The 144,179-nt window shown below is 41.5% G+C and overlaps 4 protein-coding genes and 1 long non-coding RNA gene across 11 annotated transcripts; 2 read left to right on the top strand and 3 right to left on the bottom strand.

Moving 5' to 3' along the window:
- Positions 1–1,858: 1,858 nt before the first annotated feature.
- LOC140134565 (glyoxylate reductase/hydroxypyruvate reductase-like) lies at positions 1,859–34,560 on the bottom strand. Of its 2 annotated transcripts, none has more exons than XM_072154970.1 (9): positions 34,402–34,560; positions 18,324–18,454; positions 17,078–17,150; positions 16,435–16,551; positions 10,715–10,803; positions 6,609–6,713; positions 6,367–6,502; positions 3,766–3,896; positions 1,859–2,090 (listed from the first exon to the last, which is right to left on the bottom strand). In XM_072154970.1, the coding sequence occupies exons 1-9, from the start codon at positions 34,485–34,487 to the stop codon at positions 1,969–1,971; spliced, it is 990 nt and encodes a 329-aa protein (XP_072011071.1). In that variant the 5' UTR covers positions 34,488–34,560; the 3' UTR covers positions 1,859–1,968. The 2 variants fall into 2 exon arrangements, with proteins under 2 accessions (XP_072011071.1, XP_072011079.1); XM_072154978.1 differs by lacking the exon at positions 1,859–2,090 and adding an exon at positions 3,191–3,309.
- LOC140134601 (uncharacterized) lies at positions 34,561–87,726 on the top strand. The gene is made up of 4 exons (XR_011856362.1): positions 34,561–34,609; positions 46,493–46,550; positions 54,107–54,177; positions 87,498–87,726. It is a non-coding gene; the product is annotated as an uncharacterized lncRNA (long non-coding RNA).
- On the bottom strand, positions 34,953–67,403 carry LOC140134557 (glyoxylate reductase/hydroxypyruvate reductase-like). Its single transcript, XM_072154958.1, has 9 exons — positions 67,195–67,403; positions 58,447–58,577; positions 53,850–53,922; positions 52,372–52,488; positions 47,756–47,844; positions 44,758–44,862; positions 42,188–42,323; positions 40,142–40,272; positions 34,953–36,541 (listed from the first exon to the last, which is right to left on the bottom strand). Exons 1-9 carry the CDS (start codon positions 67,359–67,361, stop codon positions 36,417–36,419), a joined length of 1,074 nt encoding a protein of 357 aa, XP_072011059.1. The 5' UTR covers positions 67,362–67,403; the 3' UTR covers positions 34,953–36,416.
- A 237-nt stretch (positions 87,727–87,963) lies between the features above and the next one.
- On the bottom strand, positions 87,964–93,609 carry LOC140134578 (THAP domain-containing protein 1-like). Of its 5 annotated transcripts, none has more exons than XM_072155021.1 (5): positions 93,531–93,609; positions 92,039–92,191; positions 91,217–91,307; positions 90,718–90,913; positions 87,964–89,759 (listed from the first exon to the last, which is right to left on the bottom strand). In XM_072155021.1, exons 3-5 carry the CDS (start codon positions 91,282–91,284, stop codon positions 89,469–89,471), a joined length of 555 nt encoding a protein of 184 aa, XP_072011122.1. In that variant the 5' UTR covers positions 91,285–91,307; positions 92,039–92,191; positions 93,531–93,609; the 3' UTR covers positions 87,964–89,468. The 5 variants fall into 5 exon arrangements, with proteins under 5 accessions (XP_072011122.1, XP_072011129.1, XP_072011113.1 ...); XM_072155028.1 differs by having other exon boundaries at positions 92,039–92,188; positions 93,531–93,554; XM_072155012.1 differs by lacking the exon at positions 93,531–93,609 and adding an exon at positions 93,248–93,471 and having other exon boundaries at positions 92,039–92,188.
- On the top strand, positions 93,401–117,369 carry LOC140134542 (uncharacterized). Of its 2 annotated transcripts, none has more exons than XM_072154937.1 (6): positions 93,401–93,587; positions 95,137–96,227; positions 99,708–99,877; positions 111,514–111,640; positions 111,957–112,065; positions 115,496–117,369. In XM_072154937.1, exons 2-6 carry the CDS (start codon positions 95,200–95,202, stop codon positions 115,832–115,834), a joined length of 1,773 nt encoding a protein of 590 aa, XP_072011038.1. In that variant the 5' UTR covers positions 93,401–93,587; positions 95,137–95,199; the 3' UTR covers positions 115,835–117,369. The 2 variants fall into 2 exon arrangements, with proteins under 2 accessions (XP_072011038.1, XP_072011047.1); XM_072154946.1 differs by lacking the exon at positions 93,401–93,587 and adding an exon at positions 93,602–94,340.
- Positions 117,370–144,179: the final 26,810 nt, after the last annotated feature.

Consider the following 144,179-nt stretch of genomic DNA (forward strand, 5'->3'; position numbering starts at 1 on the left):
TGATGAATCCAGGTTTCATCAATGGTGACAACTCAACGCAAAAAACTCCTTCAGATCTCGCTTAAATTGTTTCAAACACTGCTTGAAGTTAACAGCCACATATGCTTGTCGTCCACCATGAGCAATCGCGGCACCCATCGGGCCGACAATTCTTTCATTGACAACTTATCATGTAAAATATTGATTGTCGGTCGACACACCTACGGCCTCTTCTACTTCGTGCACTTTCGTTCGTAGATGAAAAAATGCAGCATTTTTTCGTTCAATTTTTGCTTTTCACCTTCAGTGCACGCTAATAACTTTTTTAAACTTCAGTGTATGGAATTGTGTAAGGTGTGTTATTTTTTGCAATATAAGCTGATCTCTTCATTGCTACCCTTTTGAGGACTGTGAAACCTTTTGATCACTTTTTATAATTTTTTTGATGTGATATAAAAAAAGAGTCATGTTTTCGGTATTTGGGCGCTATTTTCCATATATTTAACCATTTTATATTTTGATAGAAGGGGCAGCTTGGGACAAGGCAATACCTTACATGTTTGTGATTTTGACTGTTTATTAAGTTTTTAAGTTTTATATCAGTTCTAGGGAAAGAAGACTGATTGGATTTTTTAGGGTTTTTCAATTTTTTTTACTTTTAGACCCTCAAGGGTACTTTAACCCTAGATGGGTCAATTGTTCCTACCATATACTTCAATATTACTGTATTGCAGTATATGGCATTTTGACATGGTATTCCTGCCAAACTGTAACAAATCTACAGATGCCAACCAATCGCCGCTCCCCGATGACGTCGCGGGGAGCAACAAGCAAAACAAATATGATGGCACCCACACGCTACCTTTTTGATGCCAGTAACGGCAAACGAAGGGTTAATACTCGCGATCTTCAAAACAAAAGCAGCACTTTTTTTCAGCAGAACAAACTAAGCCCAGTTGATTGGCACCAGTTTTGTTTGATTTGGGCAATGTGGGGTGGGGTGGGGGGCTGGTCGACTTTTATTAATATTTTAAAAACAATAGCGGCACAAACAAAAATTTCTGCTGCACAAACATAACAAAAATAATAAACATGTACTTACCTCCTCTGGCGCCGCCGATGTCCCACGCCGTGGTCCGTTTGATCCGTGCCCCTGTTTGTTTACAGGGGCACAGAAGCCGCGGACAGGGAACTTTCGGTCCGTGATGTGGCCAGCTCCTCCCATCCGTCCCTATCTCTCAGTGCTGTGAGCGCTGGGAGATGGTGTCAGATGGGAGCTTCTGGCCGGCTGGAAGCTCCCTGTGCGCCCTTGTAATCCAACCGGCACACAGAGGAGACGGACGGTGGCGCGGGACATCAGCAGCGCTGGACGAGGTAAGTAGATGTTTATTATTTTTAAATAGCCCACCCCAGCCCCAAGTAATTTTTAACACCCGGATAACCACTTTAACACCAATATTGTTATTGTTGAACAAGGTGTGTGCAGCCCGTGAGCCCTCTCCATGCACCCGGACCTGATGGTTGAGAACCAGTTAAACAATCCTTAGTCATTGACTATGATTAAGAGCAGTTAACTCGAAAACACGCCACTCTTTATTCTGTGACTTGCATATGGATTTTATAGCTGCAATAAAGGATTGAACTTCACAAGAAACTGAGTGCCGGAGGATTGTTTATACTTGTGATTATGTGAGCGCTACTCCAGTGAGCCTATCGTGCACACGTTTCCTGAGTAACAGCTGATCTTGAGCTGGCGTTGGAGACTTAACTCTATTTGTGTACAGCTTGTATACAGGTGTGACATTGTTTTCTGAAATACACAGCTATATTATCTTTCTTTATTAAGACAACTAGCCAGCCACAAAACCAGACTACCATCTTTGTTATTAAACAGGTTTAATAAAACTAGAGATGCAATAACTATAGTTATTCTATAAACATTCTGTATCCAGGTGGTTACGATCTCTTGTATGGTACTTGTCTGTACCCTCATATCTTAAGTTCACTTGGCATCTCCTCACCAGCCAGGCCTTTCAGTAGATTATTTACTGCAAGTATCGACATGGTGTTCCGGGTACTGTAGGTGGCACTTCCAATATGGGGTAAAATAACTGCAAATTAAAAAAAAAAACCAATATTACAACTCCACTGATGTTCTAAGATATGTGATTTTGTTTTTCAGCTGTATGAGGGCTTGTTTTTTTTTTGTGACACAATGGGGCACATTTACTTACCCGGCCCATTCGCGATCCAGCGGCGCGTTCTCTGCACAGGATTCGGGTCCGGCTGAGATTTAAGATGGTAGTTCCTCCGCCGTCCACCAGGTGGCGCTGCAGCGCCGAAAATAATCTTAACGCCCCGGAATGCACCATCCCATAGAAGGTGAAGGTGAGCGCTCCCCAAGCGACACATTTCCGGTTTTTAAATGCGGCGGTTTTTCCGAATACGTCGGGTTTTCTTTCGGCCACGCCCCCCCGATTTCTGTCGCGCGCATGCCGGCCCCGATGCGCCACAATCCAATCGCGTGCGCCAAAACCCCGGGGCAATTCATGTACAAGCGGCGCAAATCGGAAATATTCGGGTAACACGTCGGGAAAACGCGAATCGGGCCCTTAGTAAATGACCCCCATTGCAGCATTTAGGTTTCTCATTGATTAACTTTTACAAATTCTTCCTAGAAGAAAGAGAAAAATCTATTCTGTCCTTTTTTGCACCAAATTTTCAAATCATGGTATAGAGAACATGATGAATCTATTTTATCAGCTAATACAGTTACAAAAAAAACCTACTAAACATATATATTTTCTTTATAGTTTTCTAAGATTTTAGCACACTATAAATTCTCTGTATCATCATATTCACACACCCATGGAGCTGTATAGTCAGCCATTGTTTGATTGAAGTTTAAATTAATTTTGTTGAAAAGCTTGTACAGTCCAAAAATTGTATACATTTTTGGTGGTAAAAAGGCTATTCAGACATTTAGAGGTTATGGTGTTCATCATATGAGAAAATTATTTGGTATATATATTTTTTTTTAATAGATATAACATTTTGGGACACATGGATACCTAACATATTTATTCTTTTGTTTGTGGATACATGCTAGGGAAAGGGGGTTGATTTGAATGTTTTGGGGAAAAAAATGGTCAAAATATTACAAATTCATAAAAAAATCTAAAATTATAAGTATTAAATAAGAATGCAAACAAAAGGGTAAAAAGCATTAAAAGCTACATTTTGTACTCACAAGCAAATATAGTAGGACAGTCCCCAACCCCCAACCCCTTACAAAATCCCCAGGCAACAGTAATATAGACTTCTTGACTCCTAAATAATCAGAAATTAACAATCACAGCAATGCAGTAACCACATCTGCCCGATAAACAACGTTAACAACACTGTATAATAAATAATTAGAATCAAACAATTACAAATAACCCAATACCACATTGATCATAAGGATGCAGGAAGCAGTAACAAACGGTAGGGCAGGAAAATCACACCCACATTTCCCAGCAAATGGCTTTGCTCTCTTACAGGAGGATTGTACTATGTCAGGCCGGTGATGATGACCATGTTCAGCCAGAAAACAGGGAAACTTTGCATACCATTTCTGTATGATGCAAGGACTTTAGTCCACCAGTTCATGGATCTGTTACCACGGGCTGAACACATTTTATGTGCAACCGATTTCGCATAGTGAGATATATACCCAACTAGAAATTATACAGGATTTTTCTTATTTTAGGTTTTGCAGGTATTCCTAAAGCAGACAAACATTACCGCAGTTCTTTAGGTTTAGGAGTGGGTGATTTATTGGCAGTGGTTCAGGAGTCGTTACATCTAAACCAGCAGCTGCAATCTGTCCTGAGGTCAGAGCCTGGTACAAGTCTTCTTGGTTTACAGCTGAGCCTCTGAAAAGGTTATACACAAACTGTTAGCATATTCATTAAGTATGGCCAAAAACACTTGGTCACATTATAAAACAGAATAGTACAAGCATGATCCTTTTTTACTGGGCAACAGAGACTCCTTAAAAACTTCCTCAACAATTATTAACATCTTAGTTTAAAGGTATTATCTATAATATTGCTCATGTATGAAAACCAGAGCAGACAACATGTCACATCATTTTTATGTGTTTAATAACTCCTATTTTTCTCCTTCTCACAATTAGACTCTATATGTTAAAGGAAGTCTATAACCTCACAAATTACCCACAAGTAAAATAAGCTTTGTGAAGGACACTATAAGATTTTCAGATGTACCTTTCCGGTTTACCAGCAATTTATCATTTTACAGAAAATTCCACATTTATCTTTATGCAAACGACCTTGCACCAGGCTACGGCCATATCAAATTGTATGCAGGTTTTCTTCTCTCCAACTTCTTTCTGCAAAGGTTAGTCAAACATTGTGTAAGGGAATTGTGCTGGGAAGCATAAAAATAAAAAGGTGCCCCAGCAGACATGACCAAGACTCAAGAATTAAATTTTCATAAATATTCGAAATATTAACATTCATTTATTTTCTGTAAAATAATAGATCATTGAGAAACATAAAATGAATAGCATAGTGCATATGCCAGGTAATAAGATAAAATGTGATGTAAGCAAAACAATTTTTAGCTAAAAGAAGGGCGACAGTTAGTTGATAGGACTCTGTAGGAACCTGTCTCTGGCTGTACATGTGCAAATGTGGTGACAGGTTCCCTTTAAAATTAAAGGAAATCTACCATAAAAAGCAAGCATGAATAAGTAACTCATACATCCAGACACGGTCACTTTGGAAATCATCTTATATGTGTTATCCATGGCCTCCTCCCTGCTAAAAATCAACTTTTTAAATTATCGCTTTACTTGGATCATCTGACTTTACTTTCTTACCCTTCCTCCTGCTTACTTTTGCCGTACTTGTGCAGTGGGTAGCTCCACTGGCTCATTAAAAAAAATGTTAAAAGTTGATTTTAGAAGGAAGAAGGTCATGGATAACAAATATAAAGAAGATTAACAGAGTGTCTGGATCTATGAGTAAGCGTCACTGGTTTATCATGATGGATTTTGATGGTAGATTTCCTTAAGAGTAACTGTAAAGTTATAATTCTTTACAAAATTCTCATATATAATTCCCCTTTTAAAAACGAACAGAATGATGCCTATTTTGTGCTGATCACCCTTTTATTTCCAAGGCTATGGCATTTTCTGTTCTGAAAATGTGACAAAAATGTCTCACCAGAGGTGAAGTGGGCAGAGACTAACATCTTCCTGTACTTGCCCTGAAGTCAAGTTCAATTCAAATTGCCCACAGATCCCATGATTCCCTTGTGTTCTTTCTCAAATTAATTTATTATTAAATCCATTTATATTCCCACTAGTAAATCCACTGAACACTGCATAGGTGACTAGCCTGGTAGAATCCATTACATGGAGGAGCATGGAACATGTTATAAGTGTAAGAAATCATATGTAAAACAGTAACATTAAGTGTAGAGTCTGTTCTGTGTGAGCACTAAGGATTAATCAATTCTCTACACAGTGCACAAAGTGCTGAGTACAAGGTGGAGAAGGGCGCGCAGCATGAGGTGAGGGAGACAAAGAAAGCCCTGTAGAATCAGACTGGGATGGAGAGACTAATAGGGAACAGGGGAGATCTTGTACCTCACTATTCTGTGTAGGAGACATCTGTATACACAGCCCTGTACACACATACCTCTGCTACACACACAGAGCAAGGTCACATTACCTCCACCTCTGTTAGCAGGGAGCAGCAGTCCCTCCCCTCGTGTGAGACCGGAGATTTGTTTATCAGACGGATGTAACCAGGGACCTCATTTTCACGAAAGACAGGTTGCAGATATGCAAATCTGTCTTTCTGCCTTTTCTAAGCATTTGCATTACAATATAATTGTGTGTTATAACTTACTCTTGCACCCTGACAAAATCCTGGGGTAGTCCAAGGGGCTGGACTTTGGTTTGGATGCATTTCAAAAAACATGTGCCTTGTCTGTGTTACTCACTCCTCAGAGCTTGGCCCCCACCTTTGTGCTCCTGTACAGCTCCTCCTCCTTCTCAGAGGTCACAGCCTGGTCAGCCTGACATCAGTGGGAGAGGGACAGAGCTGTACAGGAGCACAAAGATGGAGACAGTCTGCAGCTCAGTCAAATCACATGTTTTTTTAAATGCATCAAAACCAAAGTCCAGCCCCTGTGACTACTCCAGGATTTTCTCATGGGCTTTTTCAATCTGTCTTTAGTGAAAATGAGGTCCCTGGTAACAGGTTCCCTATAAGAATATGTGTTATAGTTTGAAAAATATAATATATACCCCAAATCCTAAGAGCTTCACTGCTTTCAGTAACACAAAAGTTGTTAGCTATACTTACGCACCGACTTATGTTTATGAAGACAGATGTTTTCTTCATTCTGCCAAAGAAATCCTTGTTGCATAACCCCTCAGTCTCAGGGGTTAAAGAGCAAGACACAATGACAAAATCTGACTCCTGCGCAAGCTTATCACAAGAAACTAAAAATATAAAATACAATACAAGATTTTATATAGAATATTTGTAGCCAAAACTAAAGATAACAAATGCAACATGGAGAGGAGAAAGAGAAAATATCATAGTTACTGTATTCAGCATCAACCTCTGAAGCTCGCTCAGGTCTAGGTTTACGTCCAGTGTACAAGAACTTTTTCACTCCAAAAGGTCTGAGGCGTTGGGCAATAGCCAGTCCTGGGGAAGCGAAAAACAAGACTTAAACCATTAAAGCTAATGACCGTTTCCCACAGACGTTTTCTTATGGTTTTTCCATTGAGTTTTTATTATAACAATCCATAGCTCATAAATTTATGAAACCAATCGACTATCGCGATCCTGCCTGTTTAACCCTAAAGAGGCCACGGTAATTGTGACTGCAGCAGCTATAGTGCATTGCCCGAACGATTGACACCCTCCGTGCATGGCACGGTCCTCTGAAGTCCCATCCTATATAAAAATCAAATACAACATAAAAAAGTGAAAATCAACATAAAAAACACAACATATTGGGTATCACCACGTCCGTAACAACCCATACAATAAAATAGTCACTGAACCCGTATGGTGAACGCCGTAAAAAAAAACCCACAAAAATAAATAAATACATTTTCACATCTGACCTTGTGATCAAAAAGTAACATTTACCCCGACTTGATACCGGGAAAAAGTACAGCTTGACCCCCTAAAAATAAGCACTAAAACTGCTCTGTAAACATTAATACATGGTGATGCAAAAACAAGCAAATTTCTCACAAAATTAGTTTTATATTCTGCAAAACAAGTTAAAAATGTCTTATATTTATTCTATGGGACATTTTTATGGTACGGTGAACTTCCAGGGAAATTAAATGCTAAAAACCATAAACAAGAATTAAACAATTTTTTAACCATCACCAAGAAAGAGTTAATAAAATCTGATTATTAGCTATTGAACCCCCATAAATGATGTACCTGAAAAGTGGATCTCATCCATATGTCCAAATTACAAAAAAATAAACATTTTATAGTCTGTAAAATGTGACAATGCAGATATGCTCTGAATGGCGCTCCTTCCATTCTATGCCCGGCCGTGTGCCCATACACCAGTTTACCAACACATAAGGGACATCCTCATACTCAGGAGAAATTGGTTATCAAACTTTGTGGAGTTTTTATCATTCAATACTTTGTGACGGTTTAATTTTTGGCCAAAATTAATGTAGTGTCTAAAAAAAATTACAGTGTGTAAATTCCACCTCCATTTTGTTTTAAACCCTGTGAAACATCTAAAGGGTTAATACACTTCTTAGAGTAGATTTTTCACACATTAAGGGGTGTAGTTTCTAAAATGACAATTTACAGGGTTTTACTGCTAGTTAGGCCTCTCAAAGTCACTTAATTAAAAATTATGGAAATGAGCCTAAGGGGCTACAGGCTCCATTACCTCCCATGGAGCCTGGAGTCCCTCATGTGCATTTGCATAATTTTAAAAGCCTTAAAAAAAAAAACTAGGGCATAAGAAGCGCAGCATCTGCCAGAAGGGGCACACACCAGTATATCAGTGTGCTTGGTTTACAATCCTTGATCTGGTAATAGATGTCCTTTAGATTTAAAGGTCAAAACCTAATCAGTTGTCAAGGCCAATTTTTGCAAGCTTTTACATTCACTTTTTTCATGACATGAAAAAAAACCAAATAGACAAATAACTAAGGATGTGAAAAAATATATTTCCTCCCACCATTAGAGTTGTATTAAACCTCTAACAAAATATGTGATAAATATCTACAGCGTCAATCCATCATCATTTCTCAAGTTCAGAGGCAGTTGGGTGCCTCACTTCAAATGGTCCAATCTCCTGAACCCTGGCACCCAGAAAGACATTCTGGTGGCATATTAAAGAGGAGAATCTCACCTTTAATATCATATCAGGATTGTGTTTCTACCAGACACAGAACTGGAGATATCCACGGTTAAATTTACAGTTAGGAATTTGTACTCAAGTTGTGTATAAAAATTGTTGTTTTTACACAAAATTTAACAGTGGATATCTACTGATAAAATAATCTCCCCTTTAACCCTGTTAGCGCTCCGTGGCGGATATATCCGCCACGGAGCACAGTGAGTTAGCGCTCAGTGGCGGATGAGGCTGGATCTGAGCCGCACCGGCATCGGGAAATACGGGGTGCCGGCTGTAACTAATAGCCGGCACCCCAGTGTAACACCCGCGATCGGAGTGGGCTCTGATCGTGGGTGTGTAACCCGTTAAATGTCCGGTCAGTGCGACCGCAGCATCTAACATGCCTCTGGGGGGGATCTTTCCCCCAAGTTTTTGGGGGGCGCCGATCGCTGCTATGGAAGTTCTGGGGTCCGATCTGGTCCCCAGCACTGCCTGCAGGCATTGCCAGTAAGATGGTATCTGTGATGTCATCTTACTGGCACAGTGCCAGCCTACGCATGTGTATAGGCTGATACTGATAATAACTTGCAATACATGAGTATTGCAGAGTATTATCATGAACAAGCAATCAGATGATTGCTTTTTCATGTCCCATGGTGAAAAAGTAAAAAAAAATGTTATTCAATAAAAAAAGTAATAAATCAATAAAATGCCCATAAGCCCCATAGCATATAAAGAGACATATAACCCCCCAAAAATTCTAAATCATAACAAAAACCCCACATATATAGTATCACCGCATTCGTAACAATCCGTAGAATAAAAGTAAATCATTATTGAACCCGTACGATGAACACTTAAAAAAAACTGTTGAAAACCCATCAAAAATTATCATTTTTTCCTATTCAATCTTACAAAAAATGCAATAAAAAGTGATCAAAAAAACATATATACTCCAGTATGATACTGGTGCAAAGTACAACATGTCCCACAAAAAAACAAGCCATCAACCAGCTCCGTAGCCAAAAAAGTAAAAATGTTATGCCACTTGGAAGACGGCAATGCAAAAATTATTTTTCCCCACATTATGGTTTTATTTGACAAATTTAGTAAAATGTAAGAAAATATATTCATGTCTGGTATCCCCGTAATCGTATCGACCCATAGAATAAAGATAACATGATTGTTACGCTAAACAGTAAAAACTAAAAAAAAAATAAGTAAAAAATCCAGTACAGAATTGATGCTTTTCTACTCCTGCCCTCAAAAACGAGTTCTTAAATTTTCAACAATAGGTGATACCAACCCCAAAATCGCAACACTGGAAAAAGTATCTCATCCCGCAAAAAAAATGCTGTCACATGGCCCCAATAACGAAAAAGCGAAAATTTTATAGCAAAAATTTAACAAAAGGAGGCAAAGAGAAAACTAAAATCCTGGCAGATGCAGGGCGCTCCTTCCCTTCCCTCGCTGTGCACCCATAAAACAAGTAAACGGCCACATGTGGGGGGGGTCTCTGTACTTGGGAGAAATTGCAGAACAAATTGTATGGTGGGTTTTCTATTTGTACCTTTTGGAAATGTGTAAATTTTATGGCTAAATGAACGTACAACCGGCACAATTTGACATCAAAATATATTATCTAGACATTTCAAAAATTATGAAAATGTAAAGTAGACATATGGGAAATGTTATTCAGCAACTGATTTAGTTGGTAAATCTACCTGAAAATGTAATCATTTCGAATTTCAAAAAAGTGAAATTTTTCAAAAAATTCATAATTTTTTCTTTTTTTGGAAAATAAACGCAAAACTTATCAGCCAACATTTACCGCTAAAATGAAGTATAACATGTGAGGAAAAAAAAAAAACTATCTCAGAATTGCTTTGATAAGTAACAGTGTTCAAAAGTTATAACCATATAAAGCGACACAAGTCAGAATCCAAAAAATGGGGCTGAGGCTTAAGCTGTAAAATGGCTGCGTCCTTAAGGGGCTAATATCTTGTTAATAAGAAACCAGAAGTGTGTTTCTAGGTACCATGGTTCAGATATAAACGTTTGAAGTTGGCTACTGTATTGATATCTATAAACATGCTATCTGCATGGAATATGTGCATACAGAACATATATAATCATATATCATGAAAGGGGTAATCTATGCCTACCAAAGAAATTAGGGAGGCACTAGCTTTAACTATAAATTCCGTTTGGAATCCGTAATGCAGTAACTTATGATGAAGTCAAGATTAGAATTTAAAAATAAGTTCAACAACAGTATGAAAATTTTAACAGTGTTTATGGAGCACGTTATGGGGTTTACCTATTCGGCCTAAACCAATGATTCCCACTGTGCTGTTAGATAATCCGTAACCACACATCCACATTGGTGACCAGGATTTCCATCCACCACTTAAAAAAAAAAAAAGCAGAAACAGAATTAAAGGCATATTAGTTTTAGGAAATAAAGGTTATTCATGGTAAAAATAAACGGTTCTCAAAAATGCCTTATGTCTTGCCGCCTCCTGTTTCTGGATAATATCAATAGTCTTTATTTATTCATTGCTGACTATCACATGAAAGCAACATTCAATGTTTTGTCCTGGTCATACGATAATCACAGAGGCACAATGCTATATATACATTATCAAACTTTGCACGTGCAAACACACACACACACACACTGCAGCAAAATTTTATTCAATTAGGCGGTTTTATGATTATTGGCAACCTAATTAATTACAGACACACTTGAGGATGCATTTAAGGCACACCTGAAACACAATGCTTCTTTGTGTCACATCATGAGAAAGTAAAGAAATCCACCAAGATATCAGGAAGAGAATTGTGAACTTGTACAAGTCTGGTTTATTCTTGGGTGCAATTTCCAGAAACCTGAATGTGCCTTGCTCATCTGACACACAATTCTAGGCAAGTACAAATAAGATGGGAATTGTCCAGCCATCATACCACTCATGAAGGAGACGGGTTCTGTGTCCCAGAGATAATAATAATCTTTATTTATATAGTGCTATACATATTCTGGGGAACATATACAAATAAAGTAATACATTACAGAGTATTAACAGTCATATGAAACTATAGGAGTAAGGGCCCTGCTCACAGTCTATAAAGTATAATACTATGCATCATACTTTATTCCAGTACTAATAGTTTACTCATTAAAATATATACTTAAAAATTCTACAGTTCTCTATTATTGATGAAGGATATATTGTTGTTAGATGAGTTTATCTAAACATTATCAACAAAACGACTAAATACTAATTGTGTTTATTAAGGTGGAACGCTCTAAAAAAACATATGGAGGGACTCCGGCCTCTAAGTATATGTGGGTGCAGTCTCCTCCAAGTCAAACCTGTTTAGGCCAGGTATCACGTGGCAGAGTTTTTGCTGTAGTCTCCAAGGGTTTTCCAGCAGAGACATACAGTAAATGTGGCTGGCCAGACGTTCATGCCTCTGCCTGCCCAACATATTCACAGTGCGGGGTGGGGGAGAAAAAGCTGAAAGCAAAGATATGGGAGGATTTTCATGCCTTCTCTTCCAGAAGGCATATTACATAATAAGCCTTCACTACGTCTTCTATTTGTCACACTACGTCACACATTTGTCACACAAACATAATTTAAATGACAATTCACCTAAAGTTAAAGGTAATGACAATGTGTTCTCCAAGGACAGAGATAGAATTTAATCTAATGTGTTGCACACCGGCCAGCTGTGCTGAATTTCCATTGGCAAAATGAGCCCGACCCTTAAATTTTACCCAAAAATGAGAGTCATTGTCTATTCAAACAGTCAAACTACAAAAACAAAATGCAGAGATGAACATAAATGTGCAAATTAACCCCAAAACAAAACTCATTACCACCAAAGAAACAGTAAAAAAAAAAAAAGATTAATGTTTGCAAATGCACAGAGGAACACAATCTTAATTTTTGGAGACATGTCCTGTGATCTGATGAAACCAAGGACAATAGAATTGTTTAGGCATTATGACCATAGTTACAAAAGGATTCTCTTCAAACATTGTCGGTGTTAGCATTGATCGCAGTTGTTAACCGTTTACCTGCCGCAGCACACTGGATGGAATTTGTGGCTCCCTTTGACGTCATCGGAAAGTGATGATGCGTTACCTTGGCAGTCTGGAGTCTCTATGACATTCGGCAGGTTCTATAACAGTGGGCCAGAGGCACACTGTTAAAGATCCAAAGCAAATTTTCCATATACTGCAATATTGTAATATTGCAGTATATGGTAGGAGTGATCAGACCTCCTAGGGCTAACGTACCCTTGGGGGGTCTTAATAGTGGTAGTAAACAAATACAAAAAAGACAAAACATAAGTAAAACTTAAAAAAAAACTTAGACATTCAAATCACCCCACTTTCCTTAGAACTGATATAAACATGTTAGGTATCACCATGTCCCAAAAGTCCTGATCTATTAATATATAAAGTGGTTATTCCAGGAAGTGAACCCCATTAGTACACTGTAATTATTTTTATGTCATACTTCATAAAATTCATACATTTTTGAAAAATTATAGTGGGAAAATCTGCCTTTTCTGTATAGGGCAGTGGTGGCTAACTTATGGCACTGGTGCCAGAGGCGGCACTCGGAGGCCTCTCTGTGGGCACCCAGGCCATCACCCCAGCATGAAGTTCACCAGACAGACTCAAAGACTCTTCCTACAGAATCTTCCTACAATGATAGATGAATCTGCCCTCCTCCTTTCAACTACGTTGGTGTCTTTAGGTGGCTGAACGATTGAAAGTTGTCAAAGAACAAGGAGAAATAAATCACTGCTTAAATTGCTGTGCTGGCACTTTGCAATAAATAAGTGGCTTTTGGTTGAAGTTTGGGCACTTAGGCTCTAAAAGGTTCGCCATCACTGGTATAGGTTGTTGTGAACCCCGAAATGTAAAATAGCGACCAAATGTCCGAAACGCCACTTTCTCTGCATTTTGCAACACATAAAAATTATATAAAAGGTCATAGGTCCCCAAAGTAATAGCAATGAAAATGTCATCACGTCCCACAAAAAAAATTACATCTTACACCGCTCCGTATGCCAAAGTATGAAAAATGAATTGGTGTCAGAAACATTGTTTTTCAATGTTCTTTCGTGGTGCATGTAAGTGCGTGTGACACAATTTGAAAGTTAAATCCCGCGCTCAGTCCGAATAATTTGGATCGCCCGACGGCATGCCCCCCAATTTCTGTCGCATGAAAGCCAGCACAGCTGCACAGGGCACAATCTGTCAAAAGTGCGATCTGCAATCCTTGGTAAATAAACCCCATTGTGCTTCTGTTAGTTGAAAAATTGGCTGGTACATTTATTTATGAAACACAAAAATTCGGAAAAATTTGTGATTTTCGAAATTCAAACTTTTTCGACACACAGACATAACACCGAAATAAACTGATAGCTACTACTACATTTACTGAAAGTCTGCTTTATGTTGAGGTGGCTTTTTGTGCATACTCTCATTCTTGTATGAACGTTAGGTGTGATTTTTTTTACATTTTCCTAGAAAATGCTAAATCATTCTTTTGATGGACCTGCTCAGCTTTCAAGTCACTTTGAGAGGCCTAAAAAAAACAGTAAAACCCCATAAATGACATTACATGGAAACTACAACCCTCAATGTATGCAAAACAACTTTTATGAAGTTTGTTAACCCTTTAATTATTTTCCAGGGGATAAAACAAAATGTAATTTTGAAATTGAAATTTTTTCATCTAAATGAATGTATTTTTAAAAAAATTGACACAACCTCAGTGGGTAAAATTACAAAACGCTCCACAAAGTTTGTAACCCAATATTGTGTTGAGAAGCTGCTGTGGAGGGTGTGGAGCAGTCAGAAGGGTCGCTCTACCTGGAGACACAGAAGCTGGACTGTGTGAGAGCCACATGTGAGTGACACAGGATTGCTGAAAGTATTTTCCATGCTGGCAGGGAGAAGCCCTCCAGTGGCTAGTTAGGGCCGCCAAGTGTATAGAATCGGACAGGCAAGGATTTAGTTTGATGTTTTGTTTCATACTGGAGTTTTTACTGAAATAAATACACAGTTTCAACCTGAATCCTGAATCCTGAATGAGAGCTTTGTCATTGCCAACCCCACATTTGATCTGAGCCCCTACAGGGGATATGTATATATGTTTTTTAAATATATTTTTACAATTTTACTTAAGAGAAACTAATAGAGAAAATCTAATTTGTTTTACTATTGTCATGTTTTCATAGAAACAACTTTAGTATTTTTTGATTGACAGAGCTGGTTTAGGGCTTATTTTGTATGTGAAGAGTTGTTCTTTTCACTGGTACCGTTTTGGCACACACATCGAAAGGATTTTATGAAAAAATTAACCTTTTTGGCAAGTTTTTTTTGGTTATTTTTTTTATTCACTGAGTGGGTCCAAAAAAGGTTTCAAATTAATATACATATTGTTATGGATGTGGCGATACCAAATATGTCGTGGGTTTTTTGTGTTTTGTTTTTTTAATTAGTTTATTACATGTGTAAAGGGAATGTTGGTGCCTTGGGGACTTTTACTGTGTTCAGTTATTTTATATTAAAAAAACATAGTTCATTGTTTTAAACCTTTTTTTTTCTCCTTTGGTTGCCTTGAACAAGCGATCCTCAGTTATATAACACAGGGGTTGCACATGCTTAATCATCTTATCGGGCAGCCCCAGGGCACTCAACACTGGAGCACTTAACATGGCTGTAGTGTGTAAGGGGTTAACACCCAGGAGCCGATGCCAGAAGCTGGACGTAATGGTAAGTCACGGGTCGGCAAGTTACTGTCGCCTGTGCAGTATTATTACATCAAGTGTCTGGAAGGGGTTAAACCCCCAAAAGATCATGCTCTATGGATTTGGGTTCTACCACCCGCTCAATACTTAGTGTATCGCGGACTGCTATTAATAGATTTTGTAATTCCTTAGAAGAAAAGAGGTATATGGAACAAGAGCGGGAATATTTAAAGATAAATCTTTCTGCACAGACTCTTTAGGATTGTCATATCTAAAAATCGGATGAATTTTCTAAATCTGTGGAGTCTGTATACTTTCTAGCTCTTGTTTTTAGATGGTTCAGGACAAAGAGAGGTTTGTCCTGAACAGATTGATCAATTCCGCAGTACAACAATCAATTAGGGAATTGACCATTAGGGAAGATTTGTCTTAACGGATTACCTTGCCAGTACATGTTGGACAACTTCACATACTCATGAGGAAGCTTCATATTACATACAGAAAAACTATTTTTTTAACGCTTTAGAGGAGGAATTTCCTCTTTTTCCATTCCCTTTCTACTCAGGGATAAACAGTATATTCACTGTACTAACACCATTGTTACAGAATAATACATGTCACACAGAGCTAAGTACTCACTGACCAAGGCCTGTAATGTTACATCTGCAATCAGGAGCAGAAGAGTAGCAAGCTATTGAGGGATCTAAGAGACCTCGGATCATAAGGACCCCCCGCTTATATTGTCAATACACTTAAACTCACCATCTTCTAGCTCCTCCCTTGCATTCTAGTTTGAATTTAGCGCCCTCCCAGACCACTTCCGGTTCCGGTAAATACTTCTTCTGGCAGTGGCGCATGAAGACAGTCAGAATCTGTCCGGCTAAGAGGAATCTTCCGGCACTGATGTCCAAATTGCCACCCCTTTCAGTCAAGTGGGTACTACGGGAGCTTACAGGGGGCTGGAGCTGCAGAGTCATACCTGGTGGAGAGACTTCTCTTTCAACCTATGCCTTGAATGGACAGGAAGCACTAGTGACGAGTTGCTAGGGAGGGAAATTTTATCTCCCTCGGCTTCCTGTCCCTTCAGGGTATAAGAGAAACCTCCAGGAGGGGCTGTCATGGGGGGCATAATGTAAAGTGGCATTTCAGACATTTGGATGCTTTTTTCCGATGTGGGATTTAAGTCCTAAAATGATGGCTATCGTTATACACTCCGGACAAAACCATGCTGGGCAAGTTTCATACCATTTTAAATCTTACTTTTTAACTTCTTGCATAGCTTCTGGCAGGCGACGGCAGGTGGCTAGTAGTAATGCGACACTCAGTTCTGCAGTGGCCTCAGTCAGCACATCCGGAGTATAACCTACTTTGATTCCTCTGCAGTAGATAAAAATCCTATTTATCTCGGTGTTAAAATACACATAAGGTAAATACAATTACATATCTTAGCAGTACATGAAAAGGGTATTCCAGTTAAGTAATGTTTTTTCAAAACTCATTCCTAGGGTTTAATCTCCCTACCTGCTCTCACACCACCCCCTTTCTACTTCAGTTCCCCTTAAGCTGAGGGCTCTTCTTACTACATTTCCTGGGTTACCCTGCAGCCTAGAGCTGTGTGTGCACATTAACAAAACTACATACCTGCACTCTGATGTGCAGAGGAGAGTACTGAGCATGTACGACCAGGCCTATAAGAAGTTCGTAAGTAGGGGAAACAAAGGAAACATTGAGCTGGGTTGCCTACAAAAGTATCATTTTTGGAAGAGAACTGCTAGAAACTTGTGATAACATTGTATTAAGGACCAGCTTATATACATAAATTGTACATCATAGATTTCACAGCAAATAATTGGAATACCCCTGTGTAGAGATCTTCAAATTCCCTGTACATTAAGGGACATACCTCTTTTTTATTTCATCCATTTCTAGGTGGTCAAAACCAACAGACAATGTGCTGATAACCTTGAGGTTTGGTCCTATAAATAAAAATATAGTTAGGAAGTGAATTTATTAACAATATCTACCACATTTTTTTTAATAAAAAAATATATTTTATAGATTAGAAATAGTCAAGAAACACAAATTTAAAGTAAATAGATAAGAGATTAGCTACATAATTAAATTAGAGATTAGGGCTGTACCTGTACGCACTTAATGGCAGGTTTTCAGTTAAGCTGGAGCCATGTTTTAGCAGTAATGTATAGCCTAACATCAACTGCCGCACAGGTGTTTGCCCACTTGTTTGCAGTTTTGTTTCTCACTCACTTGGTCTCCCCCAGTGATAAAATTGAGAAAGCAAATGTATTGCTTTGGCAACCTGAGACATAATAAAGGCTCTCAGGTCCATCTGTTGCTAGCCAGAAACTACAGAGTATTCTATGAAATATCAGAACACCTCAAGGACTTGGGAGGGGCGTGTTCAGCTCGATCGAGTGTAGCAGCTCCTCCTACGTGCCTCCATCTTACCATTTAGCACTACCTTTGTCCTGTGACCAGGGTGATGTCATCTAATATCCTTTACCCATTAACATTTGCAATATCTATCCCATGTATGTATTTGATCACATGAAATCACAGCATCCCTCCACTGACTCCTCCCTAAGCCTCCATGGAGGTATTCTGTCATTACGGGCCATCCTGCTGTAGTGACAAACGTCTCAAAAGAAGAAAATCCAGCTTCAAAGAAGAGTGTGAATAAGACTTTATTTCAACTTTGTGAGACCATCCAAAATAGCAGACATGCTGGTCATTACGTTTTTGGCACAATGTGCCCTTACTTCTGACGGTGTTCCCCTACATAGTGGCAGAAACGCATTTACCAGCATGTCCATTTATGTGCAGTTTTGGATGTTATCACAAAGTTAAAATAAAGCCTTGCTCTTTGACTAGTGTACATGCGGCAGAGTAAGTACATGCTATTTATTATAAATAACATGGGTACTATATTCTTTCAGACATCCCATTTTTCTATCTCTATCTATCTACCTCTATCTTAGTCTCAGTAAATTTTCCTGTACCATAGGTCAAAGAAGCCAGAAGACAACCTGTGGTTTTGGTATATAGCTATGCTCTGGTGAAAATATTTAGTCAATTTTATTGTTAGCATTCTTACTAGAAATGAATATTTCAACAGGAAAAATAAGACTAACCTGCAGTTTCCAAGACCTCTTTATCGATCTTGTCCGATAACAGACAAAGCAATCCATGTGCACCTGCAACTCCCTTTAACAGTTCTGCCCTTGGCACAGGATCATCCGAATCCCATTGTTGGACATTGCAACTGGAGGAGAAATGTATTTCAAACGTTACACGTGCTAAGAAACAGAGCCACGTTCATAAAAATCTTCTTAAAGTTAGACAGTACAAATCTCTAGTCATGCACCTCCTGCTGACAGTTTTTTGGTCGGGAGAATGTATAATTGCATACTATCCAGCCAGGACAGTTTATAGGTAATTAGTTGTAATCAAAGCAAACAGTGGAAGAACAACTTTAAAGAACCTAGAATATAAGACATATTTACAGTTGTTTCACACTTTTGTGTTAAGTATATAATTCCACAGGTGTTAATTCATATTTTTGATCCTGTGAGTGTGAATCTACAATTTTTATAGTAATGAAAATACAGAAACCTCTTTGTATAAGAAGGGGTGTCCAAACTTTTGGTCTGTTCTGTCCATATACACAGTATCCCAAATGATTTTACATATGTGCAGAGCCCTCTAATTTACATTTATACAGTACCTTCATAATAAATGAATAGATGCAGCCCCCCCTTTTAATTCATACTGTGCACCATATAATAAATATAGAACAATACTGTACCCCCTCTATTAAATACCATCCTCCCTTTATTAGATATATATACTGTGCCCCTCTCTTAGATCCACCACAGTATATAGGGAGCTTGCATACTGCAGCCCCCCCCCCCAAGTATATAGGGTGCCAGCACACTCCAGCCCCCACTATATATAGGTAGCCAGCACGCTGCAGTGCCCCTACTGCATATAGGTAACCAGCGTGGGCGCCTCCATCTTGGATTCGATTGTCGCTTCCTATGATATCATCAAGGAGCAACGATCTGTTTGTTTGAGAGCCTTGGGTCTTTGCAAGACCGGAGGCTTTATAGCATCTTCTTATACATTACAATGTGCCAGCATATCAGTAAAATCTTCATATACTACCATATGGTAGTATGATAGAACCTTAGAAAAACATACGAGTGCTATATGGTTCATAAATTTCTCATTACGCCATTACGCTAAAATTAAAATTCTCTTTTATTTAAACATTAACATTTTAAAAACGACAGTATGACAATATAGCGTAGAAATACAATCAAGGGTATGTTGCCCTCGGGAGTTCCACAAAAGCGTCCACACTTCACAAAACAACAGGTATATGATGTATAATATCAATCAGGATGGATAACCACACATAAGTTATCAGGGAAGTACCGTAAAGTGCCAGTGCAACAATCAATGGTAATCCAACCCAGTATAAACATGTAATGTATAATTAAAGTGCCATGTGCCCTTCCTGCAGTGAGTAGAGATGACAAGGCAGCTTAACCGTGTTCTGTGTTGTGTGGATGCCGGTACCCCGACGCGCGTTTCGCGTTGCCGCTTCCTCAGGGGGCCTGTGTGTGGCCTTCTTGTATTTAAACCCACAAGCGTGTCACGTGAGTAGGAGAGAGTGACGCCCCTGCCTCGACCGATACCAGACAGGGCAACGAGGCCACGCCCACGACCGCGTCATCGTGGGAGCGCCAACCGTCGTGTCACATGGCGTCACCCCCATCTCTGCCGGTGTCCCCCTGTCCCCCGCCCCCAATGTCAGACGGAGAACGCACGCTGGATCTGAGAACATGTTACTCAGAAACCAAGGTACGTCTCCGCCGCACGGAAAAGCGGGTATGCAGGGAGCGCAGTTTTTCGACACGCAGTGTGAAGGAAAATGGCGGTGAGAAGATGTCAGATAAAGGAAAACACATGGATTATGCATAATCCGTATTTGTATAGAATTGTTCAAGATACTAATTAAATATAAGAATATCAGTGGACTAAGATCGAATTATAAATATGATAGTGATGTACTAAATAATATATGTGACCCATTTAATGTCTATGTATGAAGTGTGTACAATGTGAAACATTATGTTTCCTAGTGTCATATAATCAGATACGTGTTTTCAATCGACAATTGATTTCCATTCTAGACACAGCACTAGAAAATGGGGTCATCCCTAAGAAGGCATTTAATGGGTTGAAAGTTGATGAACCAAGAGTGCCCACCTTATATCTACTTCCCAAAATACATAAAGATCCCATCGACCCGCCCATCGTCTCCGGTCTTGGGGGCATTTGCGATCCTTGCTGTAAATTAATTGACTTCCACTTGAAACCTTTAGTGGAGTGCGTCCCTTCATATGTGCGAGACACGATGGACGTCCTTGGCAAGGATCAATGGGATCTCACTAGACCCAGATATGTGGCTGGTCACTGCAGTAGAATCTTTGTATACATGTATTGAACATCAAGATGGCCTGAATGCTGTGAAGTATTTTTTAGATTCTAGCTGCATGGACCGACCTCTTGCAAATCTGATCCTAGATTTATTGTCATTCGCCTTGACACATAATTTTTTCGTCTTCAAGGATGCGTTTTATTTGCAACAGCGCAGCACTGCCATGGGGGCGGCCTGCGCCCCGTCGTACGCCAATCTCTTCCTCGGATTGTGGGAAAGGGGCATTTTTGGTGACGACGGGGTGCAGCTCGCCCACCATGTGCAGTGCTGGTTACGCTATATTGACGACATTTCATTTATTTGGCAAGGAACAGAAGAAGAGTTAGTATGATTTATGCAACAACTGAATCGCAATAAATTCAATATAAAACTCACGTACAAATACAGCCAGAGCACGATTGACTTTCTGGATATACAGATTGAGGTGGGACCGCAGGGCCTACTACAAACTGATATGTATAGAAAATCCACCTCTGTAAATTCGTTACTACATGCTTCCTCAGCTAACCCCCCATCCACGATTAGGGCTATACCTATAGGTCAATTTTAACGTGCCCGCCGGTTATGCTCATCAGAAAAAGGCTTTAGACATCAAAGTGAAGATCTTAGACAGAGATTCCAAGACCGGGGGTACAGCAATAGAAGCATAAAAAGAGGCTTTGATAGGGCCAGGAAGCAATCAAGAAATGATTTGCTGATCACTGGCTCCACACATAAAAAGAGGACAGGGGAGGAGAATTGTGTCAGATTTATTGCGACGTACAATGATAATTGGTCGGAAATGAGTGCAATTTTAACTAAGTATTGGCCGATATTACAGACAGACACCGTATTGAAAGATGCTTTGCAAGATAGACAAGCACTAACCGCTAGACGGAGTAAGAATTTGAAGGACTTATTGGTCACCAGTCACTACATACCCAAAATTGAGAGACCATTCGGTATGGGAGAAAGGAAGCAGGGATGCTTCCCGTGCGGTGACTGTATAGCCTGTCAAAATATCTTGTGGTTTGTGTGGGATGGGGGGTGGGGGTGATGTGCAAGTGTTGGGATTTTGCATTTGTCTCTGCATTTGGGTTGGGGTGGGTGGCAATTTTGGTTTCATTTTGCTTTGTCACATGGTGGGGTGTGAATCACACACACAAATGTCCACACTGTTATAAATATATTGCTGTCACACAACATAACACATCATTGTGAATTATCAACATACTCACAGATTACTGCACATGCACATATCCCCTTTTTTATGTTTGCAACTTAAATGCGATTCAGATTGTATATTTACAAAATAATATTTCATATTTATACAACAAGGATGGTCACTTTATCCTTCCATTCTGGTATATTACCAGCACTCATTCACGCAACACCATCACACTAGGAAACATAATGTTTCACATTGTACACACTTCATACATAGACATTAAATGGGTCACATATATTATTTAGTACATCACTATCATATTTATAATTCGATCTTAGTCCACTGATATTCTTATATTTAATTAGTATCTAGAACAATTCTATACAAATACGGATTATGCATAATCCATGTGTTTTCCTTTATCTGACATCTTCTCACCGCCATTCTCCTTCACACTGCGTGTCGAAAAACTGCGCTCCCTGCATACCCGCTTTTCCGTGCGGCGGAGATGTACCTTGGTTTCTGAGTAACATGTTCTCAGATCCAGCGGTGCGCTCTCCGTCTGACATTGGGGGCGGGGATCAGGGGGACAGCGGCAGAGATGGGGGTGACGTCAGCGCTAAGACGGATCATGTGACACGGCGGTTGCCGCTCCCACGATGACGCGGTCGTGGCCTCGTTGCCCTGTCTGGTTCCGGTCGAGGCAGGGGCGTCACTCTCTCTTGCTCACGTGACACGCTTGTGGGTTTAAATACAAGAAGGCCACACACAGACACACACAGGCCCCCCGAGGAAGCGGCAACGCGAAACGCGCGTCGGGGTACCGGCATCCACACAACACAGAACACGGTTAAGCTGCCTTGTCATCTCTACTCACTGCAGGAAGGGCACATGGCACTTTAACCGGTTAAGGACCGGGCCCTTTCCTGTTTTTTCATGTCCATTTTTCACTCCCCACCTTCAAAAATCTATAACTTTTTTATTTTTACACGTAAAGAGCTGTGTGACGGCTTGTTTTCTGCGTAACAAATTGCACTTCATAATGATGGTATTAAATATTCCATGCCATGTACTCGGAAGCGGGAAAAAAATTCCAAATGCAATGAAAATGGTGAAAAAACGCATTTGCGCCATTTTCTTGTGGGCTTGGATTTTACGTCTTTCACTGAGCACCCCAAATGACATGTCTACTTTATTCTTTGGGTCGGTGCGATTAAGGGGATACCAAATTTGTATAGGTTTTATAATGTTTTCATACATTTACAAAAATTAAAACCTCCTGTACAAAAATAATTTTTTTGATTTTTCCAACTTCTGGGGCTAATAACTTTTTTATACTTTGGTGTACGGAGCTGTGGGTGGTGTCATTTTTTGCGAAATTTGATAATATTTTCAATGATATCATTTTTAGGACTGTACGACCTTTTGATAACTTTTTAGAGATTTTTTTAGATTTTTCAAAATGGCAAAAAAGGGCCATTTTCGACTTTGGGCGCTATTTTCCGTTACGGGGTTAAACGCATTGAAAAACCGTTATCATATTTTGATAGATCGGGCATTTTCGGACGCGTCGATACCTGATGTGTTTATGATTTTTACTGTTTATTTATATTTATGTCAGTTCTAGGGAAAGGGGGGTGATTTGAAATTTTAGGTTTTTTTATTATAATTTTTTTTTTAAAAACTTTTTTTTATTTTTCTTTTTACTATTTTTCAGACTCCCTAGGGTACTTTAACCCTAGGTTGTCTGATCGATCCTATCATATACTGCCATACTACAGTATGGCAGTATATGGGGATTTTCTTCCTCATTCATTACAATGTGCTATCAGACCCGAGGCTACCATGGAGACGGATCGCCGCCCCCCCGATGACGTCACGGGGAGCGGCGATCCCAGGTAAGATGGCGGCGCCCATGCGCCGCTATCTGATTGAGGCTGCCGGCAGCTTTGCCGGCAGCCCACGCTGTAAAAACACCCGCGATCGGTGCTACCGGCTATGGAGAGGGCTCAGCCCGTGAGCCCTCTCCAAGCAGCACGACGCGACCGCCGCCGTGAATACACGGCGGGCGGTCGCGAACCGGTTAATTATACATTACATGTTTATACTGGGTTGGATTACCATTGATTGTTGCACTGGCACTTTACGGTACTTCCCTGATAACTTATGTGTGGTTATCCATCCTGATTGATATTATACATCATATACCTGTTGTTTTGTGAAGTGTGGACGCTTTTGTGGAACTCCCGAGGGCAACATACCCTTGATTGTATTTCTACGCTATATTGTCATACTGTCGTTTTTAAAATGTTAATGTTTAAATAAAAGAGAATTTTAATTTTAGCGTAATGGCGTAATGAGAAATTTATGAACCATATAGCACTCATATGTTTTTCTAAGGTTCTATCAAGTTATAAATAGAGTGGGTTCGCATAAACTTATAGACAAATGTCGTGGTTTAACTCTGTGCTTATTTCTTGGTTTGGCATATGGTAGTATGGCAGTATGTGGTAGGATCAATCAGAAAACCTAAGGTTAATGTTCCCTTTTCCTAGAAGTTATATAAATATAAACAGTAAAAATCATAAACATGTCTCGTCCTAAAATGTCCGATCTATCAAAATATTATTAGGGTTGTTCCTGGTGTTTAACCCCCCCCCCCCCCCCCCACGGAAAATAGTGCCAAAAGTTAAAAAAAAAAAAGCCATTTTGCAACACATTTCTGTATGATGCCAACACACTGGGCCATGAAAGGAACACCGTTTGCAAGGCATTATTATGTTTGAATAGTGTTTTTTTAATGCAGCATGTGGATAAGATTTGAGTAAATCCACTCTGCTGCTGATGTAAATCACTGCTGTAGATGTAAATCTCTTCCTTTTATTATTTTGTCATGTGTCCCCCTGATGCATGTGGGATTGACGGATATACTAATGGGCTAAACTCACCGGTGCCTGGATGAATTGTAAGCGAGGTACTGCCTGGCATAGAATTGCACTTTAACCTGCAATAGGAACCTGACAAAGGCTATAGTCAACACATTTGCCCAGGGCATGACAGCCCACTTGGCATGAAGGTGGCGTAATGAAGGGGGGGGGGGGAGGAGGAGTTGCAATTTCTATTCTTATCCAAATGAGATCAGTGGCACCTGGCACTCCACACATTACCCGCATAGTGTATGAAGAAGGAACCAGGCAGCTTGGATGTATGCTAGACCTGAATGAGGAGGTGTCCACAAGTGGCATTTATGGCCTAGGTCCTTCCTGGCTAACCTACAAATCTGCAAGCTCTGCAGTAGCCATGTTGATCTGGCCAGGACGCTTGCTTGACTTTCGGGGCATCCAGTGACAAGTTTTCGGCATGGGCGGTATGTCACTGGAAAAAGTACCTTTTTTCTCATAAAGATCTAGATCTGCTGCTGAAAGCCATAAGATAAGATAATCCTTTGTTAGTCCCATAGTGTGGAAATTCCCAACATTACAGCAGCAGAGAGTGTGCAGTACAAACAACGACAAGACAAGAATATTACAGATAAATCAACAAAGAGAAAACAAAATGATAAAGAGAAGACAAAAAAAAGAAGACAAGGCAATGATCGGCAGTTTGGTATTCGGTCTGTGGACGGGACTTGGAGGGACAGCTTACTTCCGTTTGGCCCTTGTTGCTTGAACAGTCTGATGGCAGTAGGGAGGAATGACTTCCGTTCCCTTTCACACTCCAGTATAGATTTCAACTTACAGTATCGATTTCATTATCAGATTGTCCAGTTGCTGCTCCCCCAACAGACTATACCAAAGAAGATGGCTGATGCCACTACAGATTTGAAGAAGGCCTGAAGAAGTGCCCCCTGCACTCCAAATGCCCTTAGCTTCCTCAGCAGGTATTGCCTGCTCTGACCATTCCTGTAAAGTGCGTTTAAGTTATATATACTTATAGGACTTCACTGCCTTAATGTCTATTCCCTGGATGACCAGTGGTTGTGAAGGAGGACTGTGCTTAAGGAAGTCCACCACTATCTCTTCCCACCATTAATCCTAAGGTGGTTTTGCTGGCACCAATCCACAAATTCCCGGATCAATTCTCTGTACTCCCTGTCATTCTTGACGGTAATGAGGCCTACTATAGCAGAGTCGTCAGAGAACATATGAAGGTAGCAGCTAGTTGAAGTCTGTTGTGTACAGTGTGGAGAGGAAGGGAGCCAGAACTGTACCTTGAGGTGCACCTGTACTACTAATCACAGTCCCAGGCTCTCACATACTGAGGCCGGTTTTTGAGGTAGTCTAGGATCCAGCTAAAGAGGTGGTGGTCCACTCCAGCCAGCTCCAGTTTGTCTCTTAGTAGCCCTGGCTGTATAGTATTGAAAGCACTGGAGAAAGCAAAGAACATTATTCTCACAGTGTTTCCCCGTTTCTCCAGGTAAGAAAGACTTCGATGTAGAAGGTGGATGATCTCATAATCTACACCAATGCCTGGCCAATAAGCAAACTGTAGGATGCCCATAGATGAGCCCACTAGAGGGCGGAGATGTGAGAGAAGCTACCTCTCTAAGGCCTTCATCAAATAGGATGTTAATGACACCAGTTTGAAGCTGTTGAAGTCCGATGGGTGATGTGTTCATGGAACTGGTACCACACAAGATGTTTTCCTCAGTAGTGGTACCCTTCCCAACTTCAGGCTCATGTTGAACATATGTGCAATCATACCACAAAGCTGATCAACACAGGTCTTGAGTAGTCTTGCACTGATACCATCTGGATCTGCAGCCTTACCCACTTTGAGTCTTTTCAGCTCTCTTCTCACTTGTAATGATCGCATTGTAGCCTGATGACTGGTAGCTGGTTTGACTGATCTGGAGATGAGGTCAAACAGCAGGGGATCTAAGGAAGAGGTCAGATTGAGTGTGGAGGAGACAATAGAATGGTTTTCTGATGACATAGACCAGTGGTGGCGAACCTATGGCACGGGTGCCAGAGGTGGCACTCGGAGCCCTTTCTGTGGGCACCATTGATCGCAAGACAGAGCTCACTAAACAGGACCAAATTCACCAAATCTTCCTGTAGACCCAGGCAATTTAAGAGATGCTTAATCAGCGCTGTTTTAAAACACTTCATTGGCTGTTTGGAACTGCGGTAAAAGTGATAAAGTGTTCATAGAACTGCAGTATCTTTGTAGGTCATCCCACTGGACCCTACATTCCTACTGTAAAGAAAGACCCTGGTGAGAAGCTACAATGATAGTCTGAATGTGCCCTCCTTTCAACTGTATTGGTGGTCTCAAGGGGCCGATACGATTGATAGATGTTGAAAAGCAGGTAGCAATAAGTTACTGCTTAAGATGCTATGTTGGCACTTTGCTGTAAATAAGTGGATCTTGGTTATAGTTTGGGCACTCGGTCTCTTAAAGGTTCGCCATCACTGACATAGACTCATGTTGTCTCAGCGGGGATGACTGTAAGGCAAGAGGGGCAGGTGTGTGATTAAAACTATTGAAGAATAGATTAAGTTCATTAACCCACTCCTTATCTGCTGTAATCCGAGAGACAGGCTGTATGTGACCAGATATTGATTTGAGACTTTTCCAGACCCCACTGATGTTCTCCTGTGTCATCTGCTCCTCTATCTTCCTCTTGTATCTGGGTTGCCCCTCCCTTATTTGTTGCCTGAGCTCCTTTTGCTTAGCGTTATGCTAATTGACAAGTCTACATAAGATTTGAAAAGAGCCATGAACCCAGGACTTGGCCAGGACTTGCATGCAGGGAGCCAGGTAAGCTTTATCACAAAATATTACAGGAATGGAGAAGAGCAGACATCCGAAACCAAAAGTTATGTAATGCACTATGCAGTGCCTATTCGGACCCGTCACCAGCGAAATTGTGTCTTCTGGTGACAGGTTCCCTTTAATAATGACTTGTTGAACAATAGACTAACCACTCAAAATAATATTGGTGACATCTGGGTTCTGAATTCTGGTTGCCCAGCATCTGTGATGGTACTGTACCCCATAAGTGTTGTCGCATTGTGGAGTATAAAGAATGTCCTTGCCAGGTTTCGGCAATAATTTAATGTAAGCATTTTTGGATTCTGGCCTTATTATTCCTGTCTCCAACACTGGATTAAAATATTGCGTTAGTTTACATAGTCCTTTATAGAAATATAGGGAAGCCTTCAGGATACAGAGATTTAAGCCCTCCAGCCAGCATTTGAATGGCTTCTCACATATCAGGTTCCGAGATATCTGCGCTCAAACCGCCCCTGTGCATCTATGAGAGTGATGTTAACTTCACCTTGGAGAGAAACTCCCCCTTGCTCATGTCAGTAGGTTGAGCCTCATAGAGAGTACTATAATGCTGTCGAAACAAAGAATTGATTTTCTCTGGCTCAGAGTGAACCAGACCAGCAGGGTCACGCAGCGCCCCAATATGCAGAGGTATCTAACCTTTGCCACCTTGGCCATCACTACAGTAGCAATACAGGGTGATATACACTTTCTCTACGCTCTGTCCAATTGTCAAATGACTGCTTTGCTACCACCCACCCCTCCTTCTTCTCTGTTGTATCCTTCTGTTGAAAAGCTAAATAAATAAATAAATAAACTTGGTTGTATTTCTATCGCAGAACTGGAAACTGAAGTGTGCTTGTCCTCATTAATATCACGTACAACATTTAACCCCTTACCGACCCGCCCCGTAATAGTATGGTGCGCGTCGGTTGAGGGTACATGGAGAGGGCTCACGGGCTGAGCCCTCTCCATAGCCGGTAAATCTTTGCTGCATACTGTAGTATAGCAGTATATGGTAGAATCGATCAGACCACCTAGGGTTAAAGTACCCTAGGGAGTCCGAAAAAATAGTAAAAAAAAAAATTATAATAAACAAAAATTCAAACACCCCCCTTTCCTAGAACTGATATAAATATAAACAATAAAAATCAAACACATTAGGTATCGCCGAGTCCGATCAAAATACCACAACGGTTTTTCACTGCGTTTAACCCCGTCGTGGAAAATAGCGCCCAAAGTTGAAAATGCAACTTTTTTGCCATTTTGAAAAATATAAAAAAAATATTTATAAAAAGTGATCAAAAGTTTGCACAGTTTTAAAAATGGTAGCATTGAAAACGTCATAAAAGTCGCACAAAATGACACCGCCCACAGCTCTGTACATCAAAGTATGAAAAAAGTTATTAGTGTCAAGATGGCAAAATTAAAAAAAAAAAGTTTGTATAGGAGGTTTTAATTTTTGTAAATGTATGAAAACAAAAACCTACCTTATATACTCGAGTATAAGCCTAGTTTTTCAGCACAAAAAATGTGCTGAAAAACCCAAACTCGGCTTATACTCGAGTCAAAAAAATAAATATATCTAAACTCACCTTTCCAGTGACCCCTGTATATCTTCTGTGCGATCTGTCCGGCAGCGGCGGCAGGCTATATACACTGGGGCAGTGTCTGGCAGGCTATATACACTGGGGCAGGGTCTGGCAGGCTATATACACTAGGGCAGAGCCTGGCTGGCTATATACTGGGGAGGCTGTGACCAATGCATTTCCCACCCTCGGCTTATACTCGAGTCAATAGGTTTTCCCAGTATTTTGTGGTAAAATTAGGGGCCTCTGCTTATACTCGGGTTGGCTTATACTCGAGTATATACGGTATATAAATTTGGTATCACTGTGATCATACCGACCCAAAGAATAAAGTAGACATGTCATTTGGGGCGCACAGTGAAAGCTGTAAAATCAAAACCCACAAGAAATTGACCCAAATGCGGGTTTTCACCATTTCACTGCATTTTTTTTTCCACTTCCCAGTACAGGGCATGGAATATTCAATACCAACACTATGAAGTGCAATTAGTTACACAGAAAACAAGCAGTCACAGACCTCTTTACGTGTAAAAATACAAAAGTATTTGAATTGAAAAAAATAAAAAGGGCCAGGTCTTTTAAGTCCCCAACACCCCCCCCCCCCAGAAAAAAAAATCATCCTCTCAAAATCAGCGTTAATTGTTCAGTGTTAAGATGTATCTCCTGAAGCATTGCAATATCAAACCGCATATGCCTTAAAGAGGACCTGTCACCCCCCCCCCAAATATGTCCCCCATAATCCTCCCCCAAGCTCTATTCTAGCAATGACATTTTTAAAAAAAATTTAGGTTGGCAAGTTAGTTTTAATCGATCCAACCTCTTACCAAATAAGAGGTCGGACCCTCGTATCCTGTCCTCCGGCAGTTGGCCGTATTCTTGAGGGGTCCGGCCGACACACTCCCTCCACGCCCCTGTCAGCAGGGACCTGTAAGAATAGCCGGCAGCAGCGCATATATTGCACAACCGCTGCCAACTCTCTGCGATACGGCCGCAGAGGGGCTTATTCACATCGCCGGTTGAATATATATAACATTCGGCCGGCGCTGTGAAGAAGCACGGCGCGGCCACATTGCAGAGAGCTGGCAGCAATTCTGCAATATATGCGCTGCTGCCGGCTATCCTTACAGGTCCCCGCTGACAGGGACATGGAGGGGGTGTGTCGGCCGGCCCCCTCATGAATACGACTGACTGCCAGGGGACAGGATATGATTAAAACTAACTTGCCAATTTTTTTTTTTTTAAATGTCATTGCTAGAATAGGACTGGGGGAGGATTACGGGCGACATATTTGGTGGGGATCTTTTTTGGGGGGGGGGGGGCAGGTCCTTTTAAGTGCTGTAAAACTGCCATACTTTATTTGGGGAACGCAGTCCCCTTACATACCAGGTTACAACCCTAATGTCTGGTTTAAAATTCTTGAAACTGTGTCAAGTTCTGGCCTGATAGCTAGAGGTCTGATACTTCTGGTCTGATAGCTAGAGAGGCCCAGGCCTCCGGGCCACCAGCAGAAGACGACACGGAGGCAGATCCCACCCCCTCCAACCATGTTGAACAGGAGCAAGATAACAAAAAAATATTGGGCAAATTTATCAAGCTGGCTGAAAGTCAGAATTTTTCTAGTTGCCTATGGCAACCAATCACAGCTCAGCTTTCATTTTACCAGTGCTCATTAATATTTTAAAGGGGAGCTGTTATTGGTTGCCAAGGCAACAAGAAATATTCTGACTTTCAGACAGCTTGATAAATCTGCTCCACAGAGGCGTAACTAGAAGCGGATGGGCCCCAGACTATAATGTATGGTTTATAGTAATAGTCTTCTCATAAGGGAAATTGACACTATAAGGGCCCCCATAACCTCTTTGGCCCAGGTGCGATCGCAACCTCTGCACCCTCTATAGTTACGCCTCTGCTGCCCCATTATTCCTGCTTACCACTTGGTCATTTCGAGGATGGCAACAAGGAAAACATTTGACCGGTGTCTATGACTTGGCTTTTTTTTGCCATAATACCCACATTCCCTGCCAGAGCCCCTAATTTACCACCCCTGTTCGTATAAACATAATTAATATGTAACCCCCATATCGTATATGTAATAACCTGCCGGGTGAAGACAGTGGTAAGCGATGCGAAACGCTGCAAAAGGCTTGCTCTGCCTCTTCTGGGGATCGGTATGTCTTCGGAGAGGAATTATCAGAAAACACTTGTAGAACTGCTGGATATGTTACTTGAAATGTAATCTTGTACTTATACAAGGTGGAACAAAGTCTTCCAAAAGCTCTGCACTACTGTGCCACTGGTGCTGAGTAGTCCTCTAATATGAGCACCAGCTCTCCTTTGTATGTTAGTGGCCACCTCCATTCACGGTATGGTCGCAAGTTTTCCTTCTTATCATTGTAATCCAAAGATCTCATGATTACCTGGCTCGGTTTCCTCAGGCGGTGATTCACTCAGGCGGTTTCCTATACGGTGGATCCTTTCTATTCTGCACATGTGAAGTTCACGCTCACACAGTGGGGCACATTTACTAAGGGTCGCGCTAGGCACTTTTTTTGAACTGTGCACGCTCTTCATGGCTAAAACAGCTTGCAACGTATGAAAGAAGTGTCTGCACTGCGATTGTGTTGCAATCAACCCTTTTGTGGCGCAGCTGTGCTGGCTTCCATGTCCCAAATTAGGGGACGGATTCGGAACAAGCGCTACTTTTAACTTTCAAATTGTGTCGCACACCCCAAGGTTAAAGGTCCACCACAAAAAAGACTAGTTGGACCAGTGTGGGGAAGCGACATATTCATGATTCCGGCACTTGATCTTAGTGAGTCGCCACATGCAGCGTTATAGAGGGACAATGCACTTCTAGTGAACTCGAGTGACCTTGTAAGTAAATGTGTCCATTGCTTGACCTCTTCTGTAAGGCCCACCAGACACAGATTATTCTGCCTCCCGCGGTTTTCCTGATCTTCAACGCGAGCTAAAAACGTTTTATTCTACATAATCACAGAAGATAGAATCACTTCCATGCTCTCTTTCTCCCCCTCAAGTGCCACCAGCCTGGTCCCAAGCACAGGGATTCTAGTATCGTGTTGCTTGAGCTCCTGTGTTAATTTATTAAAAGTTGCTTGCAGAGTTGTGTTCTAATGTCCTCTGGATGTCAGGGACTAAGTGCCTTGCTACTTCCACTGCCAGTTGTCAAAAATCGATATTTAACAAGTCCAGTTTAGGTGTGGTTGAGATATCAGGATCACGCTCTAACATACCAGTGATATCCTGGTCAGCATCAGCACACTGCAAGGGTTTGTCCTGCGCCACCACCATCTTGCTTTCCACTGCCTCACTCAGCTCGGATGCTCCTTTGTCTTGCCCTGCTTCTGGGTACTTTGCAACAAGTACCGATCCATAGGCTGGGGGTTTATGATGTTCACCAGGTTTATATCCCACTATCGCCCCTGTGAATGCTACTTGTTGGGGTCTGAGGGCTTGTTCTAGTGGGAGCTTGCCGTCACCACACCTCACATGGCAGCGCCGAATCCTGAAGTTCTCTCACCAAATGTTTGACTGACATGAAATCTTTGTACATCTGTTCCTGTTCTCAATATACATGTACACAAGAGCAATCTCAGGACCTTAGAAGGTTTTACAAAGGTCTTGACAGCGCAGATTGAAAAGAGGTAGAAGGGACGCATCCTCCATTCCCCATTCTAGTACCAGTGTTCTGAGTCTATATATTGGTTTTAACAATTATTGTGCATCATTCTTATAAAATTTCACATTTACATTGTCTAATATTCCCTGTTTTTAGCCAAAACTTTTTTTACCATTTAAAAATAGTATATAAAATGGAAATGTGTCTTTCTCCCATAATTTTTACCTTTTTTTCCTTCAATATTAAAAAATTATATTAGGGTATGCATCATATATTTATATTATATTTAATATAACACTCTGGTAATGAAGTGGTTATGATTAAACACATTATGATTTCATAAAATTGCAACCAACAGGCTTAAAGGGAACCTGTCAGCAGAAATTGACCTAATAAATCACTACCAGTATGTTACCAAGCAACTGAACACCTTCCAGATCATGTTTCTTTCATGGTCCAATATGGTGGCATCGCTCAGAATATCAACTTTGAGATGTAAATTGGTTCTATAAAGTCAAGGAGGCAGAGATTTTAACAATCTTTCTCTTCCTCAAAAAGACCCTTCATTGTAATTGATGGTCCTGCATCCATTTCCTGCTCCTGAAGTCTGATGCATGATGTCCATCACAAAGGAGAAGGTGTTCTTAGGCAGGGAGAGTTTGACTTCCATGTTAAACTCTTCACCTGCTTGACTTTATACAACCAATTTACAACCCACTTCAAAATTGATTTTCTGGGTGATGTCCCCACAAAGGTGTTCAGCTGCTAAACAACATACTGGCAGTGGTTAATTAGACCAAATTCTGATGACAGTTTCTCTTTAAAGACTTATGTTTTTTTCAGAAGTCTGCCATCTATTCCTTGCAAGTGCAATAAAAATTGATCGCCCGCAGTATTGATTGCTGCTCAGGCAAAATGCATTTATTATGCCCTTTATGGAGTAAAATTTTATCCCTTTGGATAAATTTAGTGATAACACGATCCCAAAAAAAGCCACAACAACAAAGCCCACAAGAAAATGGCGCAACCACATTTTTTCTCAATTTCACCAAATAAGGGATTATTTCCACTGCATTCACGTGTCCTGAGGATACAGCAAGCAATAGTCCAGGTCCAGCACAAGCATCAGAAGAAGTGGTGGCAGCTTGAGAAGTATGGTGTCCAGACAGGAGAAGCGCAGACAGAAAAGTGGCACCCAAAATGCTACTAAATGATAACCACAATACCTATCAATGCATTTCAGACTGTACCAGATATGGGGGACTGGGGAAAGTTGCATTGATAAATATGTCCCATGAATGAAGTTGCACCAATTTCCTGTGTGTGTGACCAAAGTTGAAGCCCATGGCACCTACTGCCCAGGAGGATAAGGGATTATCAGTGCCAGGCAGGCATACTACAGGCTCTTCAGACATGTTGCAGTGCAGTGTATTAATATGGCATCATGCTGGCACTGCTCATGCCCAGATGACTCTGTGCCACTTCACACAACACAGACAACTACAGTAATACACAGAGGAGGGTGTTCGACAAGGACAACAGGGTGACTTACTTTCCAGCTTGGGCAAGGAGTTTGTGCCCTTCTGGGGGCAGCCTTCTACTCACGTACACCTTCATTAGCTGCTGCGCTGCTCTCATTGCCAGCTGTGACAAGGAAGAAGCGCGCCAGAAGGAGGAGCTCTGGTCACTACAAGGAGGGAGACCACTGCATGCATACAATGCGACCACAGCGCCACCTGGTGTATATTCGATTTACTGCGGTGAGTGACTAGAATGTCCTTTTTGTGTCTATCGACCGCATTGGATAAGTGGGTTTGTTTAGTGGAAATCGTCCAAGTTTAATCAGTTTTTGGTCAAAGTGTGTTCAGAGTTCAGTCCGAATGCATTTTTTTTTAGTAGTGTTTTAAATCTGGCGCCCGGTCCGACTGAGAACCGGTACGCCCCTTAATATGTGTTGCATGACGCCTAGTGCAGCCGTGCCACAAAAGGGTCACATGCAACACATTAAATAGCTTTGCAAGCGTTTTGCTTTTAAAAAAATGTAAAAAGTCCGCCAGAAAAGTGGATTTCTTTCAACACAAATAAATCATCCAATAACGCAAATTTTGTTATCTAATTTTATTGCACACACAATAATCAAAGACAAGATCAGAATTACAGATTAAACTTTCATCATTTTACACTATTCTTTGCTGCAGAGATGTTATCTTAAAGGGGTTGTCTGGAAGTTGAAAGACAAGACTGCTCCTTCCAAGAACAGCTCCTCTAGTGACCATCGGTAGTGTGTAGAATTGCAACTAAGCTCCATTCATTTATATACAGTTGAGCTTCTAAAACTATAATAAGGTGCTTTTTTTTGGAAGAAAGCAGCCATCTTTTACAACCTTTGAACAATCCCTTTAATAGTATCCCAGTGTTAATCCTATACAACATATACTACCACACTTCTATACACTATAGAGAAATAGCATGTACTTCACCTAATTATACTTTACGATAGCATGGGATTACTTAATTATTATCAGAATATTATGTCAGCTTTTAAATTACTGCACAATTGTATGTGCTGCACTGTGTTGGTGCCTTTACTCCCATGTTTGGACGTGGTTGTACTGACTAAAACTTGACCCCTGTAGCATCATTGGTTGTATGTATTATTTAATTATTCTTTTCAAGCTTTTCTTATCTATGGGGCATATTCCTTGCCATTTCTCAAAGCCTATAGTGACCTTTGGAAAAATAATTTTCTGTACACAGCCTAGTCAAATGCAGAAGTCAAAGTGGATGTTGCTGATATGTATCATTAACAATTATGGAACTAATTTTACAAAGCCATTTATCTTAAAGGGAACCTGCTAAAAACACACTAACTATACATATCTTTGAAAACAGCTATTATACAGCAATACAACTATCCCTATATTGTTCACCCCCATGCCTGTAAAGTTCCATAGTCCATTCATAAAGTTGACTATTAGTGCAAATGACCTCATGTCAAGAGTCCAATAATTTCCAATAGTACTTTTCTATATATAATGAGCGTTTTAAAGGCACTGGATGGCTAAGATGATGGTTCTAAGTCTAATTTATTGGTTAAAACTTATAATAGTATATAAAACATAAAATTAAAAAACGTATTCTAAGAACTACACGTTTTGCGCTCGAACCGAGCGATTCATCTGGTTCATCCACCAAAAGAATACATTTTTTATTTTATATTTTATGTACTATCAGAAAGCTGGAAGAACATTAATATGCATAGATGGTAAAATAAATTTAGGAATGGACTGTGGAAATTTACAGGCATGGAGAATAACAATTTAAGGATAGTTGTACTGATGAATAATATCAGCTTTCAAAGATATGTTTAGTTATTTAGGGTTTGTTTATCTGTTCCCTTTAACTGTCTACGTGTAGTATATGTAATGATTTTTCTTATTGTGCTTTAATAGTAAATGAGGCCTTTTTGTATCATATTTGACTGATGAGAACTTAGCATGTAACCTTATTACTGCAAATAGACCCACATGCATAGATATCCCTTGCTGGAGAGTCCAATGATTTCCATTAATTCAGTGGTACTTCTTTGGGCATTGATTCACCTCTCAGTCCTGTTAACAAGTTGTTTGCCGCAAGGGCCGACATGGCATTCCGTGTTTCCACAGTGGCACTGGCAATGTGAGGCAGAATTACTGGAAAAGAAAGAGAAAGTGCAAAAAACTGGTGGTGAACTTTTGGCATGGGTGCACTCAGAGCCCTCTTAGTGGGAACCAAGGCCATTGCCCTAGCACAGAATTTGCCAGACAGGCTTCAAGGCATCCTCCTGCAATCAGCACTATCTTAAACCAACACATCTTGGGCTGCTTAGGACTGCAGGAAGAATGAGAAGGTGCAGATAGAGCTCATAGCTTCCAACCATCTCAGATTCAGCGGGACAGTCATGGTTTGCAGGGTGTCCCGCCGTCCTTGGTGGTTCCCTCATTGTCCCTGCTACTCATGCTCCCATATATTACAGCTGCAGATCAGCCGAATCATCAGGGCCAGGAGGAGGCGGGATCAGCCCCTGCTACCTCTTCACATGTCTGAAGGAGTCATGTGAGGAGGTAACTCCGCCCCTCGGCTGGCCCTGGCCCCTTCCCGAATCAGTCAGAGCCCAGGAGAAGAAAAAGTTACTCCTGCATGGTAACAAGAAACAAAGGTTTTTTTTGTTTAATTACAGGGGACAGAGGGCTACAGGTAAAGCAGGCTGGAGGACAGGGAGGCACAGGAGGAGGCTGGAGGACAGGAGGCCACAGGAGAAGGCTGGAAGACAAGAGGCTACAGGAGGAGGTTGGAGAACAGGGGCTACAGGGGGATGCTGGAGGACAGGGGACCACAGGAGGAGGCTGGAAGACAGGAGGCCACAGGAGGAGGCTGGAGGACAGAAGGCCACAGGAGGAGGCTGGAGGACAGAAGGCCACAGGTGGAGGCTGGAGGACATGAGGCCACAGGAGGAGGCTGGAGGAGGAGGTTGAAATACAGAAGGAGGCTGCATGACAGGAGGAGGCTAGAGCACAGTGAATCACAGGAGGAGGCTGTAGGATAGTAGGCTAAAGGAGGAGGCAGGAGGACAGGAGGCACTGGAGGCCACAGGAGGATGCTACAGAAAGATAGTGGAGGAGAGAGGGTCACAGCAGGAGGCTGTAGGACAGTAGGCCACAAGAGGAAGCTGTAGAACAGTAGGCCACAAGAGGAGGCTGGAGCACAGGAGGCCACAAGAGGAGGCTGGAGCACAGGAGGAGGCTGGAGGATAGGAGGCCACGGGGGGAGGAGGCTGGAGCACAGGAGGCCACAAGAAGAGGCTGGAGCACAAGAAGCCGCAGGAGGATTGTACAGGAATAGACTGGAAGACAGAAGGAGGCTGGAGGATAGTAGGCAACATAAGGAGGCTGGATGACAGGAGACTACAGGAGGAGGCTGGAGGACAGGGGGTCACAGGAGGAGGCTGGAGGACAGGAGGCCACAGTAGGAGACTGGAGGACAGGCGGCCATAGGAGGAGGCTACAGTACGAGGATGGAGGACAGGAACTACAGGAGGAGGCTGAAGGACAAGAGGCTACAGGAGGAGGCTGGAGGACAGGAGGCCACAGGAGGAGGCTGGAGGACAGGAGGCCACATCAGGAGGCTGGAGGACAGGAGGCCATAAGAGGAGGCTGAATGACAGGAGGCTACAGAAGGAGGCTGGAGGACAGGGGGTCACTGAAAGAGGCTGGAGGACAGGAGGCTGCAGGATGAGGCTACATGACGAGGATGAAGGACAGGGGCTACAGGAGGATGCTGGAGGACAGGGGACCATAGGAGGAGGCTAAAGTACAAGAGGCCACAGGAGGAGGCTGGAGGACAAGAGGCCACAGGGGGAGGCTGGAGGACAGGAGACCACAGCAAGAAGCTGGAGGACAAGAGGCCATAGGAGGAGGCTGGATGACGGGAGGCTACAGGAGGAGGCTGGAGGACAGGGTCCAAAGGAGGAGGCTGGAGGACAGGAAGCCACAGGAGGAGGCTACTGGAAGAGGCTGGAGGACAGTAGGCAACAGGAGGAGACTGGAGGTCATAAGAGGAGGCTGGAGGACAGGGTCTACTGTAGGGGGCTGTGTTTTGTATTGTTTTTATTATTGTTATTATTATTTATTTATTTAATGTGTGCTAGGTGTGAATGGTGCTGGACCAGCAGGTGGGTTGTATATACTGTAAAATAGGGGAGGGAATAGTAATGTTCGGTTTTGTGTTTATGTTATGTTTTCTATTTTACATTTTAATAAAAAATGTACAGGAAGAGGTTGGAGGACAGGGGCTACAGGAGGAGGCTGGAGGACAAGATGCAACAGGAGGAGGATGGTGGACAGGAAGCCACAGGAGGAGGCTAGAGAAGAGGAGGTCAGGGGAGGAGGCTGGTGGACAGGAGGTCAAAGGAGGAGGCTGGAGGACAGGAGAAGGCTGCAGGAAGACATGAGGAAACAGGAGGAGGCTAGAGGACAGGAGAGTACAGGACGAGGCCAGATGACAGGAGGCCACAGGAGGAGGCTGGAGGACAGGTGACTACAGGAGAAGGCTACAGGAGAACATGAAGCTACAGGAGACCACAGGTAGAGGCTACCGAAGGCCACAGGAGGCGACTGAAGGACAGTAGGCTACAGGAGACTACAGGAGGAGGATAGGAGGCTACAAGAGGAGGCTGGAGGATAGGAGGCTCTAGGAGGAGCCTGGAGGACAGGAGACTACAGAAGCAGGCTGGAGGACGGGGAATACAGGAGGGGACTGGAGGACAGGCGACTACAGGAGGAGGCCAGAGGACAAGAGACTACAGAAGGAGGCTGGAGGATGGGAGAGTACAGGAGGAGGCTGGAGGACAGGAGGCAACAGGAGGAGGCTGGAGGTGATGAGGCTACAGGAGGAGGCTGGAGGACAGGAGGCTACAGGAGGATATGAGGCTACAGGAGACCATAGGTAGAGGCTACTGAAGGCCACAGGAGGAGGCTAGAGGTCAGGAGGCTGGAGGCCACAGGATGAGGCGGGAAGATGGGAGGCCACAGGTAGAGGAGGCTGGAGGACAGAAGGCCACAATATGAAGGTGGGTGGAGGACAGGGGGTCACAATATGAGGGAGGACGGAGGAAAGAGGCCACAATATGAGGGAGGATGGAGAACAGGAGGCCACATTATGAGGAGGGGTGGGGGTAGGAGTACAGATAGTTTTATGTATTAGTTTGGGAAGATAAACAAAAGTGGAAAAACAAATTTAAATGGAGGATACAATTAAAGAGGGGTTTTCTATGTTAACAAGTTCCATTAGAGGGAATTAGAGGGGTTGGCCACAGTAAGGGGACAATTAAGGTTGATGTTATACTAAGCTTGTGGGTTGGGAAAAGGGACGTGGTTTAGAAAAAGGAGGATGAACTTTTTGTTCCTCTTTCTCTCGCTCAAAAATTGGGAGGTATGACAGCTGGTTTATCATTGGTGATATTGGACCTCCTGCTCTATAATTCATTCTATTGGGAGGCCCTACGGGGCAGCTACAATGATGCATTTGTTGATACAATGTTGCAGTTTGAAAACTACTGTATACTGTGGAGAATTCTAGAAGCTCTGCTCAGTGTAAAACAATTATTCTGTACTCTCATCTGCACTGCTCCGATTTATTTGGTCAAATAATGATTACCAGTCCTGGGGACAGATCATCAGTATCAAAATTATCCCAGCAAACAGAATCTCCATAGTGAATATGGAAAAATTTAAATATTGTCAGAGAAAACATACCACAGTTTTTGAGTTTGAAGAGAGGGTGATCAGTAGGAAGTGGCTCAGGCACAGTTACATCAAGGCCAGCAGCTGCAATCTGCTTAGACACCAAGGCCTGGTAAAGATCCTCCTGGTTTACCACAGCTCCTCTGTGTGGTGGTGAAGAAAAAACAAATTTTTTTGGTTATTTTTTTAATTAGGTGTAGCCTTGGTTAAAGGACATCTACCATCAGATTTACTAATAGAAGATGACCCAAACTTGCTTGTCCCGTCTGTCAGGGGATGACCTTGCTTATATGAAGTCCTAGGACATCAGCATTGTTCTAAAAAAGACTTTATAGAGATTTTAAAATGAGTCGAAGGCGCTCAGAACTACGTTACCCAAGAGCCTCTTGGCTCTGCCCCCTGCTAATATATGCTAGCCCCTCTCCGTGTTCATGGCGACTGCCACTGCCCACCGTGATGTCAGTGGATGGGCAGGCGTGGCCAGGCACCATGAAACACGGTGGAGGCGTGCATATATTAGCAGGAGGCGGAGCCAAGAGGCACTTAGGGGATGTAGCCCTGAGCGGCTCCAGCCAATTTGAATATCTTTACAAAGTCTTTTTTAGAACAATGTCCTAGGACATCATAAAAGCGAGATCGTCCCTTGTAAGTTTGGGACATTTACCATCAGCAAACCTGATGGTAGATGTCCTTTACGCTGTTATGGTCAACTTAAAAGACAGGGGCTAGGTTATATTTGAAGTTACTGCCACAAGTAAAACTACATTCACACACATTTACATTATAATAACAATTTTGTATGTTTTATGTTTTTTTTGTGCAACTCTTTAAAGACTTTTTTTAATTAAAAATTTATTTTTTTCTTATTTACATTTTTATTATGTTACATTGTCCCACAAGGGGACACTAGCATGCAATTGATTGATGCATTACACTTGTATAATGCACTACACACTACATAGTGTAGTGCATTATTTCTTCACTTACAGGCATCTATTACATCAGGCATCCGACCTGGCCAAATACATGCTTATCCAAGGTAGCCCTAGGGTCCTTCACTTGACCTTGGATTGCTGCACAACACCATTGGCACACTGCGATTGAAGCTTGGACACCGTGGTCCATGTTTGGACCAAGAGGTCAAACACACTGGATCTGAGCTTTTCCGATCCCTGGTTTTAGTGCCAAGACTAGGCTGCAGTAACACAGCCTAGCCCTGGAACCAGCAGATACCATAAAGACTTTGGGGCAGATTTACTTACCCGGTCCGTTCGCGATCCAGCGGCGCGTTCCCTGCGGTGGATTCGGGTCCGGCCGGGATTCATCAAGGTAGTTCCTCCACTGTCCACCAGGTGGCGCTGCTGCGCTGAATAGCATCTGAACGCACTTGAATACACCGAGGCCGGCTGAGTGAAGGTAGGCGCGTCCCAAGCGACACTTTTATTGTTTTAAATGCGATGGTTTTTCCGAATACGTCGGGTTTTCGCTCAGCCACGCCCCCGATTTCCGTCGCGTGCATGCCAGCGCCGATGCGCCACAATCCGATCTCGTGCGCCAAAATCCCGGGGCAATACAGGGAAAATCGGCGCAAATCGGAAATATTCGGGTAACACGTTGGGAAAACGCGAATCGGGCCCTTAGTAAATGACCCCCTTTGTGTTAATGGGCACAGTAAAAAATTGATACAGCAGTCATTAAGGGGTTAATGCATGTGTTTACGTTGTGTTGACATTTATGTTTACAAAATGCAATGTTAACAGCAATGCAATTAGACAAATTTATTCTCATCAGGTATTGTCTTAGGTTTAAAAACAAAATGTAAATGCCTTGTGTGAACGCAGCCACAGGATAAAAACGCAATGCAAGAACCAGGGGCAGAGCTCAGGGTAATGAGCATTTATTGTTTTGCATTGTTTTAATGTGTCTAGTGGGATGAAAAATATAAAATAACTGACATTTTCATGTCATTTTCCCTCAAATTACAATTTATTCTCCATGCCTTGAATGCTTGTTGTGCAAGCATGATAATTTAACTCCTGGACCACTCTTTTCATTTACCTGCTTGTATTTATGAAGATAGCGTTGCTTTTCATGTTGGAGAAGAGCTGTTTATTGCAGATCCCTTGTGTTTCAGGTGTTAACGCACAGCACACAAGTAGGAAATCTGACTGTTTAGCCAGTTCAAGTAAGGAAACTGAAAAAGTAACAGCAGATACAATGGTTACTAACTTGTAGGATAGTATACTTTCTCTATTTCCTACTTTTGCATGTATGTAACACTGAGGGAATTCCTGAGGAAGGGATGAAGACGCGTTGTGGCGTTAAGACCTTTTCTAATAAAAGTTCAGAATTATTCCTATGTACATTTCCTGTACCTGATTGTTCCATTTGATTAGTTGAATACTGGCAGACAGTCTCTAACTACTTGTGCCATACCTGCAGCATGGTGGTAGCAGTGAGACCTGTCCGTCATGAACAGGGAGGCAGGACAGTGCAGGGGACAATGAATATGCAGGACTTATGTAATTGAACTCACCTCAGGCGAAATGTATATACATATTGGGGCACATTTACTTTATGACTTTGTATTTTGGGTTCTGTGGAAACTAACTTTGAAAATAGTTGTGCTCCCCAGGATATTTCACTGACAAAATCTAAATTTTGGTTTTAGATAAACAGTCTATTAAATTACTTTTAGGAAGACGGGACACAACCGCGCTCGGACTGTGAAAAGTGGACTGTGTGCTGGCCAGATTACACAAAATATATGATGCAAAGATGCATTAGAAATATGAAAATGCTATACACAATAGGGAAAATTTATTAAAGCTGGCAAGTCCAAGTCAGACATGAATATAACTTGCATCGGTATTCCAGGGCAGACTTTAATAAATTTGTCAGAGGCTACCTAGGGAGAAAAAAGTTTCCCCATGCATAAAAATGTGGAAGTTGTGATGAGGATGATGTTTAAAGGCCTTCAAGTGAAAATACCCCTTTGCTGAGGAAGACTCAACATCCTGTAATAGGGTTCCGAAGGTGGGTGCCCTATAGTGGATCTCGAAGAAGACATCTCTCCCTTTTGATGATATGAGTTTAATACGTGACCCAATGGACAAAAAAAGCTTAGGCTTGATCAAAAAGGCCTTGGAGAACACAAAAGCAATATTAATGGCCAGCATTGCAGTTACCTGAACCCCGGATATCTAGCTCGGTCAATTAGAGAGTCACATCGCTGGGGGTAACCCCAGAGAAGAAATTCTTGCCTACGTTACATTGCTCAGTCAAGCGTCTAGATTTATGTCAGTTGCTTTGGCAGAACTCATCAAGATGGCAGCCAGATCCGCGGCATTGGCAAATGAAGCAGGAAGAGAGATCTGGCTCAGACCGTATACGGGGGTTGCAGGATTCCAAAGTAAGCTTTGCGATCTTCCCTGTAAAGGTGATCGCCTGTTTAGTTCCAGATTGGATGACATCCTACAAAGCATTTACCAAAAAGAAGGGCTTCCCTTCAGAGCCAAGTATTTATCATCAGAGGATGTCCTTTCAAGGCCAAGGAAGAGGCTGTGCAGATTATAAGAGAAGAGGAGCCTCAGTGTCAGATCAAAGACAAATCTCAGTCTTCGAGAGGCAGAGGACAAGGTTTCCTGTTTAACTCAATCCTGGCTAGAAACAGGCGGGCCAATCAATGACGCTGGGATAGGTCGGGGGGGAAGATTGAGGTGGTTACCCCAGGCCTGGACCAACTGCATGGTTCAATGATCTAATATTGTCAGGCTACAGGCTGGAGTTCAAAAGTCTCCCCCCACTCAAGGTTCATGGTAAATGGTGATTAACGGAACCAGTCAGCCCTGGAAAACAAGATTCTACGGAAACATCTGCAATGTGTTCTTTACACACATATATATTGTTCTTCACATGCTATTTTGTACGCACTGTTCCGCACGTATCTCCCGACAAGTAAGCAGATGTCCCGAACATCTGTAATCTATTCTTCACTGTGTTCTTCACTGTGTTTTTCACTTAAATGATCCTGTGTTCACTGTGTTCACTGTTTTTATTCTATTCTTCACTGCTCTTCACTGTGTTTTTTTAATTAAATGCTCGATCTCGAGCAGGGGAATTATTCATGTCACCTAGCAACCCATCCATTTAAAACGCATTGCACTCGCATTGCACTTGCAATGCTTGCGAGTGCAATGCATTTTTGATGCGTCTCCATAGACTTGAATTGGGTGGGAAAAACGCGTGTGAAACGCAAAAGTAGAGCATGCTGCGATTTTGACGCGCGTCAAAAAAAAGGAAGCACGCGCGTGAAAAACAACGCAAATGAGGAAAGACCCATTGGAAACAATGGGACAGAGTGCAATGCAAGTTCTACGCGTCAAAAGCATGCGCAGAACTCGCGCGTGAAAAACGCCAGTGTGGAAGGGGCCTTAGTCCTTATCTCTGCTATCTGATTATCATTATAAAAATCATATTGAATAATTCAGGTTTCTTTAGTGAAATCACACATTTTAATTCTATAAGAGATGTCTAAATATGAATTAGTCTTGCAGAGCTACAAAGTCAAATTCCTGCAAAATTACCAAAGAGCATTATATATAAATCATACTAGAAGGCATTCTTACCATATTCAGCTGAGATCTTCCTTGCTAATTCGTGTCTGGGTGCAACATCATTGTATATGAACTTACTGACACCAAAAGGTCTCAAACGGTGCACAATAGCTTCACCTACAAGAAAATAGCAGTTAGGAAAAAAAATTCAGTTTCCCTTTTTTTTTTAAAAGAGCAATTAAAATATTGATGATCTATCCTTAGGATATCCAGAACTCCTCATTGATCAGTTTCTACTGTATATGTAGTGACTGGTATAGGGGAAGGAAACAAGGATCCTATGGACCTTTGTTTGGATTTTGTGTGTCATCTTCTGGTAAGGTCTGTTCAAGTGCCGATGACCATTGCAAGTGACTACCAGGGACGCAGAAATTAGCAGGATTAGGACCTGCTCTATCTTTTGCGTCTTGGGAACTCCGCTTATGCATGGGCCTGTAAAATTTACAGCAGTATACTTGAGCTTATAGTAGCAAATAAGGATGTGTGCTAGATGTACGACTATCACATGTCCTCATTTCCTCCTCCTGTCCACACAAACGTATTTGGTGGCAGTATGCTAGCCGTGCAAACGGCATCTTACATAGAAGTGCATTGTGCACAGCACAGTATGGTTAGCACACACATGCGTCACCTTACCCATGCATGATATAGGTTCATATGCATGAGGCCTTAGTATGAGAATTATTCATCCTAATGGCCTCTATTCTACTAACTTTTCCAGATACCTGACTACACACAGCTGTAAGCTGAAAAACTTTAGCAGAGAGGCAGCATTAATGGAATTTTATACACCCATCATATAAAGCCAATGTTTAAGCAGCACAATGCTGCGTTCTTCAAGCAAGGAACAGTGTATGTGACAACCATTTCATTAGGTCCACTAAAAGTATGACAAAATAAATCCAATAACTTCCAGGTATAAGCCTGTGGTATGCAGGATACATACTACTCTGTGAAACACAGTTTATCCTTTAACAACAGTTTAAAGGGGTTGGCCACTTTACCTAATGTTCTTTGTAATGTTAGTGTTTGCGACAGGATATTAGGTAGTTTACCAATATACATCTATTAAAAGTCTTGCACTGCTCTCCTGTCTTTTACCTAATCAGCTAGACATTCCTGTCCATAAAATGGCCCAGATGAAAGGTCATGTGATCTTATCTGTCCACGAACAATCGCCCTGGCAGGACCTTATGATTGTATTCATGCAAATAAGATCAAGTTCCTGACAGGGCAATTGTTGACCCTCTTCTTACTTAATTACTTATTTTATAAATGTTATCTTTTGATAAAAAGAAAAATGTATCAAAATGCAGCATATATCCAAAATGACACATGGCACCCCAGAAAATGTGCACATAAATAATAATAATAATAATAATAATAACAAAAAAAATCTAACCAATCAATGTGTACTGAACTGGAAGAAATGCTCTGCTCCCAGTGATGATACTTTGTTACCATAGTAATGATGTGTAACTGCATTCCCTGCACATGACCTGCTGAGGAAGTCCATCGAAGGAGAAGATTTATTAACATGATTACTGTGGTTGAAGTCCATCGAATGCCTTCTCTGCTTCTTACCCTGGACGCGGAGAAGGCATTTGGCCTGTTTTATTGGGGTTATCTTTGCTTAACATTGGAAGTTTTTTGTATAAATGGCCTTTTCCCAGTTGCAATAATTACTATTTACACCATTCCATCTGCTCGTGTTTACAATTTGGGCATTCTTTTTCTTATATTCCAGATAACCAATGTAAGAAGGGAATGATACCCCCTCTCCCCGATGACCCGAAGGTGAAAATGTAAGTTTGTTAAAGGGGGCTAGCTGGCTGTATACTTAAGGGGGCTGGCTGTATACTTAAGGGGACTGGCTGGTTGTATACTTAAAGGGGCGGGCAGGCTGTATACTACATGGGGCTGGCTGGCTATAAACTACTGGGGGTCAGCTGGCTATATACTACAGGGGGCTGGCTATGTTTTACTGGGGGATGGCTATATTCTACTGGGGGCTGGCTGGCTATATACTGGGAGGCTGTGACCACTGCATTTCCCACCCTCGGCTTGTACTCAAGTCAATAGGTTTTCCCAGTTTTTTGGTGGTAAATTTAGGGGTCTCGGCTTATGCTCGAGTCGGCTTATATTCAAGTATATAGGGTACATCACTCTTGAAGTCATGGCTAGGTAGAGGTGCTACGTTGAAGATGGTAATTTTACCAAAAACATTATATTATTTCCCCAACATACCTAGAATACTCCCTTGAGCTGTGTTTGCCAATGTGCAGTCCTATTTAACCTCATTTATGTGGAAGGGGCAGTAAGCAAGAGTCCTCACAGTTTCAGAAGCAACATCCTCTCCCTTATCACAAGAGTATTGAAATATCCTCTCCTATGAGGTCCACAAGTGGCCTTACTGACATTGGGGATAGAGAATTTGCCTAAAGCAGATCAGTCCACTATTTTCGATATCATCACCACTGCAAGAATCAATATAATAACACTATATAATAAATCAATATAAAATCCTATCAAATCCCGAAAATGAAAGCTATCATAAGTGAAGTTCAATATAATTGTACACTAGAGTGCTTCATTGCTAAAAGGACTGTCTCAGCTGAGACTTACAGGAGATGTTGGGAAAAGTGGTTAGACAACATGGATTTCTCTGTCCCCAGTTAAGCTACACAGTTTGCCCCATGAAAAAGCAGGGTACGGCAGATTATTGAATACTGGTGCACAGTCTTTAATTATCTGGTGCACCATGTTTTTTAAGGTGCACTTTTAACATACAACATGTAACACAATTCTGTTAGTGCAGACACTTCTTAAATACATATGCAAGCTCCAAAGACTTTCTTTCTAGTGCAAAGTCAGACAGAAAACTGTTGCATCCTGTTTAATAGATCTAGTAATTTCATTTGGTCAAAGTCTATTATAGAGTGAAAAAAGTTTGTTGGTATTGGTTACAAATTTGTCAATAAATGATTTTGTTCCCTACATATATACTCACCTATTCGTCCTAAGCCAAGGATCCCAACAGTACAGGCAGAAAGTCCACTCCCACACATCCATAGGGGTTTCCATGTGCCCCATCCTCCACTAGTTATAGGAAAATGTCAAAGGTTAATGATTTTCTTAGAATCGATGGCCCTGTATTTTGATTTCAAGGAAGGGCCAAGAGCAATAATTTAGGTACATATTCTTATCCCGCAAAGCTTATTTTTGTTTTTAGGAAACAAGGAAACAGAAGCTCATTCATTGATCTGAAAGGTGTTGAATCTTCAATTGAATATAAAATTGGCATTAAGGCAACACAAATAATGAAATATGTAAGATCATATCCCATAAATACAGTGTGTATGAAAAATATTCACACCCCTAAAAAATGTTTCACTCATTGTTTAATTGCAAACAATTGGTAAAATCAAAAAAGTTATTTTTTACTCATTAACTTACACTCTACACCTCATCTTGACAGAAACTGAAATGTAGATATTTTTGCTAATTTATTAAACAAAAAAACTGAAATATTATATGGTCCTAGGTTATTTAAGTTGCATGCAGTCCATTTCCTTCACATCTCAAAGTGCATGTCAAAGCACAGATCGGAATCATGCCCAAGGAGCTCAGAGAAATTTTGGAAAGGCACAGATCTAACCAAGGTTGCAAAATAATTTATGCATCACTCAAGATTCCTAAGAGCACAGTGACCTCCATAAACTTTAAATGGAAGGAGTTTGGGATGACCGCAACTCTTCCTTGACCTGGCCATCCAGCCAAACTAAGCACTAATAGGAGAATAGCCTTGGAGAGGTAAAGAAGAACCCCAAGATCACTGTGGCTGAGCCCCACAGATGCAATAGGGAGATGGGAGAAAGGTCCACAAAGTACACTATCACTGCAGCCCTCCATCACTTGGGGCTTTATGGCAAAATATGCTGAGGGAAGCCTTTCCTCAGTGCAAGGCATATGAAAGCCCATATACAGTTAAAAAACATGAAGGTATCCCAGTCTATGAGAAATAAAATTCTTTGGGCTGATAAGATGAAGATTGAACTTTTTGGTGTTAACTCTAAGCGGCAGGTGTGGAGAAAACCAGGGACTGCTGATCACCTGAAAAATATAATCCCAAAATTGAAACATGGTGGTGACAGCATCATGCTATGGGGGGTGTTTTTCAGCTGCAGGCACAGGATGACTGGTTACAATTAAAGGAAAGATAAATGCGGCCGAGTACAGAGATATCCTGGATGAAAACCTCTTCCAGAGTGCTCTGGATCTCAGACTGCCAACAAGACAATGACCCTAAGCACACAGCTAAAATAACAAAGCAGTAGCTTCAGAGCAATTCTGTGACCATTCTTGACTGGTCCAGTGCTTCTCCTCGATATGGAGCAAAGGGTCCGAATACTTATGACCATGTGATATTTTAGTTTTTCTTGTTTTATAAATAAGCCAAAATAGCGACATTTTTTTTTTCTGTCAAGATGCAGAGTGTACATTATTGAGCAAAACAGAATTAAAGAAAAAGCTAAAAATGTTAAAAGTGGCTGAATACTTTCCGTAGCCACTGTACATGTATATTACAGATGGTGAGATAAAGGGAGCCTGTTGGCAGTTTTGAAACTGAAAAAGTCAGTTGAAAAGCTTTGGTTAGGCTCTAGTAAAAGGTTAACTTACCATTTGTCAAGGTTTGACTAGTCTTGTAAAAAAGTACTTGAAGTAGATTTATCAAAAGTGTCTCATAGTGTCTGATGCTAAATGATAAATCTTTCTTAATTTAAAAATAATCGTCATTTGAGATGATTTTTGATATTGTGTGTGGGGGGATGTCAACATTTTTCTAATATACTTAATTAAGAAATTATGCTTACCGCATATACCCGGTTATAAGCCGGGTATGTGCTGAAAAACCCTAACTCGGCTTATACTGGAGTCAATGAAAAAACCCTCACCTTTCCGATGCCCCCACTGGTCCCCCTCTGTCTTTTGTATTCAACTTCAGGTCCATCCTCGGCTCCCTGTGTGGTCCCGTCACACAAACTATGACGTAGCCTGCTTGCCAATATCATAGTTTGCCATCATTGGTACACACTATGATGTCAGCAAGCGGTTCACATCATGGTGTGTGTGATGGGACCACGCATGGAGCCGAATACGGAGCGAGAGCTGAAGACGGAAGAGGACCTGCGGGGGAGTATAGAGGTTTTGCTATATACGGGGGGCAGGTACTGGCTATATACTGTGGGGCAGGCACCGGCTATTTACTGTGGGGCAGGCACCGGCTATTTACTGTGGGACAGGCATTAGCTATATACTGTGGGGCAGGCACTGGCTATATACTGTGGGGCAGGCACTGGTTATATACTGTGGGGCAGACACTGGCTATATACTGTGGGGCAGACACTGGCTATATACTGTGGGGCAGACACTGGCTATATACTGTGGGGCAGGCACTGGCTATATGCTGTGGGGCAGGCACTGGCTGGCTATATACTGGGGCGGCAGGCACTGGCTATATACTGGGGCAGGCACTGGTTATATAGTAGGTATACACTGGGTGGCTAAATACAAGGAGGCAGGGGGCTGCTGGCTATATACAAGAGGGCAGGCACTGGATATATACAAGGGGGCTACTGGCTTTATAATAGGGGGCAGGGGCTGGCTATATACTGGGCAGCTGTGACCAATGTATTTCCCACCTTCCGGTTTTTCCAGTTTTTATGTGTTAAAATTAGGGGCCTCAGCTTAAACTCTGGTATATACAGTAGTTTGTAAACAAACAGACTATAAAGTGCCCCTTAGTTCCAATGTTACTTCTACGTTGCTATGGCAAATCTATTTACCTTATTGAAGATGGGTCTCTCTCTTTCCTCTTCTGCTTGTTAGACTGGCTTCAGATGTTGTTTTTTGCTATAAAATATAAGGACACATTGCGCAGATTCCCAACGTGTCTTACAACATATGGCACAGACGTATCCTACTTTTTCACAGGATACATCATATACTGAGCAGATGGAAGAAACAACTATACCTCTGTCTGCCAGTATATGTCAATGGGTACACTCAGTGTGTGAACCCAGCCTAACACAGCTGTGAGTGTTAACCTTTTCTTCTCTATCCCTTGCTGTAGTATACTATGAGCAGTATTTTAAAAGATCAAGGGGAAAGTAAAGGGATTGCTCCTCCCTTTTTAGAGCTTCATAACAAACACCAAGAGATAAGATGCTAAGGTGGAGCTCATGCAGCCTCCACAGACACATAGGGGCACATTTACTTACCCGTTCCGTTGACGCCACAGATACGGGATGTCTAACGCGGATTCGGAGCTGCCGCGATTCACTAAGATCGTGCGTCCAATTTCCTGCATGTGTTGCTTCCCCCGCTGAGGTCCGCCGGAGTTCACCTTCTTCTTCCCGGTGCATGTAAGTGCTGATCTTGTGACACAATTTGGTTTTTAAATTCCGGGGTTTGTCCGAATAAATCGGGTTGTCCGGCGTCCACGTCCCCCGATTTGTGTTGCATGCAAGCCGTCGCCGATGCGCCGCAATCCAATAGCGTGCGCCAAAAACCTGGGGCAATTCAGGGCAAATCTGAAAAAAAACGTGAAACCTGACGGAAATGTGTTCGATGGACCCTCAGTAAATGTGCCCCACACTGTCCAGGCTGGAGTATAGGTTGCTATGGGAGGGAGTAGCCTGATTTTTTTTCTTACAAACTAAGCAGAAGTTGCTAATGAAGTATATATAAAAAAAAAATAATGACCACATCCGCCCACACAAAATATAAAAAATATCCCAAATAATGGTTACGCTTTAATATTGTCTATTGGTTGGTACGCAAAAGTCCAGTTTTTTTTAGGTCATGCCCTTTCAACATAGCCATGCCACTTTAGGCTTACCAGTCACTAAATTGTCTATAAACTTTCTGAAACCTTTTGAAAATGAGAGGCGACTCAATATGCTGTAAGTACCACTTGAAGAAGTGGTCAAAACTCTTTACAGACTCCTGTTACAAAACATAAATACTGAATGTAACTTGTTTATAGGAATCATAAGCCACTTTTTCTTTGCATAGTACCACATCCACTGCTTAATTTGGGTTTGTTTCCACTGCAGAAAGTACCAGGTTCATGTACAGGTTGTCAAAATGATACCACTTAGGACCAGCTATATGAACAAGAACCACCCAAGGTCATCTATTGCTACCCTATGCATATATTGGGGTTTATTTACTAAGGGTCGCACACGCACTTTTGTCAGACTGTGCACCTTTATCGGGGCTAAAACTACTTGCACAGGTATTTAATAAGTAAACTGGGATTGTGACACATGCGACCCTTTTTTGTGGCGCAGCTGCGCTGGCTTCCAAGTTAAAAAATTGGGGTGGGGGGGCGTCAGACTGTCCGAATGATTCGGATTGAGCGCGGTATTTAACTTTTAAATTATGTCGCAAGCCCTAGCTCTAAGATGCACCACTAAAAAGATGGGGAATTCTGCCAGACCTGAGCGGGGAAGCGACACGTTTATGATTTCGGCGCATGATCTTAGTAAATCGACGCATGGTGCATTATAGTTAGACAATGCACTTTCTGTGAACTGCAGTGACGTTAATGTGCCCCATTACCTTCTTGCTTCATCCACAGCCTCAATCAGTCGGCGAGACGTTGCTAGCAATAGTGCCACTGTAAGCTCGGCTACAGCTTCTGTTAAGACATCAGGGGTGAATCCAAGTCGGATACCTCTGGGAAGTAAGATTTTCAAAGTCTTTAAATAACAATTTCTTCTAAGTAATTATAACTGATTATCTCACTGCAAAAATATTCTCTGTACATGTTTGTTTCAGTAAGTTCAGCTTCAAAATGTGCAAATTTGTCAGGAATTCAAAACACACAAGTAATGAAGCTACCCTGACAGCTATACTGTATAATTGCAGGATCAGAAACATAGCCATGTATGAACATTGATAGGATATTGGCTTTGATATGTCTCTGACATTTTAATTTTATTAAATATCTTTTGCTTCCAGTTTCATTTTTTATAGTGACAATTATATTCTCTCTATGCCTGCTCTTAGCTAATCTTAGAAATAACAGTTAACCAAAATATTATATTCACACAAAATATATAGCTATGCCCTCATGTCTTGTCCTGGTTCATCTCTTTATTTATTGTACTAATTTGTGTTTCTTTATATTTGTTTGTTTATGCACCATTATCTTCTCTTTCAAAACCTACAAACCATAACAGACATTTAAAACATTTCAATTTAAAATTGAAAACATTTAAAACATTTTTCAAATAATTAAGATTTGTTTATGCAAAAAAAAGTAAAACATTGGTGCATTGTGTGCCAGTCTTAAATCTCCCCTAAAGACTGTAATGAGAGTATTTTGTCTAATAAAAACAGACAGGGGGGGCGGGTTGGATTTGCCTTTGGGTTTTTGTGCTCTTCATGTTGTACACAGACAGCACCAAAATCACTGATGTGGGAATAACTCCCTACTAGCTAACTTATGAGTGTTTTAAGACAAGATAAAGACGATATATTTTAGAGTGAAACTTCAGAATTCCCATTCAATATTCTATTCCAGCAAGTCAAGGTATTGATAAAAAAAAGTCAACTAAACCTTCAAATTCCAACTATGACTATGTGTAGCGTAAGAGTGTTTTTTATGTGTAAAATGTTTCAGAGTTTCTATCTTTAGCAGCACACGGGCGTTGTAGAAGAACAAACTGGGTTACTTTATTTAGGAACAAGCAGTAACCATTATATGTAACAACAACATCATCAACAAGATGGAGAACACCAGAGAATAACAAAACATCAATACCATAGTGTCAACTTGACACTTATAGATGAAATCTGGGGGGTGTGGGGGAGTATAAGACCTTTTTATGAGGAGAATTGGGGGGGGGGATTAGTTTTTGGTTAAAAGCCAAGTACCTTCTAGCCAATTAAATTGTACAGGTACCATAGCTATAAACATATTGGTCTTAAGATATCAAAAGTCTTTGTGCTGACGGATGCATCCAAATAGCACATGAGGTTTATAATTCTAAGACACAACCCAGTTGAAATATTTACAGATAATAAAATCTTACCGTTTTTTAATTTCTTCTAATGACACATGGTCATAACCAACGGACATGGTGCTGACCACTTTCAAGCTTGGTCCTGGAAAAGTAAATGATTGATTTGTCAGCTTTAAAGTATATACTGTATACAAGTAAGATACATACTGCACTTCCCATGTAAAGGGGCTTCCTAATTCTAAACTACTATGTATCTCTATCTCTATAGAGTGCCTTGCAAGAGTATTCTGCCCCCTTGACTTTTTCTACCTTTTGCCACATTTCAGGCTTCAAACATAAAGATACAAGAAAATTTTTGGTGAAGAATCAACAACAAGTGGGACACAAATGTGAAGCGGTACAGAATTTATTGGATATTTTAAACTGTTGTAAAAAATATTAAACTGAAAAATGGGCTGTGCAATGTTATTCGGCCCCTTTACTTTCATTGCAGTAAACTCACTCCTGAAGTTCAGTGAGGATCTCTGAATGATCCAATATTGTCCTAAATGACTGATGATGATAAATATAATCCACCCGTGTGTAATCAGGTCTCCGTATAAATACATCTGCTCTGTGATAGTCCCAGGGTTCTGCATCATGAAGACCAAGGAACACACCAGGCAGATCCATGATACTGTTGTGTAGAAGTTTAAAGCTGGAATTGGATACAAAAAGATTTCACAAATTGTAAAAATCCCAAGGAGCACTGTGCAAGTGATCATATTGAAATGAAAGGAGTATCAGACCACTAAAAATCTACCAAGATCCGGCCGTCCCTCTACACTTTCATCTTAACCCCTTCAGGTCTACGCCATTTTAGGGCTTTACGACCAAGCCTGATTTTTTAAATTTGCCCTGTGTCATTATAGTAGTTATAACTTTGTAATGCTTTAAGGTAGCATCCAGGGTATTTTGAGATCGTTTTCTCGTCACACATTGTGCTTCAAATTAATAGAAACATTTTGATGATATCTTTTGTGTTTAGTTATGAAAAAAACTGAAGTCTGGCAAAAATTTAAAGAATGTATACAATTTTGTAATTTGGACATATTCATTTTTGTGGATGAGATACACTTTTCAGGTACATCATTTACGGGGGGTTCCATAGCTAATAATCAGATTTTATTAACTCTTTCTTGGTGTTTTTTCCCGGATGTTCACCATACCTTAAAAATAATGTGTTATCCGTATTCTATGGGTCGTTTGATGCATCGCTTTTCTTCTTTCTAATTTGGTACGTATGCTATGGGTCATCACGATTAAAATGATACCCCAATTATATAGCTTTTTTATGGTTAACTTGTTTTGCAGAATATAGAACTAATTTTGTGAGAAATTCGCTTGCTTTTGCATCACCGTGTATTAATGGGCATAACATTTTTATTTTTTTGTTTATGAAGCTGTTTTAGAGCTTATTGTTTTTGGGACAAGCTGTACTTTTTCTTGGTATTATGTTATGGTATTATTTTTTTTAATTTTTTTTTTTTACGGTTTTATTGTGATCATTTTATCACTTTTCACCAAAAATTACAATTTTATTTCTTTATGTTTGGAGCCTGAAATGTGGCAAAAGGTTCAAGGAGGCCGAATAGTTTCGCAAGGCACTGTATATCATTTCTGTACTGTAACCATGGCAAGTCCATTGATTAATTCTGTTGATCCCTTAGGGCTCTTTAACATTGGCGTTGATGTTCAGCTTCAGTTGTGCATCTGTTGCGTTTTGTCTCCATTGTGTCTCTGTTTTGTCTCGTTATCCGCAAAAAAATCTAAATGGTTTAACATTGCTTTGAAAACATCACACCTGCTTTTTCAGGCTCATCGTTAAAAAAAATGGATGTTTCATCTGGTTTTTTTCCCAGACCCATAGACTTTTATTGCATTCCATGCTCCCCATCCGTGAAAAAAATAGGACACGTTTCATAATTTTTTTCACAGACAACGGATCAGTGAAAATATAAGCCAATGTAAAAACAGCCATAGAAATCAATGGCTTTGTGAGGCATTCGTGGAAATCACTGAACCACAGATGTTAAAGACTACACTATTTTGGACCTTATCCTTGGGCTAGCCAAAAGTGACACCTTTTTTTTTCCATCAATGCAGCCATATAAGTTTTTTTGGGGGCGGATAGCAATTTGTAGATCTTAATAGCACCATTTTGTAGTATATAAAACTTGATTAATTGATTACATTTGTTTAATGAGAAAAAACAGCTATGCTTTTATTGGCTTTTTACAAAATAAATGTTCACTGTGTAGAATAAACAATATCTTTATTTGATTCAAATATAGCTAAAACAAACAAAATGTATTTTCTGTTTTTCAAACTCTGCATAATGAAATAACTTTGCAGAAATTTGGTTCTGTGTTATCTCCTTCCAAAACCCATAAAATTTGTATTTTTCCATTGACTGAGCTGTGTGAGAGCTTGTTTTTTGCGTAACGAGTTGATATTTTTTTGGCTCCATGTTTTACTACATGTGACTTTTTAATTTCTTCTTATTTAGCTTTTCTGGAGATGGATGCACTAAAAAAGTGGAAAAGATTGGTTATTGTTCACTTTACAGGACAAATGATTCACTGGTTGATTTGGTTGGGTTATTGAGGTAGTGGTAGCTATTATGTGTAGTTTTCTATTATTACATTTTGTATATGGAAACTTTTAATTATTTTTATGCTTTATTGACTTTTTATAAAAAATTTTAGTTAATTTGATTGCTTTTATATTACACTGCAGTACTTCTATATTGGAATTTAACAGACAACCTATAAGTCTCATCTAAATGGGGTGCTTATTAGGCTTACCTACATGGCAGATCTGGTGGCCATAGCAAGGCCTCCAGTTTCCATACAAACTATTGGCATCCTATAATTACCCACTACTTTTAGAAAGTGTTTAGAATGTCATGGTCAGTATTGACCACAGGTTTCAATAGGTCTCAGAGTCTGGCCGGGAGAAAGATCCAATTCAGACTTTTAGAGCAGGTGTCCAGCACTTATAAGACTGAAGTACTGAAGTATCTGTTCTTCCCTGCATGAGCTCAAGCCACTCTTTACATTAGCTCTTTACCATGGTTAACAATTGGAATTTATTGCCTCTAAAGCATCCTTCTATCATAAATATATTTCCCACCTATGCAGGTATTCAGTTGTAACCATCAAAATTAAAAGGGTTTTCCTGGCAAAAACTATTAAAGGGATTCTGTTAAAGGTTTTCACACTTAAATCCAATGTTAGGTTCCTGTATAATTTTTTCTCACTGATCCCTGGTCTTCTTTTCTTATAAAATAATTTGTGCCTGGTACATTAAAAATGTACTTGGCTCGTAGCCAGCAAACACTACCGAGTCATGTGGGCGTTTTCCTTTATCTTGTCATTCAATGTGTCATGCAGCAGGGACTCTAACAGCTCCCTCCTCATCCCTTCCCTCCTGCCTATATCACTTTAAGGCTGTATTCAGACGACTGATGAGAGATGTATATATACGTCCCCCATAGCCCGGCAAAAGGCACACGGAGTGGTACGGTGCAGCACACATGCGGCACTGTATCGCTCCGTACAGGGGTAAAAGATAGGACATGACCCATCCTTCCCTGTGTTATGGCGCTGTGCGCTGTGTATCTCTATGGAGAGGGGAGAGGTCAACCTTCCTCCTCTCCATGGAGCCAGACTGATGTCCGCCCGGCTACGGCCACATTTGTGCAGTGCTCACCTATGCTCCCGGAAAAGAGGAGGGTGCCCCTCCTTCTAGACAGTAGAGTTTATGTACCTCACTCACTGTGTACCGACCAGCCGGCTCCTTGTTGGTGTAAGGGAGAGCACTGTGCAAGTGCAGGAGTCAAATGGAAAGAAGAGTTATTCCAGCAACCATGGAAAAATAAGTGTACCCCCAATATGTGCTTTGCAATTCTAGTTTTGAGGCTACTTTTGGTGCTTCCTACATACTGTTAAGAACAGGATGTGCAAACAATCGAGTATACAACATAAGTGGTGTTGCAATTTATGAAGGTGTGTATTGTAGTTTATATTGTTTTGTGTAGACACAAAATTGAACAAATTAGGGGAGAGAAAGTCCCTTAACGTAGCTGAGTTTCTGGCTGCAAAAAGGCAACCTGTTTTTAAGATGTCATATTAGAACATGTCGTTCTAGTTACACCCATCAAACGAGTACCTCGTCTGAAAAGAGATGAAATAGATTTAATTTTTACTACACTTCTTACTACACTTCCTGGTTGCTGGATTCACTCTTCTTTCCACTTATTGCACTGATTCGGCTTAGCTTCTCCGTGCACCAGCGTTCAACACATGGCTACTCAGGGCAGGTGAGCTGAAATCTTCCATTTTCCTTTTTTGCAGGTGCAGGAGTTGCTTGATGTTCCCTTTAATGCTCTATGGTCCTCAATTTATTTAACATGAATAGTATAATGGGACATATTTTCTTTAACCACAGTTCCATATGCCACTACAGGGCTTGGAACAAAGCACTGAAGTCATTGAACTAACACATTCTGCACTTGACGAAACACTTATTTCTTAACAAAATACATTTGAAATTAAAGATACTTTCAGGATTCAACCTGTTTGTCTACTAAGGAAACAAAAAAGTAAACAAGCAAAAATCCTACCTGCAGCATCTAGCAATTCCTTATCAATCTTCTCTGTCAATAGGCAGTACAACCCCTGAATTCCAACAACTTTTTTGAGAAGTTCAGAGCGTGGTATAGGGTCATCAGAGTCCCACTGTTCAATATCACAGCTTAAAAATAACACCACTTAAATTAATAATGCAAATAGTATGTAAACATGGAAAAGACAAGCAAACAAATAAAAGAAAAGAATCACCAGGCAGGTAATACAAATGCTCTAAAAATATAATGCAGACCCACTTTGGTTCTTGTACATGAACCAAATCACATTGTTGTATAGTAAAAGAAAATCTATCATCAAAATCCATCATGATAAACCATGGACACTTATTTAAAGATCCAGGCAACATGACTGTGGTAATTTTCTTATATTTTTTATCCATGGCCCCCTTCCTTCTAAAATGAACTTTTACAATTATGCTAATGATCCCCTGGTTTATCATGTTTGACTTTGATAGTAGATTTCCTTTAAATGGGAAAAGATTCAGAAAAACTTTAAAACTTATCATTTATAACCTTGCTTTTGTTACTCATTAAAGGAATGTAAACCTTAATTTAATCATGTGGTTTAACTATCTTTGATAATGCACTATTGATCAATGCAAGTTTGATGGAAGCTTAGTTCCATTTATTTCCGTTCAGAAGAACCATGGTAATTCTGAGTATTAAAGGTCGAATATAGATGGTAAAATGCAACCTTTAGGAAACATGTAAAGATGGTTTACATAGGTAGGGCAATCTAGCAAAGCAGTGTTTGGAGCAACACAATGAAAAAGCAGGGATCTTGTTCAAAAAAAGGGTAGAAATGTATTCACCCGTCGTACAAAGTAGCAACCTTTCAGCTATTCAAAAGAACCATTTTCAAGCTTGAAAATGGCTCTACTGAAGAGCTGAAACCTAGCTAATTTGTACCACCCAAATTAACACATGTGCAATTATATACTTAACAAAAAAGTGTTAAACAACTAAAAATATGTCTTATATTCTAGGTTCTTCAAAGTAGCCGACCTTTTGCTTCGATTACTGTTTTACACACTCTTGGCATTCTCTTCATGAGCTTCAAGAGATAGTCACCTCAAATGGTGTTCCAACAGTCTTGAAGGAGTTCCCAGAGATGCTTAGCACTTGTAGGTCCTTTTGTCTTCACTCTGTGGTCCTGCTCACTCCAAACCATCTTGATTGGGTTTGGGTCTGGTGATTCTGCTGTGACTTCTGCTTGTTGCCTGTCCTTAGCAATCGTTTCCTAGCAGCTATTTTACCATGAAGGCTGCTGCACACAGTCTCCTCTTGACAGTTGTTGTAGACATGTGTCTGCCGCTAGAACTCTGTGTGGCATTGACCTGGTCTCTAATCTGAGCTCCTGTCAACCTGCGATTTCTGAGACTGGTGACTCCGATGAACTTATCCTCCACAGCAGAGGTGACTCTTGGTCTTCCTTTCCTGAAGGAGGGGGGGAGTGGGGGTTCCTTATGTGAGCTAGTTTCTTTGTAGCGATTCTTGGTTTTTGCAACTGCACTTGGGGACACTTTCAAAGTTTTCCAAATTTTTGGGACTGATTGACGTTAATTTCTTAACGTTATGATGGCCACTAATTTTTCTTTATTTAGCTGATTTACAAATACTGATACTACAAATTCAAACAGTCTATTCAGTAGGACTATCAGCTGTGTATCCACCTGACTTCTGCACAACACAACTCATGGTCCCACCCCATTTATAAGGCAAGAAATCCCACTTATTAAACCTGACAGGACACACCTGTGATGTGAGAACCTTTTCAGGTGACTACCTCTTGAAGCTCATCAGGCGAATGCCAAGAGTGTGCAAAGCAGTAATCAAACCAAAAGGGGGCTAGTTTGAGGAACCTAGAATATAAGTCATATTTCATTTGTTTCACACTTCTTTGTGAAGTATATAATTACACATGTGTTAATTTATAGTTTTGATGCCTTCAGTGTGACTCTACAATTTGTATAGTCATGAAAATACAGAAAACTCTTTGAATGAAAAGGTCCAAACTTTTGGTTTGTACTGTACATTTATTAATTTAGTGGGTGTACTCCATTATAATATATTAAGGGGGAATATAGTATACATTATAATACATTAGGAGGGCCACATAGTGTATGTATGCACATACAAATAAAATAAGACATTACTGATTATTAACATAATCAGATGAATCAATTGCTCACAAGAGCTTACAGTCTATGTGGATGGTGGGGTGACCCAGGGGGCAATTTGTAAAATGGTCCAGCCATTCTGGACAAAATAATTAAATTGATAAATAATGCTGAATGAACCAGTCAGAGGCTGCTATCGATATGTACTGAATCCAGGGTGCATTGGTCTGCAGAAAAATCTGTTTAATGGTATCAAGTTATGAGGGTTTACAAAGGCAAGAGAATAAATCAGTGCAGGTTAAGAGAAAAGAAAGTGAAAGTTACATGCAATTAGGGAATGTGATAGGCCTGCCTGAAAACATGGGTTTTAAGGCATATTTAAAACTTAGGTATTAGATTGCTTTGGTAATTTTTTGAAATTTGATAAATTAAATACAGAAGGTAATGGACAGCCAGTGCAGTGACTGGCATAGAGTGTAAGCATCCGTGTAATGTCAGGATTGATTCCACTCTGGCTTCTGCATTAAGAATAGATTGTAAAGGAAAGAGTTTATTAAGTGGAAGACTGATTAGTAGAGAGTTACAGTATTCGAGAGAGAGAGAGAGTGAATCAGTGCAACAATTAGGGTTTTAGAAGTTACCATGGTCAAGAAAGGAATATTACACTTCTACTCACTATGGAAACTATTCTGCGATCATCCACTACTGTTGTTATCGTGGGTGTGTAGGTCTTTTTGCATTGAGTTCACTGGTGCTTTCTTTCTCAGAATGTACCAAACTGTAGATTTTTACATTCCTAATATTATAGAAATTCCTCAAATGGGGTTATTCTTTTTATTCTTTTTCACAACTTGAGAATAACTTGTTTTACTTTCATAGAGAGCTCCTATGACCACATGTTTTTTTCATAGCAAAATCTTCCAAATGTAAGCATCACACCTCAAATTAACCCTTGTTACATCAGATACACCCTGAAGTTCGCTGTTTTTTTTCAAAAGAACGCAGACACAGTGCAAGAACGCTCCATGCCTGCCCACTCCACCGGCCTCCGTGCCCCTCTACACTCCCTCCACGCCCACATTGTGTGGATGTGGCATAGTTGCTATTGTAATCGTAAAGTCTTGCACTGTGCAAGAATTTGTGATTATTTCACTGCTTGTACACAAAAAAACTAGAGTTGAAGCAGTGATTTACAAATGCAGCGCTAAAATACATGGGCAGCCCTCGGCCTGATCATTTCTGTGTTTCTATGGAGACACATACAATAGATAAGCAGAACTCGGTGTCTTTGGACCGCATCCTAAATCTGCCCCTAGGTCTTTTATCTTCTTAATTTAGAATGACATATTGAAGGAATTGCCCATAAAAACGGCATTTGAGTCAATTGCCCAATTATAAGGTGGCACATATTTGGAACTGAAACTCTGACCTCAAATGAAAGCTGAAAGTCTAAACTTAATGTCCATGTCTATTATATAACTATACCATGAATATGTTTCAGTAAACAGGTAAATAAAATATACTATATGTGTTAGTGTCCAAATGTTTATGTTACTAACTATAGTTGCATAGGGTTGTAGCATAACATTTAGTTTGTTGTGTGATTGTTACCTATAAACCATGTACACTTATTGTGAAAATTGCTTTGTACACGGATCCTGCATGATCCTTGACATGTATACCCTGAAACTGGTCTGTACATGATGTTGTATCTTGTTTGCACACTACCTTTCTTTTCAATAAACTACACTCACTGGCCACTTTATTAGGTACACCTGTCCAACTGCTCGTTAACACTTAATTTCTAATCAGCCAATCACATGACGGCAACTCAGTGCATTTAGGCATGTAGACATGGTCAAGACAATCTCCTGCAGTTCAAACCGAGCATCAGTATGGGGAAGAAAGGTGATTTGAGTGCCTTTGAACGTGGCATGGTTGTTGGTGCCAGAAGGGCTGGTCTGAGTATTTCAGAAACTGCTGATCTACTGGGATTTTCATGCACAACCATCCCTAGGGTTTACAGAGAATGGTCGGAAAAAGAAAAAACATCCAGTGAGCGGCAGTTCTGTGGGCGTAAATGCCTTGTTGATGCCAGAGGTCAGAGGAGAATGGGCAGACTGGTTCGAGCTGATAGAAAGGCAACAGTGACTCAAATCGCCACCCGTTACAACCAAGGTAGCCAGAAGAGCATCTCTGAACGCACAGTACGTCGAACTTTGAGGCAGATGGGCTACAGCAGCAGAAGACCACACCGGGTGCCACTCCTTTCAGCTAAGAACAGGAAACTGAGGCTACAATTTGCACAAGCTCATCGAAATTGGACAGTAGAAGATTGGAAAAACGTTGCCTGGTCTGATGAGTCTCGATTTATGCTGCGACATTCGGATGGTAGGGTCAGAATTTGGGGTCAACAACATGAAAGCATGGATCCATCCTGCCTTGTATCAACGGTTCAGGCTGGTGGTGGTGGTGTCATGGTGTGGGGAATATTTTCTTGCCACTCTTTGGGCCCCTTGGTACCAATTGAGCATCGTTGCAATGCCACAGCCTACCTGAGTATTGTTGCTGACCATGTCCATCCCTTTATGACCACAATGTACCCAACATCTGATGGCTACTTTCAGCAGGATAATGCACCATGTCATAAAGCTGGAATCATCTCAGACTGCTTTCTTGAACATGACAATGAGTTCACTGTACTCAAATGGCCTCCACAGTCACCAGATCTCAATCCAATAGAGCATCTTTGGGATTTGGTGGAACGGGAGATTCGCATCATGGATGTGCAGCCGACAAATCTGCGGCAACTGTGTGATGCCATCATGTCAATATGGACCAAAATCTCTGAGGAATGCTTCCAGCACCTTGTTGAATCTATGCCACGAAGAATTGAGGCAGTCCTGAAGGCAAAAGGGGGTCTAACCCATTACTAGCATGGTGTACCTAATAAAGTGGCCGGTGAGTGTATATTGAATATAACCATTTAGTTTGTGTACAGTGCAGAAGGCGCCAGATTCAGGATTTCTGGCACCTGTTCTTCATGAATCTGGTGCCCCCTGCACTGCCCTGACAGAGTGCACAACTTTTTTTTTGGTGCACCTTTAACATGGGGTGTGCGACACAATTCTGTCGGACTTTGCATGTTAAATGTGCACAATCTGACTGAGCACTGGAACACCCTCTTCAGTGCAGAAATTATGAAGAATAGTGCAGCTGCGCCACACAGTTGTGAGTGACACAAATGTGGTGCAGGACCTTAAATACCTGTGCAAGCAGTTGGCACCTAAATGAACGTGCAAAGTCTGCCAAAACACTGGTGCACGGTTCTTAGTAAATGTGCCCCAGTGTGTATATTCAGAAACAATAATTAACTCTGCTTTCACCTTTACAAACCTATGTCCTGTGTTCTCATTTCAGCAACATATTAACAACATTTTGCCTAACATTGGACTTTATACATTGCTACATCACATCCCAAAGTACAAGATAAATGTCAGCACGTAAAATTTTAATATTAACTTATGTCTTGGGTAACAAAAGAGGATAACATTGCTTAAGCTGTTTAGACATGGGTGATACAGAAAGCTTTCGATTCACTGACTGATAAAAGTTATCAGCTTTAGGCTGGTTGCCCACAAACCAATTGTCAAATCATATGTTTTTGGTCAGAAAAAAATCATCCAATTTTGATGAGATTTTGGTCCTCATGTCATCCTAGTGCTATTCAGCTATCCATGTTTGTACACTTGTCATCGTAGTTGTGTCATATTTTCACATCCGATATTTAAAACTCTCAGCTACCAGGCTTCTCCTTTCATCTCTATGGAGCTGACAGAGATTGCTGAGTATGGCAATGTGGATACAGCCTAACTTTTCTGGGGAAAACCCCTTATTATTTCTTAGCAACACATGGATGCCATCTGAGTTCTGTTGCAACATCCCCCCAGGGCCTAGCTTTTTATTCTGGCTTGGGCAGGGCAGCCATCAGGAAATTCGGGGCCCCATACAGCAAAAGTGTCTGGGCCCCAACACACCCCAAAACCGAACAAGCCTCCTGCCCCCCGCAGTGACCTTTCACAAACAGGGTTTGAGGCCTGTTGCTACGACAAGGCACACTCTTCTGGTAGATTGCCAATAGGAGTCATACTATTGAACGTCACGTGCAATTTTTCACATTTTCATAAAAAAAGCTAAATCCTGCTATTGAGGGACCTGCTCAGGTTTCAAGTCACTTTGAGAGGCCTAAATAAAGTAAAACCCCATAAATTACTCCATTATAGAAACTACACCCCTCAACGTACGTAAAACAACTTTTATGAAGTTTGTTAACCCTTTAATTGGTTTACAGGGGTTAAAACAAAATCGGATGCAATTTCGAAATTACATTTTATTTGGCTAAATTAATGTGTTTTTCATAAAATGTACAAATTCTCAGTGGATAAAATTCCAAAACGCTCCTCAAAATTTGATCCCCCATCTCTCCCGCGTATAACAATACCCCATATGTGGTGGTAACCTGCTGTATGGGCACACGCCAGGGCATTGAGGGGGAGCTGCGCCATTCAGAGCAGATTATGCATTGTCACTTTTTATTGGCTATACAATCTTTATTTTTTTGGCAATTTGGACATTTAAGGGCTTATTTTTTGCGACATGAGATGCACTTTACAAATACTTCATTTAAGTGGGTCTATAGCTTTTCGATGAGATTTTATTAACTCTTTAATGTATGGAGGAAAAGAAAATTGTCAATTTGGGGTTTCTTTTTTTTGTATATTTTGGGGGTCGTACACCATACACTAAAAATACTATAATATTTTCATTCTATAGATCACTACGATTACGGTGATACCTCATTTATATAGTTTTTCATTTATTTTTACAATTTTACTGGAGAAAAACTAATACAGAGGAAATCTTATTTGTTTCTGCATCGCCATCTTTTCGGGAACTTAACCTTAATATTTTTTGGTTGACAGAGCTAGTTTAGGGCTTATTTTTTACGTGTTGAGTTGTTCTTTCAATTGGTACCATTTTGGGGCACATAACTTTTTTTGATCACTTTTTAGAACATTTTTGTAAAGGGATTTTATGAAAATTTATATTTTTGGCGAGTTTTTCGGGTTTTGTTTTTACGGCGTTCACCGTACGGGTCCAATAATGTTTCTGACTTATTGTACAGATTGTTACGGACGCGGTGATACCAAATATGTGGGGGGTTTTGGTGATTTTCAGGTATTTTTACTTTATTAGATGTGTATAGGGAATGTTTGTGTTTAGGGGACTTTAACTCTATTTAATTAATTATTTTTATTAAAAATTGTGTTTATTCAGTGTTTTTAACTTTTTTTTCTTTACTTTTACAGGTTAGCTTGAACAAGTGATCCACTGATCACTTGTTCAAGCTATTCTTCACCTAATACAGTGTAATACAGATGTATTACACTGTATTATGTGAAACACTGAGCATGCTGCGCATGCTCAGTGTGTCACAGCCGGGTCCTGCCAGGAGGCACGGACCCGGCACCCGGAAGAAGATCGCGCAGCCCCGGGCACCGGCAGTCCCGGGGCTGCGATCAGAGCAGCGGGACCCCCCCGGTAAGCGCCGCGGGGGGGTCCGAATCCTGTTAAATGCCCCTAGCACGCCGCGGTCAGCGCGACCGCGGCGTGTTAGGGGTTAACACCCGCGATCGGAGAAATCTCCGATCGCGGGTGTTAGAGGAGGGTGTCGGCTATAATATATAGCCGACACCCGCAGCTTCTGGCCCCGGCTCCATTCAGGAGCCGGGGCCAGAAGTTTGACGTAATATTACCCCACCGGCCGGGCCCCATAGGGCCCCTTAGAGTCCGGGCCCCATAGGGCAGTACCAGTTGTACTGCCCTATCGGCGGCCCTGGGCTTGGGGGCAGTTGGATCCCTGAGGTACCAGAGTGGCTGGCGGAGCGAAACCTAGTGGTCACCAGGGAACATTCTTCCTGCCGTGCCATTCAATGCTATAGGAGTGTCCAAAATGGCAGAACTCACTCTGATCCACTGTCAATGAGAGTGGCGAAGATAGCTAAGCGCTCTGTTTGGTAATTTTCAATGTTACCATTATATTTAATGGGATGTCATACTATACTAAACCTGCAGCTTCATCAAAAAGTGATAACCGGACCCCTATTCTAGACAACGGTGGTTTTTGTCCTTGTAATCAGTGGGGATTCCACAATCAAACTGTTATTCTCTATCTTGTGGATAGCGGATAACAATTAATTGTGCTACATCCCCTTTAAGGTGTTACATATGCTGTACTAAGCTTTGTAACTGGTGATGCTTTACATATTCCTTTCTCTCCTGACTCTATGTAAGGAAAGATGTAAGGTAAGCAGAATATATGATAAAGATGGGATTAGAAAATTGATGACAAGATGATAAACTACGGCTGTTTTGTATGGTATTCACATAACATGAAAAATAAATATTATCAATATTAACATGGAGTCAAGTGATCAGTGTTAGCAAAGTGATAGGATCAAGGAGTACCAAAGAGTGTGAAGCATTATATTACACTCAATGTTACAATTAACAACTTATTAATACAAAGGATATTTTCGCTTACCATCCTGACTGATGTAATATCTTCAAACCATCTGGTGGGATCCTTCTGGTTACATAAACCTTGGGAAGGTGTCTTGCTGAAGCCTTCATTGCTTGTGACCTGCAGGTGGTGTGGAAATATGGAGCTAATGTCCTGAGCAGAACTTTCAAATGACTGGAAATCCACATAACAAGTACAATGATATTAACACAATTTCTCGAGGACTTTGGATTTCACTTGTGCCAGATGATTAGGTTTGGGGACTTGAGTAAACAGTGAAACTGGGAGTAAAGCAAAATTTGTAGCCAATGAATAGTGTCCATGTGCTATTTACAGTCTTGTCCTCTTCAGAACTAGTAGATTATTAACCTGGAATTGTACACAAATCTGTTACAGTCCCAGTTCCTTCCCATATAGTAAGTATATCATGTTTGATGTCCTAAATATTTTTTTAAAAAAAACTTACAGATCACATAAACTGAACTGAAAATAAAGCACCAAATAGATTCCCCACTGAGACCTTTGTGGAAATGGCTTTGGGTTTCTTGTACCTAGTTGCGGAGGGTCCTACAATCAGTATTATTTCACAATTCATCTTCGGCCATGCAAAATTATTTTTAAAGAAAATCTGCACTTAACCCCAAAGAAAATGGCCACCTTAAACAATTCCATGCATGGAAATATAAAAATGCTATTAATCAGAATTTTTTGCAATACAAAGAACCAAGTTTCTAGATGTTTTAAAGGTGTTTAACATCTTCAGCTATATCAGGCTGGAGACATTTTTCTTGCTTCAATTTTGTGAGCCAAAGTAATGAATGAGATTACAGGGAGTTACAAAGAAAGATGTTTACTTCTCTTTCCTGTTGCATTCAGGAAACAGTATGATACAAGTGTGTCTTTAGTCTAAATTACATATCTAATGTACATAATCGTATTGGTCTAAAAAATGAAAATTATAAATCATAACGTAAGACTGAAGGTATGTCTGATGCGAAGTGAAGCTCCAAGTCCTGGCTGCAGCCTTTGTAAGCGTACAAGGGTTGCGGCCAGGACCTGGAGCGAGTGCCTGCTGTGGTTCAGGTATCCCCACAGTGGCTATGTATACAGTATACAGAAGACACAACACTGGACTGGCAGGAGATGAGTATAGTTGTTTTTTTGTTTTTACAACCGCCGAAACCACTGGTAAATAAAAAATAGAAATCTGGTCAGCCCGTTTAATTTTACTATTTTAAAACATTAACATGGTTAACTTTTTTCGTGGTTTTCTAGATCTCTGTTTCTGTAATTTTTTCAAATCAGCATAATGGGGATATTGAGGAGTATTATCAATGCTAAAACATAGCTTTTATTACACAATTTGCATAAAATCACACTAAACCTATTAGTGCAGAAAAAGTTAGAACCACAGGTAAAAAACTCAATACGGATTACCTAACGGAAGTTAGGTAAAGTACAGTACAGGTTAGGTGAAGTACAGCAAACAGAGATCTAGAAAACCACGAAAAAAGTTAACCATGTTAATGTTTTAAAATAGTAAAATTAAACGGGCTGTCCAGATTTCTATTTTCTTTTTCAAGGAGCATATCCGTCTGATATAAATGTATACACCGCGGGGTAAATGATGTCTCCTACCATGGTTCAGACGAATTGAGCTCCCCGGCTGGGTAGAGGGGTTGTCTGGTACCTTACTTAACCCTTTGACATCCCCTTTAACTCTCGACCTTACAAGGGCAGTCCACAACTGTCCCTGTTATCAAGTGCATGCCCCCTGTAAACGCCACATTCCCTGGAGCATTTCGGGATCAGGAATAGCTGCTTTAACACATAATGGCATGCAAGTATTTGGGAGCTTGCTGTGAGCCAGGCTCCAATTTCATAAGCTGCTCCTCTCCTGTCCTGGTGGTGGACTCGGAGACATGATATGCAGGCTGGTAGTCCGTTTTCCGCATAATGGCCACCACTAATACCCGTGGTTGGTGCTAGTCATCAGGGAGGGGGGCAGAAATCAGTGGTCATGACAGCCTCCAATCTTCGTCAGACCCGAGGATGTCTAGTTTCTGCAGATTCGTTACAATAAGCCAGTGGTTCATTGTAATGAATACTGTGTAAAAGTGTAAAACGAACTACTGCCATGGCTGCTGTGGGGAAATGAGGGGGGGGGGGGTATAGGAGCAGTAGCAGCTCCCTCAGCAGCAGCTTAAGTCTGGAGTCCTTAATGAGCACCCGCCTAGTGAGGAGGGTAGCCGCCACCAGTAGCAGCAGCAGAACATGAAGCAGGTGGTGGTCTACTTGGACAGCACTCTACCACCCCAGGTAGAGGATCCCCTGGACTACTGGGCAGCCAAACTTGACTTGTGGCCATAACTTGCGGAGTTTGCAGTAGGAAAGCTGTCCTGCCCGGCCAGGAGTGTGGCATCAGAGCTGGTGTTCAGTGCCGCATAGGCCATCGTTACCCCAAAGAGAACTTGCTTGTCCACCCTTAATGTGGAGAACCTGACCTTTGTCAAGATGAATAAGGCGTGGATCAGCCAGGATTTAAACACACCAATGCCTTATGCATCAGATTAGATCAGCCATGACGCCTCCCCCAAACGTTGAGAAATGAGTCTGGATTCTAACTACCTGCCTCAGCAACTATTCTGATGCTGCCACCCACCTGATGCCACACATCTGCTGCCAGTTGCTCCATCTGCCTCTCACCATCTTTACCAGGGACTGGAATTGTCACCCACCTCCACACTCTGTCATTGTGCCACTTCCTGACCTCCTGCTGCTGCCAGCACCTCCACACTTTGTCATTGTGCCACACTGTGGCCTACCATGTTGCTGTCAGCTACAGAATTCTTCATTGTGCCACTTTCTGACCTCCTGCTGCTGCCGCCACCTCCACACTTTGTCATTATGCCACACTGTGGCCTACGATGTTGCTGCCACCCCGACACTTTGTTATTGTGCCACTCTACGGCCTACTCATGCTGCTGCCAACTGACCGCTGTCTCCCTGGAACAACTGGTGATTTCCATAATGCTGTTTTCACCTTCTACCACTCTATGACGTTGCCACTATGTTTGGTTTTTCCCTTCATTTCATCTATAAGACAGAGGACATGCAAATATCCCATTTACTCGTCATCTCCGTTTTTGATCCACTCCCCGGGTCGGACTGGGGTGCCTGGGGCCCACCAGAGAAATTGATTCTGGGGGCCCACCATACCGCTACCTAGAAATATTCCAGAGTTCACAGCGGCTGCATTGTGCTTAGCTCTAACTTAGCAATAAGAATAACTAACTATAACCCTTCACCTTCTCCGAATGTTCTCTGCAGCACATAAGAACTAGGCACTGACATTATAGGAATAGTCTATATCAGTGGTGGCGAACCTATGGCACTGGTGCCAGAGGTGGCACTCAGAGCCCTTTCTGTGGGCACCCGGGCCATCACCCTAGCACACCAGACAGGACTCAAAGAATCTTCCTGCAGTTCCAAGCAACTTAAAAGATGCTGCTTTCAGTCATATTTTGATACTTACTACTTGGGACTGTAGGAAGAGGGAGAATAAATAGACAGGGCCGAATTATCTTTGGCCCCTACAGGTCTATAGAGGGACACTGGAAAGAAGCTAAAATGATGCAAATTTTCCATCTTTCTACTGTGTTGCTGTCCTCAGGAGGCCAATATGATTGTTGAAAAACAGGGAGCAGTAAGTTAATTTTTGGCTGGCACATCGCAATAAATACAGGGGGTTTTGGGTGTCATTTTGGGCACTCGGCCGCTAAAAGGTTCACCATCACTGGTCTATATTGTTAGTCAGTAATTACAGTTATCAGACTCAGAAGTGGATTCAGTACCTCACATGTCACATGTCTTCTCCTATTGGTACTGAATTGCAGGACAACTTCTCCCTTTTTTTTCTTATCACTGGAGAATTTTCCACCAGATATCTTCATCTCTGCGTGGCACATCTCCACACTGTGCAACTAAAAATATCACCGTCACTACAGCATAATGTCACCTAGGTAACAATGTCCCACTCGCAACTGACCACACGGTGCCCACCACAAATATCAAATATACCCCCATAACAAAAACCATACTGTGCCCTCTCCATAAATCAAATATTACATTGTGCTCCTCAGTATATTTCATGCACACCCCTGAGTAAATCATATGATACACCTAATGAATTAAATTGGACTTCATTCATAATTACAATACTGTATATAATTTCTAATTAATCACTTCATCTATACAGTCTTACAGTGCTCCTACTTATTAGGTATGTTTTATATAATGCTCTACTTAAATATTCTTCTTGTATTTACTGCTCCTCTTATCAAATATTATATATAAAAGTCCTAATAAATACTATTCAGTATAAATGGGCACAGTACACTACTACTACTCCTATCCTGTATATATATGGGCACAGCACAGTACTACTACTCCTATCCTGTATATATATGGGCGCAGAACAGTACTACTTCTCCTATCCTGTATATATGGGCACAGCACAGTACTACTACCCCTATCCTGTATATATATGGGCACAGAACAGTACTACTACTCCTATCCTGTATATATATATATGGGCACAGCACAGTACTACTCCTATCCTGTATATATATGGGCACAGAACAGTACTACAACTCCTATCCTGTATATATATGGGCACAGCACAGTACTACTACTCCTATCCTGTATATATATGGGCACAGCACAGTACTACTACTCCTATCCTGTATATATATGGGCACAGAACAGTACTACTTCTCCTATCCTGTATATATATGGGCACAGCACAGTACTACTACTCCTATCCTGTATATATATGGGCGCAGAACAGTACTACTTCTCCTATCCTGTATATATGGGCACAGCACAGTACTACTACTCCTATCCTGTATATATATGGGCACAGCACAGTACTACTACTCCTATCCTATATATATATGGGCACAGCACAGTACTACTACTCCTATCCTGTATATATATGGGCACAGAACAGTACTACTTCTCCTATCCTGTATATATGGGCACAGCACAGTACTACTACTCCTATCCTGTATATATATGGGCACAGCACAGTACTACTACTCCTATCCTGTATATATATGGGCACAGAACAGTACTACTACTCCTATCCTGTATATATATATGGGCACAGCACAGTACTACTCCTATCCTGTATATCTATGGGCACAGAACAGTACTACAACTCCTATCCTGTATATATATGGGCACAGCACAGTACTACTACTCCTATCCTGTATATATGGGCGCAGCACAGTACTACTACTCCTATCCTGTATATATGGGCACAGCACAGTACTACTACTCCTATCCTGTATATATGGGCACAGCACAGTACTACAACTCCTATCCTGTATATATGAGCACAGTACTACTACTCCTATCCTGTATATATGAGCACAGCACAGTACTACTACTCCTATCCTGTATATATATGGGCACAGAACAGTACTACTACTCCTATCCTGTATATATGAGCACAGTACTACTACTCCTTTCCTGTATATATGAGCACAGTACTACTACTCCTTTCCTGTATATATGGGCAGAGTACTACTACTCCTATCATGTATATATGGACATAGCACTGTACTACTACTCCTATCCTTTATATATGGGCACAGCACAGTACTACTACTCCTATCCTGTATAAATAGGCAACCACAGTACTACTACTCCTATTCTGTATATATGGACACAGCACAGCAATACTACTCCTATCCTGTATATATGGGCAGAGTACTACTACTCCTTTTCTGTATATATATTGACACAGCACAGTACTACTACTCCTATCCTGTATATATATGGGCACAGCACAGTACTACTACTCCTATCCTGTATATATGGACACAGCACTGTACTACTACTCCTATCCTGTATATATGGACACAGCACAGTACTACTACACCTATCCTGTATATATGGACACAGCACAGTACTACTACTTCTATCCTGTATGTATGGGCACAGCACAATACTACTACACCTATCCTGTATATATGGGAACAGCACAATACTACTACACCTATCCTGTATATATGGGCACAGCACAGTACTAATACACCTATCCTGTATATATGGGTATATCACAGTACTACTACACCTATCCTGTATATATGGGCACAGCACAGTACTAATAAACCTATCCTGTATATATGGGCACAGCACAGTAGTTTCATAGTTTCTACGGTTGAAAAAAGACACTTGTCCATCAAGTTCAACCAAGGAAGGGAAGGGATTGGATGAGGAAGGGATTTAGGGGAAACAATTCTATATAACATAACCATCAATGTTATTTAGGTGTAAAAAGGCATCTAGACCCTTCTTGAAGCTCTCTGCTGTCCCTGCTGTGACCAGCGCCTGAGGCAGGCTATTCCACAGATTGACCGTTCTCATAGTAAAAAAGCCCTGCCGCCTCCGGTGATTAAACCTTGATTTCTCCAAACGGAGACAGTGCCCCCTCGTCTTTTGATTTGATCTAATCTGAAACAACTTACCACCATATTTTTTGTATGGACCATTCATATATTTAAATAAATTAATCATGTCCCCTCGTAGTCGTCTCTTTTCCAGACTAAATAAATCTAGTTGTTTTAATCTTTCCTCATAACTGAGACCCTCCATACCCCTTATCATTTTTGTGGCTCTACGTTGAACCCTCTCCAGCTCCAGGGCATCCTTTTTATGGACCGGTGCCCAGAACTGGACAGCATATTCCAGGTGTGGCCGAACCAGTGCCTTGTATAGTGGTAATATTACATCCCTATCACGAGAGTCCATACCACTTTTGATACATGACAAGATCCTACTGGCTTTAGAGGCAGCTGATTGACATTGCATGCTGTTATTCAATTTATGATCTACTAGTACCCCCAGGTCCTTCTCAACAAGGGACTCTCCCAGATTTACTCCCCCAAGGACATATTTTGCCTTTGGATTATTGGCCCCCAGGTGCATAACCTTACATTTATCCACATTAAACCTCATTTGCCAAGTGGATGACCAAACATTCAGTTTGTCCAAGTTTGCAGCCTATGAACATCCTCCATAGACTGTATTACACTACACAGTTTGGTGTCATCTGCAAAAATAGACACAGTGCTATTAATTCCTACCTCTATATCATTAATAAATATATTAAATAGTAGTGGGCCAAGCACAGAACCCTGGGGTACACCACTCATAACTGGTGACCATTCCGAGTAGGAATCATTGACCACAACTCTCTGGATACGATCCTTCAGCCAGTTTTCAATCCAATTGCAAATGATTTCTGCCAAACCAATAGCCCTAATTTTACCCATCAGGCGTCTATGAGGGACAGTGTCAAATGCCTTTGCAAAGTCCAAGAACACAATATCCACAGCTGCTCCTCCATCCAGGCATCTGCTCACCTCTTCATAAAAGCAGATAAGGTTAGTTTGACAACTTCTATTCTTAGTAAACCCATGCTGGCTGTCACTTATTATACTATTTGATGTCACATACTCCAGTATGTAGTCTTTTACTAACCCTTCCAATACTTTCCCCACAATGGAAGTTAAGCTTACAGGTCTGTAATTGCCAGCCGAAGTTCTAGAGCCCTTTTTATATATTGGCACCACATTTGCCTTGCGCCAGTCACTTGGCACCACACCAGACATTACAGAATCCCTGAAGATTTTAGCCAGCGGTACAGCAATAACAGAACTGAGTTCTTTAAGAACTCTGGGGTGTAACCCATCTGGTCCAGGAGCTTTGTACACATTGATTTTATTGAGCTTAGATTGGATAATGTCTACATTTAGCCAGCCTAGTATATCACAGGATCCATGACCCGCACTGGCACCACCCAAGTCAGAAGTTCTCTCTTCTATTGTATAAACGGAGCTAAAAAACCTATTAAGTATCTCCGCCTTCTCTTGGTCTCCAGTCACCGATGCCCCATTTTCAGAATAAAGGGGTCCAACCTGTTGTGACCCATTTTTTTTTGCATTGATATACCTAAAAAATTTCTTGGGATTTGTTTTGCTATCTTTAGCTACCTGTCTTTCATTTTGTATTTTGGCCGATTTGATTTCTTTTTTACAGATTTTGGTAAGTTTTTTGTAAGTATTGAAAGCCTCAGGTGACCCGTCAGATTTATATTTTTTAAATGCCCTCTTTTTCTCATTAATTGCCCTTTTAACTGTAGCTGTAAGCCACGCGGGGTGTAATCTAGCCCGTCTATACTTGTTACCTATTGGAATAAATTTAGAAGTATAAAAACCCAGCATAGATTTGAATTTCTCCCATTTAACATTAGTATCACCATGTGACAGTATCTGATCCCAGTCTATATCCTGTATTGCAGCCCTGAATTTTTGGAAATTAGCCCTCTTAAAATTCAAAGTTTTCGATTTTCCCACCTGTTTCTGCTTTTTAAAGTTTAAGAGGAAAATAATTATATTATGATCGCTGTTCCCAAGGGGTTCCCTGATACTGACATTTTGGACAATCTCCTCATTGTTAGAAATCACAAGGTCCAACAATGCGTCACCTCTTGTGGGATCTTCTACAACAGGGGTCAGGAACCTTTTTGGCTGAGAGAGCCATAAGCGCCACATATTTAAAAATATAATTCTGCGAGAGCCGTACAATGGGGCTTATTTACTGAGGGTCCCGAGGCCGCATTTTTGTCGAGGACCACGCCACCCCCCGCAGAACATTATAATACACACGCCACCCCCCGCAGAACATTATAATACACCCGCCACCCCCCGCAGAACATTATTATACACCCGCCACCCCCCGCAGAACATTATTATACACCCGCCACCCCCCGCAGAACATTATTATACACACGCCACCCCCCGCAGAACATTATTATACACCCGCCACCCCCCGCAGAACATTATTATACACACGCCACCCCCCGCAGAACATTATTATACACACGCCACCCCCCGCAGAACATTATTATACACACGCCACCCCCCGCAGAACATTATTATACACACGCCACCCCCCGCAGAACATTATTATACACACGCCACCCCCCGCAGAACATTATTATACACACGCCACCCCCCGCAGAACATTATTATACACCAGCCACCCCCCGAAGAACATTATTATACACACGCCACCCCCCGCAGAACATTATACACACGCCACCCCCCGCAGAACATTATTATACACACGCCACCCCCCGCAGAACATTATTATACACACGCCACCCCCCGCAGAACATTATTATACACACGCCACCCCCCGCAGAACATTATTATACACACGCCACCCCCCGCAGAACATTATTATACACACGCCACCCCCCGCAGAACATTCTAATACACACGCCACCCCCCGCAGAACATTCTAATACACACGCCACCCCCCGCAGAACATTATTATACACACGCCACCCCCCGCAGAACATTATTATACACACGCCACCCCCCGCAGAACATTATTATACACACGCCACCCCCCGCAGAACATTATTATACACACGCCACCCCCCGCAGAACATTATTATACACACGCCACCCCCCGCAGAACATTATTATACACCCGCCACAGAACATTATTATACACACGCCACCCCCCGCATAACATTATTATACACCCGCCACAGAACATTATTATACACACGCCACCCCCCGCAGAACATTATTATACACACGCCACCCCCCGCAGAACATCCCAATACACATTTGTTAAAGTGTCTGCGCCAGTTTTATGTGGCGGCTGCTCTGTGTCCCACAAGACTGCTAGACTGCTGTTACTGCTAAGCCGGACCATGCGCCACATTTATTACTGACGTGCACCACAATTTTGTCTTAGGTCCTAGCTATTTTGTATCTCAGCTGCTGCAGAACCTCACATTAATGTAGAAATGCAGTGGTGGGGGAAGATATGAGGGGATGATGCAGAGGGGTCTGTAAGGGACACTTAGGAGCTTCATAGCTGCTCCTGCACACAGGACACTAAGGGGTTAGTGCAGAGTGTGACAGGACACTGGGGGGAGGGTGCACTTATCTGTGGCTGATCCGGCTGCTGACTCCTTCTCCTCAGGTGCTGCATGTCTCCGGAGTATGCAGCTCTGGTCTCCTCTGTCTGAATCTCCCGCGCTGCTACATCCAGCGCGGGGATTGGCTGCAGGCAGACAGGCTCCTCCCCTCCCTCTCACACACGGAGGAGACTGCTGCAGGGAAGGAGACGGAGGTGCCGCCCCAGAATTAACCCTGCGTACCCCTGCGCTGCTCTGCTGAATACATCCAGGGGCATTACTACAGCCAGGGGCACAACAGGAGCCAGGTAAGGGCCCCTGGTCTTGACAGGCAGCGTAGCAGATGCCACGGCTGTAGTAATGCCCCTGGATAGGAGCCCTGGCTGCGAGCCAGATGCGGCCATCAAAAGAGCCATATCTGGCTCGCGAGCCATAGGTTCCCGACCCCTGTTCTACAAGCTGCAACATAAAATTATCCTGCAGAAAGTTGATAAAATGTCTCCCCTTCATAGATGAAGACGAGCCCTGACCCCAATTTATATTTGGAAAGTTAAAGTCTCCCATTATCACTACGGTCCCCTCCTGTGCAGCCCGCTCCATCTGTTTATATAGGTGACCCTCTATTTCCTCAGAGATGTTAGGGGGTCTATAAATTACACCAAAAATAATTTTCTCAAAGCTCTCCTGGCTTTGAATTTCAACCCACAAAGTTTCAGCCTCCTCACACTCTGAGACCACTGACTCATTCACAATCACTTTTAAGTCTCTTCTGACATACAGACATACACCACCTCCCCTCCTATTTGCCCTGTCTTTCCGAAAGAGTGTAAAACCTTGAATATTAACAACCCAATCATGCGATGCATCGAGCCATGTCTCTGCTACACCAACAACATCTAACTGTTCCTCTAATATCAGAGCCTCAAGCTCGCCCATTTTGCCTGAGATACTTCTGGCATTTGTGAACATACAATTTAAATTTCCACAGTTATTTATCTGATTTAAAGTAATTTTACTGGCACATATATCCTCACCACTGTTCTGCAACTTGTGGATCTCCTTATCCACTGCCTTAGGCCCCCATACACAGCCCACATCACCACCCACCAACATAACCTGCCCCCTCTCTGACCTGTCTACCCCTTCAGTGTCTTCCTTTTCCTCCTCCCCCGAGCCTAGTTTAAATACTCCGCCACCCCTGCTAGGATCTTCTCCCCCAGCACAGCAGCCCCCCTTCCACTTAGGTGCAAGTTATCTGCAGAAAACAGCTTGTACCCCAGTGAAAAGTCAGCCCAATGCTCTAGGAACCCAAATCCCTCTGCTCTACACCAGGATCTGAGCCATGCATTTAACTCCCTGAGCTCCCGCTGTCTGCTCTGTGTAGCGCATGGCACAGGTAGGATTCCGGAGAATACTACCTTGGAGGTCCTTTCCTTAAGCTTTGAACCTAGTTCTTTAAAATTATTCTTCAGGCTCCTCCACCTACCATCTATTCTGTCATTGGTACCAACATGGACCACGACAGCTGGGTCATCCCCAGCCCCTCCCAGTAATTTATCCACCCTTTCCACCACATGCCGAACCCTGGCACCAGGGAGACAGCAAACCATTCGGTTGAGGCGGTCTTGGCGACAAATTATTCTATCCGTCTTCCTGATTATAGAGTCCCCTACAACCACTAGCTGCCTTGGCTTACCTGCACTCCCATCCACCCTACTACTAGCTGGTCTGCTCCCCCGGCTGTGAGGGAGAGCAGGATCCGCTAGGGCTGCCATTTCTGACACTGACGTCCTTACATCATTGCACAATTTTGCAATTTTGCTTGGATGTTCAGAGTCAGAGTTGGCCTTCCTTTTCTTTGACCCCTTCCTACCCCCTCTAGTTACAGTAACCCAGCTACCCACCTGGCCCTGCTGGCTTTCCTCTCCACCCTCCACTTCTACCCCGCTTATTGCTTGCTCAGTGAGCAGCATACTCCTCTCAAGATTGTCAATTGCTCGCAGCCGTGCAATATCTTCCTCCAGATCTCTAACACGAGCTTCCAGTAGAAAAATATGGGCACATCTGTCACAGCGGTATTCACCCTCGAACTCTTGCTCCAGCAGTGTATACATGCGACAGAGTGTGCACTGGAGCATACCACCAATCTTGCTAGCCATATCCTAGTAACAAAACAGTGATAAGTATATAAATCAAGAGATATAAAATGTAGGTTACTTACAGTTCTGTGGACTTCTCTACTACTCTTATCCTGTATATATGGGCACAGCACAGTACTACTACTCCTATCCTGTATATATGTGCAATGTCTCCCCCTCCCTTATTACATTTAGTCCTCTAGTGCTTTCTTCAACCACTCCCATTATTCTATTTAATCTTATAGTGCCCCCTCTAAATTATGTATATAATCCTGCATAAGGGGTCCCTTATTATATGTGGTCATTTTTTACTCTTTATAGAGCTGGCATGGGGCCCCCATATAATATATTTAGTCTTGTAGTCTAAAGTAATAAAACTCACTCACCTTTAGTAGCGCTCCCGCGTCCTCCGCTTCTCTTCTCACAGCTGCAGCGCGACCGACAGGAACAAGATGCGCGGCAGCGTGAGTGCATCATCACGCTGCCGCGCATCAGGGGTCACAGTGCGACGCGTGCCGGCAAAAAAAACGGCCGCGTCGCACGCACAATGGCAGCGCATTAAAGCCGGTACTCGAGTGGCCGCTAACGGCCGCATCGAGTACCGGTGCTGTCACGCACTGGCAGGGGCCTCAGATGGGGATGGAGGCCCCTGCCGTAGCGCCGTGGACCCACCGGGGGCCCACTGTGGGCCAATAAGACCCTGCAGGCAGATGCCTCAGATGGGTATGGAGGGCCCTACCATAGTGGAAGTAACGAGGGCCCACCGGAGGATTCACCGGCCCTCCGGTGGGCCAGTCCGACCCTGTCCACTCCTGTTTGTTTTTGGCTTTAGCAATACTGATGGATTATTGACCGATTGAAAGCGGACATTGCCGGATGGAAAGTTGGGCAAAATGATCAGTGACGTCAATGCAAAATTACTGCCAACACCCTCTCCACTCTTTTGGGAGGTTTTTAACAGTATTAGCGTTTAACAGAACAGATTCTGTAGTAATCTATGGAATCATCTGATGTCAGTGTAAAAAGAGTGCACTCTTTGATGTTACAGTGGGATTTTGGCCCTCAGCTCAGTCCTTTCGAGCTGGCACAGGAGTTACATTGTCAGGTTCCGCTTCACTTATTTGGTCAAGTTGGTCCCTGTAAGTGCCCATGGAATTGAAGAGTGAAGCGATTCTAAGAGCAGCGGCTGTCTTGTGCGTGTTGTTTGAAGACCAAACCATGCTCCCGATGCATATTTGAGCATGGCACAATGTTTTACAACACCCTACAGGCTCTCTGCAGCCAGGAAATACCTGTTTTTTAACATGATTTGCCACTATTCGATTCGGATCTAATCAAATTTTGTCGGAAAATTTAGCGAACTCGGCGAATCGAATTTTTGAAAAATTCGCCCATCTCTAGCAATGACTGTAGCATAGAGAAAGATTATAATTACAATTTCTGAAGGTTAAGACCATCATCAATCAGTAGGAAGGGCACATTCTTTGAATGACCTTAGCACATCTGCGACTACAGGACATCACTAGTCTCTCACACTGCTCTGTTGCTATTTTGTCCACTCTTCTTCCTGTCTCTTTTACTGTTATGTGATTGTTGTAGGTTTCATGCCCATATCTTTATCACCATGTTTTAAATTGGGTTTAGATCAGGAATCTGGGATGGCAATTTTATTGTTTCAATGTTTTCTGTTTCAAGAAATTGCTTTACCCGTTTTGCTTTTGGACAGAGGGCATTGTCGTCCATGAACATTGCTGGCTGGTTGAGTAAAGCACTCAAGAAAAGAACCATGTGTTGTTGAAGAAGGTCTGATATACATATGCATTCACTCTCCCATGTAGTTATAGGAGAGGACCAACTCCTGCAGAAAACATTCCCCAAACCATTATACTTGGCCACCACCTTTCACTGACATCTTTAGACACTTTGGGTTTAATCTTTCCCCAGTTTGTCAAGAAACATAATTTTCCCTTCAGATCCAAATAAATTAAACCTTTCATCACTAAAATGTACTGTGGACCACTTCTCTCTCTACACAACATGCTCCTCAGTAAACGCGAGTCTAGCCTTTCTACATTTCTGCTTATGAAAGGTTTGGTCACTGCAGAGTGGGCTTTCAGTCCAAATTCTCTTAAACATTGCGACACTGTATGACGAGACAGATCCTTACCCTGTTCAGTTCTGAGTTGGCAAGCAATTCCAGCTGCAGTGTTGAAACGATTACCCATGGAGATTCTCTGCATTTTACTGCACTGTGTTGCATTTATCTATCGAGGGGCGGCAAACCTTCTTGGAGGAGTTGTGATGTTGTAAAGATGTAATTTTCTAGAAATCATAACCTACGTCTCTTGTTATGGCTGATAGGGTCACCCCTTTGGCCTTCATCTTGACAGGGTTTCATTCACTTTGAAACAGCACACCTTGTTTTCAAAGTCAAGGAAAACTGGAAAGTTAGGCTGTCAGTTAAATAGGTGTCACGGGTGCTCCTGAGACCCATGTCCCGGGTTTCAGGCACACCCGTTTTTCTCCCTGTGCCCCCTCGCGCTAGCAGCAGGTGTACTTACCTTTCACGCTCCAGCGATGGTCTCCTCACTCCAGCGCGGGCCTGGTCTGGCTGATCTTATCACCAACGTGGCCAAGCAGTCCCAGCAGATTTCCATGCAAGGTCAGCAACTTGGACAAGTCAACAACCTTTTGCGGCAATTGATAACTACTCAGCAGTAGTTTGTCTACCCGCCGCTTAACCTAGGCTGAGACTCTCATTGCTTCCAAATTTGATGGGGACCCAAAGTCATGCAGGGGCTTTATCACTCAGCCTTTGAATTTATGCTGACGCAATTCGTCACGTAACGGTCTAAAGTGGTTTTCATCATCAGCCTCCTTTCCGGGAAGGCCCTGGTATGGGCTACTCCCCTCTAGGACAGGAAAGCCCGGTCACAGCTAATATCACCTCCTTCTTCGCTGAGTTTCGGTCCATCTTTGTGGAACCTGCCCGTGCATCTTCCTCTGAGTCCACACTGCTGAAGGGGATTCGTCTTTCAGTGACTATGTGGTTCAGTTCCTTTCCCTGGCTTCTGAGCTAGCTGGAAAGAAGCAGCCTTGGTCTTAGCCTTTAAAAAGGTACTTGCTGGACAGATTAAAGATGAATTGTCTGCATGTGACCTGCCGACTATTCTGAGGAGCAGCGTCTGGAACATCTGCCCTGCCTGGCTCCAGTCAGGACCTTCCGTGTCAGCTGCATAGGAACCTATGCAAGTGAATAGAGTTTGTCTGACTACTCAAGAGCATGTCTCTATAGTGCCAGCCCGGAACACTTTCTTCAGACTTAGTTCGTCCTCAGCGTCCGGGAAACTCACACACCTAGGGTTCTTAGAAGAAGCATCCCTAGGTGAAAACAAAGTTTCTCCATGTCTGAATGTTCCAGTTCTACTCATCTTTGGAACAAGTGGTCCAGTTCAAGCCTTAGCCTTCCTGGTCTCCAGCTCTGCGGGGAACTTTGTGGATGCTGCCCTGGTCTCCCCGCATCGTTTTCCCTTGGTTCGTCTAGAGAAGCAGCTGGTTATTTTCTTCCCTCCGTGGGCAGATCCTCTGTTACTCGGTTCAGTATCGTACGGAGCTCCTATGGCTGCAAGTTGGGGTCTTGCATAAAGAGAGATTGTCGTTCTATGTCCTTCCCTTATCCACGTCTCCACATCTGGCATACCGGTAAGGTTCTTCGCTTCGTGGTACCTTGTCCCGTGTTCACCATGTCTTCTCCGATGTCTTCCAAGCCTCTGATGGGTCTCCCCGCTCCATATATGGACTTTGTTGATGTCTTCTCAAAAAACAAGCGGAGACTCTGCCACTACACCGTCCCTATGACTGCCCTATACACCTGTTGTCAGGCACGTCTCCTCCACGTGTGTATCCACTTTCAGTGCACGAAAGCACCACTATGTCAACCTACGTGAAGGAGAACCTGCAGAGAGGGTTTATACGCAAGTCCTCTTCTCCTGCAGGTGCAGGGTTCTTCTTTGTGGCCAAAAAGGATGGGTAACTCCATCCATGCATAAACTATCGTGGCCATAACAAAATTACCATGAAAACCTGCTACCCATTCCTTTGATCATGGAACCTTTCGACTGCCTATGTGGAGCCAAGGCCTTTACAAAACTAGACCTACATGGGGCGTATAACTTCATCCACATCCACGAAGGCGATTAGTGGAAGATCGCCTTCAATACTCGTGATGGACACTTCGAGTATCTCGTCATGCCGTTTAGACTCTAACGCACCAGCTGTATTTCAGGAATTTGTCAACGACATTTTCAGAGACTTGTTATATACCTGTGCCGTGGTCTATCTCAATGATATCCTGGTGTTCTCTATGGACCTTGAGTCCCACTGGTTCTAGGTACAGCAAGTTCTCAGGCGCCTAAAGGCCAATCGCCTATTTGCCAAGCTCAAGAAGTGCCAATTTCATCAGAACAGTCTTCCGTTCCGGGGATACATTATCTCTGACAAGGGACTACAGATCAACCCTGCCAAGTTGTCTCCAGTACTTCAGTGGCCTCACCGAGTAGGACTTTGTGCTATTGCTAATTATTACCGGCAGTTCATACCACACTTCTTTTCCTTCGTTCTTCCATTGTGGCGCTGACCAAGAAGAACGCCAATCCTAAACTCCGGCGACTTAAGAAGCTTTCTCTAAGCTGAAGTCTACCTTTTCCTCTGTCCAGTCCTCACATGGCCTGATACGGAGAAGCCATTCCACCTGGAGGTTGACGCCTCTTTAGTGGGAGCTGTAGCATTGCTCACCCAGAAAGGGCCCTGTGGGTTCTTTTCTAAGACTTTCTCCTCTGCAGAGAGGAACTACTCCATAGGAAACAGAGAACTACTGGCCAGAAAACTTGTCCTAGAAGAGTGGTGCCATCTTCTGGAGAGAGCTCACTATCCAGTCTACAGATCACAAGAACCTCCTTTATCTCCAGGATGCTCAACCCACGACAAGCTCGCTGGTCACTCTACTTTTCCCATTTCAATTTCTTGAACTACTTCCGTCCATCAGAAAAGAATGTCAAGGCTGATGCCCTCTCTCATGCCTCTGATGTTACTGGGGAAGAATCAGTTCCTGGGCATGTCATTCCTCCTGATTGGTTGTTGCCGCTACAGTGGATCTTCGGCAGCTTCCTCCTGGCAAGACCTACGTCTGGCCTGCTATTCGAAAGAGGATACCGACTTGCGGACATTGCTCTTGTGTGGCTAGGCACCCCTGGGGTGCAATGCTCTGTCAACCTCATTTCCTGTTTCTACAGGTGGCCAGATCTGGTCAAGGATGCAAGGAGTTTTGTGGGCTCCTGCACTTCCTGTGCATGAAAGAAGGTCTTCTCCTACCGTTACTGAGCTGCCCGTGGACGCACGTGGCTAAGGATTTTATCACAGATCTTCCATCTTCCTCGGGTAATACCATCATCTGGGTGAGTCCCACTTTGTTCCTCTGCTAGGTCTGCTGTCAGCTCCACATCTTGCCAGCCTGTTCTTAATCCAGCTTCATAGACTCCCTCTGCATATTGTTTCGGTCCAGTTTGTTTCTCGGTTCTGGCATTCTCTGTGCAGTCAACATCAAGTGAAATTGGAATTTGCCTCTGCATACCATCCACAGGCTAATGGGCAAGTGGAGAGAGTTAATCAGACTCTGGGCTGTTATCTCCACCATTTTGTCTCCAAAGAAAATCTTATTTTCTTTGGGGCAGTGCACATGGAACATGTCCAGTACCAGAGACATCTATCTCTTTCCCATCATGGTGGATTATATGCTTTTAAAGAAGTTTTAAACAAGATAAATAAAGAATTGGAAATGTTATCCATTGAGATCTACCATTAATACCATGAGCCAGTGCTGGAAGTTCCCCAGCTCTCTTCACTATTACAGGTGAAGTTACATACAAGATGGGGTCCGGAGGTTTGTTCTTAAGTGGAATTTGTATGCAAGTCAAAACTGTATATTTTATAATTATAGATCCATACAAAAAAAATTTTGGCCCCAGTGACAATTGGAGTTTAAACATTTTTTGCTGTTATGGGACCAATGATTATCAATAAAGCTTCATTGCAGACACCTTACAGCTGATCATTGCAATCTGGGACTATAGTAAAGCATTCAGAGAGTTTCCCCAGAGGTCATAGGGGTCTGTCTGTAACTATGGTTGTCTGTAAGTCAGGTGTCCTTAAGTATGGGACCACCTGAATTAGTATACCAACTATGCAATATCCCATACAACTATACAAACAACTATATTGTTATATTATTTTTAGCTATACAGGCATTCCCCAGGTTACGTACAAGATAGGGTCTGTAGGTTTGTTCTTAAGTTGAATTTGTATGTAAGTCGGAACTGTATATTTTATAATTGTAGCCCCAGCCAGAATTTTTTTTGGTCTTTGAGACAATTGGATTTTAAAAATGTTGGGTTGTCATAAGAACCAGGATTAACAATAAAGCTTCATTACAGACACCTGTGATAACTGTTACAGCTGATCATTGTAGCCTAGGACTAAAGTACAGTAAATTACTAATATCCAGTGGTATGTTTGTAACTAGGGGTCGTCTGTAATTCAGGTGTTCTTAAGTAGGGGACCACCTGTATTTATGTTTCATCCATAATTTACTTTGCAAGAGACATGATACACATTTCCAATATTAGTATGCTACTAACAGCTTGTCCTTTGTAATTATGGCCCTGCCATGTGTTTCCAAAGATTACATTCTCTACAATGCAGTATTTATGATGAATATGATGGCAAGCATCCATGTAGCAACATAATAATCTCATTGGATGTGAATGTTGTTATTGGCTTTCCGTACCAAAACAAGAACAATTACAGTTTTATACTTGTATAACATAAATATCCTACATGTTCCCTTGCGGTCTGCAGACAACTATGCAGCTCCACAGGCACGGTGCTGGCACCAATCGCGGCAGTTTAACTGTTAATTGCCGCAGTCGAATCCAACCCCGGCACCTAACTTACCTTTACATGGTCGTCGCTATCTTGGATGTATTGTTATGTATCTTAACTTACCTGGCCTCCTGACAAAAGTCCCAGGGGTTGGCTATGGTTTGCATGCATTTTAAAAAAAATGCATTGCCAGCCGGACTGCATCAGCGGAGCTGTGGGGGCGCGTCGGATAGGTGAGAACATTTTTTTTTTCTCCCAGCCCCCACGAGCCAAACACAATAATCACCACAGCCATTGATGCTCCACTGGGGGATTCTCTAAAAGGCTGTATGTTTCCACATGCCTGCATGGCGGAATTAATTGGCATTGAGGTGGTTTTAGGTGCAGTTTTGTTAAATTAATAAAACTGCACCTAAAACCACCTCTAAGTTAATTGCGATGCAGTTGTAACTGCAACGTGTGACCGCAGCCTGACAGGCAGAAGTAATCAATCGCTGCACCATCCCCCCAGCTGCTGTGTATGAGTCATTCAGCTCAGGTTCATTAGTCCCGTCTGGACAGTTCAGGCAACCGAGCTTTCCCAAGGTCCTCAATTTTTAATTAATTTTTGAACAAAACCACTCAGTTCAGGGATTAAACAAGATAGGTTTCTGCATCAGTGTAGCTACAGCATTCTCAAGGTATGTTTGGTTCACAATGCATAAAAACAACTGGTAGATTTCCTTTAAAATCTCTTATGCTTGCTCTGAGATTCCTACTACCAGAAAATCATCCAGGTAAGGTATAAACAACCCCTGCTCTCCTATATTCTGGGCGGTCAATTCTGAAACCACATTTTAGAGTATCTGAGTATATCTTTACTACTCTGGCTGAATGGCCAGATAGTTAAAGGCATCTGTTAAATTGATGGACCCCATAAAAGAATTATGGTAGACATTAGGGTTTATAGGCTTTTATTTATAATAGTTCTTAGGTACCCATTTGAAACAAAACCCAGTTACTTTCAGCATGAGGGAATACATTTCTGAAGTCATGGCCTTCTTATCTTCTTTTAATTAGACTCTTGTGATGAAATTTTGCCACAAGAGATACAGTCTAGGGTTATGCCCCACAGGATGGTGCTTAGGATCCACCTGCTTGCTAAAATCTACTTCCAGGGCTGGCTTAATTGCGAACCTATGGTAGGATACTTGGACTGATCCGACTTTTGTTCATTCCTGCTCTCCCTTCCTATTTTCCAGGGAAATCATGGGACCAGTGGCTATGTGACCCACCCCTAGTAGTCTGAAGAGCCCTGGGACTGATTGCACTGGTCCCTGGACAATCCGGGAAACCTCTGGACTGGAGGTGATGCGACCCACACTCTCCAGTCTCAATCTGAGTACCTGTGTACACAAGGAGTTACAGAGGTAAAGTGCAGGTTTGTTTGTTTTTTTAAAGAAAAAAAAAAAAAACGTGAAGATCATCATACTGGACCCTTCATCACAGGCCCTTCCAAGGAACAAGAAACCACTGAGGAAGGGAAGGAGGCTTTATCTTGTCCCTGGGAGGGGGGATCCCTCTCTCTTATGTGGTTCTATTGTAGTGAAGGGGAAAAGCACATACTGTTATTGTATGCAAAAAACTATGCAGCAAGGATGAAGATATGTTACCTGTACCAGTGTTGCACACATACAGATATTAAACAAAATGATGCAAGCCACTAAATTAATTTGCAAACAGATGAAATATAATGCAAGTTCACAATTACAAAGTATACATAAACTTTTTATGAATTTACAAACCGTTAATATTTTCTATTTTCATACCTATACCCTCAACTGCAAAACTTAAGACCCTCATAGTCACAGAGTTCAACCAACATGCCTTTCTCCAGCCGATTATTTGGGCAATCACAAGACAAATGTACACAATATATTTGACTTTTCTGCCACTATTCAACATTTATGACTCAGTTCCCAAATGGGGAACTACCATATGGAAAGTATTAAAGGGGTTATCAATTCTACTAATAACATATCCACAGGCTCTGTAAAATGGGTTCATCTGGTACCTGCACCTCACTCAAACGTGGAGACTGTGTCGCACAATCAGTCACTCTCCAATCACCTGGAGCAAATAATGTAAAGTCCCAGCTACTGTTGCTTCCAAAGAGTCAAATGAAGAGTGCCAGCCAGGGGGAAGGAGGAGGGACTCACATCTATTATTATGCAATTACATATTCTTTGTATATGTTATAAATAGTATAGATGGGAATACCCATTTAAGACATTAGCTTTATTGCTTAATCCAGATATAGGTTTATCAAACTAAACACTTCAAAAGACTTATTGACGGATATTTTTTGTTCAGTGTGACAAATAAAATTGCTAAACCAACACCTCTGTTTATTGAAACACCAAGGCTTGAATTATTGAATGGAATTTTTAGTAAAAGACCCCTGGATAGGTAGCACTTGGGTGGGGGGGGGGGGTATAGAGCAACAGTTACCGTATATACTCGAGGGTATAAGCCAAGGCCCTTAATTTTACCACCAAAAACTGTGAAAACCTATTGACTCGAGTATAAGCTGAGGGTGGGAAACACATTGATCACAGCGTACCAGCATATAGCCAGCCAGCCCCCAGTTTGCCCAGCACATAGAAAAAAAATAACTTACATACTCACCTTTGACAACACTGCAGCATCATAGTGTGTGCCGGCCGGCAGAGCGCATGGACGAGTCTGTTGCAGCAGAGACGAGAAAGAAGAGGAGCCGCATGGAGCATCTGGAAGCCGCGCTGAGCATGGGAGGGGGGGGGGGGGGGTGGGACAGTTGGCGGAAGGTATGCAAGTTTATTTTTTTATTGACTCCTGTATAAGCGAAGAGGTTTTTCAGCAAATATGCTCCCTGTACCAATTATATAGGTATAGAGAGCATATATCCACCTATAGGGAATGTCTGACTACAGCTGTGACACGATTTTCCAGAAGTGCCGCCCCTTCAGGGGTTTTCTGAAAAAGCTGAATACTCTTTAAAAGGAGATCATGAAGCATAAACACTAAATAACTGTTTCCATTTTGTGGAATTATGACAAAAAAGTAAATGAATTAAAAGTATAAAACTCTGTATATACATAGCCTTACTAAGGTTTCGCAACAAATGCATATAGGTACAATGAAAGCAAAGTATCAAAGCACAAATTGTAAGGACAAAAAATAGGGAACTGTCTCTACACTGGATCTTCAGTTAAGTCAAGTGCCTGAACTTTGAATTTCAGCCTTCTGAACTTCTGCTGGGTGATCTTCAGCCTCCTTTTTACATTGTGAAGGCTGTTTAAAGCTTCATCAAGCCTCTTTTTTAGAGCTTTAGGACTGTCTGTAATGCAATAGTCATGTTCAACTGTAACACGTTTGTCAGCAGGCTCTGGAGTCTGGGTTTTATCTGGAAGCAAAGGTGGTGGAATGGAAAACTTCTCCTCAACATCGTCAAACGATGGACCAGAAATTTGTGATTTTCGATCCTGCATGAATTAAACAAAAGATACAAAAGCTGCAAATCAAAATGCATACTATATATATTGCCACAACTGAAAGAAAAAAAAAAAACCCGAAACGTCCGATTCACTGCTTACTCTCAATTTCTCTACAAATAAAAACCATTAAAAGGTGACCGCAAGGTAATAGATTTGTGGTAGCTATATGATCATTCTGACCAAAGTAATAAAAAAGTTTGTCATATGGACAAGGGCAACTGTTTATTTTTTGCATTTTCACATCTCGCATATGTGTATTATTTCAAGCAATGCAGGAAGCTGAACAAAGGTTTAATCCGCCCCACAGAAAAACCCTCATATGGCTCTGGAAACAGAAAACAAGTAGTGATTTTTGATACTAAATTATGGCAGTATATGGGGATTTCACTGATCATTTATTACAGTGTGCCACTGAAACAAATAAGCAGAAAACACAGAGAAAGATCACAGGGAGCAACAATCTCAGTCAAGATGGCGTTATGGGTAACAGGTGGATGTTTGCAGGTGGATATGCAGCAACCACCCACCTTGTATGGAGAGAGCTCACCCTGTAAGAACTCTCCATACACCCGCAGTCTCACATTGGTAAGGGCAAGATGCAGGCATACGAGATATGGAAAAAGACAGTGGTGCTGTGCACAGCACACCTTACCCCAGGCATCCCGAACGCCTGCATGATGCTTCAATAAGGTGCCCCCTCACCTCTTTAACTTCCTACCCTGCATATAAGACAACTTTTGAAAAGATTTTCAGGGGTTAAAAAGTCTTCTTATACACCAGTTTACATTAAAAACCAGTTTTACATTACAACAGGGGAATGTATAACTACATACACTCTACACAAGTGGACCTGGCAGATGATCTGATCTTACACCTTTATTTGCAGTTTCTTGGCACTTTGCATGTATTGGCAATGATAATTGTATTATATGAAACACATACCAACCTTTCTCATTTTCCCAGGGAAAGAAAATACAGTTGGCACAGCATCTATCCTCAGCCGAATGGTTTGACCAGTACGGTCGAAGCAGCATTCCTCAAAATGGTCAGAGCACAGCACAGCTTTACAAGATGGTTTAAAGGTATCACGCCGCATGTTTGTAACCCATTTTTTCAGAATTTCTGGTCGTCCATGTGGAAATCTTAAAACAAAACAAAAAAAATTACTGAAAATAAATATTAAACACACGTGTCATTTCAAGCACAATGCAAAGTTTCCATTGTAAACCATATTAAATGGAGGAATTCTATGAAACGGTCTTTCCGCAGGGTCTAGTGCAACCACTTTCACCAGTTCGTCCACAGTGCCTAGTATAGATGAAACCAACTGCATTGGTCCTGTTGCACCTTCTTATGCGGTGATGATGCAAATTTCAAATAATAAAAACAAAATTGTCGCTCCATACAAGTATGGGAGGATTAACACTGATCAAAGTTACACGTACCGGTGAAACGACTTTCCACATCCACGAGTCTGTCGGCTTGTGCAATTGATGGCAGCACATGCGGGCATTGTTCGATGCCATACAAAGCAACCTGCGGTGTAAATGGAAAAAATGTATTCCACATTCAAGTACTGTATCAGTCTTCTTTTTGTACCTGAACGATTTAAATGGGTTGTCGAGCATGGAAGTGCCAGGTACAGAAACATGTCATGTTTAAATATTTAATAAATTTCTTCTCCGTTACTAGTTGTGAACATGTAGCCTCTCCCAAATTTTCACTGCAGTCACCTCTGTATAATGACTAAACTCAGACACTGCAGTTTAGTTCCCATTCATTTGGAGTACATTTGCTCCTAGTAAAATGAATGGGAGCAGATCTGAGCTGGTCTGTCCACTACACTGAGAGCGGATTTGTCTGCTTCTTGTTCCATTCTCTGTATCAGCTGCTGATAACAGCTTATCTGGCATTAATAGTGACATACAAGTATACTCCCATCTAAATTTTTAGCAGTCAGACCACTGAATGCTAAGAGTTTGAAACGTGTGGATCTGTCTACTTTTTTGTCTAGTCATTTGGATGTACATCCTTTTTTAATATGTTATCGTAAAGGAAGTTTTTATTGAATCTGGAATGCTGGAGGAAATCTTCAATTGTCCATTATGCTTCAAGCACAGAGACTAACGTGATAATTCCCATCTATCTATCCTACCCTTCCCTCTGTGCATGCTAAATATAACTATGAAGTATGACAAGGAATGTATTGGGATTCTGGTGAGCTGACATTTACATATTTGTTGGTTTCACAAATTCTTAATACTAACCTGCAATATAGATATTTAGAATTCCTAGAGCTCCATCCCAAAACCAGTCATATCTTTGCTCCTTTTCTATTCTCGTGGATAGGTCAGAGTTGCAAGAAATCCATAGTTAAAATCCATTTAACAGCCATGAAATGTGAAACTTTACAGTACCTGCTGAATTTAAAACGAGGCTTTTAGAAGATCGGTCAGAAGTGTTAAAAATAAAAAAAATTAAAAAATTACAGCCGAAGTCTGAATGTCTTTTCATCTATTGTACCATTTCACTTTCTAACCACATGTGGATTAAAAAAAAACTGTCTTGGTTGCCAGAATCACTCTGCTCAGACCTAATGATATTTCTAATACAATATTAACTCCTTACCGGCACGTGAAGTAATAGTACGCCACATGTTGGGTACAGGCTCACAGGCTGAGCCCTCTCCATGGCCGGTAAGTCTTTGCTGCATATTGCAGCAAAGGCTTACCGGTAACATCCGCGGTCGGTGCTAGCAAAAAAAAAAAAAAAAAGTGTCGGCGCATGGGCTGATCACACATTCACACTGTAATGCATGAGGAGGAAAATCCACATATACATATGATAGGATTGATCAGACAACCGAGGGTTAAAGTACCCTACTGAAAAATAGTAAAAATAAAGTTAAAAAAAAAATAATAACAAAACCTAAAAATTCAAATAACCCCCATTTCCCTAGAACTTATATAAATAAATCCAAAATGATTCAATTATTGGAAATGCAGGTTTTTACTAAAATATCCAGTGTAAATGCTGCTCACAAATACAGTATGTGACTATTTACAGCTGCACATTTATATCCTATTCTCAACCATTTCCCATCAATCTGCTTTCCCAGTAACGCAGGCATATAGGGGAAAACATCACTCAGCTTTCCCAGGAGGAGATGTTACTGATGGGAAGTGGCTTATTTAGTGGTGGATTTGAAGGATGTTGGACTCCATCCATCTGTGCAGCACACAATGTTACTATATGGGATGTATAAAAAGCTACATGTACCTTCTCATCCTCCCCCCACCCGGGGAAGATGCAGAACTGTTCTCACATTGCTACATACTGATGGGCAGCCGATATACTGCTGGACTATAAGCACCTAACTACAGCCTGCTACATTATCGCCCATATATTAGGGTACACATCCCACACAGCTTTCCTATGGCGCCCGCGCTTGCCGTTCCCAACCCCCGCTAACTTACCTCCGCCACGGTGGCCTCTTTAGCTGTAAATAAATCTATAGCTTTCCTCCTGTATTACAAAAAGAGGTAATATTTTGGGGATCCTCCTAGCGGAGTCAGGGTGTACCAAAATGGCGCCCAAGAGCAACTAAAAAGACCTAAATGAGACGGTAATGGCGTCTTCACGTCCCTGGAAAAGGACAGCCAATCACCAGGTCCAGCGCCGTATGACATCACTGAGATATTTTTTTTTTTCTCCGCCACCAAACTTTATGCACAAGCGCAAAACTGGAACAACTCCTACCTGGTTGCGTCATGATGTCTGGTGTGGGAGCGAGGCTGCGATGGGCAGTGAGCAGAGGTAAGTGTGTAACATGTACTATGCATTCTGCCATTACAAGCTGTGGGACCGGATCCACGGAATGTCCCCTGTGGACTTGTGTGTGAGGGGGCGCTGCGTGGGGTTGTGTCTCAGACGCTTAAATGCAGTATCCCTATTACTAATAGATTTTTCCCATGTAACCTCACGTTTCATTTTTTTTAATTTTGTGATTTTTCATTTTATTAAGAAATGAATGCATTTGTTATTCTATTTGTCATTTTCTTTTTTTTTTCTTTATAAAAATGCCCAAATTCAGTTCTTCTTAGTCTTGGAATAGGATATTTATGGAAGGCATCCAATCAGGTTTCAGCTTTTATTTTGGGCAGGAGGGTTGGAAAGTGAAAACATCAGTTGCTGTTAGTAACTCCTCCACAAAGCTGAAGTTGTCAGCCGTTGTCATTTCATTTTTAAATTATCAATACATCTACAAATGAAATGGCTAAATAAATCACAGACCTCTAATTTCCCACCCTGTGACCTATATTACAACACGGGGCTGGCACCAGCACTGGGCATACACCTGGGCAAGTCCCAGGGACCACATAAGGCTGTACATAAGGAATCCACGGGCATGACAGGGCTGTTTGTTATGATAAACTTTAGAAAACAGTTAACTGCAAAGGGCCTTCTGAGGCTCTGTCACCCAGGAGCCTACTGAAACCTGGGGCTGACCCTGCTACAACACTGGGCAGAGATCACACTGCATTGTGCAGACAGAAGAAGCTATCTATGGTAAGAATCTGCCATGCCAGCCCCTAGAACAGTGATGGCAAACCTTTTCGAGACCAAGTGCCCAAATTACAGCCACAACCCATTTATTTATTGCAAAGTGCCAACACAGCAATTTAAGCAGTAACTTATTGCTCTCTGTTCTACCACAAACAGAAGAAGGGCCTCCATCGATAAACCGCCATTGTCCATACTTTCTCACTCTTTCTACAGTCCAAAGCAGCCAAGGATTTGTTGCTTTAAAATAATGCTGAGAGCGCCATCTACATTGCCTGTGACTGCAGGTGAAATCTGTGAGTCGTGTCTGGTGAACTTGTTGGGGCAATGTGGTCTGGGTGCCCACAGAGAGGGCTCTGAGTGCCACCTCTGGCACCAGTGCCATAGGTTCGCCACCACTGCCCTTGAAGATAGATTTATGGTCGGATCCCAAACAAAATTGTTATCACCGGGACTGATAGAGACAGGTTTAAATTATATCTGTGAAATGCCGTATTTTTGTTAATAACCGTGAATTAGAGAGTGCATTATTTTGTTATCCTGAGTATATTTAAGAATATTGTCTTTGTGGGAATAAACCTTTAATGGAGTCATTCGGATTGCTTTGTGGCATACTTCATTTTGACAAGAAGACTAGGCTTATGATGGAGTTCCAAAACACTGATTACAGTGTGAACAGATTTATTAAATAATGTCAAAACCACACATTGTGACAAAACTGTTATAACATGAAGCATGTGAATTGTGGTCTGTAACAAAGATGTCTAAAAAATGTTGTATTCTTTTTATTTTGCTTTGTTAGGATTAGAGCCTCAGTGATCTACATTCTTCCATCTTATCCTCTTGACATTTGACAACAAGGAGAATGGATCCTATGTCTCCAGAAGCACATGGGTGGACTATACTTCAGAAACTTAATGAACAAAAATCAATGGGCCTTTTTTGTGACGTTTCCTTGATGGTTGAGGGGAAAATATTTCTTGCCCATAAAAATGTTCTTTCAGCTTGTAGTGAGTATTTCTATGCGGCACTGAGCAGAAATGAACAGCAGCAGTTTTTAGTGCTAGATAATATTAGCCTGGAGGGTTTTAGTCATCTTTTAGATTTTATATACACATACAAAATCCCCACTTGTCATGTGCAAGATTTTATCCAAGCTGCTCAGCTGTTACAGGTCAGTCTCCCGCTCACTGTTCAAGTGGTCAATGTATCCAGCAGTCCACGTAACAGTAGTCCAAAAGCAGAGATATGTATCCCAGATGATGATTATGTGCCAAATCAGGATTCAGAGTTGAGAGGAAATGACAGAAGCCGATCAGATAACCTTCAGAGTCTTTATAAGGGAGAAAGAAGACGTCTGGAAACCATGGCTCAGATCAAAGACAAGGCAAAAATACACAAACGACCAACATTTTATAAAGAGACATATGTCCGAAAACCTGGATACTTTATGAGGAAACCTCTTTCAAAAAGTGAAAGGTTGGGAAGAGAAGGTTCGGTGGATGGCTGTACTGATGACACCTTCATTGACCCTGGATATTCCAGACAGATGCCTATTACAATTCATAATGATGGTTCTTCAGAAGAAGCAGATGATGAAGCAGCAGCAGATATATGCATTGATTTATGTGATGAGCCTGATGGCTTAGAACCTATGAGCGACTTGAGGATACATGGAGAGCCACATAAACCTAAGATCTATTCTACTATAGATGGGTTGGAGGATGCCAATGTAATGGAAAGATTGGATGGGAGTGAAAACCTTGCGCAGGTGGTACACAAATGTGACAGATGTGAACTACTACTAACGTACCCAGAGTTTCTAAATCACCAGGATGATCCGGGCGTGAACATTCTTCAATGCAGCTTTTGTGATAAACAGTTTAATTACAGGTGAGGGCCGTATATATTATACTGATAATTGTATTGACCCAGTTATGGAACGGTATAGCACGAGCCACTACTTGCAAACAAAGAAAATGTCTTTATAACCCATGCTGAGATTAGGAATAATGAAGACGCTAAAATGATCTTGGATTCTTTCTTTCTACATCACTATGAGCACTAAAAAGACATGCAGACCTATCTGCAATTTTTTTTAATAAGAGCAAAGCTCTTTCAGGGTTCAGAAGGGGGAAATCCCATCAGTGTTTAACAGCTATCTCTATATGCACATAGAGGAAGGCAGATGATCACTGACAAACTTCTAGGCTAATTAATATTAAAAGAGCAGAACTGTAAATGAAATTCTATATCAATCTGGGCCACTCCACTTGTTTTATAATAAGTTCCATTCAAAGGGAACCTGTAACCCGTATTTACCAGTAAACTAACAGCACACTCAGGTAGGATATGGAAATTACTTTCTAATATTCTCTTTATTGTATAAATTGCTCATTTACAAACATAAAAATCGCCTCCAAAGTCCTAGACAAAAAAGTCAATATTACTCAACTCAGACAAAAAGTGAGAGGTGTAAAGGGAGAATATGTGCTTTCTGATTGTACTGGGAAGGAGAGGGTTAATAACGTGAACATAAGTTAGTGTTGTTTCTTCCCAAAATTTACCCAAGATAAAGACAATAGAGCAGATTTATGAAAAGTGTCAGAGGTAAGACAGTGCAGAGTTAGACTAGAAAGTCTTATGCTGCACAAGATTCATATAAGTCTGGTGTAGTTTGAGACTGTCTAGTCTTACTTTGCACCTCCTATTTTGGTTTATTTTCCACCAGAAAACTAGGATACCTGTCGGGCCAGCATTATTTTTGGCACAAAGACTTTTTTTGGGGTGGTAGGCCACGCCCCTTTTGTCAAACTAGTTGTAACAGTGATAAAAAAACAGTCTAAAATCCTTTATAAATGTGGTGCAAACTATAACAGAATTCTGTTGTGGACAGATTAATAAATCTGCCCCAATATTTACTTCATATGTTACTTTCTCCATGCTTCCTGCCAGCTAAGAGACTTTAGAGGGCTATAACTTTGGATTTGTGGCCCCTACAAATACAATTCTGGTGTCATATTAAAAAGGAGTGTCTTGTGAAAAGGAACTGTGTTACTAAGTGCCAGAAAACCAAAGATATTAACAGTGACGATCAGGAGTGAGATTTTTATATAAAACCTGTCTTTAGTCAAAATGAGTTCCCTGGTGACAGGTTCCCTTTAAAGTTCATTGTCTTTGGATTAAATTAGACTTTCTCCCCAGTGCACTTTATGCTTCCCCAGCTAATGTTAGAAAGACGGCTATCAGGCATACCATGGGATTTATGATAGTAGTACTTCAATCCACATCTATTATTAATTTCTGTGATTCTGATAACAAAAATGTACATTCATTTTTTTTTATTGGTCCAAATGATGTTTTTTAGTGTTTTTTAAAGTGAGACCATGATAATGAAAAGTTTGGGTATATGGCTGCACAGGGCATCCCGTGTTATACAGCTGTATGATCTTCTGTATTTTCCTCTTGTTTTTTTTTTTTAATTTTTTTTAATTATCTTTACCATTGAAACATAAAGGCAATGTAAACAAATATAATCATATTTGCATGAATACCCTCTGCTCTAGACTAATGCCACGTTTACATATGTACTTGAGTTTGCATGTTTTTTGCATGTTTGCATGAGGTTCATCAAGGATTAAACATGTTAAAATCCAAAATTATATTTCCTGCCTCCCTACATCTGCTGTTCATGTGAATCGGGAGACTCCGATAACAGTGGTTTCTGCTGATTACACCAAATTTGTCAATCTCAGCCAACATTTATGCAATATGTATAGAAGCCCTTAATTACCGTACGTATTATCCAAAATCTCAACAAAGCATTGGTGACATTGTAAAATTTTATCAGCATCTCATGCAAAATTATATCTTAAACTTTATCTTTGAGGCAAAGTAATTTTTATTTTAGAAATGAATTTTGCAGGGGATAATAGTAAAATTTGTAATATACTTCCTTAATGAAAGCAGCTTCTCTGTGTTTTTTGTTACAATTCTTACTACAGTAGAACAAATCTGAAAGCATTCAGAGGTGCCCTCCACATCAGACAAATAAGGAGGCTAATTATTAACACTTTCTATGCATAAAGAATACTTCCCTTGATGATCCAGCTGTCTGAGGAGATTTGACACTTTATTGGTTTCCTTTATCTCTCAGCTCTCAGCAGGGTATGGAGAGAAAGCGGATTTACAGAAACTACTTAAGTAAGGATGAAAGGCATAAAAGGGCACTTGAACATATTTAATAAAGTATATTACAAAGTTCATTATTAACATCTTCACTTTTTATTTACAAAATTTATGGCAAAAGTTTAGTTAAGTTTGATTCGGCATTGATTTGATTCGTCATTGGTGCCTGAATGTCCTGGCCAATTTTGATTTTATGCTAAGTGCCTCTTTAAATGACAATATCTCTGGAATCGCTTACATATAACAGTTATTACTTTGTTCTTTTCATGACATGTGAGACTTTAACTTGATAAGATAGTTTTATTAACTTCATTTTTTTTTTTTTGGCTAAAATAAATTGTCAATTCACTACAAATGTGAAAAAAAATTCCTTTTTTTTGCCATTTTTCCGAAATGTTATAAATATGCACAGCATTATTCCATCACCCTTTCCCAGGTTCAGCTACAGTTGCAGAGGGTATCCAGTTCTCAAAAGTGAAAGTCTTTCCTACAGCTTCTTTAATTTCCTGTCTTCAACTGACAGGTTGGAGAGGGAACACTCCAAACGCCTCCTGAACCTTTGCACCTAGAACAACTCATATTAATTTTGGTGTCCTATTAAACAACATAGTTTCCCCTTTAATATGATATATGGATTGTGTATGGATGTGCAACAGAACCAGAAATATCCACCCTTAAAGTTAACAATACGAAATAGAAAGCTGTACATAAAAACAAAAATTTTTTTTAGTACGACTTTAAGAGTGGATATCTCTAGTTCTATGAAGCTTTTATACACATTCCATATATCAATAAAGGGCAGATTTTAAAATTGTGTTTCTAGGTGTCAGTGTTCAGGAGATATAGGGGTTTGAATTTGGCCACTGTCATGACGTTTATAAATGTCCTTTCTGCATGACATGTGCAAATGAGACATATATATCTCGTATGGCGGTCATATAGGGGTTAAAGAAAGGCCGGGAGCAGAACATGATGCAAAATAACAGTTAATGCATATAACTGGTTAAGAGTTCAGTGAGAGCGGCAAAAGAAAGGCCAAATCGGGTCAGAAAAATCAGATTAGACCATACAACGTAAAGTTTGGAGTCCAGGTTGCTGAATGTAATTTGAATTGCCATGGTAATATAAACTCTAGTTTTATAGTTTGGAATACCTTGTATACTTCTTTTCTTACTCCTCTTTTAGTTGTCAGCTTTCTTTGCACCAATCAAGTCAGCACAACAAGAAGTTTTATCAATGTGACCAGTGTGGGAAGGAACTTGCAACTCTGAAGAAGTTACATGACCATGTTGCTTACCACTCTGATGCCAGGCCACACAAATGCAACCTTTGTGACAAGGCATATAAAGTAAAAAGTATGTATAAAACTTTTTTATATATTATTATATTCTGATGTTCTTAAAAGAATTGTTGTATAAAACCCAATTTAGGGATTGGCAGAATTCCTGAGTGGTGTCTTCAGAGGTTCACTGATTTTCTTTGGTTCTGCTATAGAAATTGACTTTTGCTTAAAATGGCTCTTATTTGTGCATTGTTATAGAATGCAATTGAGATTGTTAGCCATCCATTTATTTATAGACTCTCTTTATGTAACTGTAATTAGTGCTCAGACATATTATACTTTTTATAAGTTCATGTACCAACTCGAATGGCTGTCTTTAATTTTCATGCCTATCCAATTTTTGCCCCTTCATTGTTCTTTGCGCCAAATGAAATCATATGTTATTGATAAAACAGGATATTAATTGGAGTTTACCTGTGGGTATTTTGTACTCTTTATACTTAAAAAAAAAAAAATTATGGAGTGATATTGTTTTTGGGTGTAGCCAGCTCACCACAATGTTCCTAATGTGATGGTTCATGAGCTTAAACAGAGACTCGCAGTCCAATCAAATCTATATATGTCCATACTTTCAGTAACTCAAACAATATTAAGATAATTGGGCTTACTTGCTTGGTCATACTCTCTCCATTTTGTCTTTGTATCGTTCATGGTTGTAATGGCGAACTTTTTAGAAAGTGCCTAACTACAACCCAAACCCATTTAATTTTCACAAAGTTATAATATCGCAATTTAAGAAGTAACTTATTGCTTCCTGCTCTGTCAAGGCTTTCAATTGTGTCGGTGTCAGCCTTATCCTCACCTCCCCAAAGGATGAGTCACTTTAAAAGGGAGTTGATCCGCTAATGGTCCATGACAAGTTGTGGGGGCGGCATAATAGATCAACATGTGAAAGTATTAATTCACTTACCATAGAGATCACTGTATATATTAATACACTAGCTATTGCACGGGATAGATAATGGTGTTACCGACCGGTGGTGCTATATACTGCTGTCAGAGAAAGGCGGTGGTACATAGCAACCTGACACAGTGGGGCTTATTTACTAAGGTTCTGCGCACTTTCGTCGGACTTTCCGACGTTTTCGGGGATTGCACAGCTGTGATAGGTATTTAACCCCTAGGGGACACAGCCTATTTTGGCCTTAAGGACGCGGCCCCATTCTTCAAATCTGACCTGTGTCACTATAAGTGGTTATAGTTTTGGAACGCTATGAGATATCCAGGGGATTTTTAGATTGTTTTCTCGTGACACATTGTACTTCAAATTAGTTTAAAAATTTGGATGATATCTTTTGTGTTTAGTTATGGAAAAAAACAAAATTTGGAAAAAATTTGGAAAAATTCTTTATTTTCAACGTTCTAAATTCTCTACTTTTGATGCAGATAGTCATAGCACCCAAATAAATTCATAACTTACATTTCCCAACTGTCTGCTTTATGTTGGCATGGTTTTTTAAGATTCCACATATTTTACTAGAATGTTATGAGGCTCAGAATTTAGGTATCATTTTTCACATTTTTTGTAAAATCACCAAAACCTGTATTAGATGGACCTGCTCAACTTCTAATTGACACTGAGAGGCCTAAATAATAGCGAGACTCGTAAATTACCCCATTGTGGAAACTACACACCTCAACGTATGAAAAACCACTTTTAAGAAGTTTGTTAACGCTTTACGTGTTTTATAGGGGTTAAAACAAAATGGAGGTGCAGTCTGCAAATTGTAATATTTTTTCACAATACACCCATTTTGGGTGGAAAATTAAACATTTACAATGGATTAAATAAAAAAAGGCTCCACAAAGTTTGATACCCAATTCCTCCCGAATGCACCGATACCCCATATGTGGTGGTAACCTGCTGTATGGGCGCACGGCCGGGCATAGAAGGGAAGGAGGCGCCATCCAGATCAGATTTTCTATGTCACATTGTACAGGCTATAATTTTTTTCTTTTTTTTAATGTGGACCTATAGGGGCTTATTTCTTTTGCCACATGAGATGCACTTTTCTGGTACGTAATTTAGGGGAATCTATAGGCTAATTGGTGAGATTTTATTAACTCTTTGTTGGTGGAGGAAATGAAAATCATCACTTTTCAGGAAGATTTTTATGGGGTTTTTTTTTTGCCCGTTTACCATACCATAAAAATAGTATATTATTTTTATTCTATGAGTCGCCACGATTACAAAAAGACCTCATTTATATAGATTTTTTATTTTTTTCCCATTTTTACTGCATAAAAAGTAATTTGGCAAAAATGTTGTTAATTTTAGCATCACCGTCTTTCATATGCATAACTTTTTTATTTTTTGCCTCACAAATCTGTTTAAAGGCTTATTTTTTGCGAGAAGGATTGTTCTTTTTAGTGGTCTTATTTTAGAGTGCATAACATTTTTTAAATCCCTTTTTAGAGCATTTTTATAGGGTATTAATTGAAAATGATCTTTTTTATGGAGCTTTTTTTTGTTTTGTTTTTTACGGGGTTCACTTTGCGGAACTAATAACGATTCTGTTTTATTATGCAGATTGTTACGGACGCAGGGATACCAAATATGTGGGGGTTTTGTGTATTTTATTCAATTGTACTGAATAAAAACCAATTTGGAGAAAATCTTGTTCATTTTAGCATCACCATCTTTTCATATGCATAACTTTTTTATTTTTCGGCTGACAAATCTGGTTAGGGGCTTATTTTTTGCGAGAAGAGTTGTTCTTTTTAGTGGGCTTATTTTGGAGTGCATAACATTTTTTAAATTACTTTTTAGAGCATTTTTTGATAAGGTATTAATTAAAAATGATCTTTTTTCGGAACGTTTTTGCGTTTTTTTTCTACGGCGTGTACCGTGCGGGTCCAGTAACGATTCTGTTTTATTATACAGATTGTTACGGACGCGGCAATACCAAATATGCGGGGTTTTTTGTGTTTTTGTGTTTTTTATACTTTATTAAGTGTTTTTATGGGAAAGTGACATTTTAGGGGCTTATATTTTTATGTATTTATTTTTTATTTATTATAATGTGAAGTGTTAAGTGTTTTTGCATATTTTTACTTATACATACTTGAACTTAAACCAGTGATGCTCTGATCACTGGTTTAAGTTCAATACACTGCTCTACAATACTATTTTATTGTAGAGCAGTGTAAACTGTCTGAGCAAGCTTGCGCATGCTCAGACAGTTTACAGCCAGACCCGGAAGGGGTCTGGCTGCCATGGAGACTGGGCAGCTCCGGGGCACATGCCAGTCCTCGGAGCTGCCCAGAAGTGGATCGGATCCCCCGGTAAGCGGCACGGGGGATCCGATCCACAGCGCAAACACCCTTACACGCCGCGGTCATGTTTGACCGCGGCGAGTAAGGGGTTAACACCCGCGATCGGAGCCGGCTCCGATCGCGGGTGTTAGCGCAGGCTGTCAGCTGTACTAGACAGCTGACAGCCGCTGCTTCTGGTACCGGCTCCGTTCGTGAGCCGGTGCCAGAAGCAGGACGTTATAGAACGTCCCCGTGCGCTAAGCATCTAGCGCCGGGGACGTACTATAACGTCCTGGTGCGCCTAGGGGTTAACAGGGGTCTGCGCTGGATTGTGCCGCAGCTTCGCTGGCTTTCATGTGACATAATTCGTGGGGCGTGCCGTCAGATAACCGACTGATTCGGACTGAGTGCGGGATTTAACTTTCAGATTGTTTTGCAAAACAATGCAATCACATGCACCAGGAAGAAGAAGGTGAACTCCGGCGGACCGAAGCAGGGAAGCGAAACATGCACGATATTGGGCGCATGATTGTAGTGAATCGCGGGGTGCTACGTATCGCCATCAGTGATTCACAATGATACATAGCGACCTGTACTCCTTTACTGTAAAAGCAGGGGAAGGTTACAGCCACCCACACAGTTTCTTATAGGGCTATACTTACTGGGTCAGCGTGTTCTGCTGTAATGGTCATGTGATCCAGGGAGTATAGTACCTCTGACCTGCTTTTTCCCATGTTGCTGCAATTTCAGGTTCCAGGTTGTGAAACTCTAAACAGGATTCTCCCATCGTTCTAAAAAGTCATAGTATGAGCCTTAGGTCTAGTGTTCAAAGAGGGAATCAGTCCCCCATAGGCAATATGTTAAATAAATAATGCGTGTTCAGCACAGTTATAAGTTATATACTGGAAGAGTATATTCCAGATATAAGCATAATTCATATTCAAATGTGTCATTACAATATAAGCTAATATGTCATAAGTTATTAAAAATTTTGCAACCCTTAGAAGAATAATGTGGACATACACTGTAATAAAGAATTAAAATACTACTGGGCCTTTAATCAGTCTGTTGATTTTGTCCCTGTGGAGGAGACACAGGGCAGAAGATGGCTGCTGGTCACATGTCCACATCACATGTCCTGCTTCTGCTAGGGAAGGTCATATGATTACCACAACCCTTGGCTGTAGTTGGTGGTTTGCAGATCATCCAGTATGGGCGGTGTTATAGTGAAACGTCATCTCGGTGAGGTATTGGCAGTTACACACATAGAGCATAAGAGGGACTAGTGGTTACTTAGATGACGATCATCTTGGAGACAACTCCACCTACTTTACAAAACCCATAAATTCTTGTGAATCATAAAACCAAACTATTTAGCTCCATTTTGTGATGAATGACATTGAGTTCTGTTGTTCATTTATTTATAGCATTATGGGTTTTTATACCAGACATTGATATTCTCCATTTTGCACAGCCTGCAAAGGGATAGGAAGAAAGCAAAATGGACATACAGTACATATTATTATGCATTCAATTTAAAATTATTAAAGGGAATATAAGCCTTGATGTAAAGTTTCCTTTGTAGCTCTGTTTCTCTGAAGAGTTCCCTATGATTCTAGTAAAATTACATTGAGCTGCAAATTCATAATATTTTGCAGAGAAGGGAGTAAGCCAAGAGACAGCAATAAGACCAGCAGTCTTATTAGTGTCAAGGAAACAGACGTCACTAAAAGGAGGCCATGCGTCTTAATAATTTAAGAACACCAGTTAACACTAGAATGAGTAAAAATCAATACTGGAGAGCTTCTTTGAAAAGAGAGACCCAATTTTTAGAAAGCAGAAGATCCCAACAGGACCAAATGAAATACCAAGAGTGCTACTTAAATTAGGGGTTCATTGCTATAGGTGATTCACATGCTTCAAAGACTCTGTATTTTATGTAGCCACCGCCTATCTAACAAGGCCACGTAACCTTCAAAACTGCTCCGACACTTGAAGACCAAGTACCCTGCATCAAAAGACAAATCTCTTGAATTTTTCGAAAGTAAAAAAACGTGACCATGAAGACAGAAGCAATTATTGCAGGCCACTACAATTATCAAATGTGTCTGCACCGAGAGCCTCCTTTTTAGATGCACCCCCAAGGCAAGACTAAGAATCCCTTTACTATTGGGGAACAGTTCATCCTGCCTGCAGCTAAGGACATTTGCTGTGAACTTTTAGGAGAGGTTTCAGTTAAAACAGTTGCACAGGCTCCTCTTTCGGCTAGCACTGTGACAAGATGAATTGATAACACAGTGGAGCACAATGAGGTGTGATTGTTAGAGGATTAATGATTCACTGTTGTATGCAATCCAGGTTGATGGGTCTACTGGCATTGACATCAAGGCAATAATGCTTGTTTATGCGCAGTATGTGTTTCAGGAGGATGTACATGAGGATATGTTATGTGTGTTGCTGCTGTCAACCAATACGACAGCTGCAGAACTATTCAAGTCTTTGGATGACTACATGTCAGTAAAGCTAAACTCACCATTTTGTGTTGGTGTATGCATGGATGGAGCGGCTGCCTTGACTGAACGGCTTTTTGGATTCACTACTTGGGTCAAAGAGATTGCGCCTGCATTCAAGTCTACACATGGTGTCATCCATAGGGAAATGCTGACTAGTTGAAAATTGTCACTAGAACTTAACAGGATTTTGACAGATGTGATTAAAGTCATTAATTACATTAAAGTTCAGGTTCTGAACTCGTTGCCAGAGTTTTTGAATTATGAGGGCTACTTTATAGGTTTCTTTTAAAAAAGTATTCACCACTTGGAGCACATTTCAGGAGGAAATGACAACTATATTAAAGTCGGCAAATAAAGTGGCTACATTCAAAGCCATACAAGTGAAAATAGGAACATTTGACAGGTTTCAGATTTTAGCAGGTTTTTTTGGGAGAGACCAACCCTGGGCCTTCATTCTCCCAGTTGCTGCAAAATCATCTATCTTGGCTTGTGGAAGGGTTTGAACATTACTTCCCAACAAAGACCCACAAATAGGAAAGGAATGGAATGGATCCGTGACCCATTTGTAAAAAAGCCGGGTGAATTAATCTTGTCAATGCTGGAAGAAGAACAACTACCTGAGATCACAAATGATGGTGGCCTTAATTGCATGTTTGAGACCTCAGATTTTCCAGTTTTCTGGATTAAAGTCAAGACAGAATATCTAGAGATTTCTACAAAAGCACTAAAAACCATACTCCCATTTCCAAAATCCTATCTTTATAGACTGGACAAAAGAAACACACCTTGGTCATCACTGTCTCCCATCACCCCTAGATAGGATCGGCTAGTTGCAGGGAGACAAGCTCGGTGCTCCCACTGATTATGCATTATGTTTCCATTTAGTAATTTACATTCTAATTATAATTAAAGACAAGTCATGTAAGTATAGAACAATCAGAAGGAAGGTACTAAGAAGCTTCTGAATGGCTAGCTTACCCATTTGTAGAGAAAAAACACTAGGGGTTGGCATGAACTGGATTGAGCAGTGACAAGGAGCCCATGTAATTTTAAAAAAAAGTGCAGTCGATCCAGTTTATGCCACTCCCATTATGTGTATTTTTTTTCTTATCAAACTTCACATCAGTTTAAATACCCCCCTTTCTCAAACCTGACTTAATTTTAATCATTGAGCCTACCATTGTTGACACACTCCTCAATCGACAATACAAGCAATCAATTTTCTTGACTGGGAAAATATTTTAGCTATTTCATCCTCAAACTCTACTTTTAGTGTTCTCTCTATCTATTAGGCCCGTGCAACATATTACATGACTAGCCTCTAGGGTAGTTCAGTACACCTTCCTTATAAGATCAAAGCCCCCACTCACCCTTTCAAAAATAACTCCCAGACGCATCATCATCAATATTGCAAGTCTTTTATTAATGGTAACTGAGACGTAGCCAGAAGATATTGGGCCTTTGTTCTCCTTGTGGTATTTATATAAAAAAAGAAGACTATAAATTAATATACAAAATGAAGAAATGTAAAGCGGTAATAATGGATTTCTATTTTAGATACTAAATCTGCTCTGTCCTGCCGAAGCAAAAAGCCAGCGTATTAGCCTTTAGACTAAGAATCTTGTGAGACGTCTTTGAATTTTAGGATTAGTTAAAATGATTTTATAATTACATAGTCAATCTCTAATGACTGCAGTTTAATTTAGTTCCTCTGCATCCCAATAGAACATCTGTGCAATGTTATGAGGAACTCTGTGGCAGTCGATTCAGTTCTTGCTATTTCATTTATAATGCTGAATAGTAATATACTGACAAAGATTGTGGTTATGATTCAGATTTTACATCTAAATTTGTGATTTTACTGCACACTAAACCTATTCAAATAAAATACTTCATCAAATACCTTTTCTATAAATAAAGATGAAGATATGGATAAATCGGCCTATTTTTTCATGTTTTTCAACTCACTAGCACTCCTTTGGTCTCTGTTAGCCTGCTCACCAACCTAGAGGACCCATGGTCATTGGTGGGTGATCTCCGGTCATGCACTGACGTTTGTGGAAGAAGATTGTGGGCCCCAAACACGGGCAGGAATATGACCTACTCTATAATCTATAGGAGTGTAGAAACTGCATTCGTGTGGGTTATCCAATAGAAAGACATGTGCTAGCCTAAGACTGGTGTACACTGGGGGTTACCCTTTTTTTTGGTAAACCTTATGCATTTTATACTAGGAATAGGATTTGGTAAACTCAGTTGTAGTCTAGCCTTATAAAACCTGAAACTAATTACAGAGTAAAGACTAAAGTGTAAATAAGAAGAGCCTTGTATCCACAAAGTTATTAGGGGCATAGAGCATACCGTATATACTCGAGTATAAGCCGACCGAGTATAAGCCGAGACCCCTAATTTTACCATCAAAAACTGGGAAAACCCATTGACTCGAGTATAAGCCGAGGTAGGGAAATGCATTGGTCACAGACCCCCCCCCCCCAGTATGTAGCCAGCCTGCCACCAGTGGTATACAGCACTGCCCCCAGTAGTATACAGCCTGCCCCCAGTAGTATACAGCACGGCCCCCAGTAGTATACAGCACGGCCCCCAGTAGTATACAGCACGGCCCCCAGTAGTATACAGCACGGCCCCCAGTAGTATACAGCACAGCCCAGCCTGCCCCCAGTAGTATACAGCTTGCCCACAGTAGTATGCAGCATACCCAGCGTTAAAAAAAAAAAAAAAAACTTATATACTCACCCTCCGGTGGCCCGACGTGCGTTACATTACATTTTTTTGTGCTGAAAAACTCGGCTTATACACGAGTATATACAGTAATTAATTGTCCATACTGCATTTCCCTTGATCATAATATCATGTAGCGGAGAAAAGTGCAAATGTCCCTCAAGTTTTTGGTGCAGTTAGATTTTCCAACTTTCTTGTCCTACATATGAGGATGGGGTGGGCATGTTGATAGATATATATAAATTGACATAAGGAAGTTTGATTCTTTAATGTGATGCAGATCGCCAGGGAAGCTTTGTACAATTTATATTTTTTAAAGGAAACCTACCACTGCTGATGGTAGGTATTAGATGTAAACACCGGGCACCAGCTCAGGGTTAGCTTACCTTTGCTAGTGTTTTAAACCGCTATATCGCGGTTTAAACACATTTTGATGAACAGCCCTGAGGTAGCGCCGAAGCTAGGTTTCCTTTAAGTAATTTCCTTCTAAATGGAGTCCTGTCTGTCTATGCATCCGTCCACTCACCTTTACTGACGGATCTACAATTCTATATCAGTACAATGTCAGCTAAGCTTTTCAGTTCCCTTTTTTTCCTTATGTATGACTTGACAGAGAATGAATAAACATTTGTGGTAATGTGTTAAGACTTCCTCTGAAACTCACATTGAATTTGATTTAATGTCTCTGTACTTGTTCTCTTTTCAAGGATTCCCAGGATGCAGAATTGTAATAGATTCGCAGACACCCACACAAAACCCCTCTTTTACATTGCTGTGGAAATGCAGTCCAGTTTTACATGGCAAAGGGCAATTAGACACAGTCAAATATTGTCCAGGTTAAAGACTATTTATTTTCCCACATCTGTCACAGTGTAATCTAGTTCTTCCTTGCCTATTTAAACAATAATTCGTTGTTATACTCAGACTGCTTTTTGATATTTAAGAATTAAATTTGCTTTGGTAATGAACTGAGAAGTTAATAATCATTTTGCATTGCAAAAAAAGGCAATTACAGGCTGTCAAGATGTTTAGTGTCGGAGTTCATCTGAGTACTGCAGATGTCTTGGAAGAACATTTGGTAGGTGAAAGGGTGAATTCTAATTAGAAATCAAAAAAGGGGGTTTGCTACAGACATTATAGAGTCACGAAGACAAAGAAAGCACCTTCCCCTCCCCAGTCCATTTGTCAATTGCATGGTATATTCACTTGTCATGAATGCACTTTCTATAGAACCTGTGGTTTTGGCAAAGGAAAGAACCCGCTCATTCTGGGAAATGCAGGGGAAATTAAGAAAGTAAACATCAAATTTGCCTCTCTGGTTTCTTATAAAGGTTTCTCTTGGGATTTTATGTGACAGCCTCTTGGGAACAGTTTTTTTTACATTCTTGAAGATGTTATATCTCAACCTACAACCAAAGGAAAAGCGGAAAAGGCAGACCCCTTTTTCTTCCACCTTAGTCTTGCTTTAAATATAAAAAACACGGTGGAAAATACTAGCCGATTTATAATTTCATCCTAACACAAGTTAAAAAGTGGTGTAATGCACAACGGTGTCCCCCGCCCCCTAAATATTCAGCCAGTTAGAATAAATAGCAGAATTACTGAAATTCTTTATATGCAAGAAGTGTAGCTCAACAAGAGGCCATATAGATGTTAGCTTAGGGTACTATGTATCCTAGTCAAATACATTCAATTCAAGTCTCACTTGTCAATGGGATACAGTCACATATCAGTTATTGCTATATATTCATTAGCTCAAAATTGTACTGTTTTGGCCCCTTTTAATGTTTTTTTTCTGAACATTGGACTGCCATTTGTGTCTGTTTGCTGACAATTACAGGGGGCAGGTGGGGTGTGTGCCCATTCTTTCATAGGTGTATACCAAGTTTAATTTATGGGCTAGTGTGATATTTATGATTTTCTAATTAGGCAGTGTCATGAAAGAATTTTAATCCTATAATATATACAACATTTTGAGTATACAGAAAGGGTGCCTTTACATATTATACTTCATACCTGTATTTTGGAATATCCAGTAATAGACCATTACCTAGACTGCAGGGGTCTTCTGTTTTTATGGTGGACAGTCCTTGTTGCCACTTCAACTGGTAACTAAATGCTATCCTGCTACTGCTAGCTATTTATATATTAAAGAAGAAAAATTGTGACATTCATATTCAACTTGCATGCTGTCTATTTTCCTGGGTGCAGTCCCATGTTGCAGTTACAATTGCATCAAAATCTGTTCCACAAATGTATTTCACCTGTTAAATTAACAAAACTATACCTAAAACCATCTCAAAGTTGATTGTCATGCAGTTTTAACTTCAATGTGTGACTGTACCCCTTCTGATCCTCCTTGAGATTGTTCTACTCCTGGATAAACCAGGGACTCCTACTCATAGATCCAGGCACTGTGGCTGTGGTAATATACTTAAATTTGTTATCCATGGTCTCGTTTTTTGAACTCAACTTCTCTTTCTAAAATCAATACTTAAGATTATGCTAATCGGCCTAAAGAGCTCCTGTTAGTGTTATCAGTGCTGCAGATTCATAGGCTGTTACAGTGTGCAAAAAGCAGCCGCTGCTGTGTGCTGAAACTTGTTTTTCTGTTGTGAGAACCTCAGGCAGAGGGAGGGTTTCTTCTGGGTCCTCCTGTTTCCTCCCACACTCCAAAAACATACTAGTAGGTGGCCCCATGGGGACAGGGACTGGTATGGCAAGCTCTGTGTAGCACTGCAAAATCTCTGTGTGCTATATAAATAAAGTAATTTTTATTATTATAATGTTTCCACCAGCACATTGCAACAGATCTGCATGAATATAAAGTCCTCAGGCCTTTTACAGACCCAGGACTGTGATGGTGATGGATTGTCGCTTCCCGATGAGGACACTGGGAGTGACAATTACAGCCATGATGGTGGCGCCCATGCGCTGCTGGCACCCATGCGCTGCTGGCATCATGTGGCAGCATGTACATGGCTAAGACCCGCAATTGGTGCAACCGTGAGCCCTTTCCATACATCCTGTCCCTACACTGCGCCGTAATAGTAGGTGTGCAACGGGAAGGGGGTTAAGGACCATGTAATTTTTGGATAAATGTTAGCTGTAAGTAGTATAAAATTCTCTGCTTTCCTCCTAGATGATCTCACTCAGCATGTTCGAGTCAAGCACATAGAGGCCTCTACAGGAAAACCACCACTACTTCAACTTTGTGAATTTTGTGGTCAAGCTGTGAAGCATTATAAAAGCCACAAAATCTTTTGCAGGTACTATTATTTGTAGAATTATCTATACTAAACAATGGGTTTAAGACACTTTTTATAACTAGTACAACAAAAGTGGGTTGGGGGGAAAAAGTCTTATACTATGCCAGATTTCTTTCTTTCTTTCCTTTTTCCAAGATTTTGAACAACTAATAAAACCCTTTGGTCATCCAGCAATTGTTAACCCTGGAAAAATAAAGGGCAGGATCATTAAAAAAAATTGTGCAGATTTAAAGGCTGCATTAAATGAATTCTGTTTTTATTTAGTTATTGTCGTTTGACATAAATGATTTTTCCTTAATGTGGATCTTCTCTACAGTGGAGTGAAGAAATTTAAGTGTGACTTCTGTGTACAGTCATTCCATCGGATCTCTGAGTTAAAGCGACATACTTGGACACACACTGGAGAGCTTCCATATCGCTGTAAAGTGAGTAACAGTGCTGATAATAGATCATGATCAATATACTTTTATGTCAGAGCTCATGATTCATTCTGGTTAATTTATCTTTAAATACAGAGTTGAACACACTGGACTAGGGGGATAAGGTCCTTTAAGTACACTACAGAAATGGCTCAGTGGCAGTGTATTTATCCCTATATAGTTGTATACCATGATGCGTTGGTTAGAATGAATTAAGCCCCCAAAAGGGGGATGAAATTCCAACAAATAACATTAAGTAAATGGAGTAAAAGAAACACTATATTAGGACAAAAATATACACACAAGTTTAAAATGGTCTTATTCCCGATGGAACACAAAGAGGTTACATGCCGGGCAGCGAATCAGAAATCACAAACATGTTGCTTGTTAGAAGTATACATAGGCATAGGTAGCCATATGGGTATAAAGTGCTGATAAGGGAATCCAAATGGTACTAAGTAATAAACAGTAGGTTATTATAATGTAGTGGATAACTCGCCCATGGTGCTGATGGCCGCTGCCTGGGATGATGACAACCCCAACATGCGTTTCGGCTGTATTACATTCATCTGGGGTGGCAAAAGAAACCTGTTTGTGATTTCTGATTCACTGCCCGGCATGTAACCTCTATTTGTGTTCCACCTGGAACAAGATCATTTAAAACCTGTGTGTATACAGTCATGGCCAAAAGTTTTGAGAATAAATATTATATTTTCACCTGATCTGTTGCCCTCTGGTTTTTATGTGTGTTTGTCAGATGTTTTTATCACATACAGAAATACAAGTGCAATCATATTATGAGTAACAAAAGCTTTTATTGGCAGTTAGAATGAGTTAATGCAGCAAGTCAATATTTGCAGTGTTGACCCTTCTTATTCAGGACCTCTGCAATTCTCCCTGGCAGCTCTCAATCAACTTCTGGACCGAATACTGACTGATAGCAGTCCATTCTTGCACAATCAATGCTTGCATTTGTCACAGTTTGTTGGTTGTTTGTTTGTCCGCCCGTCTCTTGATGATTGACCACAAGTTCTCATTGGGATTAAGATCTGGGGAGTTTCCAGGCCATGAACCCAAAATCTCTATGTTTTGTTCCCTGCGCCATTTAGTTATCACCTTTGCTTTATGGCAAGGTGCTCCATCATGCTGGAAAAGGCATTGTTGATCACCAAACTGCTCTTGGACTGTTGGGAGAAGTTGCCCTTGGAGGACATTCTGGTACCATTCTTTATTCATGGATGTGTTTTTAGGCAAGACTTTGAGAGAGCCGATTCCCTTGGCTGAGAAGTAACCCCTCACATGAATGGTTGCTGGATGCTTTACAGTTGGCATTAGACAAGACTGGTGGTATCGCTCACCTTGTTTTCTCCGAACAAGCTATTTTCCAGATGTTCCAAACAATCGAAAAGGTGATTCATCAGAGAAAATGACTTTACCCCAGTCCTCAGCAGTCCACTCCCTGTACCTTTTGCAGAATCTGTCTGTCCCTGATTTTTCTGGAGAGATGGGGCTCCTTTGCCGCCCTCCTTGACACCAGGCCTTGCTCCAAGATTCTCCGCCTCACAGTGCGTGCAGATGCACTCACACCTGCCTGCTGCCATTCCTGAGCAAGCTCTGCACTGCTGGTAGCCCGATCCCGAAGCTGAAACACTTTTAAGAGACACTCCTGGTGCTTGCTGGTTCTTTTTGGGCGCCCTGGAGCCTTTTTGGAAACAATGGAACCTCTCTCCTTGAATTTCTTGATGATGCGATAGATTGTTGACAGAGGTGAAATCTTTCTAGCTGCGATACTCTTCCCTGTTAGGCCAGTTTTGTGCAGTGCAATGACTGCATGTGTTTCTTTAGAGATAACTATGGTTAACAGAAGAGACAAAATGATGCCAAGCACCAGCCTCCGTTTAAAGTGTCCAGTGGTGTGATTCTTACCTAATCATGACAGATTGAACTCCAGCCCTGTCCTCATCAACACCCACACCTGTGTTAATGGAGCAATCACTGAAACGATGTTAGCTGCTCCTTTTAAGGCAGGCCTGCAATGAAGTTAGAAATGTGTTTTGGGGGAAAAAGTTCTTTTTCTAGGTAAATATTGACTTTGCAATTAATTGCTGTTATAAAACCTGATGCAGTAGACTTGGTAAAAATTATTAACATTTGTATCATTCTCAAAACTTATGGCCATGACTGTATTTTTGTCATACTTATTTCTACCCCCAGTAATGGATATATACACAGACCCCGTCCTTCCCCCCAGAATACATAGATATATACACAACTACCACCCCCAGGAATACAATATATACACAGCCATCCAGGAATACATAGATTATATAAACATATACCCCCCCTTCCCAGATATATATATATATATATATATAATATATATATATATATATATATACAGAGCCCCTCCCCCGGGGGATACATCAAAATAAAAATGGCCCCCAGTAAAATAATAAAACTGTACTCACCTTCCCCTGTTCCCCTGATGTGTGCAGACCACCTCTTCTCTTGGGATGTTTTTTTTTTTTTTTTGGTTGTGTGCTTCAAGTTTTTCATATGTCCAGACGCAGCACTGCAAAAACTCTGTAGTAGTGAACTCTCCCATTGTCATAAAAAGAGAACAATAAAAAATTGGAGACTTATATGGTTGTCATTTAACCCTGCAAAAAACTGTTTTGAGCGGTATAAGACTGCATAGGTATGAGATTTATTACCATACCTGCCCTCACCTTTCTATATGCAATGTTGCATCGGTGTGGCAGCCTTCTGATGGCTACATAATCACCAGGTAGCTGCTGGGTCCAATGGAAACCTAGATCAGCTATGCAGCTTGCCTCAATGGGCTGTATTTCATCTGTATTATATGGCTATCGGTTATTTTTAAAAAAATGATCTTTTGAGAATTTTTGGGAAGCTTAAGTTATAAAAAATATATTAAAAAATTATTTATTTCAGCACTTCTAGCCACTATCATGGACACAAAACTTTGTCACTTGGATATAAAAGGAAAGAACATTGAAATGAACCTAGATTGACCAAAAAAAAAAAAAAAAACTAAAAATGTCTGGTCATGAATTAGTTATATATAATTTTCATAGCAGTTGGATCTATGTGAACATAAAGGTTAACTATACGTTTTAGGGTGTGTATAGTTATAGGCTTAGACTTCATGATGCATACGGCAGATGGCTGCGGCGCCAGGCATTTGTGCCAGGTCCTTCCTGACATAGATTTGCACAAAAAAACTGAACTTTCAATGGTGAAAGTTTGCAGACATGGCAAACTTGGTGTTGAGGTGGCTTGAATTGGAAAAAAAAGCTGGTGTACAAGTCCCAATAAATATCCCCTATGCTAGTTCACAACAGAACAACATTTTTCAAGTATGGCTTCATATATTTCTATCAGTAGATGACAGTTCTATTTTATTTTATTGCAGATCTGTGGAAAGGGCTGCAGACATCCAAGTAACATGAAGAAGCATATTCGTACTGTGCATAAAGCAGACATGCGTGTGCAAATCAACCGAGAGCATGCATCTCCCCGATTCTTCAAGAATAGGAGACCCGCAGCTAAATTTACAGGGAATACACTAACCCAGAGCTTGCCTATAAATCACCCAATTCCTGCATCTACTGGGGATCACAGCATCCAGACAGACTCCTCAGTTTCTCCAGTATCACTGTCCTACATCTCAATCTTTACAGGTGATGAAGCTATAACTAGTAATTCTACTGTACATAACGCACAGAACTCCCAGACTAATGGATCTCAGTAATAGCAACTTTTTTTTTTTTTTTTTACTGTGTTTTATGTCAACCATAAATATTTATTTTGAGGATATTTTATTACAATATTCTAAACCTTGTGCTGCCTACTATTGGAGGATTACTGTTTCTATTATGGTCAAAGGGAAATGAAATTGTCGATAGTGTGTTTTCAGCAGTGATGTTATCCCATAAAAAGTTGTGTAACTTCCAGAGATGTATTCACAATTCTGCAAGTAGTGAACAAATACCTTAATTGCTGGCCCAATGACCCACAACCAGCGGCATTTCGGGCAAAGCCAGCAGTGCCAGGTAGTGGGAGATGCTGTGACACTGGAAATGGGAGCCAGAGCGGGGTAAGTATGTGTTGTGGGTTTTTTTTTTACTCTTGGTTACCTCTGCCTAGGTCCCAGGGGAGTTTACAGGATTCCTGAAAATGCCATTGACTAGTTTTGCAAAGGAGCTAGAAACATCAGTCTATTTGCAATATACATTGGGTAGGAAAATTAGAGAATAATATATGATCATTTGATGTTTTCAGAAATAATGTATTCTCCATTGATCAGCATTAGGGCACACCATGCCACTAGAACAGTGTTTTACAAAATTACCAAAGTATAGCAACATAAAACCTTTTATTTAGCAAAAAATGTAATGTTCATAATTAGAGAACAGCAATGACTGGAGCACAGAGAAAGAGTATAACTAATGTTTCTGAAGTCACCGATCAGTAGGAAGCGCACAGGCTTTTGCTATGAATGACCTTAGCACATCTGTGGTCATCACTAGGACATCACTAGTCTCTCCCACTGCTCTGGTAGGATTTTAGTCCACTCCTCTTCCAGTCTCTCTGACTGTAATTTAAGGGTGTCTATAAAATATAGATTAGTAGATTTTCATGTTTCCTTCTGCAACCACAGTGCATACAATCAGACATGTTTACACTGATTAACATAAATACATTCCATATGAAATTAATGGAAACCTTCTATCAATGAATTAAGATTGCCACATGCCAGTATACTTGCAGTGATCCGAAACTACAAGATCAAAGTAAAAAAAGAATCTCTTATTAATGTGGGTAGATGAAGCGAACACAGTGGTGTGTTCTGTAGCCTCTCATCATGTCTTCTGAGGTATGCACATTACAGAGAGCAATATCTTATTAAGTAGCTAAAAGGAACCTATCGACAGGTTTAAACATTTAAACCTAATGTTTGGGTTCCTGAAGCTTCTTCATTACTGAACTCCCAAACAATTAAGTCCCTTGTGTTGCCCCTCCCCTCCATAGGGACAGGAAATCTGAACATGAAGAGAACAGCTCCTCCCCACCTGCTTCAGTGGTTAATACTACTATAATATATATACCATATATAAAATATAATTTTTTATTTTTTTGCTTCATCCAACAATCAATATCAAAGCAGGGTGGGAAGAAATGGGTGCTTGTCATATCTTGGGGAAATGGCATTACTGGTAGAGTAATAACTGTTTTCCCCTTAACCACAACAGTACTGCTGAGAAAATAATGGTGAATAGAAAAGATACATTTCAAAATACAAAATCATCAACAACCAGTCTCAACAAGGCTGTGGTCTTTAAAGTTTGTATGTGGAGAGGACCACGTCACTGCCTTACATATCTATTCTAGGGAATTGTATCTTATTTGAGCCCTGGATGTAGCCATGGCCCTGATAGGACAAGCCAAAGTTGTTCAGGATCCGAAAGCCCTAAAGAGTTGTGTGCCAGGCTGATGGCCTTTCTGATGCAGCCGGCATCCTTTTTGGTACCTTATTGTACTGGAAGAAATAATAAACAGATTGTCAGACTTTATTCATAGAGAACATCTCCTTAGGTATTCAATAATTCTCCTTCTAACACCTAGGTAATGAAACCATTTTCCCCCTCAGATTTTGAATTGGCTCAAAAGCAGGGCATTGCAATTTCTCAAGATTTAAGGGACTTTGGGCACAACTTTAGCAAGAAAGGTACAATCCTTTCTGAGTTTGACTCTATCTGGAAGAATTTATAATAACGGAGCCTTAAAGGAAAGACAAGCAATTTCTCCTACCCTTCTCGCAGAAGTCATGACCACTAGGAAGGCTGCTTTTAGAGGGAGGCTACGTCAAACCTTTCAGGACAAGAGAGCCCTCCTAGGAGAGTAGAAGTTCTAACAGAAAGTTACAATGCTGATGCAGCCTTCACAGACCTGATGATCCATGGTGTTTAGCTTGTTATTAAAACAGACACTTAAAGCTGCAATATGCACTTTAAAAGTATTTTAGATAAGTTGGGATGGTACAAATCTAGTGGATTTTCACCTAAATAAAAAGAAAGACTTCCTAAATTCAATAGTAGTAATAATAGTCTGTTATTGCCACTTAATAGAACAAAACGAAGCTTATATATTACTTATAATATATGAGAGGCCCTTACACTTTATAATCAAGGATTTGAATTATCACGTTGTCAAAGGAAGATTGGTTATCAGATTTTTGGTCCCTGAAAAAGTACTCTAATTCAGGAAGAATCTAAGAATCTGATTTTGAAATGCTCTTCGAGGCCAGGATGACCTTGGCCTGATCCTCCCTGATGTTTTTTAGGGTTCTTGGAATAAGAGGAGAGAAGGTATAACTGAGTTCCTGACTCTACTTCTGAGTGCATTCATGGCCAGAGGACTGTCTTTCCAATTTAGGCTGTACACATTTTCTACCTCCTGTTTCTCTTTGTGGAGAACAGATCTACAGAATTAATTCCCCACAGTCTTACTCTGTCCTGAAAAACCAATGGGTTGAGATCCCTCTCTTCCTTACCTTAGGCAAAGGAGGTACAGAAAATCTGCCTTCTTGTCCCTGACATGAACATCTACAATGGAAGAGAGATTTAACTTTGTTCCCCTTTCTTTTCTCATACATCACAATACAGGCTTCTTCCAGGGCGCTAGCCAGCATGGCTACTTCAAGGCGCCCTCCAATTACATCACGGGGACGCCAATCATTGGCAGATGATGGGGTCCATGTGGTAGCTGATTAATCAGTGCCAAAGCCATCAAAAGGATACTTACTATTAACTGGGAATACATGCATTTCCCAACTTTATCCTCATCTGAGACTTCAGTCACAGGACAAATCATTGGCGTCAACCAGACCCTCCTCATTTGAAGCTAAATTGACATAGTTGGCCGTGGAAGTGCTTGGATGATCCTGAATCTCGCGCTTGCACTGTCCTCTATTTGCTGCACATACTTGCAGTGAACATTGGAGTCTTCAGCTTGGCTTCATTGTCTAACTGTACAGTACATACACAGCGTCACATAGTGACTCCACTGGTCACTGTGCATGTCTGCAGCAAAGAGAGGACTGCGCAAGATTTTAATTTCTAACTCTTTTTCTTTATTCCTTTTTTAATTCAATTATTCAAAAAATAATTTATACCAAAAAAATCTTGTGTATAATGATGCCAAACATGTGTACTTTGTTTAACCCCATCGTTATTGTAACATCCAAGACGAAAAGTTACTCTTGTGTGGTATTATGTGACGTAGGGGTCCCCTTTGTCTCCAAAAAGTGCTATCAGACATATATATCCATACAGTTGTATTGGTAAAGTGTCAGCGCAATATTTTTGATTGCACAGTATTCTACAGTAGTTCCTGTATCCTTATACAATATTGCATTGATAAACAAACCTATAGTGATAGCAGTTTTGAAGCAGTTAGCGTTTGAGTTTGCTTAGATTTTGCAGCATCTATGTTGTGCACTACCACCAGAAGCGTTCCCACATGTGTTGTGTTGATGTGCTGTACAACAATCAGTTGTAACTTCCACCTGCACAATACCATATGGAGAGGAAAAAAGCTGGAAACGAAAGAAGAGGTAAGCCAGGTAAGCCTGAATAACAGGTAAATCCCTAGAACACAAGGTATTATACACCACTGCCTTAGGCCAATAGGGATGTAATCATTAACCTTCTTACTACTTTAACCTACTTGTAGTTTTTATGTAGACCTCCAGAGATTTTCCCAGTAACCCCCAACCAGTAATTCCAGATAAAGATTCTGGTATAGCTTGGCCTCATTATGTCTAATACCAACCCTGCTTGAGAGATTCTGTTGGGATGTCATGATTTTGTATGGGACAGTTTTGCCACACTTAAAATAAGGAAAAATGTGCCCAGCTAGTCCTATTTAATAGTACTAATGTTTGTTAATTTTGTACATTTTTTTTTATTATTTTGTCAAAAAGTTTTTTGTTTTTTTTTGCCAATTTCAATAATCCATGCGGCTACAAACTCTATGGGAAATCTTAGTAATTTATGCGTATAGAGAAAATGAGTAAAAACATCTGCCAAAGATTGTACCAAAAAGTTATATGTATTCAAAAGTTAAACACTGTTTTTAGATTGGGTTTATGTATGCACTAATGTACTGTAGGGGATATCTGCTTCATAAAGTATACATTTTTATGCAATAGAAGAAGTGTCTCTCCATACCATGTTGTCAGAACAATATGACAGATCGCTGATTAATTTGTTAATCCATAGTATTAGAGCTGGGGCCAATTGCATATTGTCAATACACTTCCCACAATTACTAGAAAATGCCAGAATATAGAAGGGTCCTAATAAAAAGCACTAATGGTTATAAGTGTATGGGACCTTTCCCTGACGTACCCCAATGGGATGCAAGAGTGTGAAAAGTATTTTGCTGCAGAATAAAGCACAGGGTATGGGAAACATGTACCTAAACTACTGTTGCATTAAATGTGGCAATGTTAATATTTCAATGAATAATAAAGTTGTATTAGTAGTGTAAAATATTTAGTTTTTACATAAAAACTACTGGAAGGTAAGAAAGCAGATTTTATATATAATTTTCACATGTCCTACTGATTTATGCATACAACTTTACAGGTATGCTTTAATGCCATAAACTGTGTAATACATAGCATTATGGCTTAATGTGTAATATTTTGTATTACACATTATACAATTATACAATATGCTGTAAAATTTATAGTGTTTTATCACATTGTAGTAATTTATTGTACTTGTGTTCTCTTTCTGGTGATAAACTCCAATGGTGATTGTATCTCCATTTTAAATAAATTACATTTAATATGCCACTAAAGGGGTGTAAATGGATTTAGTCTGATTCTTTATTTCTGCTTGTGTGTGATAAGTTGTGATAAATTGTAATCATTACTTTTGCTTAATACATTTAACCGAAAATGTGTGTCAGCTTTAAGGGGTTTGCCCATGAAAGAAAGCTCTCAAATTTCAATCCCCTAGTTATGTTTACACAATAAAGATAACTTGTAACCCCTTACTTTACAATTGTACTGAGTTTTATGCTGTTTTAGCTCCTATGACTCAGTGATGGTCGGTGTAAGATTCCAGAATGTGGGCAGGGGGACTCTAAAAAGACACTTCATGATTCCTCTTGTGCTGTGAGATGCAATAATTCTAGTATCTGACACATAGAAAAAGGGAGATGAGACAGATCAGGAGATGAAGAGATGGATATCCAAGAGATGGCACAATGACACTCTCAGCTCTGCTAACTCACCTATAAAACATAAAGAGTCAGCTCTGCTATATGCTTCCCTCTTGAATAAAGATCTTATCTGTAGCTTGTAGACTAAGTCTCTGTACACTGCTGCTTGCTGGCAGGAAGTGCCTGTGTCTGAGCTGGTTTTGTAACAAAGAGGGAAGGGTCAGGAGGCAGAAAGCACTGCATCGTGCAGACATGAGAAGCTATTCATGAGAAGACTCAGACCATAGTCAGAATATTTATGGTAGGATCCAGGGGCAATCAAAATTGTAAACACCAGGATTGATAGAGACTGGGTGGAGTTACATCTGTAAAATGCTGTGTTAATAGTGAATTAGAGAATGTGTTATTTTGTTATCCGAAGTATATTAAAGAATCTAGTCTTCATGGGAATACCCTTTTGATAAATGATGATATAAGAAAATAAACAGTGTTATCATATATAAAATATAATTTAAAAAAAATATATGCTCATCTACCAACCATTTGACCTATCTTATGTCAATTTTTTAAATAATCTGAATGCAGTATATAATGGGTCAGCACCCGGCTCACCTTTCCTTGTGCTCGTAGAAGTATTAATAAGTTGTAAAAGAAAGGAATCCCGGCACTTCAAAGATGGTGAAAGAAATTCTTTTATTTGTAAAGCATTACAGCAAACGATAAGCAGAAACGTGTTTTTCGGATCTACTGAGCCTTCATCAGCTAGCGTCTGCTGTATGTGAACTAGTGTTGTGCTATTAATTCGTGTGCATCTCTTGCGGGAGGTTGGATTACGCATCATCCACTCTTCACGTGACTATCATGTGATCTGTCACTTGATCCGTTTCTCCGATCATGTGACCTACTAGACAGGCTCGCTGAATCTACTCTAACATTCGAATAACAAAAAGAAGGTATATACTGAGTAAATAACAACAGTATTCTAACACGAGGTATCATTACATGTTACATCCAAAATTAATGTGTTAGTAATACGATTAGTAAACAAGTAATGTGTAAGTAGTGTGGTGGTACCTACAGGTTCCTTTTTGAGAAAACGGGGGCGAGGGTGGTGGTCTCACTCGACGCGGTTAAAGCTTTTGACCGCGTCGAGTGGGACTACATTTGGGAAGCCCTGGAAAAGATGGGATTTGGGAAACAGTTTATTGCATGGATAAAACTGCTTTATAATAGAGCCTCCGCCAGAGTCAGCATAGATGGTAAAGCATCAGCAGCTTGGCAGCTTTATAGGGGAACTAGGCAGGGGTGCCCTACTATTTGCAGTGGCACTAGAACCATTAGCATGCTGCATCAGAGCATCCGGAGGGCTAAAGGGATTTATCTGGGGACAAAAGGAAGTGAGGCTCCTGTTGTATGCTGATGATCTGCTCTTATTCCTGGATAATGCGGAAAGAAGCTTAAAAGTAGTAATAGAGTTAATAGAAACATTTGGAAAACTTTCAGGGATTAAAAGAAAAATGGGGGAAGTCCTCATATCTACCACTTGAGACTACGCCGTCGGTAAACTGTTTAGAGAACCTTCCTGTGGTAGGAAAGATGCGCTATCTGGGAATTATGGTTAGTAAACATCTAAAAGAATAAGTGGAGCTTAATGTGAAACCGCTAATTTCAAAAATAAGGAAAAAGATGACAACTTGGAAAAAAATGACCCTTTCGTTGGCTGCGAGGACAGTAGTATTCAAAATGATGATTTTGCCACAAATTTTGTTTTTCTTTCAGAACTGCCCAGTGGTTCTTCACAAAAAAAATTTCGGGACGCTGAATTCTCTTTTGAGAGATTTTATATGGAATGGGAAAGGGGCATGTATAAAGCTAGAGAAATTGTACACGCGGATAGAAAAGGGGGGACTAGCAATCCCTGACCTCTTAAGCTACTTTTTGGCTGCACAATGGGCAAATATTAATGACTGCGATAGGGAAATAATAAATTATATAATAGGGAGTAGATATGATTTTGTTAAGGTTTATGACATATGGGGAGTATTGGAAACGGGGGTTTTTCACTTGGCAGAATTCAAAGCTCAATTTCCTAGCTGTGCTTTAATGCAGTGGGTATGGGAAATGACTAAATCAAAAATAGGGAGTAAAGGGTATTTAAGGATATCACCATTGTGGAGATTCAAAAAATGTATGGTAGTCTCGACGGGCCAAACGAGGGTTTTAATAGAGAGGGGGTTATTATTTATGCATCAGGTTATGATACAGGGAACTTTGAAGTCTTATGATGATTTAGCTGCAGATTTCGGTTTGGAGTCAAAGGATTGTTTTTTTTATGCCCAACTGAGGAACGCCTTCAGTGTGAATCAAAGGGGAGACTCCATGGGGGAAGCGCCACATCCAGTAGAAGCACTCTGTTCTCGGCAGGTTGGGAAAAAAGGTTTAAAGGTTTAAAGCGCCGAAGCTACCTCGGGGCTGTAAATCAAAATGTGTTTAAACCGTGATATAGCGGTTTAAAACACTCGCTAAGGTAAGCTCTGGCACCAGCTCACCCTGAGCTGGTGCCCGGTGTTTACATCTCATACCTACCTTCAGAAGTGGTAGGTTTCCTTTAATGTCCAAAGTATATAAGGTACTGGTAACAGATGAGAATATCCCCCCTGTAAAGAAATGCTATGAGAAATGGAAGAAGGATCTACCGGATTTACTGTGAACAATTAATAAAATTACAAAAAATTTGTCCTACGCTGTTTCAAAATTGTATATAATACACAGAGTACACTAGACACCAAAAAGATTGAACCAATTCGGGAATAAGAAGGAAGAAAAATGTCCCAGGTGTGACCTGTTTGATGCAGATCTCGTTCACATGCTGTGGCATTGTCCAAAGCTGTATCGTTACTGGCTAGGAGTAGTAGACAGACTGCAGTCGATATTTAAGTGTGACATTCCATGGAATATTCAGGTGTGTGTATTAGGCTCAAGAATGGGTATCTTGGGATCACCAAGTCATGCCAATTATATATTAAAAGGTCTTTTTCTAGCAAGAAAGTTAATTTTACATTTATGGAAGAACAGGGAACCACCCAAGGTAAAGGAATGGGAAGTAAGGTTGGACCTTCTGTGTTATGCAGAGCGGCAGGCAGGAGGTATTGGAGAGAGGCAGTAAACCGGAAGAAGTCTGGGAGGAATGGATAAAAAGATCATGCTAAACCACAGAGGTTCCTTTCTCGTTTCTTTTTTTTTTTTTGTTGTTCGGTAGAAACTGATATAAAGGATAACTTGTCAACCGTCAGTGGGTGGGTTGAGGGAGGGTGGGAAAAGAAAATAGTTTAATGTGATTTTGTATTTATGACTAGAGTGATATACGGATGGAAAGTTTAAATAAAAGTTTATAAAAAAAAAACATTTGAATAACAAAAAGAAGGTATGTACTGAGTAAATAACAACAGCATTATAACACGAGATATCATTACGTTACATCCAAAATCAATGTGTTAGTGATACGATTAGTAAACAAGTAATGTATTAGTAGTGTTAGTAAGGGTTATAAAAGTAGATATCATTGGAACTATACCATGTCTTCTCCCCCAATTTTTTTTTTGAATCAGATGTACTCAAGTGTTCTGTGTCTAAAAAAGAATTCAAAGATAAATCTAAAGTCGACAAATTTAATACTCCCTATTTAAACCGTGGGGCTCCAAGGTTCTTAGTTCATGAATCGGAAAAAAACTTCTCTCCGCAATAACAATTTGGTAATATCTCCTCCTCGACTTGGTAAATCTATTTGATCTATTGTCTGATATTTTGATTGTGATAAAGAATGATTATATTTTTTGAAGTGTGAAGGTAAGGGAAGTAACAAATTCTGTAATAGTCGATTTATGTTGGCCTATGCGGTCTCCTACACGTTGGCGTGTCTCACCAATGTATAGGAGGCCACATGGTGTAAATAAAGTATTCTGCTTTATTTACATTGTGTGAGACACTGAAAGGGTTAACTGTGGATGGGCGGTATGTTTCCCCTAGGTTTTGCTTCTATGCAAGGCCTTAGTGCTGAGGTGGGTTTGTCCAGCACCTTGGACACAGGTGATGGGAACAGCCTAATTAGCCTGGATAAAATGACTCAGCAGAGTTGAGTGTGTGGTCTCTCTGTGGAAGGAGGCTGAGAGGACACAGCTCTGACCTGTGCGTCTGGAGCAGCCACGTGATCTTTGTTTAGTGTGAGCTAGTGGACTATTTGTATAGTTAGCACCCTGACGGGTAGGTTTTCTTTTGTTTATTCAAATACCTGAATGTAAAGGCTGGTTTTATTTTGCTGCAATAAACGCAGGCGAGACCTGTTTGGACTGTACCCTGGTGTCCCTGTCTTGAACTGCATCCCAGCACCCCGCTACCACGGTCTCTACTGGGCCAAATCCCCACATATGGTGCTTCGGATTGCGGGCAGTTCAAAAAGACACACACCTGAAAGGCTCGCTACATCCTGCAACATTGCATGGCCTGGGTGAAAGCAGCAGGCAAAGTGCAGGATAAAGCCAAGATGGAGGACTTTATTAAATACCTGCAAGAGGAGGCCAGAGCTAATCGGCAGCAGCAGCAGGCCATGCTCCAGCAGCAGGAGGAGAGGTCCCGCCAGCAGCAGGAGGAGGCCAGAGCTAATCGGCAGCAGCAGCAGGAAGAGTCCCTGGCTAATCGGCAGCTGCAGCAAGCCATGCTCCAGCAGCAGGAGGAGAGGTCCCGACAGCAGCAAGCCATGTTCCAGCAGCAGGAGGAGAGGTCCCGACAGCAGCAAGCCATGCTCCAGCAACAGCAGGAGGAGTCCCGAGCCATGTTCCAGCTGATGATGGAGAAGTTTTCTGGCATTATGGCAGCACCGCAAGCGTCGGCTACTGAGGGGTCCCATACTGGTCTACAAGGGTACCCGGTTGTCCAGCGTTCCGCACGGGCTGCAGTACAAAAGGCTTTACAAAAAATGGCGGCGACCGACGACGTGGAGGCGTATCTCACAGTGTTCGAGCGAGTAGCTGAGCGAGAGGAGTTACCGGCTGAGCAGTGGGCAGATGTCCTGGCACCGTTCCTGACCGGCGAGTCGCAGAAGGCTTACTACGACCTGAGTGAAACGGAGGCCCGTGAGTACCCCCAGCTAAAGGCGGAGATTCTGGCTCGTCTTGGGGTCACCGTTCAAGTTCGCTCCAGCCGGGTCCACCAGTGGGCTTACTCAGAAAAATTACCCCCACGCTCCCAAATGCATGACCTGATCCATCTTGTCCGGAAGTGGCTACAACCAGAGGACTGCACCCCCGCACAGATGGTAGAGAGAGTGGTCCTTGACAAATTCACCCGTTCTCTGCCCTCTCGGCTCCAGCGGTGGGTTGGACAGGCCGGTCCCACAAAAGCTGAGGAGCTTGTGTCCCTAGTAGAGAGGTATCGGGCTACGGAGGACCTGCTACTTACCTCTCCGACACGAAGCAGTGCCAGTGACAGGGTCACCAAACCAGCTGGTAAGACTGCTACTGCGGAAAAGGGGAGACATGTCAGGTTGGGAGGGGGTTCATTGGGGGGCGTGGAAACCCAGAAACCCAGTGAGGCTCGTGACAGAGGTCATGGCCGCATCCAGTGCTGGCGGTGCCATGAAATGGGCCATATTGCTGCCAACTGTCCACTGTCAGTGGAGCCAATGGACTGCAACCAGACCCGGCGAGTGTCACTGTTTGCCCGGCCAGTTCTGGCGGCTGAGTCAGTCACGGATGCAGAACCCCAAGTATGCATGGTCACAATCGGTGGTCACACAGTGGAAGCCTTGCTAGACTCAGGGAGTCTGGTCACCCTGGTGCGGGGAACTTTGGTTGATCCTGGACTATACAGTGGGCGGAGAGTGGGAGTGTTGTGTATACATGGGGACACTCGCGAATATCCCACTGCTGTCATCAACCTACATACCCCTTGTGGTACTGTTACCCATGAAGTGGGGGTGGTGGGGACCCTTTTTCATGAGGCTATTATCGGCAGAGACTTACCGGTGTTTTGGGACCTCTGGAGACGAAGACCCACCTCAGGTGCTGTTGCAGATAATGGACATCAGGTATGTCCGGCCTTGGCCCCTGAACCCTTTGAGGCCGATGTACACACACCAGCAGTAGGGGTGACCCCATGTGATGAATTCTCTCCTCTAGAGGTCCTAGCTGGTGAGGTCGAGGGCCACGAGGAGGTGGCCGACATGCTGGACCTTGAGATTTCCCGTGAAAATTTTGGGGCTGCACAGCTACAGGACCCTACCTTGGTTAAAGCACGGGAGAACGTTAAGGTGATAAATGGGGTACTCCAAATACCAGGAGCTGATAAAATATACCCCCGAATGGTGATTATTGGGGAACTGTTGTACAGGGTCGACCAGATACGGGGTGAGGAGGTTGAGCAACTTGTAGTACCCCAATCTCACCGTAGGCTGGTGCTGGAGTTGGCACACAAACATGTGCTGGGAGGGCACTTAGGTGCTGAGAAGACCCGAGAAAGGATCCTGCAGAGATTTTTCTGGCCCGGGGTGTGGGAGGAGGTAAACCGGTATTGTAGCTCCTGCCCTGAGTGTCAACTTACTGCCCCGGTCTCCCACTTCAGGAGTCCTTTGGTCCCGCTACCGATCATAGAAGTGCCCTTTGAAAGGATTGCAATGGATCTGGTTGGCCCCATAGTCAAATCCTCCAGGGGGCACCAATACATCCTAGTTATCCTGGACTACGCTACGCGGTATCCCGAGGCGTTTCCATTAAGGAACACCTCCTCCAAAAATATTGCTAGGGAGCTGTTCCAGGTGTTCTCACGCACAGGCCTCCCCAAGGAAATCTTGACTGACCAGGGTACCCCATTCATGTCTAGGGTAATGAAGGAGATGTGCAAGTTACTACAGGTAAAACAGCTTCGCACCTCTGTGTATCATCCCCAGACAGATGGCCTGGTCGAGAGGTTTAATAAGACCTTGAAGGGGATGCTTAAGAGGGTGGTCAGCAAAGATGGGAAGGACTGGGATTGTTTGTTGCCCTATTTGATGTTTGCCATACGTGAAGTTCCCCAGTCCTCCACGGGTTTCTCACCCTTTGAACTGTTATATGGCCGTTCCCCACGTGGGCTTTTGGATGTAGCCAAGGAGACCTGGGAGCAGGAGAGGACCCCCCACCGTAGTGTGATAGAACACGTCTCCCTTATGCAGGACCGCATAGCGGCGGTAATGCCCCTTGTAAAGGAGCACATGACAAGGGCACAAGAGGCCCAGTCTAGGGTCTACAATAGGTCAGCCAGACTCAGGACCTTTAACCCAGGCGACAGAGTGCTAGTTCTGGTGCCCACCGTGGAGAGCAAGTTCCTGGCCAAATGGCAAGGGCCATATGAGGTCATGGAGAGAGTGGGGAAGGTAACCTACAGGGTATCTCAGCCGGGGAGGAGGAAACCCGAACAGATATACCACGTGAACCTCCTAAAGCCATGGAGGGAAAGAGAGTCCCTGATGGCCATGGGAGTAGAGAAGGCGTCTGTCTCCAAGAAGGGGACACCGGAGGTAGGTGTACCCGATGCCAAGGTGCCTGAAGTACGGATCTCGGAGTCCCTCTCCAGGGCCCAGATTCAGGAAGCGAGGGAGTTTGTGCTCCGAAATATGGAGGTGTTCTCTAAGTTACCGGGACGTACTTCAGTCATCAAGCATGACATCATAACCGAACCCCACATCCGGGTACACCAAAAACCTTACCGGGTCCCTGAAGCGCGCCGGCTTGCCATATCCGAAGAAGTCAGGCAGATGTTAGACCTGGGGGTTATCGAGGAGTCTAAAAGTGACTGGTCGAGTCCTATTGTGTTGATTCCCAAGCCTGATGGTTCCCTACGGTTCTGCAATGATTTTAGGAAGTTGAACGAGGTGTCCAAATTTGATTCCTATCCCATGCCCAGGGTTGACGAGTTGATAGAACGACTTGGACAGGCTAGGTTCTTCTCCACCCTTGACCTGACGAAAGGGTATTGGCAGGTACCCCTGACTGACAGGGCTAAAGAGAAGACCGCTTTTGTTACCCCTGATGGGCTTTTTCAGTACGTGGTACTCCCCTTTGGGCTACATGGGGCTCCCGCCACATTCCAGAGGTTAATGGATCTCGTGCTAAAACCTCACCGGAGTTATGCCTCGGCCTACTTAGATGACATCATAGTCTATAGTAGCGACTGGGAGAGTCATCTAGCCAAGGTACAAGCAGTGGTAGACTCCCTGAGGGCAGCAGGGCTGACAGCGAACCCCCAAAAGTGTGCACTGGGTCTGGAAGAGGCCCGTTACCTGGGGTACCGTATTGGGCGAGGAGTCATCAAACCCCAAGTAAATAAAGTGGAGGCGATCCAGCAGTGGCCACGACCTTTGAGCAAGAAGCAAGTGAGGGCTTTTCTGGGCATAGTGGGCTATTATCGCCGATTTATCCCCGATTTTGCGACAATAGCGGCACCCCTGACTGACCTGACTAAGGGTAGCAGGGCGGTGATGGTAAAGTGGAGTGAAGAGGCTGAGGGGGCGTTTCAGCGACTTAAGACGGTTTTGTGTGAGGGACCGATACTGATCACCCCCAACTTCACCAAGACCTTTATTGTGCAGACTGACGCTTCTGACGTGGGCTTAGGGGCTGTCCTGTCCCAAGTAGTGGAGGGTGAGGAACATCCTGTGACATTCCTGAGCCGCAAGCTCACACCTCCTGAAAAGAACTACAGTATAGTTGAGAGGGAGTGCTTAGCGATCAAATGGGCTCTGGAATCCCTGAGGTATTATCTGGTAGGGCGGCAGTTTACACTAGTGACTGATCACTCTCCCCTAACCTGGATGAGTCAGGCCAAGGAGAGGAACGCCAGGGTCACAAGGTGGTTCCTAATGCTCCAGAATTTTAAATTCACGGTGGAACATCGAGCAGGAAAGCTGCATCGGAATGCCGATGCCCTATCCCGTACCCACTGTCTGATGGCCAAAAATGTTCGTCCCCACAGGGTCAAACAGAGGGGGAGGGTATGTGAGACACTGAAAGGGTTAACTGTGGATGGGCGGTATGTTTCCCCTAGGTTTTGCTTCTATGCAAGGCCTTAGTGCTGAGGTGGGTTTGTCCAGCACCTTGGACACAGGTGATGGGAACAGCCTAATTAGCCTGGATAAAATGACTCAGCAGAGTTGAGTGTGTGGTCTCTCTGTGGAAGGAGGCTGAGAGGACACAGCTCTGACCTGTGCGTCTGGAGCAGCCACGTGATCTTTGTTTAGTGTGAGCTAGTGGACTATTTGTATAGTTAGCACCCTGACGGGTAGGTTTTCTTTTGTTTATTCAAATACCTGAATGTAAAGGCTGGTTTTTATTTTGCTGCAATAAACGCAGGCGAGACCTGTTTGGACTGTACCCTGGTGTCCCTGTCTTGAACTGCATCCCAGCACCCCGCTACCACGGTCTCTACTGGGCCAAATCCCCACAATTGCTACATTGTTGGCAGGCAAGGCATGGAAAAGTGCCATTCCTTCTTGTTGCCAATCAGGCTTGTCGTGTTATACTTTTATCACTACCCAAATCTGCTCTGACTAGTTTGTTCTGTAAAGTAGGCAATTTTTTGCCTACTTTTTCCCTCTGGTATTTGTGGGTACATCTCTTTTATTACATGACAATGTTTCCTTATCACCCCGTCTATTTTGTATATCAACGGATGGAACTGTCTAACAAAAGGTAAGCAGGGTTTCACTGTTTGATTCAATGGGTCTTACCGTCGTCGTTTTGCTGGTTTTACAGGATAAGCTCTTTATGTATCTATTTTTCATTTACAAAAATCTCTCTTGCTTCATCTCTGAGTCTGTAACTCAAATTGAGATTTTGGGATACATTTTTCTACTGAATATGGGTGGGCACTGTCAATTGTGGGCACTGTCATTTTTTAAATAACTTTTATTACATCTGCATGTAAGACCATACTACAGACCTGATACCCCATCTAATCCTTTGCTTTTTAAGAAGCTGGTGTTTTTATCCAGCCTTGCTTTAGAAGTAGGCACAAGTCCAACACTTGTTTGAAATCTAGCCCCCTATTGTTAAAGGGTATAAAGATCACCTTGAGAATCACCTTCAGTACCTTCTCCCAGTCAGTTTTGTGTAGTTCCAGAATATATGTAGTAAAGTCACTACGTACCCACCGCATCTCCAGTACAAATCCTTCCTTTGAATTTTAGAGACTATGTGATGCACCTTTTAGCAAGAAAAATGTTTTTCTAAAAAGTGCCTGTGGTTTATAGTCCACCAGTCTAGCAGTGCCAGACCACACTGACTGCTGTAATGGAGATCAGGTGAAGCACAAAACAAGCATTTCACCCGATCTCCTAGATAACAGAGCCGCTGCACTGCTCTTGGCTCCGTGATCTTCCCGCAAATGTTTCTGCAGGACCTTGAGTTATGTAAGAAGCATGTGACTAATCATGATAGGACTGGGTAATAAGTTTCAGTGTGTATGTATAAAATATAGCATTGCTGGGTGTGTAAGTCTGTGGTGTGTCTTATAGTCTGAAAAATATGCTATGTGTGTAGACCATAAAACTTAAAGGGAACCCAGCTCCCTACCAGTTGTGTCCTGTGTTTAGCATGGTGCTCCCTCCCTCCTTTGCAAAATTCTCATCTGTGTGTTTGAAGAAAAAAAACCCTCCTCTACCCAATCCCCTCATGCCAGCACGCCTCCACGGAGGAGGAGGGACTTTTTCAAACCCATAGATGAGCATTTTCCCAAAGAGGGAAGGAACTCTGCTCCATGGTGAACACTCCCCAGGGACACAGGACACAAGCTGGCAGGGAGACGGAAAAGTTAAATATAAGTTATTGTTTTAAACACTCATGCCAGAAGTATAATAAAAGCAGTTTGGGGGATAAGCTATTTTATGTCTGGAGACCTGGAGGAGGCTCAAAAGGAATGAAAAGGTGACAGGTTCCCTGTAACTCATGTTAAGTAAAATTTGACATACAGGCGATCCCCAACTTAAGGACACCCGACTTGCAGACGACCCCTAGTTAAAGACGGACCCCCCTGCCCACTTTGACCTCCGGTGAAGCTCTCTGGATGCTTTACTATAGTCCCAGGCTGCAATGATCAGCTTTAAGGTGTCTGTAATGAAGCTTTATTATTAATCCTTGATCCAATTACAGCAAAAAATGTTGAAACTCCAATTGTCACTGGATCTACAATTATAAAATATATAGCTTCGACTTGCATACAAATTCAACTTAAGAAAAACCTTTGGAACCTATCTTGTACGTAACCCGGGGACTGGCTGTATAATCAAAGGCAACATAGAAGTGGATGACATTTATTCCTACTATTTCAATCAGTGCTTTGATATAAACATGGTATATGTTTTACTATTACTTTGTGTAGATGCAACGCCAAACAGTGAAAAATTATTTCTCTTGCTTCATGCAAACCATGAAAAGGTTTTGACAGGACAACCCACTAATGAGCTGTTTGTATTTCTTTACTTGTACATACTTGGATTTGATGGGTTATTTAACAACAGTGCAGTAATTGACATGAAGAGTAATGAGGTGTATGTATACTGGGAAATACTGCGTTCTGAACACTGCCATCTTGTTATGCAAGAAACAAAATCAATCTTTAATTGTACACAAATATAACAATTGTATATACATGATTTTATGTCTGACTTAATTGTTAGTTTCTTTAATAATTTCTTTACAGAATTTATTTCTATGAAATCACTCATTGAAAAGAGACACTAACATTCACTCCTGGTTGACAGACTGCAGGTTTTTGGACACATTTAGTTGCAATTCCTGGTGCAGAGTGACTTCTCTTCCCTTTACACTGGTTGGTCGGGGAGGGAGTGGTGCCGGGGTTCAGGCTAAAGCGCAATTCTAACTCATTCATACACTGGCGCACTCAGGGGCGGACTGGGAATTTAAAGTGGCCCTGGAAAAAACTGTAAAAGTGGCCCCATTCTGTGGGCGGAGTCAAATAAGTAGGTGTGGCCTTGTGATGTGGGTGGAGTTACTAAACTCCATACAAACTGTTAATAGAAGGTCTAAATCAACATGTACACCGCAGAGAAAGAGACTCATACTGCCTCCTTGTACAGGAATAATACTTCTATTTTAAGAGCACACAACTTATTACTGCCATATATGTACACTAAAAACATACTACAATACCTTCTCTGATAAACAAGAATATAACTACTATAATACTACTGCCCCTAAGTAAAATATATTGTAATACTGCCCCCTATGTACAAGAACATAACTCCTATAATACTGCCCCCTATGTACAAGAACATAACTCCTATAATACTGCCCCCTATGTACAAGAACATAACTCCTATAATACTGCCCCCTATGTACAAGAATATAACTACTATAATACTGCCCCCTATGTACAAGAATATAACTACTATAATACTGCCCCCTATGTACAAGAATATAACTACTATAATACTGCCCCCTATGTACAAGAATATAACTACTATAATACTGCCCCCTATGTACAAGAATATAACTACTATAATACTGCCCCCTATGTACAAGAATATAACTACTATAATACTGCCCCCTATGTACAAGAATATAACTACTATAATACTGCCCCCTATGTACAAGAATATAACTACTATAATGAAAGGAAAACGAAGGAAAAAAAGTCGGGAATCCGGCAGCCATACAAGAATGTCCAAGGGTAAACGACTTCTTAAAAAAGTATTCCAAAAAGGTTTATTTCAACAAAGTTAAAAACATCACTAGCCCACATGCTAGGATATGGACACAGAGGCAGGCAGACAAAAGAAACACAGCACAATGTGGTGGAGGTTACTACTATAATACTGCCCCCTATGTACAAGAATATAACTACTATAATACTGCCCCCTATGTACAGGAATATAACTACTTTAATACTGCCCCCTATGTACAGGAATATAGCTACTATTACTAGTAGCCAGCACCCCCGCCCCTCCCCCAGTATATAGCCAGCCAACCCCCCGGTATACAGTCAGCGTGCCACCCCAGTATACATCCAACCCACTGTAATATATATATTATATAGCCAGCCCCCCAGTCCTCCTAGTATATTCAGTCCGCCCAGTAAACAGCCAGACTGCCCCTGCCCCAGTATACAGCCTGCCAGCCCATAGCCCCGGTGTACAGCCCATAGCCCCGGTGTACAGCCCATAGCCCCGCTGTACAGCCCATAGCCCCGCTGTACAGCCCATAGCCCCGCTGTACAGCCCATAGCCCCGCTGTACAGCCCATAGCCCCGCTGTACAGCCCATAGCCCCGCTGTACAGCCCATAGCCCCGGTACACAGCCCCTGCCCCCGGTACACAGCCCCTGCCCCCGGTACACAGCCCCTGCCCCCGGTACACAGCCCCTGCCCCCGGTACACAGCCCCTGCCCCTGCCCCCGGTACACAGCCCCTGCCCCTGCCCCCGGTACACAGCCCCTGCCCCTGCCCCCGGTACACAGCCCCTGCCCCTGCCCCCGGTACACAGCCCCTGCCCCTGCCCCCGGTACACAGCCCCTGCCCCTGCCCCCGGTACACAGCCCCTGCCCCCGGTACACAGCCCCTGCCCCCGGTACACAGCGCCAGCACAGTACATAAAAATAAAAACACATGAACTCACCTTTCCGATGCCCCGACGCTGCTCCCCTGCTTGATTCAGTCCGGCCGCGGTGACAGCTCCGTACGGGCCGGCGTCGCACAGACCATGACGTCGGCAAGCGGCTGACGTCATTATCCGCGCGACGCCGCCCCGTACAGAGCTGTCACCGCGGCCGGACTGAATCAAGCAGGGGAGCAGCGTCTGGGCATCGGAAAGGTGAGTTCATGTGTTTTTTTTTTTCCACCGGCCCCACCAGTCCCAGACCGGCCCCGGACCGGCCCAAAACCAATAGGACCAACCGGGATTTCTCCCGGTTGGTCCTATGGCCAGTCCGCCCCTGGGCGCACTTAGCCACTATTGAACATCATTTTACGTGTAACATTTTTAGCTTGCAAATTTGCTATTTGTTCTTTGCATTTGAGGTCACAATGTCAACATTTATGAGTGACTCCCCTGTCCAGAACAATGTGGGTTAGAAAGGAATTCTCTTCCATGGTCATGTGATGTGATGGACACGCAGGAGCGGTTATTATCACAGACAGTAATCAGAGCTGTGTGATACTAATGGCTCATGCCATGGACTGATTTTTATCCACTGGAAGTAAACATAGAAGCTTTCTATAGAATGAAAGCAAGCAGAGTTGTAGAAAACCAAGGCGAATTGATACAGAAAGTGTATTAGGAACACTATAGGCCTAGTTTTTCTTTTTCCCACCCTGCATAACTTATTTGCATATTGCTTACAACAACATTGATAATACCTGTAATATTGCTTTATATGGTTGTGGGGCTTTAGAAAAAAAACATTTAATTCTCATAATAGATATCCCCAACCCAGGGCCAATACTGATGCCAAGGGTGAATATGATGCCAACTAGATTTGTGCAAGGTACATTATCTGTAGCACCATCTAAGTGTTCCTTTCTTCCTTATATAACCAAGCACCCATGGGAGCTACTATTATCAGGCATGACCATGACCCCAGGATTGAAGAGTAGCCCTTTATTTATTCATTCTATGTATGCATCCTACGACTCCTCCAACAGCGTACATCAACTGTGACCCTGAGACATTGCTCCTCTCTGGAGACCAGAGTGCTTCTCAGTCCCAGGCATCTCTAGAGTGAAGACTGACAGGTCTTTAAAGATGAAAAGAAATATATACAAAATACGATGGAATAATATTTCTTGAATTTTTTAATAAGGTAAGATTGAGGCTGTCACATTTCATGTTTCATATTGGATTGAAAGGTAAAAGAAAACTCATTTTCTCCCAGTGTTGATGTGTAGAAAGTCAAACCCAAAATGTTTGTTTATTTATAATTATATGTGATTATAGAATTAATGCTAATTAAATCACGGCACATAATGTAGAGCTGCTTTTGAGTCCTGGTTCCCTTAAAAGCCTTTAAAAATGTCATTTCAATATATAGTCACATTTTAGTTTGACTATTTTATGAATCGTTTTATATGAATATGCACATGTTACTGTGCCTTTAAACATTTTATCACCTCAATGCTACAGTAAATGGGGGCAGTAGTCTATATATGGGCTGCCTCCCCCCCTCTAGGTTATTATGTCATTGCTGTACTGGGGGCATGTGCTCATACTGCTGTGCTATTAGCTCTCTGCATTGAGCTGGTCTACAACCACTTCTCTTTGCGCTGACAAAGTCCAGCTACAATTCTGGAATATAAATCCATTTTCACAGTCCTGCCAATAACACCAAACACAATTGGACCCCACCAATTAAATTGTCACTTCCTATCCTTTGGATAGGGAATAACAAATAAACAGGGCTGGCCCTTTTTAATAACATATACCTCACATTCTTTGATGTAGAAGCATGTCTTCCCCTGCTACTTCAGCACTTTCTCTCCCCTCTGTCTGCTGTAATCTCACAGCAGCAGAGGAAGTTTCAACACACACTGGGGGGGAAGAGGCAGTGCTTCTGCACAGTGTAACAGCCTGTGAATCTGCACCACAAAAGGGGCTCTGCTAACACCCCACAGCCTTTTGGCTCATTAGTATAATTTTAGTAGGAAGGAGACAATGGACCACAAATATAAGAACACCACCACAGTTCTGCTTTCTATGATGACAATTTCGTTGGACATTGATTGAATTGTATTTACTAATACTGTGATCAAGTCCCATTCAGGTCAACGCCTGCAAAGAGTTTGCATGTTCTCTCTTCCCACACTCCAAAACATACCGGTAGGTTGATTAGATTGTAAGCCCCAGGGGACAGGGACCGATGTGGCAAACTCTGTGCAGCTCTTCGGAATCTGTGTGTAGGAATTATTACTAAAATATATTTGGAGGGGTTGAACAAGATTTATAATAGGAGACATACTGTACTTGAGCTGGAATTCAAGTTAAGCTCAGGGTGATACGTTATCCATGTTATCTTGAATTATAGAACAAAATGTTTAGAGCAGATTCAGCATGTTTTACATGGTCCAGTGCATCAGCTTTTATGATTATTCTAAAACTCTTTAAAGAGAACCCGTCATGCAAAATAACCCCCTAAACTAAATATATTTTCATAAACTGCCATTAGAGAGCATTGCCTCTATCACTTCATTGTCCCTCTACATGCCTGCAAACCTAAGCAATGAGGTCCTAAAGCTGTATGCAAATGACCTGTGAGATGTCCAATGAGTCATTAGCATATTCAAGCTGTCCAGCTTATTCATGAGTGGGAGGTACAGCCACACCCCCAGTGCTTGACTGACAGCTGCTCCATGTAAAGGCTGCTCCACGTGCTTGGTGGCCACGCTCCCTGCAGCCTGTGTGTGTTTAGGAGAGATACAGCAGCTCCAGGCATCCATGTTACAGCAGAACATGTCAGATTCATGTGTAGCTCATGTCTGTGTCTCTCACCTGTATATTAGGAGGATGCAGCATGTCAGCAGATACAGCACACACACTAGCCATGCTTTACTATACATTACACACAGACATGAGCAGGGGGAGGAGAGGGGAGGGGGAACAGGGGTGACATCACTGCCTCTGACCATGTGACCAGCCTCATTTACATAATAAAGAAAATATGATTTTAGAATGATTAATGTATAAAATTACTAGATAAAGGCTGGGATCCATGTGAGCTGCTCCAACAGGTAGTAGTGACAGGACAAGTGACAAAGACCTGATGACAGGTGTCCTTTAAGTATGGCAATCACTGTGAACATTATATCATTCTTAAATTAAAGAATGGCTGACAAGAAGTGAAATTTCCTTATTATTAGAACAATGGTTTAAACTAACTTTAAAAAAATGTTTTACCATTTGCATAACATTGTGTCTGGGCCTTACTTATTGACCTATGATTTTATTATGGCCACAAGTGTAAATGAGCACTTGATTTACTGTTATAACAAGCAGTGGGATGTGGACCTACTGTGTCAAACGGTGTCTGTCTTAGGCTACATTCACACGACATATGGGGGATCTATATATGGCCGATGTATATGCGGCGTATATACATCCCCCATACACTTCTATGGGCTCACGGCACTAGCCACATGTGCGGCATTGTACCACTCCATAGCACGTAGAAAGATAGGACATGTCCTATTTTTCTTCGTAATAAGGCTCCATGCGCTGTATATTCCTATGGAGTGGGGCGGGAGTGAGCTCATCCCCTGCTCCTCTCCGCAGCGCCGATGTATGCCCGCCGTACTACGGTACGGCGGGCATACATTGGGTGAATGTAGCCTTAAAAGTTTGGATTTGGGCTAATCCCAAGGATATTATCCTAGTGTTCCATTCGGTATTAACCCTTAAACCCTTGCACGAGTATAAGGAAGAAGACTGAAGGGACTGCACCTCTTAGAGAAGTCCCGTTGTTGGGCACAGTCATCACAGACGGGTCTGAAGATTCTGCTGTGAAACACTAGGGGTCTGACAAAATAGTCAAAAGCAGGGCCAGGAATCCAAGTATCACAGAGCACACCTCCTCAACACTAGGAACAAAAATAGTAAGGGTTATTCACATCCATGAGCTATCAGTGATTTTCATATATGGGCTTATTCAAATCTAGTTTTTATTTCGCAGAACTTTTATTAACGATAATAAAAAACATGCAGCATGCATTACTTTTTCAGGAATGAAGACCAAGGACCACACAAAAAAAATGGAAAGCACACTCTTGTTAGCTGTGAGTGGTCTGTGTTTTTCTCAGATGATGCTGGAGAAACAGTTTTTTTGCAAGTCATCCAATTTGTTTATTCAGACAAATGAACTCGCACTTCAGAATAAGCTTTAAAGGGGTTGGCATTTTACCTCATGGATTTTTTTAGAATTTTTGTGCGTGGGAAGCATGATATTAGGTAATTTGCCAAAATACATCATTAAAAGTTCTGCATCATAAGGTCCTGGCTAGGAAGTTGTTCGTGGACAGATAGAGATCACATGACCATCCATATGTAGCCATTTTATGGACAGGAATGTCTGGCTGATGAGGTAAAAGACAGGAGGCTTCACTTTATATACAAGATAGAAGTGCAGACCTTTTAATAGATGTATATTGGTAAATTACCCAATATCCTGCTCCCCCCACACTTACACACACATTACAAAATACATGAGGTAATGTGGAAAACCCCTTTAAGGCATCTCACATTGGAAGAGAATGTCTTCTATCACTAGGTGCTTGAACATTCCATGTGTGCCTTGAGAGAATGTGGTGGAAGCTGGTGGGAAGAGAAAGCAGCTGGAACTACAAGAGATTTTGGGGGTCGTGCTCACTATAGTAGGTGGCATCTGTCTTTTTGCAACATAATTCCAACTATTTGGCATCTTGTATATGCCAACTTCTTGTTGTACTGCTCTTTCAGCTGCAACTGCCCATCTAGCCCTTTATGTTGCTCAGCTTTTTATATAAAATAATAGGTAGATATTTATATTTAATATCGTAAGATGGGAAGACATGTGGTACACCCAACCAAGTGGAATATCTGACCACCTATAGACTTTATTCTTGACTGGATTTAATACTAAATTCAACAATTAAATTGAAAAAGGTACCTTTCACCACCTTCCTTTGTTCACAATCAAGTACACGGAAACCTGCAATAACTTCCTTCATCTCCATATGCCCAAATGGCCAGTAGGTGAGGCCATTATTATTAGAAGCAGTTATTACATCAGTTTTCTGGCATACAAATGTCTCAACCTGATTTGCTCACAATTTTGTCCCTTTTTTTGTTTTGCAACATTTGCTCCATTTTTCATTTTAGTCTATTTATGGCGGATGGGGTGGACAGAGTAGACACTTTTCAAAAAGTCATGAATTTTGTCAAACGTGCAAATATGTTTTCCAGGATGGGACAAAGATGGTTTGGCTTTAATTCTGCATCTATTATACATAAAGAACAAACACCCAACTGTACAGTGAAAGAAACTGATTAATCTGATTGAAAGGCTTGCGGCTAGGTCCGGGAAATAAGAACTCTTCTTAGGAACACTGTCATGTAAACTTGCCTCAAAAAGGCATGTGGAGACTTACAACCATTGATGCTCCTCTGGGGGATTCTGGGAAATATGCAAATACATATTCCAACATAGGACAAGGAAAACTTTCCAGGCCCCTCCTGGTGTAGGAAATAATTATGAATTGATTGTGCAAAAAGTCTTTCTCCAAAAAGTCTCAAATGCACTTAAGACATCAGCACCTCATATGTTACATTTATCTTTCAATATAATAAATCTGACATACAAAAATCTCCTAAACCAGGCAAAAAAAGACACATGCTCCCATTAATACTACTGAAAATCAGAAGTACAGAATTACAATATTTTATTGGTTTAGGAATATACAAATGATTTGACCAATTATTATACGATAAAGTCAGATTATGAAGTAAGAGTACATTAAAGTCATTCTGCATTTCAATTAGTACCACACGAGGATACCAGCTGGTATTCCTGAAACTTAGCATCTGTTCATTGAAATTAATTGGACCATACTCACCGCTGTGCACAGATGAAAATGTAAATGTACACTAGTTTTTTTTTGTGTTTTTTTTTTTTTTTTAAACTGCTCATTGAAGTAAAAACATTACACAGAAAAGGCAGTCAATCCACATTATGCAATGCGGAATCACATGTACACAAAACTCTTGTTCCGTATTATAAAGCATATTTTCAGAGTTGCATAGAATGTCCATTGAAAAGTCTGTGCATTGTTAAACAACATTTCAGATTGTCCATTAACAATAAAAATAAATAAAATTAACAAACAATTCCAATTGTTATTATTTGGAATGGCACAGTGTTGCATTTCTTCAGGAACACTACCCATGGTAGTAGAAGGTGCGTCCCCCTTCCCTCCTTCCGGTTAGCACCCCCCCTTTTCGGTCCCTAGGGGTATAAGTGTAAGTGTAGAATTAGTGTGTATATATATGGTCTTGGTGGTATCTGCGGAAAAAGGTTAGAGAGTGAGCCTCAGTACCTGCGGGGGGTGTCGTTGGTACAGGTAGAGTCGCACCAGACTCTCCAGATATGATTAAACTTGTCTGTGCAATTTCTGTGTTTGAATATCAGATTTTTATAAGGTAACATTTGATTGATATTAGACTTCCACAGCCTCAGTGTGGGTGTATTGTAGTCTTACCACTAAGACCGATACATTTTCTGGCCATAAATAATGATTCTTGTAGGAATATTCTGTAGTGAGACAGAAGTTTATTCAGACAGAAGCCCTAACAAACATATCTCAGGTGTGCAAGGCACTTGAGGAGAGAGCAAGTCTGTTAGGAAGGTTGTTACCCTTTCCCAAAAAGTGCAATAGGGGGGCCAGAAGTCAGCTTCCAGTGAGCTGCAACGTGGACAGGCAGCCTTGGGTTCGTGTCCCATTTTGTGTAAACGTTTCGGGGTTAAATAAGCCTTTTGCACTATGTAAAGTTTTGTCATCCTGTTGTTTACTGATGGGGATACTCTAAGTTGAGAGTTGTGTGTGCTGGCTTTAGCTGCTTTCCATACCTGTAGCGCCATTCTATGTAGCGGCAGCACGGGGCACGTGAGGGGAACCCTCTAGTATATAGACCATAAGGACTGTAGTTGTAAGTAGTGACATAAATGGTGCTCTGGATTAGGAATTCAGCCACCCATTACCCAATGAAATATGTATTGCAGTTGCCCTGCTAGGTAGTATAAGTAGAAGTCTGGGAGAGCCATGCCAGCCTGCATTTTGGGTCATTGTAGGGTCGCTAGGCTGAGTTTGGACCTGGAGTGCCCCCACACAAATCTGTCTGTATTCTTTTTAAAGAATTTTTTTTAGGGATGGGAACCGCAGAGAGCTGGAGAAGCTATAAGCACTTAAGGAGTAGTATCATTTTAACTAGGTTTATTCTTCCTGCAGTCGAAAGTGGAAGAGACTGACAGGTTTTGTTCTGATTTTGTTCTGACAAATGTCAATATTGAGTCAGTAGTCTGTGACAGTGAATGTTGGTGGAGTTTAGATATAATTATACCTAGTTACTTAGAAGTGACCACCTTCAGTCCTGACATATGGGCGCTAGGGAGGAGGAGGAGAGGAACAATATCATGTCATCTGCATACAGTCCCACACTGTCCTACCTGGGGCCTATGGATATGTAAGTGTATGTATTATCCCTACAGAGCTTTGTTGCAAGAATCTCAATTACCAATGCAAGGAGCAGCGTCGATAGAGGGCATCCTTGCGGGGTGCGTCTGTGCGGGGGGAATTCCAGAGAAAACTCTCCATTAATCAGTAACTTACCCTCTGGGGCTTAATACAAAATGTAAATCCAGCGGCAAAAACGAGGGCCAAATTTAAATTTCTGTGAGCATCGTCTAAGAAAAGGCCATTTGACAGTCAAGGGCCTTGGCTATGTCTAGGGAGGCTAGGGCCCAATCCTCTCAGTAATGTTGACTTATCTGTGTTACCACTTGGACCCGCCCAATGTTATCTGTGATGGATCTGCCGGACATAAATCCCCAATTGGTTCAGGTGTATAAGAGATAAAAATTACATTGTTAAGCCTTGTTGTTAGAACACGGGTCAGTAGCTTATAATCTGTGTTCAGCAAGGGGATAGGCCTGTAAGGACCACAGTCTAAGGGGTCTTTCAGATTTAACTAGTAAAACTACTCATTGTTATTTAGGGTTGCCAGCGCCTCCTCCAACTCTTCTAATAATATGGGGGAGTCTAATCCTGCCGCATGTTCCGGTGAAAGGGAAGGAAATTCTGTGTCTCCCAGATACACCTGGGTTTCCTGTGGCAACTTATTAACTGTGTATGAGTAAAGATCAGTGTAGAATTGTGTAAACCTATTTACTATAGATCTCTGTGTTTGGAACCTTTCTCCCTTCTGTGACCGCATGCATGGGATAGGTAGGGAGGAAGAACATTGTTTGACTATGTGTGCCAATAGCTTGGCTGATTGATTCCCCAATTCAAATGCTGACTGCTTGTAGAAAAATAATATAAAGTTAGATTTTTCAGTAAGGGCCATAAGATATAATTGCCCTGCATTAAGCCACTCAGATATGTATTGTCGCTCTAGTGTGTTACACCTAACTGGTTTTAGTTCTGACACCTTGCAATTGGACTCCCTTTTAATGAAATAGATTGTGGAAGTAGGAAGTTGGCTCCCGTAGAAAGCCTTTAAGGACCTCCCATTTAAGCCCCTCCAGCTGTGTGCCTTGATGAGCATCTAGAAACCTATCAGTTGTGCTGGAATCCTATCTTGCAGGCCAAAAAGCCCAAGATTCTGACTTTGTGTGCCGCGAATCTAGTCGAACTGCCCACAATGCATAGCATTGGAGAGTGGTCTGAGGCCCCCCTAGCCAAATACTGTATACAGTTTATGTGTGGCAGTAACAATGGGGTCCCCAACATATAATCAATATGGGAAAGGGAATGAAAAGTGGGGCTGTAGCAGGAGAAGGCCTTGTGTCGTGGGGATTTTTTTGTCTCCAGTAGTCAACCCAACCCATTTCTACCAGAAATTACCCTAAATGAGTAGGTTGTTGGCTGGCCTGTTGGTTCCCTCCTGACGTTGTCTGTCTAGCTGTGGGTGGTGTAATAAGTTCCAGTTTCTCATGCAGATCGCTGTGGCTGCAAAGATTGAAGCTTTAGAGGCCGGGGGAGGATTATAAATGCCTATCATGTTATATGCCTCATCAACAATACGCAGAATGGGAGAATATATAGCACCCGTCCTGGGGCATTTGACAGGCTCCCATCGT

This window comes from Engystomops pustulosus, chromosome 1, assembly GCF_040894005.1.
Source record: "Engystomops pustulosus chromosome 1, aEngPut4.maternal, whole genome shotgun sequence".
Lineage (NCBI taxonomy): Eukaryota > Metazoa > Chordata > Amphibia > Anura > Leptodactylidae > Engystomops > Engystomops pustulosus.

Excerpts from the sequence above, each read along its gene's own strand:
- LOC140134565 (XM_072154970.1), bottom strand. The coding sequence starts at position 34,487 with ATGAGAGCAGCGCAGCAGCTAATGAAGGTGTACGTGAGTAGAAGGCTG. Across the intron at positions 10,804-16,434 it reads GCTATGCAAGAAGTTAAAAA|TGGTGGATGGAAATCCTGGT; the intron begins GTAAGATTTAAA and ends TTTTTTTTTAAG. Across the intron at positions 6,714-10,714 it reads CATTGGTTTAGGCCGAATAG|GACTGGCTATTGCCCAACGC; the intron begins GTAAACCCCATA and ends TCGCTTCCCCAG.
- LOC140134557 (XM_072154958.1), bottom strand. The coding sequence starts at position 67,361 with ATGTGGATTTCCAGTCATTTGAAAGTTCTGCTCAGGACATTAGCTCCA. Across the intron at positions 53,923-58,446 it reads GGAATTGCTAGATGCTGCAG|GACCAAGCTTGAAAGTGGTC; the intron begins GTAGGATTTTTG and ends TTACTTTTCCAG. Across the intron at positions 40,273-42,187 it reads ATCTTCATAAATACAAGCAG|AGGAGCTGTGGTAAACCAGG; the intron begins GTAAATGAAAAG and ends ACCACCACACAG.
- LOC140134578 (XM_072155021.1), bottom strand. The coding sequence starts at position 91,284 with ATGCCCGCATGTGCTGCCATCAATTGCACAAGCCGACAGACTCGTGGA. Across the intron at positions 90,914-91,216 it reads TGTGGAAAGTCGTTTCACCG|ATTTCCACATGGACGACCAG; the intron begins GTACGTGTAACT and ends TTTTGTTTTAAG. Across the intron at positions 89,760-90,717 it reads TCCCTGGGAAAATGAGAAAG|GATCGAAAATCACAAATTTC; the intron begins GTTGGTATGTGT and ends TAATTCATGCAG.
- LOC140134542 (XM_072154937.1), top strand. The coding sequence starts at position 95,200 with ATGGATCCTATGTCTCCAGAAGCACATGGGTGGACTATACTTCAGAAA. Across the intron at positions 96,228-99,707 it reads GATAAACAGTTTAATTACAG|TTGTCAGCTTTCTTTGCACC; the intron begins GTGAGGGCCGTA and ends CTCCTCTTTTAG. Across the intron at positions 99,878-111,513 it reads CAAGGCATATAAAGTAAAAA|ATGATCTCACTCAGCATGTT; the intron begins GTATGTATAAAA and ends CTTTCCTCCTAG.